Source organism: Pseudonaja textilis, chromosome 1 (genome assembly GCF_049901715.1).
Source record: "Pseudonaja textilis isolate UNSWEBS1 chromosome 1, rPseTex1.2, whole genome shotgun sequence".
Taxonomy (NCBI): Eukaryota; Metazoa; Chordata; class Lepidosauria; order Squamata; family Elapidae; genus Pseudonaja; species Pseudonaja textilis.
Genome location: NC_141990.1, coordinates 221,105,962 through 221,223,589, shown reverse-complemented (window position 1 = coordinate 221,223,589; position 117,628 = coordinate 221,105,962). Strand labels below are relative to the sequence as shown.

Sequence of the window (117,628 nt, the reverse complement as noted above, 5' to 3'; positions counted from 1 at the left end):
TACCCCACCCCCACACGCACACACACAAGCACACTGTGGCTAAGCTTCTGCAAGTCTTGTGTCACTTACAGGATGTCAGAACTGGTCACCCCTTTGCAGACCAATCACTTTGCATACAGCAAGATAAATCCACGCGCTAAATTTAGCATCTTTGCAAACCTAGTGATTGTCTTTGGAATGGTAGTGATAACCAATGAAGAAAACAGAACATAGATGGCCTTAAGCAACTTTATTGTAAATTTCTTTACAATATTGTCCACATGGCTAATCTAAGATCTCAGATCCTCTGGGTTGCATAATGTTGGTGCTTATTAGCTTTTCAGGGTGGGATGGCTAGCTATTACTCTTTGTTTGGGATGTCTGTATTTATGCTGAATTTGTAACTTGAAGGCAACCTCTCCAAGAATCAAATAATAAGAAAAGCTGTAGCCTTCTGTGCCATAGTTTTAATGATGGGTTTTCATTCCAGTCATGGCTCTGAGGTTGTCAGGAGTTGCTTCTGCATCCTCACATTACGTCTATGGTGCAAAATGCAGTTACATGACTCCTTCTCTTCTGGTTTGCCTTGGAAGCATCACCTGCATTCAGGTCCCACTGGATTTCTGTCAGATAGTGGCAGATGGGCTCACTCTATGGCAATACAAGTGTTGTGTGCTGCCCTGAGTCACTTTCATGTGAGATGAACAGCTACAATAAATAAATAAATACCATCCACCAAGATGAATTGGACAGAGCTAGCAACAAAGCCTGCTTCTACTCAATGTTCTACTTGCAGATCATGAAACCGACACCAAAAAAAAACCCCAACAACAATCTCAGGTAGATAGGCATTTGGCAGGAATAATATTCTTAAAGTGGGACATTGCAATAGACTTAAGCAGAGAGGGGAATTTTTGTTACAAAGTCGGTCCATTGTTAGAAAATTGAACTATTGGATTGCAGGGGCTGCTTACATGTTATGTTTGGTGTGTGTATGTATGTGTTGGGTGCGACAGGGCGGGGGGGCAGGGATTAAGAGCGTTTCCTGGCTCTATTCCAGCCTGTTTGCATGTTCTTCCTCTCTTGAGGGTAGAGAGGCTCGTTACAAATTTGTCCAGTCCCGGATATCTAGACGGATGTAAACATGTAGCTGAACCTGAGAGGTGGAGCCAACCAGGGCTACTGTTGGGGAAGGTATGCTTCTGTGTGCAGGACTCACTTATGTAGTTTGCCAAGCCACACAGAAAGAGGAATGATTTTCAAAGGTACAAATGCCTCTCCTAGTGAAAGCACAGCTTTCCCATTGGTGACAGCAGCTGAGCTACTGTAGATCTCTCACCCTGTCGAAGAGCATGCTCCAAACTCTGTGGGCTGACATAAGTGACACGTTGTAGGAAAGGGCCTGCGTGAACCCATTTCTTGAAATCAAACGGCACACCAGAGTGACCAAAAGAAAAAAGACTTTTTCTTTCAACAGTTGCCACTTAAAGCAAATCATTGACTGAGAAATGCAGCCAATCGGTTCCGTCTTCAGAGAAATGAAAAATGAAGAGTATGCTTTTTGTATTATCATATTCCTTGTTATTATCACAGATCTGGGAACAGCACTAAGATCTTCCAATTCAGAAAGAGACTATGACTGGTGTACATTTGGTTCACACCTTTTCCAAAAAGCCACACTTCCACCCACCCCAGGAAGCCCATTGGGGCTCTAATGAGTCTGGATCTGCAGAGATCTTGGGATGTCTAGCTAGCTACTGATGCCCAGTGATACAAGTACAAGTAAGTCAGCATGGTTTCATCGCAGTCTTAACTTTTCCAAAAGGTTACTGTTTTTACAGCTGATCCAGTATTTTTAGAAGCGAAAACCTTTATCTGCTGATCCTGCACATCTAACAACTATTCAACCTAGTCAGTTTAGGACACACTGGTGCCCGCTTAGTTTTAAAGTTGGTAACCTTACCCCAAATTGGGCAAATCAACCCCTGAACATTTTAACAGTTGGGAAGGAGGCTACTCAGTAAACATCGTTTGCCAGTCAATGTTGCTAATAGGGCTCTTCAAACAATGTTATAGTTGAAAGATGAGGTTTTTGACCAACGTTTATGCGATAATAAATCCATCTTCAAATTGCCAAAGAAACCCTTTGCTTTTTGTATTTGTATGTGCAACAAAGATTTCATATGATTAACTCTTTTGGAAATAATTGCTTTCAGTTCAGCTTCTTGCTAAGTGTTGTTTGTGCATTGTGGTCCTGATCATGAGCCAATCTCAAAATAATGTGTTAACATGTATTGACTCCACACACACAAACACTTTTCGTAGGAGAAGCAAAGCAGGTAGAATCCATTTTACAAAAATACATATTCTGGCATCTTCTTTCTATTGCAAAGGGCTTCCTTCCTCAACCAATCCTTCCAGGATTTGCTAACCAAATAGGATTCTCAATTATTTATTATTTTCAACTTTCCACAGTGACTGGGCCCTCATCAGCAATCTGAGGCATGAATTCTAACAACTCCAAGAATCACAGCACAAAGTTTTCATCGACAGATGGACAAAATGAAAAAGGAGTTTGGTAAATGCCTTTATTAGCTACTGGGTGCAGGTCTACTACGTGGCCAAAGTGAAGGTGAGGGTTGCACAGGAAGTATAATACTACTGTTTCTGCTGCTAAGACCTGGCTCAATGCTGGATACGGCGGATGGACTGGATCTGGCTGCTATGGGCTTGGCTGCTATAGTCAGTGTACTTCCGATATTCACCATTCTGTCGGTCCCGTTCCAGGATATATTGGTAGCCTCGGTAGCCTGGATATTGATATGCCACCCACCTAGGAGGATAAAACAGAACATAGGGATGATAGGCAATCTGGCACATGTTCCTTCATTGGAAAGGGAACTGCACATCTTTTCCTAAGCTGGTGTTTTGGGAATGTATTGATACTGCAACACCTAAATTATATTGGTTGCAAAGGCTAAGTGATATAGTCCCAATGTATCTGAAAGGTGGTAGGTTGGAGTAGCAGAGCATTTCAATGGCCTTTAGTCCTTTGGATCCCAACCTGTCCAGTCCTTGGACTGGATAACCAGCCCCAAGGGAGATGTACCATAAAAATGACTGAGAGTAGGGGAAGCAGACACTGTAGTAATTGTTGCTGTTTTGAAATGCAGAAATCAATTTTGGAAAATCTATCAGTTGTGTCTGTGGATCTGTTGTGTTCATATTTTAATAAGATGGAGCAGTACTGTAGATTTTTATACAGTCCTTTAAAAAGCCACCAAACAAAATTTGACACAAGAAATGAAACTTCCTTGTAACTCCTCTAGGTCTCTTGAAAAGAGTTGGTTTGCTGGGTTCACACAGCCATTGCTTGTTATAATTGTGGTTTGTTAAATAAGACATTATGGGAATGCTCAGTCAGAAACCATAATTTACCCACTTCAGTAACCAATTTAATATGCTCATCTAAAGCCAAATAACCACCTTATGGCTTAATACAATGTGTGATCAGAAACAGAAGAAGCCTCTGTTTCCAGTCCATATCTGATTATGGAATTTAAAACTATGGAGAAAAGTGACCAGCAAACTCTCTGCTAGAAAAATATAAGGTCACTGTCTATTATGAGGATCTTCAAATCTACAGTGATCATTGTGCAGCATCATCATAGCTTTTTTGGTTATGAGTACAGTAGCCCAATACATATACAGAAGATACCAGAACTGTAGGACGGATGGTCTTATTAAATCAAGGTAATTACTCAACCGATGCTCTCTGATATTTATTACCTTGAACCAAAAATTGCACCAAGAGAAACAGAAGGCGTCACTTACGCTCCAGAGAGAACTTTGATGGAGGCTACTTCCTTGCTGCACCATCCCATGGCTTGCAATGATGGATAATCATCAGTCAGCTCAAACTTGATACCTTGGAAGTTCTCTGACTCATACAGAGTCACTCTGCTGTCATTATGATTCTGGAACATAGCATGAAGATGTCTCAGAGGAGGAAGAAACACAAGCAAAAGAGATCACAATGACTTTTCCAAGTCTTAGGCTTCCTTTCCCCTTCTTGTACTTTTAGATATTTTTGGAATGCCTCTCCAAAGAGGCATGTTGGTAGCTCCCATATCTTTTTCCATCTTTCCTCGAGATTGATTGTTTCAACATAGGGCAACACGGTTCATGCTTATTGCTTTGACTTTGTCCTCGCTCTCCGCTTCCTAAGATGTCCTTCAGCATGTTGGGATCTCATCTCTCAGAGTTCCCAGTCAGAAGCCTCAACGACTATACTGGCTGACAGTCACTGTCCTAGAACACATCTGGGAAAAGCAGGGTTGGAGAAGGCTATATCCTTACTTTGAGACTTGCCCCTTATTTTAAAGCTTTCTGCCTCCTATGTCAAACGGTGCACTATTAATTGCTTTGCTGGGTCAGAACCCATTGTGAGGCTTATCTAACCTGCCAGATGCTTTCAGGGGTTCATAACTTAAGTGGACAAGGGTGGTGGTGATTGTTATTCTCATTCCACAACATTTAAAACTAAAACCAAGCTAAAACCAAATAAATCACATGATGGGTTAGTAGTGGGATTATAAACCCTGTCAATATTGGGAACAGAGGAAATAAAAATCCTTGGAGATAAACAATTGCATCAGCTACCCCATGACTTTTTTTATTCTTTCTTTTCATCTTTGTTTCCTCCTCCCCTCTTCTTCTATTAATCCTCTTTTATTTTCTCCATCTATTTCAGTGGCCCTCTAATAGCTAGATATTGCAGAATTAATGAAAAGGAAGATAAGGGCTTCTGCAAATTGTAGTTTAGACTGTGTATGCATAATGCGCTATGCCCAAGATGCGAATCCCTAGCAAATTAACTCACAGTTCATTTACTACATTTATCCATCATCTTATTAATCTTCTGGACTTATGCGATTCATTGTACCCAAAATGATCCATAGAGACCAGGTTCAGACAACATACTAGAGTAAAATTGACTAATATATGGGGACTGTTTATTTTTGCCTTCTAAATTAAGGTCACCGACTCTCATGTAGCTTAACTCTGCCTTGTGTTAAACTTGTGTTTTATAACCAGATAATCCTCGTCTTACAACCATTCACTTAGCAAACCATGAGAAGTTACAATGGCACTGAAGAAGGTGACTTATGGCCGGTCCTCACACTCACAACCATCATAGCATCCCCCACGCTCTCACAATCAAAATTTAAGCACTTGGCCATCAGCCTGTATTTACAATAGTTGTCGTCAATCTGTGACCTTCCCAGCCAGCTTCTGACAAGTGAAGTCAATGAGGGAAGCCAGATTCAGTTAACAACACGGTTCACTTAACAACAGCAGTGATTTGCTTAACGAACATGGCGAAAAAGGTCATAAAATCGGGTGGCAACTCACTCGACAACAGACTTGCTTAGGCATGGAAATTCTGATACCCCCATTGTGGACTTAAGCCAAGGACAACCTGAATTCTCTCCAAGCAGCTACTGTGAATTTCTGTCAATTATTGTGAGTGTCCGATAAACTACTTCTCAGGAAAATAATAATAATAACAACAACAACAATTACTGGGAACAGCAGGTTGAGAAGCTTCTGGAGAATGAAAAAGTCAAGATCTTGTGGGACTTCAGAATTCAGACAGACAGGCACTTGGCCGACAACACACCTGACATAACAATAGTCGAGAAGAAAAAGGGTTTGGTTCATTGACATTGCAATACCTGGTGATGCATGAACTGTAGACACGCAGCAAGCAAAAGACACAAAGTATCGGGACTTACAAATTGAAGCTGAACGACTTTGGAAAAAGAAATCGTGTGTTATCCCAATTGTAACTGGAGCCCTTGGAGCAATATCTAAAGGGCTGCCTCGCTATTTGGAAATCCTGAATTTATCAGACTTGAATACCCCGATTCAACAAAAAACCACCCACCTTGGAACAGCTTATATCCTCCGATGCTACCTGAACAGTTCCTAGGTCTTTGGTTAGGACTCGAGCTGTTGAGCTACCAACCAGCCCCAAAGGCTGTGCATCTCACTTAAGATTAAATAATAATAATAATAATAATAATAATAATAATAATAATAATAATAATAATAATAATAATAATAATTGAAGCCCCGGATATTATATGACAAAATGCCTTCCAATATTTCAAGGGTTTAGGATTTGTAGGATCCCAGGGTCCCAAGAATCTAAGGGGTTAAAAGCTGGCATCGTTTCGCCTCCCTCTCTTCCTTCCACTGCACATCCCTGCAGCCTGAACTCCGTGATCCTGCCAGCCAAGAAGGAGATGCTATCTCGCAGTCTTTTATTAAAGTGCGGCCCTAATCTGACTGGTTCTTATTAAAGCCCACAGATGGGGGACGTGCAGAGATTTTAAAGCCCAGTTTAGAACCGAAGCAGCTGCTTTAGAGATGGAATGATATGTAACTGGCTATAGCTTTGTGGCAATGGGTGTTATACATTCTGACTCTCTCACACACACACACGCCTCTCCATTATCCCTCTTTTAAAACCCTGATAGATAACGCTCCAGTCCATACCAGTTGCTTGCTTCTGGTAGCTTTGTAATATATGGCTGATCTTTTTAAAATCTTTCATCTAAAATCAAAGTGCCTAATTTACTTGTTTGTCTTCCACCTAAGTCTATGCATTTTAAAAAATTCCCCGCAAAGGTGACCTTAGCCCCACCCAGTCATCTTTTAGGATGGGCAAATTTGGACGAGGATTAATACAACACAAGGCAAAAAATCTGATTGGCTAGTTTTGGGATAAGTGTCAGTTCTCAGGCTGTAAAAGCAGCAGCAGGAGAAGTTACTTTCAGACTGGCAGGATTCTTTTAATGTAGCTTGACAGTAAAGTAGAATTCGTTTACCTGGCTGCGTTTCCTGTCTGGTCTGCCTAGACAGGCTGACATCAATCTTGCAAGTCTAGTACTCTTTTACAAAGAGAGGAATTTCAGGAATGGCTGCCTAACTTCAAGGAACTCTGAGCTGCTTTGTCGCAATACCAGCAGCAGTGAATTCATAAGTGATCTATTTGCAGAATGCCATGATATAACTAACGCAACAGAGCTGGGGCAGAGTTTGATGTGAGACTGAATATGTTTATCACAGGCAGGCCCCATGGAGTTTCCCACCGAGTGCACCAAAGCGACTTTTGTGCTAAGCTTGCTAAAAAAAAAAAAAAGCAGCAGCTAAGTGGGCAATATTGTTCACTGAAGGCAACAAACTGGTGCAGGGCAACTTATCATGATTTTAAACTCAGAAGACACGTTGGGCATTCCCATACAGAGAATCATTGCTAGGAGAGCGATCTGGAAGCTCAAGCAGGGACAGAGGAGACTAAGGTCATATATTTTGGAGTTTAAACTACTTGCTGGCAATACAGGGTGGAATGACTTAGCCCCAATTGACCTGGAGCTGGCTGAGGACCTAAGACAGGAGTCTTCCAACTTAACAGCTTTAAGACTTGTGGACTTCAACTCCCAGAATTCCTCCTCCAGTCATCTTAGCTCAGGAATTCTAGGAGTTGAAGTCCACAAGTCAACTTGCCAAGTTTGAAGACCCTTGCCCTAAGAGATGAGCTGATGAGGCAAAGCACCCCAAATATAGCCCCGGAAGAGCTATATTAGCATCGTATACTGATGGGCTGCTGACCAGAAGAGTTAAGGCAGGGAAGGAACAGGAAGGGGAAAAGAACCCACAGCCCTTCTCCCTCCAATGGGTTCCTTAGAATCCAGCCTAGGAGAACTCATGCAAATCTGAGCAGCCAAGAGCTCCCTGTCATCAGGAGAGAAGCAAAAAAGAAGGGACTATGCTTTTACTGTGGGATCCCAGGACATACAGCCAGACAACGCCAGGTGAAAACATCAATGAAGTTCCCTCAAGCACAGCAATGAGATGCAGAACTTGTAAATCAGCAAAGCACGTAGCCAGCAAGTGCCCAGGTCGCTCTGAAGCAGCACTTCAAGGGAACTTCATTAGCCTGCCCCTCCTCCCAAGAACTCTGAAGAAGACCTCTCCACTATTTTGAGGATAGTTCAGATAGTCAATAGAAGAGAAGCACATTTAAATACTCCTGTTATTTTAGATTCCAAGCAGAGGGTAGAATTTTCTGTTGTTGTAGAGCAGTGGTCTCCAAACTTGGCAACTTTAAGATCTGTGGAATTTAACTCCTAGAATTCTCCAACCAGTGCATGCTGGCTGGGGAATTCTGGGAGTTGAAGTCTACAAGTCTTAAAGTTGCCCAGTTTGGAGACCTCTGTTCTGGACCTTACAACCACTAGCTGATTATAAAGCAGACAGTTAACTCCACAAAGCATCCATACAAAGTATTTTTATTGGTTCATTAGGCATCGTCAATATAACTCACGGTTACGTCGAGATTCATCTCAATGTCCAACTCTTTGCATAGCTGACTTTCTGGTGTAAAAGGATGGTAATCTCTCATCCCATATCGAAGGAGCAAGGAGGTGAGACACCAGCATGATGCTGGGTTCAGGCAAGAGTGAAGGAAACTCCCACAACCCACCAAGGGTCAATTCAGTAACCAATCAGGATTACAGATGTGGCCACATGACATGGACTACATTTCCCAGGACACCTTAACTACATTTACCATGATGCATTTCCTTAAGGAGACAGCACCCAATTCCTAAATAACTATCCTAATTCCCTATTAACTATAACTGGCTGGACGGCACAGTGGGGCAACCACCGATTTCATAGATATAGAAACAATACAGAAACTAAAGCTACAGACAGCCCAATAATAGTTGAGATGATGATTGATGGACAGCCACTAAGAGCAGGGCCAATTCTGCTGCTCATGGCTCCTGTGCAGTTTACCATCCAAGACCACACAGAGTTCATAATGCTCTAGGCCACCTGTCTCTTTCAACTGCCCACCATCTTGGGAATAGAGCGGCTTCAGCTTACATGTGAAGTTGGACCCAAGTGACCCTCTCATTCTGCTCCCCTAAAATGCCCGCAACATTGCTTGCAGGCGACGAAAGCTTATCCTCCACCTGGCTCCGATGCAGAACAAACCAGAAAAATAGGTATACTTTGCAGAGGTTTGGAGAAGAAGAGAGCTTCGCTACCCAACCCCTCCCAATCGGGCATGTGATTGCATCATCAATTGGAAGCCAGAAGCCCAAGCCCAGCAGAGACAGCATTCCATTTCTACCTGCAAATTAGCTATTTTCAAGGAACAAATTAGTATTCAATACTCTTTCATGCAGTTATTTTCCTAAAAGATCGATTCAATGCAGCATTTGCCCCCCACTCCCCCCATATTTTAAACTCCCCTTGTCTGGTGGCCCTCTTTTTAAACAAAAAGGCTCCTTATGCCCATGGGAGAAATTCAGGGTGGGTCCTGAAGTATTTAAAATGCTTTTGAATATTTTAAAGAGCACTCACGGCACATCTGATAGTCCGGAAGGAGAGTAGATTCTCGGTCCTATAAGCACTGTTTCCACTCCAGGCCTCCCAGTGAGGGTAGTCTCCTTTCTCCAAAATGAATTGCTGCCCTTGATATTCAGGATACTCAAAGCCTATCCAGCTGTGGTTCAAGAAAAGAAAAAGAGAAAAGTATGAGGATATGTGGTTTCATATTCTAAAATCAAACTCAAATTCAGCTCAAATCTTAATAGCGCCACGAAAAAAAATTATGATAGATAGGACATTTCTCCCAATTTCTCTTCTGCAGTAATTATAACGAATGCACTTTTAAAAAATGTTTTGCAAATATTATTTGGTGAAGCAAGTACTTGGTGTGCCTCCTTTTAACATAACTACCATGGTAAAAACTTACATGTTCTTTAAAAAAGATCTTTAAAAAGATCAGACAACCTACATTCTAGCTATGTGATCGTCTTCTCTGCAGCACTGTGATTGCTGTAAATATTATTTGGTGTTTAGAGTAAACATGGAAGTTGCTTTGCAATCAAACAATCTATTGTCCTTTCAAACCTACATGGATTCTGATTGCCAGCAGGGTTTTAAGAATTCAAGCAGAGTTATTTCAAATTAATGACCTCTCACCCAGGTGCAAAATATTAAGCCTGTGACCCTTGCATGTAAAGGAGGGGCTTTACTACAGAATTATGCTTTCCCTCACTTTGTCTAACTCCTTGGTAGGGTTTATTGGCTATTTATTTCCCTTTTAAATAGTTTGTTTATGGAAGTACCCTGTTTCTCCAACAAAACGGCCTCCCCCAATAGGAAGTCCCAGCATGTTTTATAGGCATGAAATGAAATTAAGCCCCTCCCCCCAAATTAAGGCCTATATTAAAACATGCGAAATGGGGGGGAAATGGGGGGGCTTGCTGTTAGGAAGTACTTTTGTTGTACACCCGGATATGGTGCTGCCTGCGTTGACCCTGATACAAAGTGCCCCACCAACGCCGAGGTCAACATCCAAGCCATCGCCGCCTGCCCTAAGATGCAAGGGGCGGGGGGATTAAGTCACCCCCGAAAAGACGGCCTAGCCATTTTTTCGGGGCTCAAAAAAAAAATAAGACCCAGCCTTATTATATGAGAAACACGGTATTTAATGCAGAGTACCAAAGCAAACGTAACCTGGAAAGATAATTCATATTTTGACTTTGTGATCTACAAATTATTCATTCAAACTGTTAAAGAATTAATATTTTCTCAAAACACACAGGATCATATTATCCCATAAACAGCTCTGTGGTTTCCAATGATTCAATGCTGTTTAAAGCAATTAAGCAATGTATAAATAATACACATGATATTTAAATACATCTGTATACCTCTATACCTCAAAGTTTTTTAAAGTGTCGATGGCAGAGTAAGATATCTAGGAATTTAGTAAGCAAAAACACAACTCACTGTTAAAATTTGTAGCAGTGCTATCTTTTATGTCTGATCTCCTAAGATTTCCTTCCATCAATCAATTAAAACTGCAACTTCCTGATCAGCTTTAAAGATGACTGTATATTTATTTATCCATACTCTATGTGAAAGTACATGGAGGTGCTCAGAATCAACTGAAAAGTCTATAATGTAATTGGCTGAGATGGCAAAACTGACTGCTCTAATTAAAAAAGACTAGTTTTGTTTCCGTTTGGAAACCACTTCTGGATTTTGTACTCAAAACTAAAAAAAAAAATGAAGCTTTGATTTTAGATTTGATGACCAGGATGATTTTGCTGTTATAGTAATGGCTTGAAACATTTAGAAATGTAAAGCAAAAGGTTGAAATTATAACTCTTTTTGTATTCTACTGCCCTGAAAAAGTAGGAAGCAATTACCTTTCCCCACTCCCCACTTCTTTCCTCTTTAACTTTCCTGATTCTGTTTCTGTTTTTACTTTATTTCATTATAAATGCTTAAAACCAGAAGCTTCTGTGGGCTTCCCAATGTACACTGTGAACTGCAAAAACACTTACGGGCCATTTTCCACTTTGATGGAGCGAATCTTGCGGAAACCACGTTCCATGGCATTGGGGCATTCCATCATGAACTCGGAACGCTTCCCCTGGAAATTTTCTTCTTCCCAGACAATGATCTTGAATTGCCCCATGCTCTCCATGTGGCTGGTCATGGGTAGATCTTTGCCTGTGGAGGTGGAATAGTATGGTTAAGAGTACATTTGTGGAGCAGCTGGAGATTGTATGTGTAGCAGGGGAGAGATGCCTATGTGTGAGTCCTATCTGTCCCTTCTGGCAAAGCCCCTCAATTATGGACCGAGATGTCAAGGAGGAACAGTGGCAAGCATATGCAAGATTGCCAAATAGAGAAGAGGAAGACTTAGGGAACATCTGAGAGGCTGAGAAAAGGAAAAATGTTCAAAACTTTGTTTTTGAACAGAACAGGGTTGTATGATTACTGGGTGAATTGCAAGCTGAAGGATAGGGCAGGTAAGTGGTCTTCCTTCTCATCTATTTTTCTTCTCCCTTTAAGTTGTTTCTCTGTCTCCCTGACTAATCTACAATAATGGAGCTTGATTTTCTACTTGCCATCCATAGACTGAAATCACACAGGTGGTAATTAAGAGTGTGACATCAAAGAAGCCCTTAACAGATTCATTCATTGGATGACAAGGCATCTCAGCTCTTACACGTTATGTAGTCTTGTATACTCTCATGCAAGACATTTTTTGTGTTTACTGATTTACTGATTATGCCACCATTGGCTGGATTCAAACATAATGCTTAGCCATAAACAGAGAATTAGAAGGTAAGTGAGGTCACACGACACATCAACACAATCAAACTATATAACAGCTTATTGAGATGCTATGCATTCAGCCATAAAGACATGCACATGCAAAAAGCGATAATATTAGACAGGAAAGAGTGTCTTACCCAGAGGAGCATGTTTAGGAGTTATTATTCAAGAGCAACATGTCAAAAAGTTGGCATTAATTAGTATTATCAAAATTGCCAGCATTCATTCAATACTTTTAGCTAGATCTACTGAAGAATTAGTGGTTATATTCACATAGCATGCTTTAATCTTGTTTAAGGGTTTAGTATGTTGCAAAGATAGCCTGAACATACAGTAGAGCATAGTATTTGGACAGGGGCATTTTAATTTTCTGAATTGGGCACCACATGCCTTCAGCAATCGATAATCTTTCTTTTAATTCATAAATCCCTGATCCAGAGGAACACCAGAGGATTCTGGAACAGAAGCAGCCTGGCCAAAAGGAATTCCCAAATTCAAGGCATTTTCTCTTGCCTCCCAATTGCATAAGGCGAACTGAAGCCCAGAGCCTTTCCTTTAAGGCTGCCTCGGTCGCTACCCTGGTGTCACATTTGCACCCGCGCAATTCTATACATGCCTCCCAATCCTAAGTGTATAGTACACATTTGTGCACGCACGGATCGTGTAGGCATGCGCTCAAATGTGCGCGCGGACACACCTGCATATCTCGGCGCTCCGCTTCTTCTCTCTCTCTCTGTCGACATAGTCTAACAGCCCTGCTGAGAATATGCGAGACGCGAAGGATTAGAAAGGAAGGTGAAGGCGAAATGCCATCGGACCCCCGTCGGCCTCGAGGTCGAGCCGTCCAGTTGCGAAAGAGGCTCCCCCCTTGCACTCCGACGGCAGCATCCTGCCCCGAGCCAGCGAAGAACAGGAGCAGCAACCATCCAGCGCCGGCACCTCCAAAGGGCTTCTAAGGCAATCCAGGCCAAGAAAGCACCACATCTCGGCGGGGCGCGCTGATCCTCCGCCGACCGACCAGCAGCAGCCTTAACGTCCCAGAAAAGCCACCGCCACCACCATTCACCAACAACTCCCCCTCACCCAACCGCAAAAAAGAGCGCTTCCCCAACCCCAGGGAAGGCGGTCGAATCCTCAACAAAGAGTGCCAGGATACCCCACCCTCCCAAAGCAGCGCGCAAGGACTTACCTTTGGCGGATCAGACAAGGGTAAAGATTGGAGATAGGGGGCTGGAGGTCCCCGGCCGCATTATATAGCCTGGCCTGACCAAGTGACAAGGGGAGAGCACAACAGGTTGCGCTGAGTCAGCGAGGGGCAACTATGGGTGGGCGGTCAGCCGGGCCTGTCCATACCTCTTGCCCATCCTGGCGAGATGCCTCGCCTCCCCGAGGCCCATAAAGGGATGAAGCGGGCATGTTAGCTTAGCAGTCGAAGAGCGAAAGATAAAGGCCCTGACGCACCGATTCCCTTTCACCTCGGAACAAAGGCCAGCTCAGCTGGAGGATTAAGCTCGCCGCCCTTTTCCCAGGCCATTGCACGGGAGGGACCGGCCGCCCTTCCAAAGTGCAGGGGGAAAGAGCCCGTGGCGCCGCCGTCGTGAGGCGAGATTAGCACGGGGCCTCCCTCGAAATGGACGGCCTTTTCCCTGCCCCCCCCCCGCCCTTCAGAAAGAGTCGCGCTTAGCGAGTACTTCGAGGACACCCTCCTCCAAATGAATTATCTGGGTTACTATTTAGCAAAGGGGGAGCGAAGCTGGCCTGCTTCGACGGCTGCTTTTCCCTCTTAATCATACCCCAAGGAACCGGCTTCACGCTTCTCAAGACCACTTTTACACGCGTTTTTGTTTGTTTGTTTTTAAACTCATGGGAGAATTTTCCTTGGTCTCACAGCAAGAACTTGGAGAGTTCCCCCAAATAAGCAGGCCTCGCCCTGCGATGTTGGTCAGGAAGCAGAAGGCAGCAGGAAACGGGGTCGGGAAATAAGGCCTAAAATATCCATCTTTTCACAACCCCCGGGGTTCCCCTTCCATCCGCAAAGATCACAGTTGGCTGGAACATGAGCGCGGCTCGATCCTTTGCATTTCCAGAGAAGCCCTGTGGGAGCCACAATGAATTTTGTGCCCCAGACCTAAAATCAGTTCTGCTAAGATTTGCAAGTAAATGTACAATCTCTTTAGGTCCCACTAGAGGGCATAAAAGGGCAGGGATTTTGTACATGGAACTGCAATTGAGGCCACTGGTTGGCAGTTACCTAAGAAATAATTAAAACTTCATTTTCTCTTGTGGAGTTCTCCCAAATACATGTATATTAAGGTGGGTAATTTCTCCCCCCTCAACTGTTTACCTCTATTCTGGCAGCCTTCCAGTTCTTCTCTCAGATCTTTTGAAAAATGTATGCCTTTAAGCCAGATATTGTGCTTTGGGCGATTTTGTGCAGCATTTTAAGGCATTTTAAGTGTTTTAAAAACCACAATGTGTCTGAAATTTGATCTGATCAAAATAAACCTGAAATAAATTCAAGAACATATCATGCTAATCAGGTTTTTGCCCAAGGAAATAAAGTAATATCTTTTAACAAACTTTGATCGGTTCTTCTATTGAAATATATTTATATATTATATCAAGCTTATAGTGATTATAGTATAGTATATATTTGTAGTGATTAAGCTAGAATGGGAGGCATATTTTTTTTAATTGCCCAACCTTAGTGAGCTGCTTTATGTATGGAAATGGCATGTCAAATAATTCTGAGTGCATTGTAGGAGACCTGTGTTAATCTATTTGAGTGAGAGACTAGTAGCAGCTTTTTCAAGCTCAATTTTAATAAATTTGCTCATTGGAAAAGCCACCACCAGAAGCCCCTTGATTTTTGTTTAAATGCTGAGTACATAATTTTTTTAAAAAAAGTGTTTAAGCTGTGTATTTGTTTAACCTCTTTAATGGGATGAAAAGATGAAAAAAATCCAATTCCTGAATTTCATGCCCCTTGGAAAAGGCTTATGCATTGAACAAAAATAAAGGTTCCCAAGGTGAGGCACAAAGCATGGCAAATAAAGAGAAGCACTATACAATGTAACTCACACTGCTTTTCTTCTGGGATTTCCTGCCTAATTGTTTAGGACTACAGTTGTGCTACTGGTGTACTTTATTTGGGGCCTCTTGCATGTTCTCTTTGTGTCATACTGTGCTTTACCTATTCACAGGCTGTCCATCACTTTATGGATCTGGATTTGACCATCATTTTAGGAATATGGATTTGTTCTGAATTGTGCTTCCACCCAATAAAAAGCCGACATCACATGGAAAGGAAGACTCGAATCATAGCGAGACTGTGAATTGGTTTACTATCAAGAAAAAGGAGGTGGAATGAAAGAAAGAAAAAAGTACTTGTTCTCCAGCATCTTTTGCCTGTTTCAGTATCTGAAGATGTTGGAACATTAGAGATGTTTGACTCCAGTATAATTCTTAGAACCTTCAGCAAATCTAATCTCTGCTGGAAATTGTGGGAGCTGAAAAAGTCTACATTTTATAGATTGTGAAAAGCTGCTCGGAGAACAGTCGTTCCATTGTGGCTACTTAATGTTATCTCCAAGATATTCTGAATCTAGCCTTGCACCTGCAAATCTTTTCTTTCTGATAAAAGTTTTCACTCTCCCTGATTATGTCAGGGCTAATCATTCTTCCAGAGATGGAAGAGTCTAATTTGCTGGAGGACTTAAACAGGCTGGATGGCTATCTGTCATGGATGGGACAGTTGTGGACTCTTGCAGTGAAGGTTGGACTAAATGTTCTCTGCATTTACTTCCTATTTTTACATAGTTTGGTTCCACTGTGTAAGTTCAACCCAATCTACACTGCAGGAAAATAGAATGTTATACTCAGCAGAAATAGTTTAGGTGGACCTCATTTAGTGACCACAATTAGGACTGAAAATCAGTCATTATGAAACCACAAGTGTGCTTATTATCTTGCTTCAGCTTTCCTTTGCTTTACAGACTTACAAAGGTCATGAATATGAGGATTGGTCATAAAGTTACTTTTTCATCACTGTTGTAACTCTGAATAAGTTGTTAAGCAAGGATTATTTGCAACTACATTTTTCACTAAAAACAATGTCTGGATAATTTGGATTTACATGTTAAAGAACAGCCAATTTGGTCTACCGGTTAAGGCACCAGGTTAGAAACCAGGAGACTGAACTCTGGTCTCACCCTAGGCACAAACTCACTTGGGTGATTTTGGGCCAGTCACTTCCTCTGAGCCCTAGGAAGGACTCAATGGCAAACCACTTCTGAAATCCTGCCAAGAAAACTGCAGGCACTTGCCCAGGCAGCCACACAAGTCAGCACTGTCTTGAAGGCACACATTCCCCACCTCCAAACTGTTGAAGGGCCCAGCTACTTATATCATCTTTATTTTGGCCTTCCTATTTTACTGTCTATGCTTACTGCTTGGCATGATCGACTAAAAGACTGAGTTCACTCTTTGTGTTAAGCTATTGTGTACTTTGTTCATTAGCTTAATACCATGTATCCATTATGCCTTAGCATTTTATGCAAAGCAAGGCATTATGGCTTGTTGAAGAAACTAACACTTAAAAATCCTGGGTTAATGATTTTTTACAAAAAATAAGATTTACTTGGATTTAATTTATAGAAAAGTCATGGATCAAATTACCACAAAGGCTGATTTCACATTACCAATTTTTAAGTTGTCATTCCTTCCCCCCAAAGATCTTGATATTCCTTAGAAGCAGTGAAGCAGTATCTGTCTGCATCTCACCATCCTACCAATACTGATGAAAATGTTCAGCAGACGAAATATCTGTTTTGAATTTAACATGAGTTTTATAAATTTTAACTGATATAATTTTTATGTTACATGGAATTCATTTCATTTAATAAACTTCTAGGGTATCTACAAAGAACAAAATATTATTTGCTTTGATTTACATTGTTTTCTTTTATGACAGGCTGAATTATAATTTACAAGGCCTAATTTCATTTGCTGAGCTGGGTAATGAGACCAAATCTTTTCTTTCATTAAAAACGACCCAACCAATGAAACAACTTCCATATCTTGTGACTGTCCCCGTAGCCATTTCATATTGCACCTATAAATTAGATAGACTTTCAATAAGGAAGTGAGGCAATAAGAAATGCTAAACGAGGTAAGGATGATCCTTGTCTGGATTTTCTTGGCCAACGGAGTTGGAAAATGCATTATGAAAAAGTATATGCTGAGTGCTACAATGAATGTTTTGAGCCCTTTGGGGCAATGTAGATTGTTTCCCACTTCCTTCCATGGGAAGCAGTTTTTCTTGAGCCCCATCTCCCTCTTTCCTCCTTGCCTGGAGCAGATGGAAGTAGCGCCAATCCCTGTTTATTTTGCCACCGGTTGCCCGGTGCGGTGTTTGCTCCAAAAGTTGTTTCCTGCTTCAGGCAGAGGCACAGCTGGGTTTATTTGCCAGGCCTGGTTGATTAGATCAGGAATCCCTCCTCCTGCTGCCCTTCGCTCTCTCCTTCTTTCCCATCTCATTTCACTAACGGATCACTCTGCACCCAAAGGAAGAGAATGTAGAGATGAGAGGGATGTGATTTCTCCTACCCTGCCAGGGGCAAGGGCAGCAGTGGAAGAAATACTGCCTTCCCTTAGGCCTGAGATAGCCAAGCCAGACATTCAAACTGTGTTTACAGGTCACCTGCTTGGCCAGGGTTAATGTAGCCATCATTTCTCCAGTTATCCCAATTGTCTCAGGTGGGGATAACATACTGAAATGGTGTTGACTAGCCCCTGTCCACTATCTGTGCTTCTAGTATTAAAGCTTTGCTGCCACTTGGATGGTTAGAGCCAGGCCTTCCTACCTGTTTGAGCTGCCTGACATATTTTCCCAGCACAGCACTTTCCAAAATTCTCCTGTCTTAGCTATCAAATCTTTCTTACCGATGTAAATTTTTGGAAGAAAATTTAGACCAGGCTTGCCTTCATAGCCTTTGTTCCCACTGGCACCACTGGCTTGGATAAATGGGTGGATTCATGATGCTCTAGTAGTAAACAATTTTAAACTGGGGGACAAAAACAACAGTGAAATGGAAGAGATGCGCAACTTTTTCAGCATTCTAATGTCAAACATTTGTGGGCGGTGGGAGCTGTAAAACAAATATGGTCACACCACACATGCAATAATTTTTGTTCAGTTTTTACTTATGATTTGCCTATTTTACAGCTTATATTATTTTGTTCTGCTTCCCACATCAAAATCAGAGGTGGTATTCAGCAGGTTCTGATCAGCTCTGGAGAACCACTTGCAGAAATTTTGAGTAGTTCAGAGAACTGGCAAACTCCACCTCTGACTGGCCCCGCCCCCATCTATTCTCTGCCTCCCGAGTCCCAGCTGATTGGTTGGGTCTTCTTTTGTTGCCCTGCATAGGAGAACAGAGCTGGAAAGCAGGTTAGTGGGGTGGGGAGGGAGTGGGGATTTTGCAGTATCCTTCCCCTGCCATGCCCACCAAGCCACACCCACAGAACCGGTAGTAAACAATTTTTGAATGCCACCACTGATCAAAATGGTAAGAAATTGTGTTGTCCGTTACAGTCCTAGGGAGCTCCAAGGCTGTGAAAAGTGGCTATAACTAGCCCAGTCCTGATTTAAGTGAATCCTGGTTTAAAAAATGTTCACAGAGCTCTTTTCCAAAGAACACATTGTCTTAATCATGACAATCTTTTCCTGTGAGGCTGGCCAAGGATTGCAGATCAGGAAGAAAAGAGAGACAGCAGTTCACCTAAGGGCGTCCACTGAAATCTGTCTAAGTAAAAAAAAGCTGGATCTGCTTCTTTCACAGCCTACCTTCTTCTTGGTTGCTTCTTGGGTTCTACCAAGAGGCAGCTTTGGAAGAAAAAGTGTTCTTTGAAGAGCCATCTGAAAGGAATGTTAGTTTAATGTTTGTCTGTATTTGGATGCTGAGGAACATATTTCTCTGCCCTTGGATGTCTGAAAAGAAACAGAGCTGCAACCATCCTGAGTACAGCACACACGCACACACACACACACACACACACACACAAAACAGGTTACCTATCTGGCCTCTCTGATTGCTATGGGGACTAATCCACCTAGAAGGCCACAAAGGACCAGCCAGCTGTTCCCACGCAGTTGATGACGTCTCATAATGCCTAGCTATTGGAACTGAAGCAAGGGTATCTAATTGATGCCATGCCACGGTTCAAGCTGTCGAACTCCATAGAATTGCATCAATAAATGCACTGAATTTTAAAGAACAAAATTATTATTGAGTTTTCTTTCACCTGAAAATTTCTTCCTTCTCTAGTTCAAATAAAAAAGACTGGGGGGGAAATATGTCACCATAAGGTGACATATTCCTAGCTCTCTCTTTTTTTTTAACAGAATCTCTGTTAATTCACTGGTGAAGTTTTTGATAGACAGAAGTGATCATCTTCTTATGTTTGCAGTTCATACTGATATTCATGGCCCAGAATAAATTGGTAAAGAAGTTGGCAACCCCAGGGCAGAAGATGCCACTTATTATTATTATCAGAGGCTTTGTGTTTTCAGTAGCTGCATGAAATCAGCAGCTGTAGCCAAGAAAGCATTTTGACTCATAATTTCTAGCTCTTCCTAACAAATAAAATGGCTGTCTTGTAAGTGAGGGAAATAGAGGTTGCCTTTGGTGAAAGAATCAAACAGATTAGATAATGGGGGAGCAGAACAAAAACTGATATCATCAGCAATAAAACCTGCCTGCAATGTCTCATGAATGGAACTCTGCTAGGTAAATCTGTTCCTCCCATCCGTGAAAACACACAGGGAAAATTGTGTGAGAACAGAACATTCTTGTGCCTGAGGGCTCCCAGCCTGGCAACTGGTCTTGGAGCACAGGGCTGACATAGTTCCTGGCTATTTTGTCCTTCCTCCTTCATTCACCTTCTCGGTTCACGGCCAAGATGTGAGATTAGAACCACTACCAGCAGCTTCAAGTGTGTGTCCTGTCCCTGAACTGTGTGTAGTTTACCTTTCCATTCTTTTGAATTCGTGGGTCTTTCTTTTTTTCCATTTCTTATTTCTGAGATTCAGTGAAGACAAGGTCTGTCCTGGAGTTTTTCTATGATGACCCTGTGGTTTGGCTCTTTTTTTTTTTCCTTCTAAGAGAACTATAGGTTGACCATCGGTGGGCTGCGGAAATCTGAGTGACGCCTCAATAGCAACAAATAGATTCAGAAAACATAAAATAAACACGGCATCCTAAACATATAGCTTGAGAACTAATTTGTGAATGTTATAAAAGTTTCTCAAACTGGAATGGGGGAAAAAGCAGAGGAGCCCAGATACGCTAACACAATTCCACTTTCATTCACCACTTCACCTAAGACAAAACATGGTTCTTTTAAAAACACTTTTCTCCCTTGTATGCCCCCAACAGAAATTTGTTCATATGAGTCACACCATTGTCAAAATGGATTCGCTGATCTGCTCACTGAATAGTATTTAGTTTGGGTGACCCCCATCATAGTCCAGGACTGCAACCACTCCCTGTCTCACAGCCAGGACATTGTCTGAAGGAGCCTTAGAAAAGTAGTGCCAGGTACTAGCCAAATAGGGTTAAGGTGACCTGTTAGGGGTGTAGTAATGATCAATCACCCGTGGAAAGTTGCTCACTCAGGTTTTTTTTTTACAAATACCACTTCTTGGTCTAACGAGGTAGAAGATCTACAACTGCAAGAAAGTTCTGGACCCCTAAAATGCAGGTCTGTGCTAAAAATTAGAATAATAACCCTGCCCTAGGCTGTTTTCAAAGCAAATACCAACTTGAAGCCATAGCTATTACATCCTCACAGTCCAATATTTCAGTATGTAGTATGTTTTTTCAACGCCCACGGCAGTGGTGGGATTCAATTTTTTTTTACTACCGGTTCTGTAGGCGTGGCTTGGTGGGCGTGGCAGGAGAAGGATAGTGTTAAATATCCAGTCAGAGGTGGGATTTGCCGGTTCTCTGAACTACTCAAAATTTTCGCTACTGGTTCTCCAGAACTGGTCAGAACCTGCTGAATACCACCTCTGGTCCACTGAAATTATTCTTCAGTGAGCTGGTAGTTGAGATGATAAGAAGTGAAGTATTTCTATTGCCTTATGAAAGATAGAGGGGTAAAATAGGGCTGGCCATTGAAGAGAATGAAGTAGCTATTTTTGGAGGCAGTGGCAAGAAGTTGGGAGACAGGGCTGTATGTGTTTATAATATAGGAAGTTAGCACCCAGCCCTATCCTAGAAAAAATGAAATAGCCTAGGAAATATTCAAAAGGCAAAATATTTCCCCTAAAAAGAGTAGAAACTCGGAAGCAGAAGATCACCTCCCCACCTTTGTTAGTGGGTGGGCCATTAAGGCCTGGGCTGGAGTATTTTACATAACAAAGATCTCCAGGTAGAGCTATAGGAATTGCCAAAAGCCCTTTTCATTACATCATCATCCAGCCAAGGCTCAACCAAGCCTGGGACTCAGGACAGACTACAGAGTTGTCCCTACATGGCCCCATGGGAGTCTTGACAACCAATCAGAATACAAGCTCAAATTCAAATCCCAGCAGAGAGTATAAAACCAGGCACTTTCAGCATCTCACCCTTCCTTCTTTGGAGCTCAAAGCCATGTGGTCTTGTCCACCATTAAACCATCTTTCCAAACAGCCTCCATGTTTCCAGTGTCTTTTTCCCACTTGGAACTGAACCCAGAAGGATAATTCTTCCAACAATACGTAAATGGCCTATCATTTCCCTGGTTTGCCAGCTGCCTGCCGTGTGGTAAAAAAAAGATACTGGCTCTTTGCCAACATTCAAGCAAGGTGCTCCTGCTGGTCTGACCAGCTTTGTGCATTCATTGGAGGAAATGCCTCCTTGTCCTTCACCTCAGGCAGTAAGATGTTCAGTGCAAAACCCTGGGAATAATGCTTAGATATTTTTGCGCCTGGTTAATTTGCTTTCCTTCCTTATTGCATGTTAAAAGATGGAAGAGAATGGCTCCCTTTGTCAAATCAGCTAACAAAGTTAGCTGAGTCTGCTTATGGACATGCACACTTGCCACTTACACAGCTATAACTTTTTAATAAAATTTGCTGATGCTACCAGACTGATTTTTGAATGCTATACATTTTTATTTATTTTATTTTATTTGATTTGATTTATCAATCGCTTACAAGATAATAGCTATAAGTATAAACATGAGTAAGAATACAGGAAATAGATACGAATAAATGGGGACAAAAGGACAGGGACGGTAGGCACGATTGTGCACTTATGCACGCCCCTTACAGCCCTCCTAGGAATGGGGTGAGGTCAATAGTGGTTAGTTTGAGGTTAAAGGAATAAGGGTTAGAGGATGTAACAACAGAGTCAGGTAATGCATTCCAGGCATTGACCACTCTGTTGCTGAAGTCGTACTTTCTGCAATCAAGTTTGGAGCAGATAACATTGAGTTTGTATCTATTGTATTGTTGTGGTTTAAGCTGAAGTACATTGACAGGGAGTTCCTTTTACAATGACTGGAACCAGAAACTCCACCTTTTAAAGCAAGAGGCACCCATTCAGAAAGTTCAGGTAGACTGTTCTTCTTTATGCAATACTCAAAATATGTCCCTCCCCCCAATGGGTTGTGCAGGTAGTCCTCGACTAACAACAGTTTGTGTAGTGACCATTCAAAGTCACAAGGGCACTGAAAAAAGTGAATTATGACCATGTTTCACACTTATGACCATTGCAACATCCCCATGTTCATGTGATCAAAAATTCAGATGCTTGGGCCACTGGTTCATACTTACGACCATTGCTGTGTCCTGGGGGGGGGTGTCATGTGATCCCCTTTTGCAACCTTCTGACAAGCAAAGTCAATGGGGAAGCCAGATTCACTTAACAACCAAGTTGCTAACTTATCAACTGCAGTGATTTGTTTAACGACTGAGTCAAGAAAAGTTGTAAAATGGGGCAAAACTCACTTAACCAATGTCTCACTTAACAACAGAAATGTTGGGCTCAATTGCGGTCATACGTCGAGGACTACCGGTATTAACATGAAAGTGTGCTTTCCAGATTGTAGGGAAATGCCTGCTTCTAAAACAGCAGTCTAAAATATATTTGGCAGTAGCAGTTTTATATTTTCAATGACGATATTGCTCCAAATTATTACGAGAAAAGCCTCCTCTCTCCAGTCATCCATTGCATTAAGCTGAGACTTTTGAATTATTGGCTGCTGTAGACAATGCAGAAATATCACTCAATATGACTATTTAAAATATGTCATTTTTTTCATCGTGGTTTGGTATTTACTGTGCATGCTTGGTCTATTTAGTGCTTTTGTGAATCCAAGTTATTCCAAATTTTACTGGCTGTGGAACATGACAAGAGAACTATTTTCTACCTGCTCCCAAAGGGTAACAGTTCAGGCATTACGGTTGGCAGGAGCAAGAGGAGAAAGCTAATCATCATCTTCTGCTTGATAAGACATATCTACCAAGCCTTTCCTGACCCCACCTCATCCCTTCTTCTATCAAGATGCAGGAGCTTCGTTGTGTTTTGCATCATGCCAGTCCTACTTTGCCTACATTTGCGTTCCTGCTTTGTATTTGCTTGCCTAATAAAATGGCAAACAGTCTCCAAATCATTGCAGGATTACCACATCCTGGTAGCTCACCCTACCAACTAGGAACTTATTTTCATGAATTGTTTTTTTTTTTTTCTCCCAGAGTGGAAGGATTTAAAAACCTGACCAAAGATGCCAGGTCAAAAATGTAAAAACAAAGAGCAGTTTTTGGGGAGAGAGGTGCAAATTTGAGATTCTAAAAGAGCTCCGTGTTTTCAAGCCAGCCTTATCATCAGACAGAGGGCAGATGCAACAGGTAACAAGATGGGATTGAGTGGCAGCAATTGTCTATCTGTTAGAGACAAACTTTGCATGCCAGATGGGTGCCTCTGAAGCTAGCTTGTCTTCAGACATGATGGAGGATGTGATTCTTGACCAACTTTGAAGAAAAAGTCAGCTACCAGAGTGCTCCACTCAGCAGTGCATGTAAAACCAAGACAGAAAATGATCTTGGGGTTTTCTCATCTGACAAAATATCTGGTTTGGCCTTATTTGATACCTGTAAGAGTTGTACCTTAAAGTGAAATGACTTGGTTTTCTTTCCTATCAAAATGCTGCATTGATGAGAAAATATACATTAATCATTCACGCACCCCACCCACAAATGTTAAGTTTTACACACACAGGAACTCTTACAAGATTAGAGGAACCTATGAAAAACAGGGCCTTCTTTATATTTTATATTGAAGCCTGGGGATAATATGTTGTGTGAAAAAAGTCTGAGATAATTGTGGTTTCTGTCTCTCAGTTATCTCTCTTCTGGCTTTGTCCTTCACTAGACAGATTCACTTGGAAGAATTGAGTTGATGGGGAGATGATAGTAGATACGTTAGTGCTTGGCTATTTATCACTTTGATTCAAAGAGGCTGTTTTGAAGAGCTTTCCAATTTAGCAACATACGAATATTACAGGCTATTGAATATACTTCTTTTTGTTTCATGAAATATAACAACACTCTTCTCCATATCCACTTACTTTGGGGTTTCGTCCAAAGAAACTGAATGATGACAGATTTAGGAAAAACCAAACAATTATTTGTACAGTGACTGGCTAAACCAGGGTAGGTGATCTAAGATCCTTTCGGTGATGATTAACATTTTCTGCATCTTTAATGGAGAAACAAACTGATACACAATAAAAACAGGATAAGTGATTAGTAACTAATATGTGTTACTTTTGGAACCAGGGCAAGTTGCTGGAGAACCACTGTAGCAAGATGAGGATTCTCCTACCTGTTTATTTCCCATGGAGAAGGAGGGCCATAGTGGGAAAAAGAGGCTGGATTAAATAGGCAGAGTTCATCACATGGTCTTACAAATAAAGTAAGGTTTGCTATTCTTTCAGAGGCATAGCTTGTCTTTTTAGTGAGTGGGGTAAACTTCCTAAAGATCATCTGCATTTATGGCTATAATTTTTTGATTATGTTTTAGATCCAGGAAGCATAGCAAAAACATATAAACCAGCATTTTCTGGAGTTGGAGAATTTTGGAATCCTACATGGATGGAATATACTATGTTGGGGGAAACTGCAATTATTTTTGAATAAATCAACAATTTCTCTGACAAATATTTTTCCTCACTATTTCTCTCTCTCTGTGTGTCTCTGTTTCTCTTTCTCTCTCTCACACACACACAGAGAACTGCTTTTTTTAGAGAAAGAGAGAAAATTAGTTTCTGCTAACCACAACACAATAATCCAAAAATAATATGTGAAAAAACAAAGGCATTTAAACAACAGGCATTCACGTGGCAACTATATTCTGAACCTTTGGATCTGAACCCTGACAAGTGAACCAAGTCTAATAGCTGATTTTGTACGGACACCGAGGCACCAAGTGCTCCTGTTTGAATAACCTATATTGAATCTCTGAATCTTTAGGGAAAGGCAACAGAAGGCAAAGGCTGATCACCAGGAGGATAAGAAATGTCTTGATCACACTGATCCCTGTAACATCCACTTGGTGCAAGAAACCAGCAGATAAAAATCTTTACAACATGGAGACCAGCATCATCACTTGCTAATATCTGCACTTCAAACTCTTCAAGGTCTGCTTGAAAAGTAAGAATACTTACTAGCTGTTGTGCAGAAGCCCCATTTAATTGCATCTGAATGAATTGCAAAGCTTTCTGCTGTTTTTATGAGACTGGTCCAAGGTTTCAGGAAGAGGGGTGGCATTCATTATTGGTTTTGTATGCTTATTTTTCCCTATCCATGCTTGAAAGATCATCATATTTTTAAACATCTGTTGGTTATTGGTTTAAAAGTAGAAAAATCCTGCCAAGAAAAGGGCTAGTTACAGCCCTAATGAGCTCTGACAAAAATAAGAAATTCATATTGAAATTGGGTCCTTGCTTCTTATGTATGAATAGTGAAACTGAAACTATTTGTCTTCTGAAAATACGGGGATTTGGAGCTTTTTATGCACAATAATGTATATATATGATCATGCATGAAATATTAGATGGCATCTGATAGATTCCTAATGTACACCATTTACTCTAGGTCTCTAATGTATTTGTAGGTGGATTATAACTACAATTTGATATGGAAATTGTCAATTTCTTCGTGATAAGAAAAAACTGATTATGATAAAAATATTGTATGGAATTATTGATACACTCGCTAGAGTTCAAGAGTGCTCTATGCATGTCATTTATTAAAATGTCAAGGAAGTATATAAAATACTGGCATCTTTAAACCGAGATCATATGCCTATGTATCTAAAACAATGGTACCAAGGAGATATACATAAGGAATTAGTCTGTTAATCAGATAGCTTAGTTCAATAAGACCCATGTAATATATCTCAACCCTAAAATCTTCATCTAGTTATGCTGAACTGAGTCACTCTCTTTTCTTCCTAACTGTAGCAATAGCAAACTTTACTCTGTGTAAAGAATTTCACCGACATGGAATTGTCACCCTCGTTGGATGTGTCTTTTCTTGCACATGTTGGTAAGTCTATCACTGTGCTCTGGCTTTTCCCGAAATAGCTCACCGTCAGGTAATTTTTTTATTCAAAACTGGAGCTGGCTGCACTAATCCTTCCAGATGCAAACGACTCCTCTGGTTTCTCTCAGAGACAACAGAGACCTTATGTAAAAGAGACGAACTCTGGGCCCTTTCGCTCTCTACCTGAAGCACTCTAGGAACTTTCTAGAATGCTGGACCAAGGGGGCTGAGGGGCAGATGTCTTCAGGCTCACTGACCCAGCCATTCTATAACCGCCTGTGACTAGAAATTCCATTCTCACTAGACTCCCATCCACATCCCTCGAATCCTAATCTAATTTTGTGTCTGAGCAGAAGGGACTGGTGACCCTTTTTTGAACCTCTCAAACACAGCCTGTCTCTCAGTGGCATCTTGTAGTGGGCAAACCATTTGGAGGAAAAGAAAGAACCCTCTCTCTTTCTCTCTCTTGTCACAGCCCCATAGGGAAGGTCATCCTTCCTGTCTAAAGGATAAGCAAAGTGGGAGAAATAATCTGAATTTCTGACAATGTGAATACCAGCCAAGAAGCTAAACCCCAAAGGATCGTAAGTAGAGATAAGACTGCACGGAATATCTTGGTGGGATTTGGGACCGAAATGCATCCAGTTTCCTCCTTTGAAATGAACCCCAAAGCCCTCGAATTGGTGACAGAGACCGAATTTGGAATGGCTAAGGTAAGTTAGTAGATGTTGCAGATGGAGAACAAAATTGGCGGCACACAAATATCCATGGTAAAGTTGTGCTGGCTTTTGAAAGCAGTTCCTTAAGGGGTTTGTATGCCTCCAGAAAATCTTTCTCTAAGCCTGGCTGCCATGAAAAAAAGGGACATCAAATTTCAAAATATCCCACTGCAGAAGGACTTGTATGGGACAGGCAAGCAATTTTACCAGACAATTTTATTCTACGTTCCTGCCAAATGTAGATTTCTTCAGGCATAAGCTGCCGGAGATAAGTGTACAATTTTATATACGCTTCGCGTTCTGAATCATGCACATAGACGTGAATGTATATATACATGCCACATTTTCATCGCCCGCGCATGCCATGTAAGAGGTGCCTATGTTTGCAGACAGGCTGGACCTGCCTAACGCGAGCCGAACGAACAAAACATTCACAATCAGGTCTTGTGCGTGGGGCTCGACGCCAGGCAAGCCCAGCTAGCACCCAGGAGGAGGAAGGGGACTTGCTCTGCCCAACAGGCCCATCAGCCACGGCATATGCCCCCTTGCGGTCTCTCAGCTCTCCTGGAAGATGGCATCTGTGAAGGACAAAGCATACATAGATAAAGCGGGGAAGAGGGGAATAGAAGGAATGGGTACAATTAATGGGAAGAGAGAGAGAGAGAGAGAGAGAGAAGAACGGAACACTTAAAAAGAACTAAATAAAAGAAACGGAGGAGCAGTAGCCATAACTATGCAACGCTTAGAGCAGGATCCAGCAGCTTCACTCTCAGGAGTAGAACAGATGATCGAAACTCAAGTTTCAATTTCACTCAATTAATCTCTAAGTTGCTGTAGGTTGAATAATAGTAATACCAAAGGTCAGAGGGGAAGATTTTGGCAAAGGTAACTATTCCCACCATGCTGGCAGAAGTTTTATTGCCTTAGATTTTCCCTTGAAAAGCCACTAGAAGCCGAATAGTGCAATGCTAAGCTCTTGTTCTGAGGAGAGGTCTTCTTCTCAGCCTCCCACTCCCCAACCCTGCTTAACTGAAATCACTTGGGGTGCCCAGTGGCCATTGGGGCTTCCAGCCCAGCCCCTCCCAGCACCCTTCCCCCCTGTAAGCCTCAGGCTGGGAACATCTCACCTGGCTCTGGTGACACGTCGGCAGCTCCAGGTGAGCGACTCACCTTCCCAGCCAAGCGAGTGGAAAATGAGGGTGATGCTGGCCTGGCAGTGCCTTTTATAGGCCCGATAAAAATAGCTCTGGCTTGGCAGGCAGAGGGGGGGGGGCTGGGGTGTTGGGGGCTGCACGGACGACAAGCCGGAGGGCTGTGTTGTCACCGAGAGTGTGTGCTGTCTCCCCTGCACACCTGTCATGGGCTCTGCATTTACTCAGGGCAAATATTGACACAGCAGGGCAGGAAGGCAAGCTGGGCATGCAGGGGAGGGGGCATTGGGAGCCCCCCAGAGTAGCACCAGAGCCTTTTGCTAATGGGGTTGATTAGAGCCAGCAGCCCCGGCAACTCACTCCACAAAGAGCAGAGGGGGGGGGGAGGGAAGGGAAAAGATGCTCATTAAACCTTCCCTGGAACAACACCAGCTGTCGCTTTCCACCCACCTGCCTCTCTCTCTTTGCTGCCCCAGGGCTGGCAGAGTGGCGAGGGAGCGGAGGCCAGGGCAGCTGTAGGGTGGGCGTTGTAGGGAACGGGGAAGGAGGGGGATGGCCAGGGGCAGGCAGAGGCAGGGCAGAAGGAGGGAAGGAGGGAGGGGAGGGTGAAAATGTCCACATCCTGGTTCTGGGGGAGGGCTGGGGAGGGCGGGCGGGTGCTGGAAGGAAGTAGCCTGAAGTTCGGCAGAGCGATCAGGAGAGAAGAGAGTCTAGGTCTCTTGCCCTTGCGCACCTGGGAGAAGAGCAAGGCTGCAGGTCGTGGGGCAGGAAGGCGGTCGGTCTGTTCCTTCATGCGGGGAGAGGCTGAGGTGTTCAAATCCTGCTGAAGGAGGAACAGCGCTCTGGTGCTTTGGCTCAGCACCCTTGGGATGGGCTAGAGGGATTAGCGAGTGGCACAGGCTGGCTGGGACTCAGGAAGGTAACAGCCCAATGCAAATAAATGCACAGCACTAGGAAAACTTTGTGAGACATATGGAAAGTTGCTGCGCTGGTCTACCCGGTAGAAAACAAGAGCCATTCTTCGTTTTAATTGTTTTCTTAGCCTCTTGAATGCTTTTCACCATTCATCTCAGCCAGCCCCTGTACAATCTGCCCATTGTACAGGCAGAACCCTGAGGCTGAGAGGAATATGCTTTTCCTCTGGGATCACCTCAGTACTCCAGGTGTACATCTGTAAGAATCTGCCACAGATAACCTCTCCCTCTGCTCTGGCTGAGAATATGGGTTGATAAAGTTGGGGTAGCCAGGGTGAGTTGGGAGGAAGAAGCTCCTAGACTAGCTAATTTTGGCTTCTGTTTTTAACCAACTAATCTTCTTAGAGTCTCTCTCTTTTTTTTTTGGCATCATGGTGATGCCATTCACTTTTAAAAAAAAACCCTGGGTGGACATACCAAAATGGCAATAAATATGATGCCTATTATTAAAGCCAGGCATTAAGAACCATACTAAATATAGAAATTTTATGGGTCACTTCTAGTTTCTGGACAAAAATAGTTTGCTTACAGTATGATTCCCTGAATCCAGTGATTCTTGAGTAAATATATACACTTATTTTTTCCATATAGTAGCGTCCTAGATATAGGACAGTTCTGTAAAATAGGTAAAAACTGTTTTCCATGTATGATAAGATGTGGTTTAATTGAACCATGATTGTTCACTAAGTCTTAATGGCTGGATTATATATAATACTAACACAGAATGAAACAGGAGCTTCAGATGATGTGTGGATCCAGTGTGTGAGTGTAATATTGGATTCTCATTCTATTCGGCAAATAAAAAAAAATCCCAGATTGAATTAATGAAGAATGTGATTTACCAAAGCAGACTTTTAAAAAACACACACACAAAAACATCATAAGTCAGAAATGGAAAAATACTGATTTCTGTCTTTAGGGCATCACACAAACATCTGAAAACAGAGAACTGTCACAATCAGTGGCCTTTCTAGTAGAAAGGGATCACAGAAAAAAATAGAACTGCTGTCTCTATCTTGATTCTCCCTTTTCTCAATAAAGCACACTGCTGTTTACCATGTTATGTGAACCCAGGTATTGTGGCTTATAAACCAAGTTTGTAGCTTCCTTGTATATGTGAACCTAGCTAACTCAGGGTTATTTGATAAACTGTAGTTCCCCAAATCATGCTTGATGAGATTTTTGTGAATCATCTAATTGCATAAAGCCAGATTTAAGGGCTAAGACATCAAATTAGAACTGGAAGGCTTTATATTCTAGTCCCATCTTAGGCACAAAACAAAGCTTGGTGACTAGGGGCCAGTTTGTTTCAGGCTAGAAAAGGGGCCATTTCTGAAATTTTGCCAAGAAAACTGCAATCCAGGTAGTCGCTAGGAACCAACACTGATGGAGAGCACCAAAATAATACCACATAATAATACCACCAATAATAACAACATTGTATAATACAGTATATCCCCTTTCTAATTGATCCACCAGATAGGAAAATATGGACAGATTAATCACCAAATGTCGATGTTCTTTCCTCAAATCTCAAAATATTTCATATAATATTAAAGTTGGAAGAAAACCTTCAGCTATCAGGTCCAACCATTTCCTCAGTACTTACATTAGTACAAAGTACTTTAATAAATTGAAATGGAGAACTCAGCAACTGACTCCATGGTCAAACTGCTGTCACATCTAGGATTTTTTTTTTTAACAACCAATAAGAAACTATTTTTTTATAATTCAAAACTATTATTTTGTATCTTGTATATTGAATGATGGAGAAGAAATCTTGGCTCTCTGTGAGAAATCATTTCAGGTATCTTTCTATACAGTTTCAAGACTAATTTTCTTCTATTTTTTTCAACCACACATCCCAGGATCTAGTTTCTAATCCTCCGATCTTCAAGTGGAGCACTAAAGTCTCACATTTGGGAATCTCCTAAGTTCTCAGGTATGGGTGGGTGGGTGTATTTTAGAGGTCCCAATGATCTATGAGGGGATGCATGTCCCTTGGTCCACAGGTCGTCTATGTAGCTATTGCTTGAGGTATGTGATGGTCCTCAAAACCGTTCAATGAACATTACAATAGACTGCATTTTTTAGGGCTATCAACACTTCAGAATCAGTTCCAAAAATATGCTTCAGGGTGTGAGAGGCACAAACCTAGCACCTGGCCACAGCTGTTTAAGGCATCGATAGATTTTCTAGGATCTTATGACAGGTGCTTCAAAGCATATTTTCCAAATTATTTCCAAGGTGATGCTTAGCCCTAATATTCTTTAACTGAAAAATCATTTTAGGGTTTTGTTAACTTTACAGTTGAAAGAACAATATTTCATACATGAAATTCTCTGTGCAATAAAGATGGCAGCTTTAGCTGGATCTCAGGTGCTCTCATTTGTTCTTTTTGAAAAACACATGGTTTACTTTTTCAAAATACATTACAAAAATATAAAATGATCCAAACTTTCAATGCATTACTGTAAAACATTACTATCAAACAATGACAACTCCTAATGTTTTACCTTTTACTCATTATTTATTTATTTCTACCACGCCTTCATTATTTTTCCAAATAACTCAAGGCAGCAAACATATCCAAGACACCTTCCTTCTCCTAATTTCCCCACAACAACAACCCTGTAAGATGGGTTAGGCTGAGAGAGAATGACTGGCCCAAGGTCATCCAGCAGTTTTGTGGCTAAAGTGGGACTTGAACACACGGTTTCTTGTTTTCTAGCTGGATGCTTTAACCACGAGACCTAATTATTGGAACATTTGGTTGAAATCATTGTGAATAAGAAGACAGGGACATATTTATAACAGTTAGCAGGCTAATAGGCTAACAGTTCTCCCTCTCCATCCTGTTTTAAAAGTTGATAAAGAAGGAGATCATTCATTTTCCCAAGCAAGGAAGAAAAGTATCTTAAAATGGACACCGATATTCCTGTTGCTGAAGGGAAAAAAAGCTTCACTTAAACCTGCATGCAGCCGCTTTCCACCAGGTGATCCCATGTGCTGCTTTTGTTCCTTTGCTCATTTTTTTTTCAGCCTGACAATGGAGGGATTCAGCAGGTGTTAAATGTTTAACAGGCCTCAGGATCACACCTGGTGTAAAAAGTCCCCTCTCCCTATATGGCTGTCAGATGGCAAGCAACAAGAGTGGGTTCTTCTCTTGTACTTGGAGGTAAGGCAAAGGGTCATTGCCCGAGAGCTGTACTAGTTGAAGGTCTCCTCATAAATGAATGTCTGGGTCTGTAAACCAGGAAGGGAAACTCCATATATGATGTTAGGTAAAAAACTGCTTAATCGATGTAGCCAAAACCTTAAACGTATTCTTCAAGGTCCAGTAACGTGAACTTGAGCAGTAATGATTGGTTGTCCCTTCCAGATGGTTTTGCTTTAAGTTTAGCTGATTGAGAAAAAAAGGAAATAGGTTTAGAGGTTAAATGATAAGGACTAGAGAACGGTGCTCCATTCTGTTTTTAGCCCTGAAGTAGAAAGCAGCATCAGCCAGCCTTTCATGTTAGGAATCGGAGACGGTGACTCCCGCTGTGACTTCAATCAGCTTAGTGGTGTTTAAAATTCCTCACATACACCATTTGTAAATCCTAAAAATGTGTATTAGAGCGAAAGGAAATCAAAGATGCGTATTTCGGGGGACATGGGGATTACGAAGATTAATATCCATTCCCACCGAAGAGTAACCTGGGGGGACGGGGGAAGGATTTTATGAAAATCCTTTCCTGTTTCCCGGAAAATATGACCTGCCCTGAAAGTAACTCCTAGCTTGATTTTTACACATGTGCCCAATTTTTGCATATAAGGCCTACCCCCAAAATAAGCCCTAATTAAGATCCCACCCACTCCAGAGTGCACAGGTAAAAATTAAGCTAGGGTGGGGCTGGCAGGTGGGGGTAGAACTGCCCTACTACTTACCTTTGGATAGTTGTAGCCAGGTCTTGCACAGCCACCACACTTGCCTTGCTGGCCCACCTCTTCTGCAGCCAGCTGGCAAGCCTTTCCTGAAGGCCTTTGCAGCTGATAACAAAGCTCCGGATCGATCTGGAACTCTGTTATTGGCTGCAGAGGCCTTCAGGAAAGCCTTGCTGGGCGCAGAAGTTCCTGAAGGCCCCTGACAGCGAAAAGGAGGGCGGGGGTGACGCGTGCAAGTGAGGTTAGTCAGTGGATGACATCCCTCCAAAATAAGACTTGGTGCCTTTTTTGGTGGCAAAAAAATATAAGACAAAGTCTTATTTTCGGGGAAACACAGGGTAGTAAAACTAATAAGGGAAAGCCATTTCTAGATTGCAGTTGTCTTAGGTTGACTTAAACATTATCCTAAGCCATTTCATAGTTTCTTTCATCTTGATTTAGCACCTGTTTGATTTTATCCATTGTGGCTTATTCAACAAATCATGAATAAACCAACCATGCTCATAACAATATGAAGTGCTTAAATTTAATTAGAAGGATCAGACCTGGCTTCCCTGATTTTCTTTTCCTTTGAAAAAGAATCACCTTGGCATGATACAAAAGTGACTTCTCAGTTCCCATCTCCAAAAAAACCCAAAAAGACTTTCCAGTCTTTTCAGTCTTGTTCTAGACCAAGGGTGTCAAACTCACAGCCTGTGGCCAGATGCATCATGTGCTGGCCCTGCCCCCACCCAGCTTAGTGAAGGGGGTGGAAAGTCCCAATAAGTCACATGACTCTGCAAGTTTGACACCCCTGCTCTAGATTAACTAGGCAGTGGCCTCCAACCAAATATTAACCAAAGCTTCTGAGGTTTTAATATGAGCCAAAGCAAATCACCACCAGCCTATCTAGTATAGCTATTATAGCTCTATACCTTATTTATCTATAATAAGGTATAATAAGACCCATACTGAACTGTATTTGGCAATATGCAATGTTGAAACAAGGTAGGTGGCATACGGACTAAATAAATAAAATTAATTTATTCTATTTACTGGAGTCACATCTAAAGGCACATTTGTTAAAGAAGAGAATATCCTTGACTGGGCCTCGCCAAAAAGGATATTGACCCTTGAGGGTCAATATCAACCCTCAAGGGTCAAAGGGACTATCCAATGTATCATTGTTGCTTTCATTCATATGACTAAAGTTGCATTTATGAAATTATTTTCATATAATAAATGTTTGGGGGTTGATGAACAATCTGAAATTCCAGAAGAGGGTCAATGAGTTGAGGAATTTGGCGATCCCTGCTTTAGACAAATGCTAATGTGTATTCCTCCTTAAATCTTCAAAATAAATATTGTATTTTCAGACATATTACATGCGATAATAAGATTGTTTAAATGGAACACTTTCGATTAACTTGCTAAGACATTGCTATGTTGTGAAAATCATCTTAAATCTGTCACTTGCCTCAAGAATGGCAGCGGCATCACTCCAATTATAGTTTAGATCAAATCTCCACACATTTCATCATAATTATTGAAAATGATAAATAAAATAAGTGTGGTCAGACTTTAGAAATTAAATTACTCTCGTCCTCACAATAACTGGAACAAATCTGGGGCATACGCATCCTTAACGGGAAATTCAATTGTATTTTAAGTGAAACTTTTGCTCTGTTATCAACTCTTTTATATTAGGAATTTGGAAAATGGTTTCTAAACAACTATGTGAGTGCCATACAGAGGAGATGGTCCTTAAGAAATCTTTATTAAAATTATATGAAGAGAGAGAACATTGCTCTCTTATTATAAGTGGTATTCAAGATGTACCTGGGACAAATATGCAAGAATAAACTGATAAAAGTATAACTGATGCAATGAGTGGGATGATAGTTGCTAATAGCTATGAGGTACTAGCCTGAGTAAAACCGGTTTTCCCACCGGCCAAAGCCTTAAAGGAAAGACACCGATATCCTACAATCACAAAGTTCCTCGGGCGTGACGAGTTGACAATAAAGCTGGATATCTGCTCACATCCCCTTAAAGAAGAAACAACAATGTCAGAAAAAAGACTTCTATGAAAAGTAGGTATGAGAAAAGGATTTTCTATTAAAAGACAAAAGTGGTTTATGCAAGAGGAGATGGACAATATATGGAAAACATTACAAAAATTAGAAAAATAAGGAAATCCTTTTCCAGCTGAATTCTTCTAAGCTCCTTACTTGCTAAATGTTACTTGACTATTTTATTCTTTTTTGTAGCATAAATTAAGCTTTAAACACAGAGTATGATAAAGAATAGTCCCTATAATACATATATATGCTAATTTTTTAAATACATTTTCTTCTGTTATGATTTGGGGAAAGCTTCAATATTTCCTCTAAGATTCTTTGAGGGCAACTGGAAACCACATGACCTAATTGTTACTTGATTATTCACATTATTCTGGTCATGGTATTAGAATGCCAAATTTAAACCAACTTCTATAACAAAATTTATTTTGTAATAATTAGGGTCCCTTGGTCTTAGACTTTTAACTATGATATCCTTTATCTTTTAATTTAAATATATATAATTACTACGTGTAAAATCTTCATCCTTCCACTCTGTATTAATTATCTCATTTGTAAATTATATGTGAAGACTTTGCGGTATAATATAGTAATAAACCTCGAAAGTTTAAACAGTTAAACTTTATGTATTTACTTAGCTTTTTATCCATAATGTTGTACTGTTTCCTCAGTACACACACATACATACATATACACACAGAAATATATCCTGTACTTTTATATCTTGAGTGTTGTCACAATTCTTTAATATCGAAGAACTGTCAATGAAACTTATTATAGTCACTAGGTAGGGCAAAAAGAAGAAGAAAGGAGCTCCTTACGTATTTACAATATTTCATTTGGGAAACAGATCCTTTTATCTTCCAGGTTTCTGAATATGGGCAGATCTATAGCCATAGGACAGCCACCTTAGCTCTGGGAGGGCTTCTGGCTCTTACCTAAATTACAACAGGCAAAAGTTCAGTAGATGCAAGAGAGCATGGCTGTGATAGAAAACATTCAGTTATTTAATGTCTTGCAACTGCATGTGGTTAAAGCTATAGGAGCCCATCAGAGAAGCAGCAATTGACAATCCTAGCCACTGAGAGCAGCATTAAGGAGACATTAAAGTAGCCTGGGAAACCAGAGATTGCTGTGCAATTAGGAGGGGATGAAAAGCAAAAGCTATACTGTACATAGAGGAAGATAACAGGGAGGGCTAAGAAGTGCCCATTCTGGAAAGAAAAGATAGATAGTTACAGGATGGCCTGCTACAATTAGCTCATGGTGAGTATTGTTGCCAGCTGACTCTATGCAAACATAAACAACTTTGGCAATTCAACCTCAACTATTTTTTGACTTACAGACTTTCACTTTAGAAGTTTTCCAAGGGGCACAGTTGGGTTCACACAACACAATTGTGCCACAACTAGAGTACTATCTGGCTTAGAATATAGTATATGAACCCAGCAAGAAAGATGATACTTTTTATTTAGTGAAATTTATTCTTTAGCTACTGTAAAAGGCACAAAACAGGGGGGCAAATGGAAAGTCCTCACAAGAGAGAGTCTATTTCAGGAGTCTCCAATCTTGGCAACTTTAAGCCTGATCGACTGCAACGCCACCAGGCTTAAAGTTGCTGAGGTTGGAGACTCCTGGTCTGTTTCACAACAAACAAAGGTTTGCTCCAAATGGCTTTCATAAAGGAAAGCTGAGTCTAAAGCAAAAAAATTAAATCGTGATTGCAAAGGACTTTTCTTTACTTTTCTTTATGGTCTTTATGCAATTAGGAGATACTTGAATTGCCAAACACTCATTAAATTTAGAGAACAGAAATCTGAAATAGTCGCAGAGCTAAGCCAGAAGGCCAAATCTGAGGTAATGATAATTGTGGCAGAAAAATTGAACAGCCTTAGTGCTAGATGGGAAGCAAAGTGCCAATGAAATCTGCCCTTCATGTTCAGAACCAGCATTAGAAAACAGATTCAGGGGGAGAAGGGACTTTAAAATGTCTGAAGATTACATATTCCTTTCCCCCATCCAAGGCAATGCAACTTAACTGCATTCACAGAATTAACCTCCAGTGGCAATGTGTGGATTATTGGAAGATGTGAAAGACCAAATTAGAGACAGATAGTCATGGAGAAATGTTGTGAAGTGACTAAGGGTTAACCATGACTGATGGCATATAAAAAAAATAGCTTGACTCCCAAAACATCCAAACATCCATGTTCCGTGCTTATATAATTTTGAATGATCACAAATGATCATGTGGCTTATTGTATAGCAAGGCGAAAGTGTGAGATGACTTCCTTTTTAGATTGAAATTCTCTTTATCCAGATAGGTTAAATCATCTTATTCTGTACTGTATGAAAGACAGTGAGCAAATGAATTAAGGGGGTGTAATGTAATAATACCAGTGGCTTTTTGAGGAATTCTCAGGGTGCGATCATTTTGGGATGTACTTTAAATGCAGGCATATTTTCCTATTTCTAGTTCCTGTTTTAGAAGACATTTTTTAAATTGTCACTGTAAACATACTGTACTAAAATGGAGCCTGTCCACTCCAGTTTCTTGACGAGGTTGTTTCAGTAAAGTTTACCATTGCCTTCTTCCTAGGGCTGAAAGAAACTAACTATCCCAAGATCACCTAGTTGGCTATGCGCCCAAGGTGGGACTAAATTTCTCACTCTCCCTGGGTTCTAGCCTGATGCCTTAACCACAGTAGCAAACTGGCTCTCAAATGAAGGCAAGGAGAGATAAATTCCCTAAATAAGAACTTGTTTTTCATTTATACTTGAGAATCTTCCAAAATGCAGCAGTATGTAAAACAGGTTGAGAGTGTTTGATTTGCATATGAGTAATGAGGCTCTTATGTAGACACCCTACAAAAGCAAAAGTATTTATATTAAAGCCAATGTGATTTCACTGCAATAAATTAGCTTCCCTCTAAAATTATTATTTTTTTAAAATAGGATTATGGACTTGGGCAGTTCAGTCATTCTCTCGTGATAGTCAAATTCTACTGCTAAAGTAAATTACATGAGAAAGTGCTAGTAGTATGGAGGGTACAGAAGTGTTTACAGTTGAAGGCAAATTCTCTGAAAAGGTTGAATGCAGCTATTGTTTCCAATGCTCATGCAATTCTATTTGATTCCATTTGAGCTGCGATGGCGTTTTGCCACCAATCATGTGCTCCAAAGGTGTGTCTACTCCATGCCTCCAAGCATGAGGTCCAGCACAGGCCAGATTGATGACTGAACCACACAGAATGTTCTCTCATCCTTTAAAAAAAATGATCCCTAAAAGAATCCTACTAGAAGATCCTTTGATGCAAGATCCTTCCATCAATATCATCGATTTAGTATTAGCAAGGACATTATATGGATGTGTCCATGACTTTGTCGCTATTTCAACATGATTTGAAGGAAACCATTTTTCCTAATAAATACTGGTAAACCACTGGACTCCAAGAACGTTTGATTACAGGGCAAAGCAAAATCCATGGAGAGAGTTGAAATGAAATTTTGAAGCACCATATTAAAACCGAAAAGGAATAAAGGATTCTTTCTGTGTAGGACCTGTTTTTTAACCAGCTCCAGGAAGCCAACTTCCTTCCTAGTCAATATTATTTCCTTATAGTTGCTACAGCTTTGTACTCGTGTGCACTTGTTAAAACTTCAGCGTCACCTGGAGATCGCAGTAACCAAGGAAAGTATCCTCTGCATTTAACATCTAGTGAAACCTGCTATTGACAGACTAGGCCAGAAGCCTAAGCTGCCCCCTGCTGGAGTGAAAACCGAACACTTACCCTACAAAAACGAAAGCAGAATCACTTATGTTTCTATGAAAGGTAAAAGCTCAGTCTCTTTCCTGACACAATTAGAATCACTTTTCCTGGGATACAAAATGAAATTTTATTTTGAATGTTAAACTCAGGACAAGGCCCTCTGCTATTACATTTTTTGCACAGAGGAAAATTGGATCAGATTCTATTGCAAATGTCATTTCTCCTTGGACCCAATTCTGCAGAGGCATCTTCCAGCAGGGATATTAATCACAAAGGGTTGTCTTCCCACCAGTAATATCTGCAGTGATCCCAATGTCTTCCGCGAGCTCCTATGGGGCCAAGACAATGTGCCGCTGCCCTTCACAGTTCTTGATTTCACTGGAAGTCCCCGGTATTGTAGATGATCTGTGCATCGAAACTATGGGACTGACACCTCTGAAAGACAAAAATTCCTTTGGACGTTCACAACTTTACAACCATTGTAAATTAATTTTATAAAATCCCTGCTCATTAAAGAACAAGGTTGGGCAGGTCCTTTCCTAGAAACGAAGTACTACTCGGGCAGACGAGTGCCTTTCCTTCACAGAATTGTTGTGCGAGATTTTTCCCTCAGCTTAAGGAATGCGTCAATTCCTTACTGTTCTTTAGTTCTCACATCTCTTACCCATTGAATCCATGGTCCTCGCCAGTGGTGGGATTCAAAATTTTTTACTAACGGTTCTGTGGGCGTGGCTTGGTGGGCGTGGCAGGGGAAGGATACTGTAAAATCTCCAGTCAGAGGTGGGATTTGCCAGTTCTCTGAACTACTCAAAATTTCTGCTACTGGTTCTCCAGAACTGGTCAGAACCTGCTGAATACCCCCTCTGGTCCTTACCTTTCTTCCCAATTATAGGTAGTCCTCAATTTACGACCGCAATCAAGCCCAAAATTTATGTTAAACAAGACAGTTGTTAAGAGAGTTTTGCTCCCTTTTTACGACCTTTCTTGCCACAGTTGCTAAGTGAATCACTGCAGGTGTTAAGTTAGTAACATAGTTGTTAAGTGAATCTGGTTTCCCTATTGACTTCACTTGTCAGAAGGTCGCAAAAGGGGATCCCATGACCCCAGGGACACTGCAACTGTCCGAATTTTGAAGTGTCTGAAATGTCTGAATTTTGATCAGGCATCCATGGGGATGATGCAAGGTCATAATTGTGAACAAATGGACATAAGTCACTTTTTTCAGTGCCATTATAACTTAGAACAGTTACTAAATCTTGACTCTTGACGAATGTATCTTTTATGTATACTGAGAGCATTTGCACCAAGACAAAATTCCTTGTGTGTCCAATCAAATCTGGCCAATAAAGAATTCTATTCTATTCTATTCTATTCTATTCTATTCTATTCTATTCTATTCTATTCTATTCTATTCTATTCTTCTTATTGTAGCCTATGACTATCATTAAGTGTTGCACCTTATGATTCTTGACTCTTGAAGAATGTATCTTTTCTTTTATGTACACTGAGAGTATTTACACCAAGACAAATTCCTTGTGTGTCCAATCACATTTGACCAATAAAGAATTCTGTTCTGTTCTATTCTATTCTGTTCTGTTCTGTTCTGTTCTGTTCTGCTCTGTTCTGTTCTGTTCTAATCTAATCTAATCTAATCTAATCTAATCTAATCTAATCTATTATTCTTATTGTACCCTATGAGTATCATTAAGTGTTGCACCTTATGATTCTTGACTCTTGATGAATGTATCTTTTCTTTTATGTATACTGACAGCATTTGCACCAAGACAAATTCCTTGTGTGTCCAATCACCCTTGGCCAATAAAGAATTCTATTCTAAACAAACTATTATAAATTGAGGACGATCTATTGTTTCCTTTCCTCCACACAATCCTTTTCAAGGACTCCTTGGGATTCTTTTGGATCTTATACAGGTGGTCCTCGACTTACGACCACAATTGAGCCCAACATTTCTGTTGTTAAGTGGAGCATTGGTTAAGTGAGTTTTGCCCCCTCTTACGACCATTCTTACCACAGTTGTTAACTGAATCACTGCAACTGATAAGTTGGCAACCCGGTTGTTAAGTGAATCTGGCTTCCCCATTGACCTTGCTTGTCAAATTGGTTGCAAAAGGGCCTTGGGACACAGCAACAGTCATAAGAATGAACCAGTTGCCGAGCATCTGAATTTTGGTCACATGGCCCTAGGGACTGCTACAAAGGTTGCAACTGTGAAAAATGGTCATAAGTCACTTTTTTCCAATGGCGTTGTAACTTTGAACAGTCACTGAATGAACTGCTGTAAGTCGAGGAGGCAGCTAAAGAAGAAACCACAAAGGAGTAGTTGGACTACACGGACTACAAAAGAGAACCTGTGCAGAAACACGTTTCAGCCATTCCTAAACTCACTCAAAACAGGCAATCAAGCCCACTCTGCTAGATTACATTTTAATTTTGAACCCGTCCTTTTATGCTAGGAGCCCTTATCCCTCCCTGCTGATCTACTCACTTTTGGGAGAAAACAGGAGAGTGTGCAATGATTCTCGGCCGTGCTGTCAGCACTACTTCCCCACGACTGGCCTCCACCAGAATGTTCTGGATGGTGTTATCCAGCACCATTTCAGCCAGATTTGCAAATGCGGGCATCCTTAACAGAAAGCACATTTCAGATCTTCATGCTCACTGATGCTGGTGTTTCCCATTTTGCTGTCGCGGGACTGTGCCCACGGCCCCTTTTATAATGCCATAGCCAATAGTACAAACTCATGCCCAGGTTTAACCAGTCAAGTATCCTTCACCCAAGATAATATTTTTGTGGTGAAAATAAACAACTCCAACCTTGGTGTACTTAAAAGTCAGCCTCATAGAAAATACTATATATAAAATGAGAAACTAAATTGATAGGGGGAAATAAACATTGTCTACTAATGAGAGATACTCTGGCAGTGCATAAGACTAGAGAATGTTTACAATTTGTTTGGCAATATTCTATATTGAAAGACTTGAAAAACTTCATCCAGGATTAACATTGCAAGGAGACAATAGCAATAGCACTTAGACTTATATACCACTTTACAGTGCTTCTCTAAGTCAGCCTATTGCTCCCAACAATCTTGTTCCTCATTTTACCGACCTCAGAAGGATGGAAGGCTGAATCAACCTTGAACTGGGGAGGATCGAAGTCCTGGCAGTGAGCTGAATTAGCCTGCAACACTGCATTCTAACCACTGCACCACCACAGCTCTTATACTACAGGTAGTCCTTGACTTATGACTTGTAAGTTGTGATGGTTGTAAATCGGGTCATGCGCATGATTGACTCAATTTTACGGTCTTTTTTTGTGACAGCTGTCGTAATTTTGGAACTGGACTGTAAGTACCTCCAGGGAGGTCCGTTGTAACCTGTACTACCTGGACTTTCACAACAAGCCTGGTAGACTTAAGCTTTCATTCAAACTTCAGTACCAATGCCAGAACATAAAACACATATACAGAAAGCTTAGGGGATGCAGTGGCTCAATGGCTCAGATGCTGAGTTTGTCAATTGAAAGGTCGGCAGTTCAGCGGTTCGAATCCCTAGTGCTGTGTAACGGGGTGAGCGCCTGTTACTTGTCCCAGCTTCTGCCAACCTCAAAAGCACATAAAAAATGCAAATAGAAAAATAGGGACCACCTTTGGTGGGGAGGTAACAGCTTTCCATGTGCCTTTGGGGTTAATCATGCCGGCCATATGACCATGGAGACATCTTCAGACCAAGCAGGCTCTTTGGCTTTGAAACAGAGATGAGCACCGCCCCCTAGAGCCATTTAACAACTAGCATGTATGTGTGAGGGGACCTTTACCTTTATAGAAAGCTTCTCAGATCGTATATTGTATCCAGATTGCAATTTTGGCTGGATTTAGCCATATTTCTGCTTCTGGGTTCTCCAGCCCAGTACGAATATTTTGAATCCTAACCTCTGACTTTGACTATATGGTTCCTCCTGGTCCTTCTGTACCGTTTGTCTGGGAATTTGAGTATCTTTTTGTTTCTGATCCCATACCTGCCTCTGATCCCTTAGAATCTTACTCTTTTTGCTAGAACTTGACGTGCCTGATTTTGACTATGCTTTGTGAAAGAAACCTCTGGGTGGCAGGAGTAGAAAAAGAGAATGGTCAAGACATTGAAGCTCTGTGCCTAAGGCCATTGTGAGGACCTAAGCTTTGAAAAGACACCATTGCCATGTTTGCCAGACCTATTCCTTTACCTATAAGTAACAGGAGGCTTCTCGGTAAACCATACACAGTATGAAGTCCATCCTTTTTGTGATTCAAATTGCACATATTGATATGTTGTTCTAGAAGCTCAGGACAAACATGGCATCCTGATCATTAGCTTCCCTGGTCAATATTTTTTGCGGTAGCCTTACAGATAGAATCAATCAATAAACCTGATATTCTTTTGCATTACAGGAATATTAACCTAGAACACCCGGCTATTTGGCCTGCCCTTTTGAGTTTAGAGCTGTTCAAATTGTCTCACCTGATAAGGAATTCTTTGTCTTCCCGGGACTGTTCCTTGCGAATAATGACACTTAGGTTCTCTGAAACAAATGAAGTGACTCTGGGAGATACTGTTTCCCTTCCCAAATCTCCATCCTCTGTTCTACTCTTAGCACTGATCTCTGGGCAAGGAGTTTCCGGAGAGGTGCCAGTTGGACTCTTTTTCTGTTTTGCTGATGTTTCACTCCAGAATTGGTAGAAGTAGGGGATGGGTTCTGTGAGGCTTCTAGCCACTGCTTCTTGGAACTGTTTCTCCTCCAACAAACCCCTGGAATATCAAAAAGGACATCTGTTGCCATTTAGTTTAAGGATCATTAAGCTTGCTTGTATTGTTGTTCATAGCACCTGAAAACCTGGTAATATAAAAGGTAATAAATATACACCCTTAAGGTGATTCATTGATGTGTCAGGGATAAAAGAAGGCAAAATTACTGGGAGTCAATCGTACTCTGCCAGAGATACAGGCCAGCCAGACAATGGCTGAAATGAGTGATAATGACTGGTCCAAAGTCCCCCAGTGAGTTTTATTGATGGAGCATGAAGTTGAACCCGAGCGGTTCATATCAGTGTAGTACACTGGATCTGGACAAGGAATCCAATCTATCAGGCCTTGCATTTCTCATCATTGATTTAATTTAATCTTCCTTATGGAGTGCTTCTGAAAGCATACAGGAATAACTCAAACTACATTATTTTCAGCATCCTGGTGAAACAGCAGGCCATACTACATATGATACATATCCTAAGCCTACAGTCTATAGATTATAAGGTATACCGCTTATATACAGTAAGGCAGGGCATATGTACCACCCAAATATTTCAGGACTTTTGACAGACAAGCCACCTACTTGATCACCATAGACAGCATGTCGGTCAGGAGCTGGGCCTCTTGTTCTGTGCAGTTTTCTAGATCCATCCAGATGGCATCTTTTATCGATCCTTTTCCACTTTTGCTCGCAACTGAGAATAGAGATGTCTTACGTACAGAATCTTTTCTTGCTGTTTTCTTCTTCAGTCGGCTATTTGAAAAAAAAAACATGAAAACTTTTTTTTTGACCAAGGTCTTTCTACGACCACGAGATGCCTAGAAACAAGGAGGCAGGATTTGTCTTTCAGCTCAGTTTATTAAATATTCTCATACCACAGGAGCGAGTGGGAAGGCAATCAGATTTTTTTCCCCAATTCCAATATTTCCACATTAAGGCAAGCAATGTATAAAACAGTTTTTATTTGTAATAGGACAATTCAAGGAAAATTAAAGCAAGGACTAGGTGGTTTTCGATGGGGTCCTTGATGCTCTCTGAGCTTGGTTGTATTCTTGCAGGCATTTCATTACCAAACTAGGTAACTTCATCAGTGCTAAAAGCTAAGTGGTTTCACCTATCATCAAACATGCTAAGCCAGATCAGAACATCGGATAAAGCTACTACAGGTAGTCCTCGACTTGCAACAGTTCCTTTAGTGACTGTTCAAAGTTACAACTTGCAACTATTTTCCACACTTACGAATGTTACAGCACGGTCACGTGATCAAAATTCAGATGCTTGGCAACTGGTTCATATTTATGATGGTTGCTGTGTCTTGAGGTCATGTGACAAGCAAAGTCAATGGGGACAAGCAACGTCAATGGGGAAATCCAGTCCCCCCATGGGGCAAGCTCACTTAACAAATGTTTCCTTAGCAACATACATTTTGGGCTCCACTGTGGTCGTAACTTGAGGACTACCCGGACTGTGTCTTGTAAACTTACGGCTTGGTCCAACACAGAAATCTAGCCCCTATGGTACACAATTCCCAAATAAGTGTGGCTTAGGATAAGATAAGTTACACATCCAGCTACAAATAAATGCATGACAAAGAGCATCGACATAACATCTCTACACGGAGAATCGGCAGAGATCCAACATGTCTAACTGGAGAGGTGACATCTGGAGAAGGCAAGGAAAATAGGGCGTCTTACCGGTAAAGGAAGTGCTGGGGCAAGTCACTAGAGAAGTTCGACAAGAAATCATCGATTGAGTGGGACCTGGCTGTAAAGCCTAGGTGCATGAGGAAGGGCTTGGGGAATTCAGGCTTGGGCCAGAACCTGCTGGCCTCTTTGTCCCTTATCTGCCTCCTCTGGCTACGGCTAGCGGGGGCATTTGGCTCACTGATGTTCTTAATAGGAGGAAGAGTCTGTTGAGAAGAAATTAAAGCAAACTGTTTAGCGAAAGGGACAAACTAACCCGTTTAACTTGGAACATACAAGCATCTTGTTCAGGAATTAAATGTGAGAAGGTAACAGAAGGAATGTGTAGGTGGGAATTAATCATTTCATTTCATTTCATACATCTTTCCTATTTGCAGCCTTTCCCTTGAATTGCTCAGGAATTATATGCAGCCTTCTCTCACACACACTCATTCACACCCCAATTATTTTCCAATCCTTGAGGACAAAGTGGGATACCCAATCAAATTCTGCAGAGCCTACAACCTAGAAACCCTGTGGTTCAACAAAATTAATACCCCCAAAAAACCTGGAGGGTTCGTAGTAGAGTCTTCTCCAAGTTTACCTTTAGTTTTAATTGTCAGTTAGGATTATAATTTCATCTCTTGTTTGTTTCACTTGGTTCAATATTCCTGCTTACAAAGTCAGTTAGTGCAGAGGTGTCTGCCCGTACTTTCATAGCAATGAAGACCAAAGCAGACAATTCATTTAAATTCTCTGCTACCATATCTTCCTATCCAGCTTGAGCACTCCTTTAATGTTCCTGTTGTCCAATGTCCTAGCTGATAGGCTTCCTAGTCCAAATATCTTTGAAGATTTTTTTTTTTTGCTGTTAATGCTCTTTTTGTGTGTGTGCTCTGCAAAGTGTTTTGCATATTTTATCAATGCCTTATATTCCCTTCCCTCCAATGTTCCTTTTTGTTTTCACATGGGAAAGATGCCCACTTTTTAGAGAAAGAGTTTTGCCTTCAACTGTATCTTGGATCATGCTCGTTAGGCACTTTGGCATTCTTTGGAGATTTATGGTAGCCTTTCTGGACATTTGTAGCTGCGATTCTACTATTGTTGCTTTGAAAAAAAATGCCAAACATTTAGTGACTTGCTCGACTCTTGCTTTCAATCTTTTCATTAATCCATTTATTTATTTATTTATTTAAAAAAGCTTGATCTTCTGAAGTCACACTAGATTGACTTAGGCTTTTTAGATACACCTGAAGATAATATTTTTTTGATTCCCAGTTGGTTCAGTGCATCTCTCTCAAGCAAAATTCTGGACTGTGTTTAGCATTCGGGTCAGGGTTGCAATGTTATGAAAACAAAAAGGAACATTTGCAAAATGTTGACCCCAAAAGTATAAGGCATCAATAAAATATGCAAAACACTGCTCTTGTTAGCCTTTTGAATAGATTTTGAGTGTACAGCTCAAAATCTATTCTAGAATATCTAGAAATTTGGTCTCTTAGTCCTGTCCAGAACATTCGTATTCTCAAACTATGCTTACGTGAAGGGAAATTATGTTTATTGTTTCTTTTTCTCTAATTCATTTTCTATCCATAGGTCAGCCTTAGCCTCTTGGTGTGGGACAATAGTATGTGCTGAGTACTAACCAGCTTTGGAGGATTGATATGGACATCAGTAGAAGATTCTGCTCCATTTTGTGGCTTCTGCTTTATGTCAGTCTGCATACAAAGCAGATCTTCTCCCATTATGCCCTTCCATTTATTTTCTTCAGAGGTCATGTCACAAAGATAATGGTATCCCACTGTATCCATAATTTATGCTACGTTATTTTCCTAACATCAAACACTCCCCCGATTCTTAGTATTTGCATATAAGCATCTATATACATCTCATCCTTTGGTTTTTTTCATGGCATGAACTTTTAACCTTATGATCTTATGCCTTTCATGATTAATTATATCCATTATACCTATAGGTGTAGAACAATAAAGAAATATGCCTGGAAGATTTACATTTCCTGCTCAGTTTCTGAAGCAGAGGCTGACAACAAGGGATCTACCTATATCTACATAAAGGCATATAACTAATTACCTTATATTTTCTTATCTTCGTAAATACTTTAGAAAACTTTGACAATCCTGGCATATTTGGAGCTCCCTAAAGAAAAAGAAGATAGTTGTAACAAAAAGTGATAGAATTTGAACAGATGTGGTATACACCTGACTGAAGCAAGTTACCCCAAAAAACTTTAACCTTCTTTCTGCCAGTCATTTTTCTGCTCAAAGTGGGCAATCTCCAAGCTCCTTTTCTCCTTATGGATGTCTAGATGAGACTGGAGAAAAATCAGTGATGGATTCTAAGCACAAAATTGTCTTCAGAGAAAAAGTCAAGCATGCACTCCTGCCCCTGCTGTTTTTCCCCTCAACAGCAAGCCATGGATTTACTGTGAAAATTCCCCGGGTTTGACATATTACTGTATACAGTAAGTGGGTGGGGGAGTTGTAAGTTTTCCCTCCACCATTGCCCATGGCTGTTAATTCCCAAATCCTTATAAAAAGATGTGCTAATAGAAAATAAATGTACTTATTTAACATGGCAGCCATTATAATTTCATTGTATTTTTATGTTAAGGGGTTGGTTCTGACCATGGACATTTTAAAATTGAAATGTTGATGTTTCAAATTTATTGTGCATGCTTTATTACTGATATTTTATATGTATTGTGTACACTTTATCACTTCCATATCATACCATGGGTGTTTTAACTTTGGTGTAATTTGACAGGCATTTATATGAAGTTAATGGCATACACAATCAATAATTAAAACAAATTTTATTTATATTTATTTATCATTTTACTTAGAACTTCCAATACAAATAATAATAAAACGATACAAATGGAACTAAGATAATAATACATACGATTATACAAGCTTCACTGAACTGAATGAGAATCAGTGAGTTTCCCATAGGGAGTTCCCTAAATAACTCACATAAGTTAGTGAAAGGAAGATGCCACTTAGATTTTCCAGATTTTCCATCAAAGGATTTGGTTGGCCTTATGTAGCTAAAGCTTGAATATGTAGCTAAAATGTGAACACTAATTTAAACTTATGTTTCCTTGGTATATTTAGAAAATATATTCAGGAAAACATGAATCATAGAATATAGAATCACAAGACGAAAAGAGGCCTTAGAGATATTCTAGTCCAACCCTTGTCTAAGGCATGAGTCCTTATGCCATCCCAAACAAATGAATGTCCAATCTTTTCTTGAAAATCTCCAGTGATGCAGCATCCAGGAGGCAAATTGTTCCATTGGTTAATTGCTCTGTCAGCAAATGCATCTACAATCATTTACAAATCCACCTATTGTAATGTCTGAATAAGCAGTTGCTAATTCTGAGGAGCTGAATGACCCTGGAATCTAAATGATGTAGCTAAGTCTTACATCAGACTCTCCTGTAAGCTGAAAACATCTCAAGGAATTTTTTTTTTTTAGTATCTTCTTACGTATGTTCACAAAACACAGAATCAACTGATAACAAAAATATTTTTAAGAAATACATTCTAATCTAGATATTCAATAGATGTCCCTTCATAGCAAGCTAGTTTTTACCTTGAAAGGTTCCTTTGGGTCTTTCTTTGTATCCAGGTCTTTCTCAGTGATGGTAAACTCCACAGCTTGGCGAGCGTTTTCAATTTCCCATTCCTGCAACTCTTTCTCATATTGATCTAATGAGTTTTGAGTAAAAATCTACAGGGAAAATACCTAAGATTAACATTATTCAACTGAGATTTTTGCTACTTTTCTTCTTCTGTACTGGTGACATATGTCACCCCTTAATGGGCCTTCTGAAATTTAATTTCTGGTCGCACTTTAGTTTAATGTTATGACTTCGTAGAAATTATTGGAAACAAATATCTCACCAAAGAGAAAACAAGATCACTATATGCAGAATAGTTAAGCCAACATGTTTGGATTACAGGAAAGAGGAAATGAAATCATGCATGTTTAATCATGCATTCCAACTGACCATCATGGAAAAATATAATTTGTGTTAAGTGTGCATTATTTCTATCTTCTTGAGGTTTCTATGCAGATGTTTCCTTGACAAAAGCCATTCAGCCTTAATTACTCTATTACATTTGTTACTGATTAATTTTAATGAACTGATCAGTGACAGACTTCAGTGCAGTCTCATATTCTTTAGAACTATGGCCTTTCTGTTTGGCACCAAAATAATATAAGCAACCAAAAGCCCTTGGCTTTTGGTGTTAAAGAAAACTTTGATCTAAGGTATCCACTATGTCTCACCTCACAGATCAAATCCACATTGTAGAAGCATGGATTTTCACTGGCATGCAGCGTAAGAACGCAATGAGTGCTCTCTCCAGCCTGCACAATTCCAGTTTGAGGTATGATCTTCAATGCCTTGAAACAAAACAATGGATTATGATATCACAATATTTCAAGATTCAGACTGTCCTCATCCTTCTGTCCTTCCACAAGGCTCTAAGATTGTGGCATTAGCCTATGTAGAATGCAAGGATCTTGAATGAGATATGTGTTGGGTTGGCCTCAATTGCTTCTCTTATTATAATTATTATTGTTATTCCATTATCTTGTTTTTTATGTCCTTAAGTTATATTACACCACATAACATTATATTACACTATATATATTATATTTAAGACATTTTGTGTTTCTTTAAACTGTAACTCACTCAGCTCAGTCTTGTAAATTGGGTGGCCATATAAAACAATGAAATAAATGAATAAGTACATATAGCACAGCATGCAACATACTACAGTCACATTAAGTATCTTTGTTTGTTACTCTAGAAATAGACTTTTTCCTCCTGACTTCAAAAAAGAGTTAAAATAGTTGAATATAGCCACCGTAGCAAAATACTGATTACTTCATAGTCACAAAATACAACACTGCAACTAGGCCATCCTGTTCTCTTTAGCAAATACATTAACTTTTGAAGATTTTTGCATTTGTGGTGCAACCCCAGTTCAGACATTTGAGCTGACAAAATTGAAGCTAATTAAGCAAGTGTTCTGACATTGCCATTGAGGAAATTTGAAAGGAACAGAATCGCTAGGGAAAGACAAGGAAGCTAAAAAAACAACATGCAGATGAAACTCACCGCCATAGTAGGAGAGATCCCTGGTATGTGCCAGGTAAAAATGATGGCCTCATCCTCCGAAGCATTGTTGAGGAAAAAAAGGCGACTACATTTGCTGTAAACAGGGATATTGCCAAGACATATCCGTGGCTGAGATAAATATACTGCCTGGAAAGAAAATAAACAGAGTGAAATGCTAGCCTAATAAGTAAGGATCCCTTTGTTTTCTCGGCCTAACCAGTGGAAGGAAACTAGGTGATCTACAGTGGTATGTAGATCCTGTAGCTAGTGGCAGACATTTATGGGGCATTTCATACATAAAATACTGCCAAGGTGGAATGAATGGGATAGAGGGAAAATATTATTCTGTAGGCAACATAAATGGATGGGTAGAAATTAATCAAGAGAGTACAGAAAAATTCATTAGGTCTTCAGACACTGGAGAAAATGAGAATTATGCCTGGGGGCATATTTACATACAAAAATGAATAATTATTTCAAATATGTCATTTAAGCATAAGTCTACTCATAGTACAGTATATTGGAAAGATTTGAATCAAAAAGCATGACTGATTAGAATGTTTATGATGAAAGACTTAGAAAATTAGCGAACAATACAAGGATATGAAAATATTCTTAATGTGGAACAAACTTTTATTTAAGAGTGGATTTGTTAAAAGTGAACATGGAAGAAAAACAAAGAGAGAAAGTAGAATGACTGCAAGATGAGAAAAATATGGATCCTTGAAAATGCATTAGAACATAGATAACTCTTTCCACAGAATGAATAGAAAGAGGGTGTGAAAATTGGTTGGAACAGGGCAAAAAAGAAATGGTTGAGTCAAATAGAGTAAGCAATGTAACAAAAATATAGGTATTTTATATTTTTATATAGGTATTTTAAAATTAGTGTTCCAAAAACCAAAGTGATTGCAGTTAACAGAGTAAATGACTGCAAGTTATACATAAAAATCAAAGAATCATAGTTGCATGGAGATTCTCAAAAATTGAGAAGTTTAAAGAACAAAAAGCAATGTAGAAAGCAATGTATGGATGTTGTGGAAGCAAGGACGGATATATATGTATGATGGAAGAATATTCTGGGGGGCACTACACACACTTGCTGCTGTTTCCTGGACTTGCTACTCTATTATTGCTCTATGGTATTTTTTGGAAAAAAATAGAAGACTCACTTTCAAAAGAATATATAATGCATCCAAACTTTCCAGTTCATTCATTATGGCTTTTTAGTAGCCTGCCAGACTCAAATGCATTAGGATTACTGCAAAATCTTTCCCTTTTGTCATAGCTTTCACTCTCAACCATAATAAGTATAAGGAGTACTGACTTGACAGCACGGCGATTCTGGCTCTGCTATGAGAACCATTTAATCCAAGTCACAAACATTATGGCACAACATGGATTCCTTGCAGGCAAAACAACTTGATGTTGTTTTCATTTTAATGATATTTGTTTGAAATCTCCCATAGGACATCTTAGCAACCTTAGGAGCTTTACGTCTATGGAGATTTTCAGTCATCCAGTTGTCTCAAAGGTGCTTCTTCAAAAAACAGCTGGATTGTTGTTGTTTTTCCCTTGAGGAGAAAGAAGTTTCACTTCTCATCCAAGAAGCTTCATCAGTTGTGACTCGATGATGAGAAGATGGAAGGATAATTTCTGACAGGATGGTGGGGAGGGGAAAGGGGAATGGAAGGATTTTTCAGGTAGCCCTCAATTTATGACAACTGAGCCCAAAATTTACGTGGCTAAGTGCAACATTTGATAAGTGAGTTTTGCCCCATTTTACAACCTTTTTTTGCTGTTGAGTGAATCAAGTGAATTGCTAAGTGAATCTAGCTTCCCCATTGACTTGGCTTGTCGGAAGGTCACAAAAGCTGATCACGTGACCCCTGGATAATGCAACCATCATAAATGTGAACCCATTGCCAAGCATCCGAAGTTTGATCACGCGACCAAGGGGATACTGCAACGGCCGTTAAGTGTGAAAAATGGTCATCGGTCACTTTTTTCAGTGCCATTGTAACTTTGAACGGTCACTAAATGAACTGTTGTAAGTCATGGGCTGCCTGTATTTCGACCAGAGGACTGCAAAGAAATACAATCCTTCCATCCCTCCCCTCATCATCCTGTCAGAACCTAGCCTCCCATCCACCTACCATCCAATCACAACTGGCGAAGCTTCTTGGAAGAGAAGCGAATTGTCTTCTTCTTCTTCCTCAAAGGAAAAAAAAACTGTCCAGTTACCTTTTGAAAAAGCACCTTTGAGACTAAATGTAACATCTTTAGCTTCTTAAGAAAAGAATCTGAGTGAAGTGATCACCATTTTCAGTATACAAATCCAACACCACTTTCTGCCTATAGGTGGACGCAACAATAATTCTGCCTAATAGATCAACAAATATTGAAATTATGGCAAATCGGTTTTATTGGGAGCTGCCAATATGTTACCAATGAGTACATTCATACAGGCCGAGAGTCACAGGGCTGTGTTCTCCAATGTGTGAGACAAATACCTGCTGGTACAATTTCTGGCATCCTACAGATGGCAACAGAACAATACCAGCAGCAGAGCATTCATCTTTCATTCAATTGGACTGCATGTTCTAGCATCCCTGGCTCATCACTGAAGAGGTCATACTGGACCTTCTTCAGAACTTGTAAGAGCCTGCGCAATGTTCAGCTTGACCAAGGGATATGGCATGAAAACTGCATCCTTTCTGTGCTTTCCCAGATGCTCAGCAGATAAACAAGGACCTTTTTTTTTAATTGTAAAAAGAAGGGGGGAAAACACATTACTTGTGATAAGATAGCATCGTATAAGAATGGCTTTCCCAGTGCCAGTGGCTCACTTACTCCTACTGGCAATCTGAAATCTCTGTAAAACACTCTCTTGTGTGATACTGGAACAAGTAAACTCCCAGATTTACCAGACCAGGTACTGTTAATTTGGCAGAGACTGGAGTTGTTGCAGCAGATACGACTTTATCAAATTGTGCGGTTTCTCCCATAACTTGTGGATCGAAGCCTACTCCTTGAAAGGTAATTAAAGCAGAATCTCCATCCAGGATATGAATAGGTACATCCACCTGTGCAAAGAAAAAAGAAAAGAAAACAAAATTGTAGCTAAAAGAACAATGGCCATAATAAAAGAAGGATCAAAATGAACCCTTCTAACCATTTATTTGGGGGGAAAGATGTGTGTAGCAGATTTGGGGGTGTTTGGTAGTTTAAAAAAAAAGGAAAATATTGTTGAAATCAAGATGAAGAACTAAGATTAGGAAAATGGAATCAATAATAGATCAAACTTACCTTGAGATAAGATGGGTGGCCTATAAATGTTATGAATTAATAAAAGAGCTGTAATAGTTTAAAAAAATTGCAATGACTAAGAATCCTTTCTGAACAGAAACAGGCACAGAGCAATTTCGCTGCTGTGAACAAAATATCAGAACTTAATTGAACAAGAGTCACCAGAATATAAGTTCTAAAGCTGGACAAAATTGGATTTGGCAATTCAGATGATTTAGATAAGGGCTGTCCAACTCACAACCCATGGGCCAGATGCGTCACGCGCTGGCCATGCCCACACCTGGGTTAGCGAAGGAGAAAAAAGTTATGATACGTCATGTGATGATGCGAGTTTGACATCCCTGGTTTAGATTGGCTGTGTGTACAGAAACAGTTTTTTTCTAATAAATTTGGAAATCTGGATCAATCTAGTTTCACTCATTAACTCAGAATGGGACTAATTTTTCAACAATTTAAATCAGATTTTGCATGGTTCATAAAGGACTAATACATTTCAGTGGGATAGCTAGAGGGTATCAAGAATGGCAAGGAATATAATTCTGAAATGAAAGTGCTTATTCTTAAGGATAAAAACCTTACGGAGTACATTTTGGCTTCCAGTGGGCAAAAAATCCATTCAGTGTGGGCGGTTAATCCGGGGCCAATCTCTCCTCTTGGATTCAGGCAGGTAAATACTGCATGACGGTGATTTTCTCTCTCTACTTGGAGGAGGGCATCCATCTGAATTTCATAGACTGCACTGGTAGAACCTCCATTATACAATTCATAAATCTAGAGAAGAGAGAAACCAGCTCCATATTGTTTCTAACAAGATGACTATAGGTACATAAATATCTTCATTTTGTATAATGCCAGCCTCTTACTTCTCTATTATGTAACCATTGGTACAGGAAAATTTATTTGCCCCAACCTGAAATTCAACTGGTCCTGTTTCCTCTAGTGCCCTCTGAATTGATAGTCCAATTACCACCTCAACTTTACCAAAAGGGGGAAGGTTGGAGACCTAATGAAAATGGTCAAGAACCCTTAAGTTCACCAATGCTTTCTTAAGGAAGAGTGCACTTCCACTTCCTTCCAGACAGGCAACACTACTTCCACTCCAAAATCAATTTATCATTGCATGGGCCTAATTATATTATATCACATTCTGGGAGGCTTTAACCAACTAGGAGGAATTTTGAACTAAAACCCAGGTGGTTATACTCACAAACCTAACGATCACATCCACTTCCGCTGGCATCACTGGGTCAAACACTTCCCAGGTAATAATTCAAAACCATCCCTTTGCTAACTCAAAAAAAAAAAAAATCTGCCTGGTTGAAATCTAACAGAGTAGATCTGAGATACTTTTTTTTGCCAGATGCCTAGAATTTTCCTTGTATACCGAATATTCAGAAGATGAGGAACATTTTTGGCATCTGCAGAAAAAGTCATTCAAATTCCTGCAGTCACTTTACATGGTTACATTAAATAGAGTCATCAGCAAATCATCCCTGGAAGTAATAAGATCAGAAAAATAGCTACATTTTGCCACTCTTATTGCTAACAATGTAGTCTCAAATATGAGCTCTTATACAAGCTTACCCAGGTTTATTCTTTGCTTTTATTAGCAGCCCTATGGACATTAAGATGCTGCTTAATCTCTTGGACATCTTTGAGGAATACCATGTGTTCAAAGCACAAAGAGAGGCTGGTCCGAGGCTCTCACCATACCCCCATTCTAGGCAGGAATTAAGACCTTGGTGGAACCGACCTACCAGATTCCCAAGGGAAAATCCCCAACTGCCCCTGAAATGATCCAGGTCCATTCATCGAAGAGCAATTGGATGGGTCCTACCTCCCTGCAGCACCAGCAAATCAAAGGTAGTCCAAGAAACAAGGTGGGCTTTTGATAACTCACTTGTTTAGGAGAATTATATGTGCCAATAGCAATGGGTGTGAACATATGTTTAGCTGAAGTGAAGTGAATGTAGTGGCATCCCAGCTTCAAGGTCACGCCAATAAAATTCAGCTGCAGACATAGAATAAAAAGTAAAAAGGTGAAATAATGGGCTGTTACTTGCACCATACAAGCTGTATTCATACCAACCACAAGTAGCGCCTCCCCCCACTCTCAATTCTTAAAAATATTAAAGCTAAAGTTAAAAGTTAAAGGGAGCAGCCCATCAGCACTCTCAAGGATTCTCCTCATTAAACCTCAAACCACAGGTTGGTGTGGACACAAATCTGGATTTTCACCTTTTTTGAAATTCTGAATTCCTACAAGGGGCGGGGAGTACAAACGAAAGGGAATGCAGTACTTCCACAGAAATCTTGCATAATATGTAATGGGCATCTAATAGAAGGTCAGTAAAGAAGGAAGGAGGTATCCCTGGGGAATAAGGGAATTGGGTTTTAACTGAAAAACTAGGGAGGGCCGAGGTGGGAAAGGCAACTTAAGAACAACTTTGGAGATCAAAGAGATGATAAAACCACTAACGGTATGAAAGGGAATAATATCAAATAAAAATCAGCACTATGGTTTCTATTTTTTTTTCCAAGAAAGATACCAAATTGGGATTAGTTCTCCTTTGTCACCATCCACAAACCACAGAGACAAAATCACATTCTCTTGACTGGCACTATCACCGAGAGAAAGTGCATCAAATCATAAGTCAACACTTTTTTTCTAATGCTAAATAGAAAATTCTGCTATCAGTACAATTCAACCCCCACAGTGCCTAGAGTGGTAACTATAATGATGCTTATGGATGAAAAACCAGAGGTCTCAGGTACGTTATGGTGAGTATGTGAATCATAAAAAGCACACTCTGTGCCCAAGGACATTTTACCAATGCGCTGCCTCCTATAGCTATAGCAGCCAAAGAACTTAGCGTGGCCGTAGGGAAGAATAGTATCCCTTCCTCCTGGGAAGTTTATGAACCTTTGAACTTAATATCATACCAGAATTTCTCGACCATGGGATACTTTTAGTAGGACTGGGAGTCGGTCAGTGCCAACAAAATCATGTCTGTTGAAGGAAAAACAAATACAACTATTTTATTTAATGCATAACGGAAACCATTCCAAACTCATTTAACTGATGAATCCTATATCAAATAAGAGATCAGGAACAATTCTTTCCCTGTTGCAGAACTTCACTGTTGCATAAAGAGCCTCCTGGGCACAAGGATAGCATTGGATAAGAAAGGACAACGTAAAGTTAATCTACAGGTGCCTTAGGCTCCAAATAAATTCAAGAATTGGAAACCTGAGTCCAGGAGAAGGTAAAATCATTCAGTCCTCTGCTCTAAGAGAATTTTGTTGGAATTTCATACTTCAGGTGATTGTAACGGTCCTAAACTGTGGATTAAGTTGGTATGCCCTATCTAGCAAAGGAGTTGAAATTGACATGTGGGTGAGCTCAGCTCCCACATGGTAAGGAACCATAGTACATGAATACCTGTAAGATAGGTGTATAATTTGCTCTTGCCCTGGAGGAAGCTTTCCTGACTTGGGAACGATGGTGAAAAGCTGATTATCCTGGATCCGCATCTGATGCAACTCACTGGGATCAAATTCAGTACTTTCTGCCCAATATTCCATGTCAATCTTCTGGTCAGAAGGAAACAGAAAATCCCTACAAAAACAGTTAATGCCCAGAAAAGGAGGAAGAAAATGAACAGATCCAATCTTTAGAAGACAGAATTAAACTAAATATCAGGAGGCTGCCTGGCTGACAAATTTTCTCATTGCTAAGCAGGGTCTGACCATTCTCTCTTCAGCTGATGAGTATCACTGGCCCATTCTTATCTTGTTCAGCATCCAGACTATGATCAACCGGACCTAGGAATCCAAGGAACTTTACAACGTGTCTTATACAGTGCTCTAGTTTACAGAATCATAGATTGGTAGCCATCTAATCTATTTTCCTTCTCAATGCAAAAAAGACATTGCTACAGTATCCTCCCTAGCAAACCTCTATAAGCAATGAAGAGCCCATTTCTATTTCCCCAAATAACTTGTTCCATTGTCAAATCTTACATTCACAGTCACTCTCTGAACGCAAGAAATATATTTAAGCACCATTGAAGATGCAATTCTAATAGAATTTTTCTTTACCTGAATATTCATGAATTATGCCTCAATATTATTTATAACTCAGACCACTTGGCCTGTTAAAGAAAACCAAACATGAGGGATAACATTTTTAACTGCAGACAAAATGCCCCCCAAATTAAATCCATACTATGAAGATTCTTATCTGACCCATTCTAAATTCAAGTGAAGGAGGAAGAGAGTGAAAAAATTCTGAACTCTAAAGAGAAGCTATTTCTGGTTAAGTTAGTGGTTGAGGATTTCATACCAGTTTACAGGTATCGTTCCATTGTTCTGTATCATCAGCACAACCACAGAGGACCCACATCCAACTGGAGCAGCTCCAAAATTGAAATCCACCATGACAGGTGTGTAAACTGGTGGGATTCGTTGAGTGCTGCATGTTGAAGAGAAATAAAAATAAGAAGAATGGAGGAGGAACTGTTCGTATGTTCAATAGTCTCAGAATCTGGCTTGTTTACATATTGTATTTTCTTATGTCTTGCTTGAAGAAGAAAAAAAAAGGAAAAGAAAGAAAAGGAAGTATTGGTTGCAGACTATGATGTAATCAAGAACGTTTCTGTATGGAGGAACTAAAGACTAAGACACCAGCCAAGCTGACACCAGCCAGAGCACAGAAAACCTCAAAGAAGCAGGGCAAGATCAGAAGATGTGGAGCGAGTTGGTCCATAGAATCCCCAAGAGTCAGACATGGCTCGGTGACGCTGAGGTTAAAGTACAGTACTGAAGGCCACTTCTGCTGACTGCCGGATGCCTGCAATTTGGCAGATCGAATCCCACCAGGCTCAAGGTTGACTCAGCCTTCCATCCTTCTGAAGTTGGTAAAATGAGCACCCAGATTGTTGGGGGCAATAGGCTGACTGTAAAACTGCTTAGAGGGGGCTGTGACGCACTATAAAACAGTATATAAGTGCTATTGCTATGACCAAATGGATATCCTCCTCCTCCTCATCATCATCATCATAGACTAAGAACTAGTAAGAAAAAGGGGATTCTTACCTATGTCTGGTAGGCACTCGGAAAGTGAGCTCTTGTGGTGTCGGCTCTCGCTCCAGATATTGGTTCAGTCTCTCCAAAGAAAAGAGCCTCCAGAGGTGCAGCTTGCTGATGCCAGAGGCACAGCCTGTCCCGCAGGCATCAACGACGCAGATGGAAGGGTAGATGCCAGTTGCTACCACATAGCAAACAGGCAGCTTTTCCCCCAAAGGGTTTGCAGCTTGCAAGGGAAGCAAGGAAACAGTCAGTACTTCAACCTTATTATCAAAAGAACAAACATATGACATTTGGGATGCTGGAAATGGTAAGGAAGGGACTTGGTTTTCAGTCATTCCTTGTACAATTGATTACGATCTTATGTTTCCTTTCTGTCTGGTTTACATCAATTGCTGTTGATATCAATTAAGGCAGGTGCCAACAATATCTCTACTCCCCTTGAGAAGTCCTTCACATCTTCTACCATTGGGCACAAATGGGGAAAAATGGAATCCGTTCTATTTTTTTCTTCAGTATCCATATACTTCATATAAAACGAATTAATCACTGGATTAAATATGCACTTCAGCAAACACCAGGAACAACACGGTCTCTAAAAACTTATCAAACATCAAAATCCTGGGCATCCAAAATGGAATGACTACCTTAATGGGGCTTCCAAAATGAAAGCACTGGTCTGAATGGGAAGAAAAGAGGGCTTATGTTATAAAATAAATGCAGACTAGTGGCAGAGGCACTTGGTGAAACCCATGAGAAAGCCAGTTTGATCTACTAATTGGGGCACCAGGCTGGAAACTGGGAGGCCATGAGTTCTAGTCCCGCCTTCGCTGTGAAAGCTAGCTGGGTGATCTTGGGTCAGCAAACCCATCTCACAGAGTTGCTGTTGTAGGGACAATAGGAGGAAGGAAGACTAGTAGCTACATTAGCCACCTTGAGTTATTAATAAAAATAATAAAGATGGGATATAAATAAAGTAAGTAAATAAATAAATAAAATAGTTTATCTCCCACTACAGATCAATCCATATAACAATAAAATTTGACACACTTCTTCAGGTGGCTCTCCTATTAACTGCAATTCTCTTTTTAAAAATCCTCCAAGTTCCTTGGTTTCCAAAATAGAGGGGAAACTTTGTAATGCTTCTTTCTGCTGTGGATTTTCCCACTTCCACATGTATATATTGCTTAGTGGCTTAGCTTTGATGGTCACTAGCTACTTCCAGAATCTTACCTTTGGGAGTAGAAATGGCACAATAGATTGTCCATGTGTAGTGCAGCCGGTGAGCTGGTTTTAAAGTTGCTTGTAAGTAGATCTTTCCCCGAGCCCAAACTGTCCCTTTGTAGTGATCCAAATCTATTGCTGTGAATGGGGAGTGAGAGAAGAAGAAAGGAAACAATGGAATTACTAAGGGCAGGCTTACAATGGCACAAAGAACCATAGATTCCCACTCCAATTAAATACCTAAGGGATCACTGGCAACTTCCTCAGGATCACATGGTCCAGTGATTGTTTGTTCCACACTAAGGACATATTTTAAGCAGCAGGATCCATTGTTAAATAAAACAAGGTTACAGGATTGTGTGCTACCAACCAAGATGTTGCCAGCATCTATCTGTTTCTCTTCTGCCTACAAGCCAAACAACAGAGAAAGATATTAAATACAGTATATACTTCTAATATAGATACTCTATGTAAATATGTTCTGGGATTAATGATACTAAAGGAAAAAGGATGTCAGTGTTTTTATTAGGACATATATTCAATTCAATAATATATCCAACAGGCATCCTTCATCAGACTACATGGCATTAGGTAGCAGCTACACCCACTTATTATACTCCATAGCTCTGCAATGGCTGACTGTCACATGGGTTTGCTTCAAATGGCAGCCACCTTCTTTAACGGGGCTATATTAATTTTTGCAGAGTAGATGTTGTCACTTACCATTATGGTGCCAAACGACCCCTCCCCAATAACTCGCAGAACGTAGCGAATAGTCTTTGGTGTCTTGTCATCCAGCATTTCTTGGTCTCTCCAAACTATCACATAGCTCCGCAGCAGATACTTGATTTGTTCAGCAGGAGTGAAGGTCCATGTCTGAGCCTGAAATCATATGCAGAAGAGGAGGCTGAAGGACACTGAAATCCTTTTGGAATGGATCAATAAGTTGTTAAGAGCCATAGAGGAACCCATAGAGAAAAGCTTCCTTTTCTCCCTCACTGCTAGTATCTTGCTATTTTTACATGTAGAACCGTAACAGTTTGAATGCGTTATTTAGCAAGGCACCATTAGTAGCTGTATTTGTACTCGGTTCAAGGAAGACTACTAAATGTCTGTATTAATTTTCCTACTTACTAAAGCTTCACTGGGTAGTAGTGTTCCTTCAGCAGGTTGGACAGACAGAAGCTTTTGGTCAGACTTCTGGATTTTCCATCTGAAAAGCATAGGTAGTCGGGTACAGTTTTTGATGGTGAAAGTACGTGAAGAGCAGGTTCCCACACAGGTGGGCTTGAAGTACAGGTTGCCATCACCTTCCAAGAGTAGCGCCAGAGGCTCCGCATTGCTCTGAAGAAAAATCTCCTAGTGAAGCAAAGATCAATGGGCATAATGAGCCAATGTTGGAAAACCATCCGTGGAGGTTCAGTTGGGTCCTAGCTGGCATGATCAAGAATGAAAAAAAACTGGACGTATACAAGAAGAAAATTCATATGCAATGTAGTCAAATCAATTCTCATACTATGAAGTTCTAGAAATGCCATTAAACATACATAACTGCAATCTCCATAATACAGGCATCGATTTGGACTGATAAATGACAAAAAGCTAGACACTGGCAGAAGCCAGTGAAGGATTGTGGAAGATTGGGAGTGGGAGAGAAAGATGATCCCAATTATACATAGTTGCCACTGTTGAATTAAGCAATGCAGGTGATGTCCCAGTGTCTGTGGGATCTGGATGGGGAACAACAGAGTTGGACAGAAGGCTAGTAAGACTGAGTAGCTCTGGATTCCAACGCTTTCCAGTTCTGGGACTATATCATCTCTGGTACCAAATGGGGTTGTACAACTTGGGGGCCCTCCTGGGCTTACAACTCCTGCTTGAAGAGCAGGTGGCAGTTGTGGCTAGGAAGGCCGTTGCTCAGTTTCACGCTGTGTGCCAGTTGCACCCATTCCTGGATCAGGAGACTCTATTCACTATCACTCATGTCCTAGTAACCTCCAGAACGGATTACTGTAAGGCACTCCACATGGAGCTGCCCTTGAAGAGAATCTGGAAGCTTCAGTTGGTATAAAATGCAATGATGAGGGCAACTATAGTATGTGTGCCCCTAGAATGGCGCATGTTACATTTGTGCTCCACAACCTGTATTCGGTTGCCAGTTTGTTTCTAGTTTCAATTCGAGGTGCTGATTTTGTTATTTGAGCCTCATCCTAGCACAGAGCTGGGTAATTTGAGGGATTACCTTTTCCCAATTAATTCTGCATGTCCCATCAGGTCTGGCAGAAGAGGCAAGCGACAGATCCCCTCTATTAGAACCATAAAATAACAGAGTTGGAAGGTACCTTGGAGGTCATCTAGTCCAACCCCCTGCTCGAGCAGGAGATCTGCCTAGGATCGAACTCACAGATTGTGAGGCAAGGGCTCCACCTCTAGGCCACTGGAGCTGCACCACTATTAAGGAACTACAGTGGAGCCCAGCTTCCTTTTCTGCTATAGTGTTCATCCTGTGGACCAATCTCCTTCCCCCCCCCCCCCAGAGACAGGCTTCATCCTGGATGTCCTTCTGGAAGTCCTTCAAAACATGATGATGTCGACAGTCTTAGAGGCCTCAGGGATATGGGGATTTAAAGTGTGGCCACACTGCATGTAACATCTAATGTTCTCTTTCTAGCCCTTTTTTCATAATAATATTGATGTTTTAATTGTAGAATGCTTTTTGTGATTACAGTTTTTATGGGTTTTGTACAACACCTAGAATCACATTTCTGAGAGATTGGTATCATATAAATATGATGGATAAATAAATATAGGCTGAGTTAAAAGCAAGAAGTCCAGAAGTAATGAGTCAAAGGATTGAAAACGGCAACCATCCCCCGCCACCACTACCTCCCAAAAAAGTATCATTAGATTTTGGCTTAAGTAAGTCACATTTAAATGATCAGATTCAGTTCTGCTCTGGATGTCATCAGACTGGATAAGCCTATTTCCTTCCTTTTTCTAATGAACTGGTAAAATTAAGAAAGTGTATCTGCAGACATTCCTGAGCCTCAGCTATTTTCCCCTTTTCTTTAGATAAGGAAGCAGGAGAAAGGATTATAAAATAACATGTTGCCATAAGTGAAGGAGTTATCCAAATTATTGATCCTCGTTAAGCTATCTAATAGTTCTTACCTTGGTATAGAACAGCAAGAGTTTCTCCAGCTTTAAAGTCCTTACCAAAATTAAAGTAAAGTAAAATAAAACTACTAGAGAAAGGGTGCCAAGAAGATGAAAGGGGCATGATAGCATAATACAATAGGGCAAAAAATGGAAAGAAAAAAAAACGCACTTCCTTGCTTACCTGAGTGAAAGAGGACCAGAAATTGAGGTGCAAGAGCAAGGTGTGCTGTTGTATAGTTGTTTCTGTGGGGCAAGTTGAAAGGAAAAAGATCTGGTGGGTTCCTGGAATAACATATCCACAGCTAGGCTTGACCAAGACAGAAGGGCACTTTTCTCGGCCAATGTTAAAACATATGGCCGTCGTGCCTACATTGCAGAGTAGCATGCTGCGGTATGTGGTGACATTCCGACATACTGGAGGAAAAACCTGGGAGACAGGAAGAGATTTGGATTGGAGAAAAGGAACTTTTATTAAAGAGCAATGTGGAAAGTCAATTGACCATATGCAATTTATAGCACCTAGTTCAATATGCCAGGTGACTCCCATGTACTGTATCAACCAGCAAACCACCAAAATACAGGTTTCAAACATGCCCAGCTGTTCAATAATTGCAAACCATCCCCTGCATGGAAATTAATGATTGAGCAGTTAATTATGGGAGAGGACAGTGATTTGGAAGCTAGCGTAAGGCTCCAATCAGATTCACCTTTAGGACACTGCATGCTAGGTTGCCATGTTGTGGCATGCATTCATATTTCTGACACCTGGTCTGAATATACAGTATCAAGCCACTCACTCCATCTCTGCATCTTCTTCAAGTTTCATTTTTCAAACATATTTCACCTTAAGTTCAACAAGCAAGCATTCAACGTTTTAATTTCAGTTTTAAAGTACTTTTAAAATATGAGGGTGAAGGTTCATTCTCCGAGCTTGTGGGTTGGTTTCAGAGTTGAACAATAACTTGGCATTGCTTAACACCACAGAAATCAGTTTGATCCAGTGAATCAAATTAATTAATTTCTAAATGGAAACAGCAGGACAGGATCTCTTAAGACACTATAAATAATGGTTGTAAAATACTATGCCAACACCACAGTGACTATCCTTGAGAAAACTGCTTGTGCTCCACAAACATTTACCAGGGATGACAAACATTCTTCACCTTGTGACAGTCCAAGGTGAACTGGGGGATGAAGTGCTGTCGCCCAGGTTGAAAAGTATGTCCACGCAAGCGGATGGTCAAACTCCAGGATGGACATATGGTGATGGGCTCCTCAACATTGTTGTAGTGTCTCAGTACCTACCAGTGAAAAGAAACAGAGCAAGGGACGCCTCTTAATTTGTGCTTTAGAGTTAAACAAATGTTAAACAAAGAGGTTCCAAGTCAGAATTCCAAGGCAGGAAGAGGATAGAACATGCCCTTCAACAAATAGCCTGCTTACTACATTTTTAAACCAGTTCCTTCCCACCCTCCCTTTGGTAGGAGATGGCAGATGACTTTTGCCAGGACAAGAATCCACATATTAATAGCATATTTGACATCAGATAGCCAACCATACCAGCAGTGGGATCTTATCTGTTCCACTACCAGTTCGGTGATTGGGCGTGGATGCACACACACCTAACATGCATACACCTAACGCACGCACGCAGCTTTCCCCATACCAGCTGAGGCCTGCAGCACCAATCAGCTGAGAGGATAGAGAGAAAAGCGCAGAGGTGGGTGGGAGAGCCAATCCTGCGCTTTTCTCTTCTTTCTCCTCTCAGCTGATTGTCGTGGGAAGCTTTTTTTTTTTACTATCGGTTCGAGTGAACCGGTGCGAACCGGTAGCATACCACCACTGAACCATACCAAAAGTGACATGAGAAATTATCCACCCTAATGGGATGAGAAGCTGCAGATGCTAAAGGCCATCATTTGGGACTTCAATTTCTACCCACCTTATAGAAAGCAAAGCCTTCCAGTTCTGCTGCATATAAAGTATTGACCTGAGGAGGCTGGAAAGTGATGCGGAAAGCCATGCTCTTGAGAGATGGGATGTCACAACCCTCTGGCATCACCTGGAAAGGACTGTGTGGCTTTCTTGTCCAAATAACAGTGACTTTCCCCTTTGTGTGGTTAGTCACAGAGAAAGGAAGTGGCTCTATCTCTCGAAGGCTTGCACAGCAGCCAAAATCAAACTCCTTGATGCTGAGGCTGACATGGGGAGGATATATCGTGAGGTCACTGTATACACCATCATGGAAATATTCAACCATGGGTTCAATGACGGGGTACTCCTCGGGGGGTTTGTCCTGCAGCATCTTAAAAACAAAATATCTGCATTTAGCCAAAAGAGAAACTGTTCATTCTACTATATTGAAAGTAAGGGAATAATTAGTATATGTATCCATGTCCATAGGGAAGCTCAAGTTATTCAACAATGGAATAGAAGCCTGTCAAATTTAACAAACTGAATTTACAGAATTTACCATATTTACAGTGCATTCTGGGAGTTATGATGATACAATACAGAGGCATTGGTAACCAATTGATATGCTAGGCTTCCTTTTCAAGAGAAGCCAGGCTGAATAAGTCTGCTTCTCATAAAATATCCTTTACCTCTGGTGGGAGTGTAAGAGCTCCGTTCTCATCTACTAGCAGCTTGCCTTCCTTCAGCATGGTGCCCAGGATGTCTGGTGGGAAAAAGGTCAGTCCTCTGGCCATATGTGTCTTGTACCTGCTCATATCCTTCATTTTCAGGGGGATTGGACTTGTTGTTTCTGTGTGGCAGGTCCCAACCAAATCTAAGAACAATGGATCCTGACCAACATCAAGAACACAAGAAAGAAAACAGTCTATTTTACCTGCAGAGGCATTTTGTTCTACACTTCATTCTGAATTTTGCCTAGAAGTGTCATCCATAGAATTTGGCACAGGAGAATGTGTGAAATTTTCAGCTTAATCCTATCAGACCCAAATTTGCCCCCGATAAAGCTCAGATACACCGAAGATGAGAGATGCCTCCCTAAGTAGCTCACATTATAGCCCAAGGAAGCCTCAATAAGGGAGTTCCAACATGGTAACAAGGTGAGAAATCTCAATGCTCAATCAGCCTGATGATTCTATCTCCTCAAGAGTGAACTTCTCCAGTTCTGCTGCCAGAGACCGGAACAAGGACCTGCCTAACATCTCCCAAAATTGCCATCAAATCAGATCCCTGGGATTTCCTGCTTTCTAGTCCTCTCAACCACTATACAAATCATTGCTTTCCCATTGTCTGGAGTCCCTCATTCTTGTAAAGCAAGCACCCAATCTTTGTTGCAATAAGCACAGATCTCCTATTGTGCTCTGTACTTCTGAATTTTTCATAACAAGAGGAGGAAAAAATTAAACATATTAGAGCCTGAAAATTAGGCCCATACTATCAGCATTCAATTCAGAGCCAGTACGTTGACTTAACTTAGAAATGTTATGCAAGAAATGAAATAGGAGCTACTGGCCTGAGATAATAGGAACATGTCATACAGTATAACCAGAGTTGCCTGGACAGAATTATTCTATCTGCTTAATGAAATGGCACTCAACCCTCCTGTAGTTGACTGGGAGTGCACAATTCAGAGACCAGTTGCAGGGCAAGATGTATCCTAACCCTCTTACCTGATGATGCACAAGGCAAGCCACACGCCGGTAACATATAATTGGGTGAGTAGGCTGGAAAGTCACCTTCAGCGTGATTGTTGACATTCCATTCAAGACCCCACAAGGACGGTCAATGGAAAACACACTCTGTGTGCAATCAATGTCGAATTGATAGTAAGCTGGAATGTCGGAGTTGTTAGTGATGTCTAATGGCTGATTAGAGTATTCACCAAGGTTAAGGCAGCAGAAGTAAACAGAGGGAGGCTGAAAAGTTACTGCAGGGCCTAGAATGACAAATAAGTCCAATTTTCATTCTGCTATGATGATTACCATCCAGGAAGGGGTTTTTTGTACAATAAAACCTCCCAATAATTAGTTTTACTTTGAAGTATGGATGTCATGCACGTTTTCTATAAAATAATTACTCTAGTCACCTATTTTTCAAGGCTTCCAAACATACACAGATCCATTCTCACACATATGTGGAACAGAAATGCACAAGATCAGGCTCTTCCTCTGTGGTGAGCAGAATTCTGTTTTCTTCAGAAAAGGATCATTTCAAATATTTCTAACAGATAATGAATAGTTGTATATTCATATTGATATAACAGAAAATAGTACATAGGGCAGTAAATTTTTAGGCTTGAAAATTAACATAGGAATCTAAATAAATCCGTTTTGTTGGCTACAAATATATTTTCAATCAACTTTAGAAAAATGTTCTCCATAATGTGATTAGAATCCAACCTCAGGCAAGTTTCTGTACCTAAGTTTAGTAAAATTAGGACTGAGACATAAACATAGGTAAAATTTGTTTTTGCTCAGTTTCTCCTTTTTTAAAAAATATTAAGGACATTTAATGCCATTTCTGCATCTACCTGTATTTTTGTGTCCATAATTTCACAATATACAAAGCAAGAGGCTTCCCACACCTAGGTGAATTACACCAAATGGAATAAAAGTGCTTTTTCTTTGGGTAATGACACACAGATAGACTCATTACTCAACACAACAGGAAATTTAAATTGACTTTAAATTTAAATTGTCATGTGTATCAAAATATATTCCAAAATCTCCTGAAGTGTTTCTATTAAGACAAAAATCAATGAAATTACTATTGTAATTTGTTGAAACAGCAAAAAATCATCCAGTGATATTGTCTTCATAATACAAGTCCCACTCAAGCTATGACCATTCGAAGTTATGACAGTTCTGAACCAGTCCTCAACGTTTCATAAGACTTTCTAATAAGCAGTTTGGGGTAATGAAACCACATAATTTTTTCCCAATATGTTTCTTGTTTAAGTTTTTTGATGGGAGAACTGCTTTACAAAATATGAAAAAAAAATGAGGATTGTAAAATATACTGTGGCTTGCATACTGGTCTGAGAAAGGCACATTTGTTAAATTTGCATTTAAATATGAATTAAATTTCTCTTCCATCCCCTGATATGCTTCAGTACAGCATAAAGAAGCAAATAGGCTCCTACTGCACATACCTTTGCATGATCCTGTCACTTTCAACACAGAATGTGTGCTACTTCCAAAAGGCACAATTGTGAAATAATCCACACTTTTCACACCCACAGTGTTTGGGCTAAACCTAACAGGGATGACTGATGTGCCACCAGCTTTAACAATGGCTTGGGTAATGTCGCAGGAAAAGACACGATCACGAAGCATTGACTCCTTTGTTCTGTCAATCCTGAATGGAGCATCAACCTGTCAAGAGACAGACAGTTAGCTCTCCCTCACTGAGCAAAGATCATTGTTTTACATTGGGCAGCAAAGGCCAAGAAAGCCTGAAACAGATTTTCTCACAATCTTGTCTTTTCTAACTTGAAAGAGTAGTCTAGCTGGAAAAGTGAGTGAAAGAACATTGGCAGCTAATGTGGTTAGACATTAAGAACCAGTGACATACTGCTTCTTTTCCATATCAGTTTTATTATTTCCTCTCCAAGGATCGAGATCCTTAACAGGCCAAGCCAGTCTTTCAAGTCTATCAACTCATTCTTACAATCAAGGATCACTGAGTTGAAAAGGAATTAGCAAAATTGCAGGCCTGTAAGTGAAACAAAGCTGCCTTCTGAAATTTGGCCACACATACTTTTACCCTCTTCCTATCACATTTCTGAGCAGATCAGTTAACTAAAGCAATGCCTGGCCAGCTTCTTACACCCAATAAAATTGTAAAAATGGTCCATTATGTTCATGTGAGTTGTTTAAATAGCAACAGGGACAACCCTAAAAAAATGATAGTTGGAGAAAGCCTTTCATCCAGATTTCTCCCTTTACTTCAGGCCCATTTTCTGAAGCATCCAGAACCCCTTCCAGATTATATTACCAATATTCAACACTATATTTGGGTTTTGCTTCTCCTAAAATTGTAAGTAAATGAATGTTAAGCTTCCACTTTATTACACTGATTTTTTAAAATTATTTTTTAAAAACTGATCGCACAAAAACTCCCAAAGAAGTCAAACATGTGACCCTGTTCCTCACAAATGTTGCCATAGCATCACTGGCATACTTCAATTGGTGCTTGAAGACACCTTCTGCCCGCCCCCCTGCCCCCCCCCCCCGCCCAAAAGGTATGACCTGTACAGATAAAATCATCCACTTTGAAAGTAGACGGAAAGACAACATGTCTCTGTGAGAAGAACAGGCCACATTGGATAGAACAATCCCTTCCTCACATTCAAGAAACACCTTTCCATACCACAGATACGTTCAGTATCTCCATTTCTTTCTCCACAGTGCTGTCAACAGCAACAGAGCCAAAGGAAAGCACATCCCGGAACTTTATTCGCTTGATATCTTCATAGGTGTCTTCTTGCACGTTGACCAGCAGGTGGGGATATTTACCTAGAAAAAAAATTACTGTATTTAATGATGGAGATGGCTGTGTTCTGAATTTATGTTGATTTTGACATTTGGGTCACTGCACCAATGGTGTGGCACTATTCATGGTTTGACCTGAAACGTGTTACAAGAAAAATATTCTGGGAACATTAATTTCCCTTCTAAATTTTCCTAACATGAGTTTTATGGTGAGGAGTCAAAAGCCTTCCAAATTATGGGCAATTGACTACAAAACATGGACATGTGTGACATCAAACTTCCTATTACGGTAAAAGATGAAAAATAAGAAGAAGAAAGCTATCATTTTCTTGCAAGAAAGTAACCAGACATGGGAAAGACTTGTGAGTTTTCAGCTACAACATTTATACATGATGATCAGGAAAATAATATTTATTAGCAATTTTGGAAGTGCCCTGAGTAAAAGTTCAGAAGCCATACAATGATATTGCAAGGGAAACAAAGAAATGAATTAGATTTTTTTAAAACAGCGATAAGCTACACTGCGTAATAAGACAGGACTACATATCTTCCCAAACTCCTTGGTTTTTAACATTGCAAATGAATGTATAGGCAACCATACATGTAACCCCTAATGCATTGTTTGTCCTAGGGAGGTGAAGATGCAATAGGATATATACACACACCAGACGCATAGAGACTTAGAATGGAAGATATAATTTCTTTTTTTCCCCTACAATGATGTAGGGAGAAATTGCTATCTACCAAAGGAGAAATGAGGTGGGGATGATGGACAAACTAAGCTATTCAGCATATCTGGCTGAAGGTTAGTCAGCTGGAAGTCATAAAGATGAATGGAGCTCCCAGGAGGCTGACATTTTGCTGAAGATACATATCAAATGTTGTGTTTGATACTTTTAGAATGTACTGTAAATGTTCTTACCAACAGCTTTCAGTTTAAGAGTCTTCTGCTCCTGATTGTCTCCAAAGGTGCATGTTGCTAAAACATCATACACTAAAGCCATCTCAGGTCGGAAAGTCACCTTCATTATGCATTCTTCACCGGGATCCAACATGCCACGAGCAGGAATAAAAGAAAAAGGTTCAGGCACCTCCCAGCTGAAGCATATCAGTAGATCCCTACAAAAAAACAGTCCATAAACCAAAAGTTCTTTATCAAAATTAAACAGTGTTTCTCAAAATATTGTATTATGTACCTATGTATTTATTTTATAGTAGCTGCATGCTACCTACCAGTACTTTGCAAGACTCTGGACAGGTCATATTGGTAAAATCTCATCAAAAAAACCCCTCCCATTAAAATAACTAAATTAAATATAATTAGCTATACATCACTACTTACTAATAGTCGAAGTATAAACACCAAAAACTGTTCAACTGTCAGCATTTCTATCAAACCCTAAGAAAAGAGAATTATCTTTCGGGAAAGAAGAAAGGTTCCATTCTAATTTCAGGAAGAAGATTCCAAAGGGTCAGAACACCCATGGAGAAAACTTGATCCCATGTTGATATTTGGGAAGAAGGAACAACTGGCAAACCTTCTCGAGTCTAGCAAACTGGAGAGAAAGATTCTACTTGTAAAATACAATTTCATAAAAGTTATGGATCTGAACCATAAAAGGCTTCATAGAGCACAACTAGTGTTATGAAATATACAGTACTCCCAATCTAATGCAGCTCCCACGAAGAGGTTACGATTTTGTTAGATTGGGTCTGTCCTATCGGGAGTCAGGCCATTTCATAAGGACCAATAACCCAACCATGAGAGAAAGGGATGAGTTACATTCACTTAAGAGCATCCTGTTCCAAATATGGCTGCTTCTGTTGCTCTAGCTCAGAGATCTCCAAACTTGGCAACTTTAAGACTTGTGGACTTCAACTCCCAGCTGGCTGGAGAATTCTGGGAGTTGAAGTCCACAAGTCTTAAAGTTGCCAAGTTTGGGGACCCCTGCTCTAGCTGTAGGCAGGTGAAGATTCTTCTGATCACAGCTTCCATCTGCTATTCTAGCAGGAAGTATGAATCAAGGCAAACTCCTAGATCTTGGCCCAACATTTAGAGACTGGATAGAAGTTGTCTAAAATCTCTGGATTGAAACAGTACCTTTGCAAAAGGGGATGCACCATTGTTTCCTTCCCAAAGATAAGTGTGATCCTCCCCTCAGAAAAGCAGTAAGTATTTCTCAAAGCTATGGACCTACCCCCTCTGTGCCATTTCAATTGATCCAAGAAAGGCAGGGATCTACTACACTTCCTCAGACATCACGTTTCAAGGAATACAAGGTGCCACTACAGTCATCTCAATGCAACCTGTCAACAACTAATCCATCTCAAAAAGAATAAAATCAGAGTAACAGCAAGGGAGATCTTCTCATCCGTCATTCTCCAAGTAGCTTCAGGTAATCATTATATTGGAGATCTAACATTGGGTTCTTAACCACTTTTGGTTGTGTTTGTTCATGTTTGCTTTTCATTTTCCCTTTTGACACTAAGTATTTCTTTGTTGTTTCATTCCCTTGGATTCCTCTGAGAACCACCGCATATAGGAAGAGGCTAATCAGGAGCAATTTCATCCAATGCCTTGGCCAACTTCATATCCCAGAGCTCAGTGAGTGGAAACTTGAAACTGCCTACATGATCATCGGTACAGTTCCAAATGCACTCTGGAAAACCCTAGCATTAATAAGACACCTGAAGAGGAACTGCCTAATTGTATCCGCCCTGCATTCTGAAAGCTTCAGGGTGACAAAAATGTTGTAAGTCTGTGGTGAGTCCCTGAGACAATCCAAAGTTGCCATTATGGCCAGGAAATCCTACCTTTCCTGACGTAGCCCCAGTGCATGGAGATTGAAATTCTCCAGACCAAAGGCTTGGACAATCAAGTTGAATTCAGAGACCAGCCTGAGTTTAGAATTAGATGTTGTTCAGCAGGAAATTAAACACTATAATAGCACCCCTAGAAATTTCCTAATATCCAACTTAACACATAGGATCACTTGCAGTTATCTAAAGTAGAAGGCATCAGGATGTTGCCACACATCTTCCATGTCTTAAAGTCACACTTGCTGCAGTTACTGAAACCCAGAGCATGGCTTTTCATATAAGGACTCACTTCACATCCTTACCCAGCCATGTGTCACAGTGATATATTGCAGGCCATATAATATTGGCTAACTCAAATCTTCCTTTGTCTCCTAACATGGCTCCATATTGAAAAATCCAAATCAACAATTTTTAACAAGAATATGGCTGCTACTGGACCCTTCCATAGGAATTGTTGTGGGGGGGGAATATAGCAGATGGCAGTAGCTCAATGTTTTTTCTGAGACAATGCTCACCTACTCCAAGGGAGAGACAAAGATAAACTGGGCTGATACAGAACCCTGTGGATAAAGGCTATATGGCTTGTTGAGAAGGAATCCCATCAATTTTCCTTCCAGTAAATGACAGTCATTTTCTAATCCAATGGCAGTTCTATGTCATGCTCTCAAAACTGTCTTGAGAATTAAATATGTCTTCCACCTTTATAAGTCTGGGAACTGAAGTATTACGGACTTTATTTAGTCAAGCAAAGAGTTTAATTTGCCTGTTGTTTCCTATTATGGATTCTGATAGCTCTCAAAACTGCTGGTTTTGATAACACATTCTCAATTCCCTTAAGCGACCTTTCCCAGTTTGGTGCCTCCTCCTCCTATCCACCACAAGTCAGGTGAGAACTTTACTTTAAAACATCTGAAGGGTACCATGCTGGGGAAGACCATTTTACACCATCCAGAGCAGAAACGAGGAGCATTTCTGTATCTCATAGGATCTGATTGCAACCCAAAAGTAAGCAACTTTGAAGGGTATAAAAAAAAGCGCACCTACCCATTATTGTATAAAGGAAAGCAGGACTCCACAAAATGATAGACAGCACATGCAGGAAGCTGGATGGTATCTGGCAAAAGGAGATCAAGGCGTGGTAGTTTAGCTACCAGTGCAACAGAAAATTCTCCTTCTGGCTTTTCAAAGAGGATGCTATCTTCATATTCCCTCTGAATAAGAAAAACAGAAGATAATCACTTCAAATATGTGTCCTATTTCAAATGTAGTTAGGATGGACATCTCCTTGTGATGCCTAAGTGACAAGGGGACAGACAGATGATTGTACCTAAGGAATGCCTGTGTCAATTATTTCTTCATGTTTCTTTAGGTAAGGTTTAAAATGCTTATAGAGCAAGATTGCTGTGTAGAAATATTAAAACTAAAAGCATGACAAAGCATAAAATGAACCAAACAAACAAATAAGAAGCAGATTTAGTATTAAAATATCTTCTGTTTAAATACCTCTTTTGATGATTAGCCAAAAATGGGAAGAGAACATTTTGGAAGATTCATATGGAATCAATATGACAAGATAGCAATATCTTTAATACTGTTTACTCATATCTTTGAACAAATACACCAGCTGCCTGTGCAAAACCAAAATGAGGTTTACTTCTTTCTGGCTTAGTATAATGTGTAAACAGAATTGGTGAATTAGACGTAGCTTGCTTTAGAGCAGTAAACTCCAAAATATTTTTTTTTTCTGCAGTTCTGGCTCAGTATAGTATGGCAACAAGGGCACAAGATTTGACTTTGATTTCCTGGCTTATTCCTGGACTGATTTTTTGTTTGTTTTGTTTTCGATGCAGGCATTTATGTGTAGCTGTATTATTAAGCATTGTATTATCCCAATCCTCACGAAGATTATTTGTTTCAGTGTCCCAAATCTCTTTGTCTGCCAAGTTGGGCAAAGAGGTAAGAGGAATTGCTGCTGTTATTTTAAATACTTATGACTCTGAAATAAGTATAAATGTGACTTACCTTTTCCAAAGGACGGAAGATAATTGGCAAAGTTAAGGACATTCCAGCTGTCAGAATAATTGGCTGTGGGAAAATGGTGATGAAGAAACGTGTAGTGGGAGGTCTGCAACAAAAGGAGCACAAAAAGGCATAAATGAGGTGATGCTGAAGAGATTCTGTGTAAACAAAGCAAAGAATTACATAATAAGTAACATTATATGGAGCATACAAAGACAACCATGCAAAACTTTAAGAAATTGAAATATTTCAAAGTCAGAGACAGAAGGATAACAATAGTATTTACAAAACTGTTAAAATGGTAACTAGGGTTAACTCTGGGCTCAAAAATATAGAAAAAAACAATCAAAAGATAGTAGCAAATGAAGAAAGAGCAATCCTGCATGGCAGCTTTAAGCTGTCCTGGGCCCAACTGAAAATGACGCCAGCTTAAGAATTCCATCCTGGATTTCAGTCTGATCCTCCATTATAGAAACAATGCTATCCATGTATTCCAGGCAACGGTGTGTCCTCACTGGTGGGTTGCCCTGCCTATGCACCCTTCCCACTAGGACTAGGAAAGCTAATGCTAGCTGCTTTCCTCTGCGTGGGTGGGTTTGGAGAATATGTGTTTTCCCATCACTGGCCTCATAGCCCCATTAGCTTTGAACCACTCTCCTGCCCTGTCAGCAATTTACCCCAGAGGCTCTTCTGCATGGATGCTTTAAGCTGCTTGTCTCTTGGGCAAAAACCAGCTAAAAATGAAGCTGGCTTAAGAACATGCTCTCCTGCTTCAGCTTTGACAATAATGCCAACCAGAGGTTTTGCCTGATGGCAGTCATCACAGCCGTTAATTCCATGCATGTACCTCACATTTTATGAACCCCCTTTCACTGATTCCTCTTCATACTTAACAGCTTTTTTGGCATGTCTGCCAGTGATCCATGAAGGTGGAAGTCCAGTCCTTCTTCCTGTCACCTGAGCTACAAGAGGGATTTTCAGAACACTTATCAATTTCATTTGTTTTTTTAAGCTTTTCATCATTCAACTGGTGAAGTTGTTAAGGGGAAAAAAAAAGGTCAAGTGTTCCACCATTGTACCATGAAAGCCTGGAGGACAATGACCAGAGGGGAGGGTTATCATCTTCACTGTGCAAGCTGCCAGTAGGAGCGGAGGCATTCTTCTAAATTGAAATGAAACACAATAGGCAGACCGAATAGCCCTACTTGGAGAAAACCCTGATATGGAGCAAAAAACAAAGCATGGATAGAGATTGCTGTTGCAGTAGGATGGGTTAGGTTAAGTGTGAGATCATGAATTCCTGACCTCAAGAATCAGTTAATGGACTATCCTCATGCTGTGACATGCAAGACAGGCAGATAAGTTCCAACTTGTTAGGTTTGTTTTAGAAAGGATAAGATAATAATTCTAGACTTCCAGATTTAATACTCAAGAAAACCCCCATTGATATCTCAAGGAATTACTTCCAAGGAATTCCACATAAGATCCGGCTGGACAAAACTTAAACAATAAGATCTGGACTAAGCAATGTGAAAAATTTTCTGGATTTACACATTGAGCTATCATACCTCCATTGTTTAATCCTGATTGGTTGAAAAATCAACAATTGCCTGGATATATGCCTTGTACAAAACCAGAGAATATAGTCTATACACCATAATGTGTAGAAAGGAAGCAAAGCCAAAACCAAGCAAGTCATAATGTGGCTCTGCATAAAACAGAAAGTTAAGTTTATGACATTTAAAATAGCTGCTAAGATTCAAGAGAACAATATCCAATTTCAAGAGTGTTTTTCTTCAATATAATTTGGGTTATGTGAGGAACAGCCAAAAAAATAACAAATGGTAAAAAGTAGGAAAAGCTACAGAATAGCAAATGAAAGCTCCGTTTACTATTGCATGATGTACAAACCTGAACTTCAGCTTCTGGGGTTTCAGACACACATTTCTTAATATTAGATGTTTAGTGAATTCCCTTCCTAGAGACCATCTTTGCCAGTTGAGGCTCTCAGCTACTTCAATACCCCAGAAAATATTCTTCTTAGGTTTTCTCACAGAGGAATCGATAGATGTCTGGGAAACCCCCGTCAGCTTCTGAAGAAGTGGAAAAAACAAGTTATGGCTTAGCTAGCTTATTGTGTCATCTGAAGGCTGATAACCAATTTTATCCAGCCAATTAATACAAGGAACTATACCCTCCCACTAATGTTTCCAGCAGTTAACCTGGGATACTTTAGACCAGGGGTGTCAAACTCAATGGCCACAGGTCAAATCCAGCCCGCAGGGTGCTTAGATCTGGCCTGCAGGGCCGCCCTGGAAACAGCAAAGGATTGGCTCATGGACCTTCTGCCAGCAAAAATGGGGCTCGGGAGGGTTACACACAGCCCGCCCAGGCTCCATTTTTGGCTTCGACGATCTCCTGCAGCTCTCTGCCAGTGAAAACTGAGCCCAGGGGCCTGTTTTAACTGGCAGAGCACTTTGGCCACTACAGGTGCCTCAACACAAGTGATGTCAAGGTGGCCACGCCCCTCTGGCCACGATCCCCCCAGCCCCCCCCCAAGTTCAAACACAACCCTGATGCGGACCTCAGAGAAATCAAGCATGACACTCCTGGTTTAAACAATATAAGTGAAAATGGATTTCAACATAATGGCAATTACAAATCTCATACTAACTAAATTAGAAAACCTACGATACACACCTGCTTGGTACCACTGCGATAGTCTTTGAATGGAATCTTTCTTGGGTGTACATGATCCATGCAGATGAGTGAGCATTTCTGCATCTGAGAAAATGAAAAGCAAAACCAAATTATACAACATTATAGAGCATTAAACATGCTAATGATAAGAGGCCATCTACTATATTTACCTAAAGAAGGCCAAATCCTCAACAGACTCATTTATTTTTCCAGATTTTGTTCTACTGTACTTTATTAATTTATTTGATTCTTTTTGTTAGTTTTTATTGTTTTTTTAAAAAAATATGGTTTTACATTCTGTAAGCCACCTCAAGTCACCATGGGCAAATAGGCGGCAATATAGATTCAATAAATAATTAATAATAATAATGATTAAGGTGATTTTACAATTGCAGAGGGGTATCTTAGATTGGCTTAGAATTTAGAAATGGAGGCAGACTGGTTTCTTCTATCTAAACTTCCTTGTAAATGGGTTGTCTTGTCTTAAATTCAGGGCTACTTTCTATAGAAGGTAACAATATGATCTTACTGAAATTATAGTCCTGACTGCTTCTTTCCAGAAAATATTTTTAAAACTACAGAAATGTTTTTAACACCAAACAGCCATTATTTACTCAGAAGTAAAACCTAAGAAGTTCAAAACTTTCTATTCACACGTTTCTGAATTCCAGTTATCATAGTCTCAAATAAGCTCCAAAAACAGGAGTTTTTGATCATTTTATAGTATAATCTCTCAATTAAAAAAATACAAGTGAAAAGGGCATATGCTGACTCCATAAACCACTTAGAGAGGGCTGTAAAGCACTGTGAAGCAGTACAGACATCTAAAGGATATTGTTATTTGATCAAATCCTAACACAGCTCCAATCTTATCTTGTTTACTTGAAGGTAACTCCTATTAAGCTCAGTCAATGTAACGATCCAGTTCTTATACACAAAATGTTCAAGGCCAACTATCATTCCTTTCCAAATCCTTTCCAACTTTATGAACCACCTCATCCCCACCCCGACTTTATACAAATCAAAGAAGGAAACTACCAGGAGAGGTTTCTCTGAAGTTCACCATGACCTTGCCTCTGCTTGAGAGATCCAGAATAATTGTACAGGGTAAAATACTTTCATAAGGATTGTCAGCTATTATTAAGCACAGCAGAAAGCAAAAGATTATTAGTGAGTTAAGGGATATGCAGTATACCATTAAGGCAAAAAGACCATCTTGCACTGGCCATTTGATAACACCCTTATACAAATTGTAACACTTGGAACATGAAGGTCAGGAAGAGATGAATAAACAGTGCCTGGGCAAGAACTGCTCTGGGAAGGCAGGCTACATCTAGCCAGGGATTTGGAGAAGTTTTTGCTGCCATCTAGTGTTTCTCCAGATGTTTGCAACCAGACATAGTAATTCTAGCTAAAGGAATTCCGAAGCCCCATTCCTCCGTTTCTATCTATTGGCTGGTGGTAGCTCGTTTGCCTTATATATAGACACCTGCATGCATGCCTTACATGATGGGTACAGTATATGCATGCACATATATAGGCATACATGTTGTGTTAAGGAGAAATAATAGGAGACCCAACATCGCATCTACCCCACTCCCGTAAACCTTTAGTGGGCGCTGATCCTGGGTGCTGGAAGACCCTACCAGGAACACCACCTTCGCCCAGCTCAGGAAAAGAATGCTTCGGAACAGAAACACAAGATCAAAGAAGCTGAAAAACGCGAGACGCCGGCGTTGCTACGGAAACAATACGCGGAAGTAGCTGCCAGTTTCCCGGGCAACCAAGAACGGTAGCTGAAGAGGAACACTCTTCCTCTCCGTCTCCCTGCTTTAACGCGAAAGAGCAGAGAGAGCAAGTAGCCTTTGGGGGAGAAAGAGAGGCGATCAGACTGCTCGGATAAGGCAGTCTCTGGAATGGGGCGGGCCCCTAAACCTAAAAGTAAAAGAGATGCTTCCCTATGGTCTCTGAGCGGGCGTTGTGAACTACGCTTTCACCCGAGGCGGAAGCTGGCTGGTTTTCTCCCGATTCTTAACTCGGTGGGGCAGAAGAGCCGACTGGAAGTCTGGCCACTTTTCTGAATTGCAACCTTTTCTTTCTTTCTGGAGGGAAAGGAGAAAAATCTGAGCAAATAAGCGGATTTATTGTATGTGATCTCCTTTTCCAAACAACTTCTATTTGCTCTACTTAATTTGTTCTATTAGTCTGACGTTGCTGCCTTAGATGATTTCTTACTGAGTTGCAGCTCTTCCTTCTGCTCTCCCTCCGCACTTAAAAAAAAATCGTATCTTAATCTCGACATGTCTGTTTAGGAACACTTTTTTTTCTTCCTCCTTTCTTCCTTCTTTTTGTTTATTTAAGATTTAAATTCAAATTTAAATTCATTCTGCACGTCTCTAGTAAAACCTGTTTGAGTGTGATTTTGGGCATTTCCTCAGTTCTAAATATTTTCTGTTATGGTAAACGATAAAACGTAAAGTTGGAAAAGCTACTCGTAGGATGCCCTGGGGAAAAAGGAGAATAGATTTATAAAAATATTCAGCATATTAGGGGGCGTGCATAAGCGCACCAATGTGCATACCGTCCCTGTCCTATTGTTTCTTTTATTTTTCTTACATGTATCCATGTATTCATAACTATGTTTATACTTATACCTATTATCTTGTAAGCAATTGACAAATAAAATAAAATAAAAAAATATAAATCCTCCCCCACATATGTTCTTATAGAATCATTATGCAATATGGTCAGATATTTGCAAATTTATTTATTTGTTGAATTTATATTGCCGCCTATTCACCCATGGAGACTCGAGGAAGCTTACAGAATGTAAAACCATATTTAAAACAAAAATAAAAACTAACAAAAAGAATCAAATAAATTAATAAAGTACAATTGAACAAAATCTAGTATATAACAAATACAAATATAAAGTAGAATAAAATTATTAGTAATGCTAATTAATAGTTATATTAACAATGAGTAAATCATCTATATCAGTTATTCTACTAATTATTAGTAGAGTCACTTCATTTTTAGCCTCAAGGAGAGGTATTGGTTTATTCTGTACAGCCCAACATATTTCTCAAGCCTCAGATAGTCTTAGAGTCAGACAAACCAGTCTTGGAATAGTTTTGTATTGACTAAATCATGAAGTGTTTTCTTCTGCTCAAGTTTCATATCCTAGAAAGAAATGTCTGGATCCTAGAAACACCCTTGCAAGTGCCCTTGGGTTTGAGGTAGACTGCAAAAGATGTTTCTTTAATATGGTATATCTGTTTACTTTCTGAGTCACGCTGCTGTATGACATTAAATCAACCCCGTTCCCTCTCTCTCTAGTACCATTGCTCCCCTCAAATTGGACAGGAGCCCAGATATAGCAGAAACACTCATAAATTAGAGCCATTAAATAACATGCTTTCTGCAGCATCAGGGACCCGCAAACAGACTGAGCGTGAGCTGAATGCCACTATCTATCACTTTAATGGGTGTACTCTGGAAATTAAACCTGTCACAGCCCATCAAAGGGAATGTTTCAGCCAGTGACATTCTGATATGTTCATTTCTTGCACGTCTTTCTTTGTTTCTTGCCACCTTCCCTGTGTGCTTCCACTTAACCCATGACCTTTGATACTTTGGAGCTCTGAAGTCAGGCCATAAGGTTGGTTCTAAGGATGTGAGTGGCCCTCAGTCTTCCATCAGAGCCCAACAAAGCTGTTCTTAAAAGGCCTGTCATTTGCTTTCAGAAGGGGATAAGCAGGACTTTAGGAAAAGATAATAAGCAATCCTTGTCCTGCTTTAGGAAAAAAATGAAAAATCCAAAGAGATAATACTTTGATTAGGCAACTATTTTTATGGGTTCTTTTCTTAGAACATTTTATCATGTTTATAAACCAGGAAAAAGGCAGGAGGAAAAACTTGATTATTTTTTCAATCTACTTATATAATCTTGATGGAGTGAGAGCTTTCAGGCACATTCAAATTGAGTGTTGGAAAATTCAAGATGGTGTTGGAAAGCCTGATAGGTGAGGGAAACAGGTGGTGGGTTTTTTTGGTCCCATTTTTAGAAACTTTTAAAATTGGTTGCAGCATATAGCCAATGTTAGTTGATCTCAAAAGAATGCCAAGGAGGGTGAGACTTGTTTGGCCCTGGGATGAGAAGTCACCAAAAAATCCCAAGGCTCTAAGGTAGAAGAAGTCAAATCATTGTGGACAAAGACAAACTTTTATCTCCCAGCCCCAAATATACAGGGACTTGAGCTAGTCTTGGACAAGTCCTTATCTTTACATCCAAAGTGTTTCCATCTCAAGTAACCCAGAAAAGGGAGAGCTTAACAAAAAAACCCATTGGAGATCTTTTCCTCAAATATCAAAAGCAGTGGACTGAAAGAGACTGAATTTAAAATGTCAATAACAATTTTTTTCCTTCTCTTTTTCTTAAACATATTCAAAATCAGGCAGCAATAATTGAGAAAATAAGAAAGACCAAGGAGAAATTGCAGAGTTGTTTTACATAATTCTTGGTATCGTTCAAGTTAGTTCTGTGAAATTCAGAGCAGTGGGACATCTAAGTCTTTGCTGCAGATATTGATTGCACCCTGCACTTACCTGCATCCAAAGTGGGCTGCATGGGAACTCCGGGAGGGGAGGGGAGGGGAGGGGGGGCCAGCCAGGAGTGGGATTTGGGAGTTCTCCGAATTGCACAGAATCTTAGTTAGGGACTCTCCCAAACCCCTGCGAACCCCCAGCACCCCGCCCCTGCCCACACCCCATTTTCGCTAGCAGAGGCACTGCAGCCCAGTCTTTTGCTATTTCCAGGCTGGCCCCACGGGGCCAGAATTAAGCACCCTGCGGGCTGGATCCAGCCTGTGGGCCTTGCGTTTGACACCCCTGAACTAGATGCTGTTAATGTGGGGACTGCATCAGCTACCAGCTAGTTTACCAGATAGTAACCAACCTTCAGTTTCACCTTCTTGTGGTGTGTTGTTGAACTCCTTGGCAATGAGTGGGTGTAGACCAGTCATATTTTTCAACCAAAAACCATGCGGTTCATCTTCACCTGGCGCTGACCAATTTTTGATCTTCTTTGCCCTTTTTCCACTATTCTGTTGTTATTACTGTTACTTTCAGCTGTTTATCTACCGCCTTTATTGAACCTGCCTTCTTGTTGCAGTTCTTTGGGTTGTTCCTTGGCGACGCTTAGAAATGCAATTTTGTCCAGTGTTGACCGCTTCACTGCAATCTTCACTGATGGATCGGTCTTATTGTTACTGCCATTTAACAGATGTGCCTTCCCATTTTATCTGTCCCTTTTCTAATTGCCATGGTTTACTGTACTTGACTCAATTATTTGTTACGTATCACTTTGAGAATTCTTTTTCTGAAAGTAACGCCACTGTTTTTTTCATATAATTTAGAAATTAAATGGAGCAAAACTTTGTAGATGCTTTGTGAATACTCCTTTTTTTAAAAAAAAAATCTTGTTCAACTAACCATGATACATGATTGATGGGCATTCAGAGGAATGCTTCAGAACATGGGGGTCTAAAAAGAGGAAGGATTCCAGGTCTTTCTATATAAACCAACCTTTAAAAAAATACACATCCATTGGATAGCATGTCTGGATGCTTAGGAACTGAGTATAGAGATTAATAAAGGCTTAATAACTTGGATGGATAACTCCTGACTGGACATATTGGCAAGTGTTCAGCTGAATGGTTGACTATCTACTGTATAGAGGTTTTTACTTGGGGAACAGGAGAGCACATCTCAGAAATGCCTATAGTTTGGGAGCATAAATAAACATTGTGGTTGCCACAAATTGTAGCCTAGCCTAAGCCTTCAAATTTGTCACAAAAGCGAAGTTTCCTTTACTATTATGTATTCAAAAATATATAATGATTACGATAGAATAACCTTTTGGAGTTATATTAAGAACTGATGCCTTGGAACTGTACGCTGATGAAGGAAAAATATATATTCCGTTATCTAGTATTTGACCGTGCAGCTGGATCTTATGCATTTCTTCCTGGAAGCAAATCCAACTGGTTTTCTTGGGGATTATTCCCTGGAAAAAATGCATAGCATGTATGCAGGACTTTGCTATATTCATTTTGATTTGCATATCTTTTTTGCTGGCAAAACAATTACATGAATTGTATTCACTAACTTGCATCAAAAATGCCTGTAGACAGAATTCCTACTAGGGTTATTATTTCCCCAGGCTTCATTCCCTCTTTCTGAATCTTTTCTGAGCACTGTGTGTAGATGGCCCCTGAGTACTTAATGTATTCATTCCTTCTTTTTCAGATCAGCTTCCCGTCATCTCACTCTCCACATGTTCTGTTTCTCTTTGCTGCAGTTAGTAGAAGCTACCAAACAGAGGGAGATTTTGGTCTTCTCCTGACAACCAGGATTGTCAAGACACTATTTCAAACCTTTAATTGAGCCCGGATCATAAAGGGCTGAAAACTAATGATCTGTTTCGATATTTCAGGCTAGAAACCTCTAAAATTGAAATAGAACTTGGTTCCATCTCAGCCATAAATGTTAATTGTGTATGGATAGATGGATGATGCCTTGAAATCATGATTAGCAAAGCAAATCCCAGCCTGTTGTCCTGTTGAAGTCATCATCTTTATAGCCAGGCAAAGGGAACACCCAGGCAAGGACTGCCTTCATTCCCACCCACCCACCCCCAATACAGTTACAGAACAATTACACGATAAATAGATTCCAAACACACATAAATTAAGCAGCACAGTTTTACCAGGGCGCTAGCCCAGGTAGAGTCCTTCTTTTCTAAAAGTTTATGAGCAGGAGAAGAGCACCAGGCTAATTTTGATGGTCTAGTCTAGAGCCAGTTTCTGGAAGCTCTCACTGTCTTTCTTCTGGGGCTCAACCACATCTGCTCATAGCAGCACATTCCTCTCCCTGTGAGTAGCGTTCTCCACTTCCTCTTCCTCTTCTGAGCCCGAGGGGTCTGAGCTGAAGCTGAAGGTGTCGGTATCACGGTGCAGGAATTGCACACTGGCCCTGTGTTTCTTACATTCGTCACCACAGCTCTCTTCTTCGTCCTCTTCCCCTCGCGCCTCTCCAGGCAGCAGTTTCTCTGGGGCCTTGGTTGCCACCCTCTGCTTCTCCACCTCAGCCTGAGTTACCTGCTCCTTGGCCTTCCGACTTCGCTTCCACTTCATCCTGCGGTTCTGGAACCAGATTTTGACCTGAAAGAAATGAACAGGCAAAGGTTGACCACACGCCAATGACCCTTCGGCACTCTCCCAGCTTCTCTACCAGTGATGGCTAACCTTTTAATTATTGCATGCTGAAAGCGTGTGTGCGTGCGTGCCTGCACCTATAATGCAATGCTCATGCGCCCTTGCTCCCCTGTGCATGTACATGTGACCCCCATCCTCCCCAGGACCCCTGTGCATGCGTGTGCAACCCCCCCCCGCACACGACCCGTGCCTCTGCACATGCGCACATGTCTCCTGCGCTCACCTTACCCCCTGCACATGCACAGCAGATACCCGACAATCAGCTGGCTAGTGGGAGGCCCTTGTGCATGCGCAGTGGACCTGATCTGGGGCAATGGCTCACATCCCGGCAGAGATGGCTTTGTGTCCCACTTCTGGCATGCGTGCCCAGGAGTGGGATTCAAATTTTTTAACAAACGGTTCTGTTGGTGTGGATTAGTTGGTGGGTGTGGCTTGGTAGTCATCTGACTGGCTGGGTGTGGCCAACTCAACATCACTCACATCGAGGGATGCATCTCCTCGCCTGGCCTCTCATGACTGTGGGGATGCTGCAATAGTTGTAAGTGTGAAAAACGGTCATAAGTCACTTTTTTCAGTGCCATTGTAACTTTGAATGGTCACTCCACACAAGCAAAGTACCAGCAAAGGAGGGGGAAAAAAACTTCCTGAGACAGGAAGTCTAGTCCTGCCAAGAATGTAATAAGGGTTAATGGAGAGGCAGTTTCTGTAAACAACACCAGAATGTTTCCTTCCTGCCTTCCTTACAGGATTAGGCCAGTAATTTCTTCTAATAACCAGTTCTCTGAATTGCTTAGAATGTTAACAACCAGTTCTAGCGAATAGGTGCAAACTGGTAGAATCCCACCCCTGCGCGTGCCATAGGTTCGCCATCACGGTTCTCCACTATCCTTGAGAAGCACAGATCACGGGTGGAGAACTGCCCTCTCTGCAACTTAGCTGCCAATGACTTAAAAAACAAAACCTCAATATTGGTCCAGTACCTTAACCACCCGTCCAGGGACCAATAGACAAAAAAAAGTACTTATTTCCATTATTTAGGCCGGTTTCCGCAGCCCATAAAAATCTCTCTCTGCAAGACTGCCTTGCAATTTCATCAAAGACTGTAGAAAATTTCAGAGTGGTTTGTTTGATTGTTAAATGTATATGCCACCCAACTCCCAGAGAAGAAGGTGCTTTTTTTAGTGAGACAATCTGCATTTCTGAATTGTTACAACACAGTAATTGCTGTTCCATTTAGCGAAGTATGATGCAAATCCCTTTTATGAAGGGGAATGGGGGGTGGGAACAGAACGAATGAGATATCTACTTTCTGATGATGGGAAACAATTTTGACATTGGTTCTAAAATGCAGAGGACTAGCGTATCTACTTCATGCTCATATGAGGGCAAGAGTGGACAGCTGTGCACTGCAAGCTTGATGAGACCTAAAGGGCCTCTCCATCTCACCTCCCTTCCAGGCTGTGCCATCTTCATGACACCCATGATGAACAGTGGGAAATGCACAGGCTGCTTATTGGGCATGAAAGAGATGAGGAGGAGGGATTACAAACTGCAGGGAATATATTAGTAATTATGTATATGCCATACAGGTAGTCCTCAGCGTACGATGACAATTGAGCCCAAAATTTATCTTGCGAAGTGAGAAATTTGTTAAGTGAGTTTTGCCCCATTTGATGACTTTTCTTGCCCCATTTGTTAAGTGAGTCACCGCCGTTCTTAAATTAGTATCATGGTTGTTAAGTGAATCTGGCTTCCCCGTTGAATTTTCTTGTTAGAAGGTCGCAAAAGGGCACTCCGTGACTCCGAGACACTGCAACCGTCATAAATGTGAGTCAGTTGTCAAGCATCTGAATGTAAATCACGTGGCCATGGGGATGCCACAACGGTCATAAGTGTACAAAAAGGGTCATAAGTCACTTTTTTCAGTACCACTGTCGCTTTCAATGGTCATTAAATTAACTGTTGTAAATTGAGCACTACCATTATTTTTATTTTATCATATGCCACTGTTTTAATTACGTGGTTTCCAGATATATGCTCTAACAAGGCAACTCTGGGTGTCAAAATCCCAGAGGCAAAAAATCAGTTTGCCCCTTTACCCAGTGGTGGGATTCAAAAACTTTTTACTACCGGTTCTGTGGGCGTGGCTTGGTGGGCGGGGCCATGTGACTGGGTGGGCGTGGCTTTTTTGCATCCCCCACCCACTTTGGGGAGCTTCCTAGCCTCAGAGGAGCCTGGGGGGGGGTGTTTTTGCTCCCCTAAAGCTCCTCTAAGACTCAGGAAGAAAAGGAACAGAGCATGGGAGGGGCACGCAGCACCCTCCAAGCTCCATTTTGGGAGCTTCCTAGCCTTAGAGAAGCCTCTGAGGGGGACGTTTTTGCTCCCCTAAGGCTCCTCTGGAGCTCTGGAAGGCAAAAAATGGAGGGGGGCTGAGCTCTTCCCTCCATTTTTTGCCTATCTGGGCCTCGGCAAGGGGAATCCCGGCACAGCTGATCGTATCTACGGGAGGGAAAAGAAAAAAAGAAATACCTTAGGCAAATATCAGGCAGGCAGGTGGGGTGAGCGAGCATCGGGCGGGAGGGTGATCAGGTGGGGGGGCGTGGCCAGCCAGAATTTACTACCAGTTTGGCAACCCATGCTAAATTCTTGCTAAATTCTTGCTTGATCCGGTGCAAACCGGTTGAATACCACCACTGCATTCTCACCATCTCAGTGGTGTTATTTTTCCACAAGCTAATCTATTCTGTTTTTTTTTTTTAATTCCTTCCATGACTATCAGCAGATGGCAGCACTAGCAGACCTTGGCTCTTCCCACAGAACAGATCATCAGTTCTGATTAGAGGTAGCAGCGGGAAATCCCAAGGATGCAGATGGAATGGGAAGGTTTTTTTAAAAAAACATTCCAAAAAGAAGACAAGCCATTTTCACATTGTTACCAGAAAGCCACCTGGAGGTGTCCATGAAATCACCATCTCCGGGGGTGGGGTGGGGGGTGAGTCTGCCTACCGAGATGAGGTAGACTGGTTGCTTTTGTGGTGTGGAGATAATAACTTGATCCTCAACACCAATAAGATCAAGGAGCTTATAGTGGACTATAGAAGGAACAGATCAGACATCCAGCCCTTGTTTATCAATGGAGACGGAGTGGAGCAAGTGGCCAATTTTAAGTTTCTGGGTGTTGCCATAAAAGAGGACTTAATCTGAGGTGCCCACATTGCAGCCCTGGTCAAAAGGGCCCAGCAGAGATTATACTACCTGAGACTTCTCAGAAAACAACAACTGAATGAAAAACTGCTGTTGACCTTCTACCACTGCACCATAGAGAGTATCTTATCTTACTGCAGCCTGTGTATGGTTTGCCAGTTGCACAGTGGCAGATAGGACAGCACTCCAGAGGGTTAACATCATTGCCCAGAAGATCATTGGTTGCCTTCTCCCCTCTTTGGAAGAGCTTTATAGCTCCCCCTGCCTTAAGAAAGTTCAAAACATTCTCAAAGATCCATCTCATCCTGGGAACCCCCCCCTTTTTTTTTTTGAACTACTACCATCTGGCAGATGGTACAAAATAATAAAAACAAGGACAAATAGGTTGAAAAACAGCTTCTATCCCAGGGCAGTAGCTCTGTTGAATTCTACTGTATAGTGCAATGTTGGTGCGGTGTCAGGGGTTTTCAATTCAATGTGTAGAGTGTGAAGAACGTTTGTTTGTGTTTATTTTCATGGTCATGATGTGCACTGAAAATGGTGTTTGATTTCATTGTACAAGGTGCAATAACAATAAAGTAAACTAAACTAATCCAGGAGTCGCTCTTGACTCAAGGGAGATTTTGCAAATTATAAAGCTGCTGGTATCAAGCTGGTATGTGCATATTTAATGTATTTTGTCACCACAGATAACTTCCTTGACAATGTGTGCAAGGCACTGAGATTATGCTTCTCTTCCCTGGGTGATACCTGTGTCTCCGTTAGCATCAGTGATGTGGCCACTTCGAAACGTTTGGGCCTGGAAAGGTACTTGTTGATCTTGAACTGGTTCTCCAGCTCAAGAAGCTGTTGGCTGGTAAAGGCTGTTCGGGGTCGACGGCATTTTCCCATCAGGTTGGTTGGTGGGGAAGCTGAAAAGAAAAAGTAAAGTCAGGATGTGGTCCACAATGAAAGGATTGGGAGCCCCCAAGTAGCACGCTCCAGATGCACCCTTTTTAACACTTCTCCGCTTACTGACCTGAAACAAAACTCTGTATCATTACTTAGATTTCTACTATGCAGATGTTTGCAGGAGGCACCAACACATTCAGAAGCTTACACATGTCTTTTTTGTTGTGGTGGTAAACTATTATTACTAAACACCATCAGGGGTCTGTATGCTCACTTTAGCAATCCAAAACTTACACTGTTTATATATCTTAATGTAGAACGTATTACTAATAAAGGAGAAGCTAACACTGACGATGTCACCCAGTTAGGGTTATAAAACATCTGCAAGAAAACAAGCAGGCTCCGAGAGTACCAAGGACCTCTCTCGTAGAATGTTTTATTTCTGTAAATCAAAATATATCTAGTTGCTCTACTAGGAGGTCAGGCAATAGAAGAGGTTGACTTCTCAATATTTCACTTTCTTCCTAGTGATGGAGAAGGACATTTCTAATATTTCCCTCACAACTTTGAACCAAATATACTGCTATCTCCAGTTGGTATTTATACATAAAGAGCCGCTGCATTGCTGTTGATGCTGTTATTATTTCATATTTAAATAACATTGCTGCCATATCTAAAAGCAGTTGGATGCTACCATTGGTTATAAAAGGTCAACTGGGTATTAACAAGCCAATAAATGCAACCATTTGCTTGTTTGGTGGCTCAGTGGTTAGGGTGCAGTACTGCTGGCTACTTCTGCTGACTACCAGCTGCCTGCAATTTGGCAATTCAAATCCCACCAGGTTCAAGGTTGACTCAGCCTCCCATCCCTCTGATGTGGGTAAAATGAGGACCCAGATTGTTGGGGGCAATATGCTGACTCTGTAAACTGCTTAGAGAGGGCTGTAAAGCACTATAAAGGGGTATATAAGTTTAAGTGCTATTGCTATTGGCAACTGTTAGATAAAATGACTGCCATATTTACAGATGAATATGCAGTGGGGGTTTCTTTTTTTCTGCTCTTTCCTGGTGGTATTTTTTATTTTTTTTGCTCATATGTCTTTAACAGAAAGCTACCATGCAAACATTAAGCAGCTAATTATCTCTCCACAACCATATTCAGGGAAAGCTTCACTTATTGGTGTTATTTATAAATGAAGATTTTTTTTCAACAAAACAGTCTTTTATAACAGGTACATAATTCCCTTTGGGATGTCTTTCATTTTTGTCCAACTGCTCTTTGCTGCTTTGTTGGTATTTTTCTTCACCATGAGAGTTGGAAGGTTGAACTTTATCCAGCCTTGAAAGGCTTCTTATCTCTCAGCTAATTATCTTATAGTCTTGATATGGTACAGTAATCAAACAAAGGCAGCCTCATAATAATTTATTTTTATTTCTGTTATGATTTACTGTATACCTTGCCTTCTGGCAAACAAGGCAAAGCTCCCTAGAGAAAAGGGGCATTCAAAGGTAATACGTTTATAAATACATTTTCTTCCTGGTAGCATGATTTCAAGAGTTTAGATAACACTTATATATTCTAACATTCCATATCCTAATGTCTGAATACTGCATTGGGCCTGAAAAATGTCAGGTGTCCCCTTCATGCAGTGAGAACCTCTCACTCTTTTTCACAAAGCAGTCATCTGGAATTTTTAGCACAGTTTTTATTTTCATAAATATTATCATGAGGGTATTATCAACTATTAAATATTATCAACAAGGGTCTAATTTTATTGACTGATGGGGTGGGATTCAAATTTTTTAACAACCGGTTCTGTGAGTATGGCTTAGGTGGTGGGTGTGGCTTGGTGGTCATGTGACTGGGTGGGCATGGCCAACTCAATATCACTCACATCGAGGGACGCATCTCCTCGCCTGGCCTCTCATGACTGTGGGGATGCTGCAACAGTCGTAAGTGTGAAAAATGGTCATAAGTCACTTTTTTCAGTGCCATTGTAACTTTGAATAGTCACTCCACACAAGCAAAGTACCAGCAAAGGATGGGGAAAAAAACTCCAGAGACATTCCTGAGACAGGAAGTCTAGTCCTGCCAAGAATGTAATAAGGGCTAACAGAGAGGCAATTTCTGTAAGCAACACCAGAATGTTCCCTTCCTGCCTTCCTTACAGGATTAGGCCAATAATTTCTTCTAACAACTGGTTCTCTGAACTGCTTAGAATGTTAACAACTGGTTCTAGTGAATAGGTGTGAACTGGTAGAATCTCACCCCTGGATACCACATAATCAGTTCAGAATGAGAACAGGAAATGTTACATAAATTTTGAATGGGTAGGTTTTCATACCTGTCTCTCTCATTCTCTCTCATTCTGTCTCTGTCTCTGTCTTTCTCTGTCTCTGTCTCTCTTTGTCTCTCTCTCTGTCTCTCTCTCTCTGTCTCTCTCTCTCTTCCTCTCTCTCTCTCTCTTTCTGTCTCTCTCTTTTTCTGTCTCTCTCTTCCTCTCCATCTTTCTTTCTCTCGCTCTATCTTTTCTTCTGTGTGTGTCTCTTTCTCTGCCTCTGTCTCTTTTTCTCTCTTTCTCTGTCTGTCTGTCTCTGTCTGTCTGTCTCTGTCTCTGTCTCTCCCTCTCTCTCTCTCTCACACACACACACACACTCATGTGCACATAGATGGTGCTTTTTGTAGGGAGTAAAAATCTTTTCAAACCAACTTTCACAGAACTTACTAATCCTTTCATATACCCCCCTAATAACTTACATACAATAACACATGAATATCTAGGGGTAGCATTTCCTTTCTACCGGTGGCATTTTATTAAGTTTGTCAGGCTTGGCAGACTATATGAAGAGGGAGGGAAGCTTGATATGTTGAGCCTGTTTCTTTTCCTTTCAAATAATGATTTTATGACCAGGCTGATATTAACCTGTTTGATAAGCTATCAGCCCTTGCTTTAGAAATTATAATCAATTCCGTTGGTGAAATTAAACCGCCTTTATTAGCATAAGGTGTATTTAATTACCTCCAGCTGTTCCAGGGAGTGATAAGGGCAGCCTGCCTCCACAGAGGCTTAGCCCAGGACCTGGCTGGCTAATAAGCTGTTATCAGAGCATAAATGCTGAATGGGGAGAAGGGTGGAGGAACAAAAGAAGCTTTGAGGGAAGGCTATAGCTTGCCCCACATGGGCAGAACAGGAAGGGTGTGCTTGACTCTACCACTATTGCTCATTTTATGGGCTGCCTCCTGGATTAGCTTTTACAGCCCTTGGCTAAATAGAGAATAAACACTCAGGGGTGAAAGTGGGCTGGAAGAGATAGTTACAGAGAATCAGAGAAACATGAGAGTTCCCAATAAAGGCAAAACCCACTGAGCGTGTTTAATGGGTCTGGAGGAGTAAGCCATCAAACATATAAGAAGGGTTCCATGCTGCAGAAGAAGACAGGCAGATGCCACAAGACTTCACCCATTCCCCAAACTTCATTCTCGTGGAATTTGGAGTTGCCTCTGAAGCTTCAGAAATGGGCATCCTGTGTTTGGGGATAGGAAATACTCAAAAATGTAATCTGAAGTGTAAAATATGCTTTGGGTGATCCTTCAGTGGCTTTCAATTCTTCATGATCCAATGGACATTTTAAAAAAGACATACTCCAATCACCCTGCAAACAATTCATGAAAATTCTAAAACTTTCTTGTGCATGAGATGGTTTTCTTCACTTTTCATCATCACCCACCCAAGATTTCACTGCCCACCCCCTCCAAAAAAAAGTATGGCCCTCAGCCATCCAAAGCATCCCTCCCAAGAAACCATTGACTGTTTTGATTATTGCCTTAAATGATAGTTCATAGTTTCAATTATTGCTAGCACCTGGCAAACCTTGTCTGCACCCAAAAGTTTAAACAGGGTCTAGATTTAATGGAAATCCTAGAGGTGAGGCTAGATTGAAATACTGGGGAAAATATCCTATCAGAAAACATGTATAAATCAATTCCATTTTGGTATTCATTTTTGCTGTACCTGAGGACACCTTTACGTTTGGACTATATTACCTCCTTCTGCACCAGAAATAGTAATCATCTGTAGGCTCTAACATCTAAAAGAACCTGACAAAGAGTTTTCCCCGTAGCCTTTAGTTATCTGCCGTGAATGTCAAAATCTTAACTTTTATCTCATGGAATATTGGGGTTTTTGCTGTTCTGCTTCTGTGGCAGGAAGGGAAGAAGATAGATATAGAAATAAACTGAAGGATTTATTCACATGAAATTGTGAAGGAAATTGCAGATGTTAAAAATGATACTGTTTTTGATGACATTAGCACAAATATAGTATGGGACACACCCGACTTTGCAAAAATAATAATAATACTGGAATGGCCCTTATTGGTATATCTCTTAAAAAATAAATGCAATTTTGGATGGCACCAACAGAAGCATTGCTTTCAAATTATGAGAAATTATAATAACTATTCCACTTGATTCTGCATTGATTCTGCATTCCACCTTCAATATTATGTCCCATTCTGGATGTTGCACTTTAAGAAGAATTTCTAGAAAACGTAACAGGTACAAAGAACAAGAGAATGATCAAAGGACCAAGATTGAAATGCTGCTCACCACAATACAAAAAAAGACACCAAGTCCCTAGAAATATTGCAGAGAAGAATTACAAAGATGATAAATGGCCTGAAAGGGAGTCCTGTGAAGAACAGCTAAAGGAACGAGGTCTGTTTGGCTTAACAAAGAGAAGAATGAATGGGGACATAACACTCTTCCAATAGTAGAAGGGCTGGAAAAGGGTTTGGATTTAGTCTCCATAGGATCTGAGGATAAGACAAGAAGCAATAGGTGGAAACTCATTAGAGGGAGAACCAAAGTGGAAATAAGGAGGAATTTCTTGACAGTGAGAACTAGGAAGTAATACAGCAACTTGCTTCTCACAGTTGTGGGTGTTCCATTGCTGGAGATTTTTGAGAAAAAAATTGGGCAACCATTTGTCTGAGATAGCAGTTACCATAGAACGTAGACTTATATAACGCTTCATAGTGTTTTACAGCCTCCTCTAAGCGGTTTACAGAGTCAGCATATTGCCCCCAACAATCTGGATCCTCATTGTACCAACCTTGGAAGACTAAGTCAACCTTGAGCCAGTCAGAATCGAACTGTTGGCAGTCGGCAGAGTTAGCCTGCAATACTGCATTTTAACCACTGCGTCACTGCGTCTTAATGGTAGTAAGAGATGGTATGAGGACTTTGACAGGAGGTTGAACTAGATAGAAAACCTCCAAAGCCCCTTTTCCAATGCTGTGATTCCATGACAAATGATTCTAAACTAAGTCCTGTGATTTCATCCTTAGTCTAAAGTCCTGAGACTAAAGGAGCTGAATTTGTTTACCCTTGAGAAAAAAATGAATAGATGACACATTTCTTCAGTATGTGAAAAAATGTCACACAGAAAGTCATCTCTTATTCCAAAGTGCAGGAAATGGAATACCATATTTTTATCATATTTTTTGGGACTATAAGACACGCCGGACTATAAGACACACTTTAGTTTAGAGGAGGAAAACAAGAAAAAAATTAGTTTTTTGCCTCTGTGTTTCCCATTTTTGCCCTTGCCGGTGTCCAGAAGCACTCCACAGGCCAAAAATGCACCTGTCCAGTGTAGCTCCATTCAAACTCCAAGAAAGAAAACCTTAGATTCCATTGTTATAGAGAAAAGGACAAGTGAATCAGAAGAAATACAAGATCTGAGGCAATAGGCGTGAAAACCGCATATAGAAAGTTATCCCATGTTCCCAACCCCCATAGTTCAAACTGGCTGTCCAATCTGAGGTGTGTATAATGTCAGGTGGGGCATCTTCAGGTGGCATTTCACACATCTGGTATGCCAAGACGGTTGGCCTTGGCCTAGAGAGATAAGGGGCTACCTCTGCGCAGTAAGCAAATAAGCATAGTCAAGAAAACATTCCAACTTTTACATTTCACCAACTTAAACCTCCAGCACCCTTCCCCCTATGAAGCCCAGTTACTCTTCCCTCCCCCCATTTCTATGGCAGCTGGAAAGACAAGCAGAAGAAGGATTCTTGGAAGCAGACAGTGCCCATTTTTGGCCTCCGGAGGCCTCCATGGATCCCATTTTTGGCTTCCCCGACACTGGGCATGTTTTTGGCCTGCAGAGTGCTTCTGTGGACACCAGGGAGGGAAAAACAGGACCTGTAGAACAGTGGTGGGATTCAATTTTTCTTTACTACTGGTTCTGTGGGCGTGGCTTGGTGTGTGTGGCAGGGGAAGGATCCTGTAAAATCTCCAGTCAGAGGTGGTATTTGCAGTTCTCCAAACTACTCAAAATTTCCACTACCGGTTCTCCAGAACTGGTCAGAACCTGCTGAATACCACTTCTGCCGTGGAGGCTTTGGGAGGCCAAAAATGGGCCCATAATCACTGTATAAGGCACACACACATTTCCACCCACTTTTGGATGTGCATCTTATACTCTAAAAAATACGGTAAGTTACAGGGGACAAATTTCCCCTTGAATATTAGAAGAAAATCATCTTTCCTAATAATAAAAACAGTTGACAGTAGAACCAATTACCCAGAGTGATAGGATCACTTTCTTTGGATGCTTACAAATTAAAGCTGTCTGCAATGCTTTAATTTGGCTCCCTGCATTGAGCAGGACTCCATGACCTCAATGGCTGTAACCTATTCTATAATTCTACAAATTGTGAAGTGATTTTCTGAAAGTCTTGCTGGAGCAACAGGTTGAAGAAACATGGTGGATCTCTTCACAATGAACCAATGCTGTGGCTCAGAATAGTTGATACCACATACTGCAGTATAGAAAAAACACAGATGTTAACAGTGCAATTTTATTTATTAGATTAGATTTTTACCCAGCCTTTATTGGTAGCTCAAGCTGACAAATACACCTAACACACCTTCTTCCTTATTCCCCACAACTCCTCTGTGAAGGGGTTGGGCTGACCCAAGGTCACACAGCTGGCTTTCAGGCCTAAACTGGAATTATAACTCAGAGTCTTCTGGTTTCTAGCCCAGCACCTTAACCACAGCCTGGGCCTACTCAAGCATCCTTTAGATGAGTGGGGTTTCTTTCCAGATTAGTATATAAAATGTGGTCTATTTGGACTGCAGCATAATAGGCTATATGCAGTTCGCAATATGTTTTAAATTTAGCTACAACAACAACGAAATAATAATGAAGTTTTGAAGTTAGAAAGAAATCAAGGATGGGAGATAGGCAATTTAACCTTAAGCTTCCATGGCTAAGATGACTAAAGTAAAGGTGAATATTGATAAATACTCAGAATTCAAAGTATAAATGGTGGTGTGGACTCTGGCATGAAACTTATACATTAAAATTTGAATGTATTTAATTTTTTTTTAATTGTATCACGCATGAAAACTCATAAGCCACTAACTACTGGATGGTAGCAGAGAATACTAACAGATGCTACCATACACTAAATCTAATTGCATATTAACTATCAATACTATCAAATACTAAAAACGTGGTATGCCCGAAATACTGTGATACAAATATATCAGCATTTAGTAATGTTATGAAATGTAAAATAACTGACTTAGCTAATAAATGACTTAGATTCAGCACTGTTTCCAGAGTGCAACTGAGACAAAGTGCAACTAAAAAACAAGGGTTAGTAATTTATATCTATTTTCCTAAATAAATATTTTTAGCACTGATCCAACTCATTTTGGCACAATTCATCCATGCTATCAGAGTGGGCAGAATCCAGGCACGTTCAAATAGTGAAATCTGCACATGTTGTTTTCTTTGCCTATTAATGCTGTATAAACAAAATTTCCACATTCAGAGTAAAACATTTTTAAGAAGCAAGATGGACTATAAATGGAATGAACCAATATAAACTCTAACTCTGTTACTCCTCCTGTTTTTTTTTAAAGCTCATAATATCTTAATGTCCTATTTATCTACTGGGGTAAAATTATTAAACCGCTGTATTTTATCCAATAAGGCGGAGTTATGAATGATCATCCAGATCATTCAGGAGGAGCAAAGGAAGCATCTCCAGCTTCTGAAATCTAGCTGTGTGTCTCTTTTGGGGCCTTGTTCATTCTGCAACCTGAGGAACTTCCTAAAGCTCCCAATCCTTGGAAGAAGGATTTTGCTTCTGGTCTCAGAGAAAACATCCATACGTTCATGCCTTTGCTTTCCTTCCTTCTTCCTCTTTTCTCCCTCTTCATTTTCCTTCCTCCTTTTATTCCTGTCCACTATCAAGGCCTTCAGGTTGCCAAGCTTGAGGAGGTCCCTAAGGGGACTGTGCCACTAAGCATCCCCACTGCCAACAAGGCCAAATGCTTAGTCCGTCTTTGGATAAATTACAATGGGTTGATACCCAGAGAGAAAGGACTCAGGTTTTCTATGGAAAAAGAAGTATTCAATTCATGGAGCGAATTTGCTAATGGAGGGAAGATGTGAGGCATTTCTTCTGGTTTTATAGCCCCACCACAGAAGGATTCTGAGAGCTGTAATTCAACCCGTTCAGGGGGAAATGGATTTGGACATATTTAAGCTGAAGTCCAGGAGAAACAGATGCCCAGATTCCCTAATTTGATAGGAAGAAATCCTGCAAATAGGAGCTGCATCGAGTTTGGTTGGCCTGGTTTTAAATTATAGTCCCTATCTCTGGATTTCCATGAAGCAGTCTGAATAAATGAGTGATGTAAAATTAAACCATGACACTTGGGACTGATATTGAAACAGAGAGAAGAGAGATACCTACATTAATTATTTGTAATGCGTACACCTGCTTTCCAGATATTCTCTCCTGGAGTCAATGCAAATGGGACAGCTTGGTAACTTAAAGGCAGAAATCTGAAGGACAGGAATCATCAGGTTGGAGAGGGCTGGACCACAGCAAGAAATTAAAGATGAAAGCATTCAAGGACAAATGGACTGATCTTTTTTTAAAAGAGAGAGGTGATTTTTTTTAAAAAAAAGTGATTTAATTTTCTTTCTCTCAAATGACTGTTTATTGCTTAAATCTGTACCCTCCCCAAACCAAACACTGGAATTCCACTCTTTTATTTCCTGTAAATCTAGATGGCACACAGAAATGAGGAAGGAAGCCCTGGGTACAACGGGGCCACTTGCAGGGAGAAGGAGGGGGGGGCGAGGGGGGCGGGGCCTAGTTTGCACGACTGGAGTCACCACTTTCACTTTTTTTTTTACTCCTTTCCTTAGGGAGACTCTTGGTCCCCATTATCCGGACTTCAAGGCAGCCTCCCACCATTTCCCCCCAATGTCCTGCAGTTCTATCCGCAGCGCTGGAAATGAGATCCCGTGGAATTTGGGTGGGAAGTTTCTGTGATTCCCCAGGCGAGAGAAAGAATAGCGATTGCCTGAGGCCATTCCCCTTGTTTGTCCTCCTCTTCCTCCAGCATCACCTTTTGGGACCATGTCCTAGGAAAGCTTCTCCGATGTGTTTGCCTGTTTTCTCCCGCCAGGATTATTTCTCTGGGCACGCCCTTCCAATGAGAAGCTCCACGGGGGAAGTCTTTCATTTCATTATGCCCTTTAAAGCGATGGTTTAAACCAGAGCCCGGTCAGAATTTGAACCATCTAAACCCCAATCGGTTGCCCTAATCTTCTGGTTGTCTTTGAATATCCTGCCAAAGGGCGTTTTGGTTCCACTCTGAAGCAGAGGTCCCCAAACTTGGCAACTTTAAAATTTGTGGCCTTCAACTATGCTGGCTGGAGAATTCTGGGAGTTGAAGGCCACAAGTCTTAAAGTTGCCAAGTTTGGGGACCCTTGGTCTATGGAGATTCTCTGTCATCCCAGGTCATGGTTGTCCCAAAGGGGCTTTTTCAAGAGACAACTGGGCTTTCTGGTTTTTCTTTAAAGACCTTGCGCTTCTCATCCAAGAAGCTTCTTCAGCTCTGATTAGATGACGGGGCATGATTTCAGAGCTGAAGAAGCTTCTTGGATGGGAAGCGAAACGTCTTCAAAGAAAAACCAGAAAGTCCCGTTGCCTCCTGAAAAAGCACTTTTGGGTCGACTCTGAATATATCTAGAATGGGAAGGAGAGCGCAGATTTTATGAAGAGAACTTTTTTCCGCTCAACAGTCCCAGGTGTGTCAGAGACACACGCAGAGAGTCCGGACGGAGAGCGCGTGAAGACATAGAGAGACACCTGCGCCTTCCGATTCACCAGTTTACTAGTGGTGAATCGGAAGGCGCCCGCGCTCTTTTAATTTTTGTCTGGCTTATGTGAACGTTGAAATTGCTGGGACGGGGCGTGGGGAGGGGACCACTCCCCGACTGATGGAGGGGAGGGCAATCGTGTTCCGAAGTCACCAGAAGTCGAGGTTAAAGCTCCGAGAAGGCTTTACTTTGTATAGCCTCGCTGATTCGGCAGCGGCCTGGATGTGATTTCAGTATCCCAAGTTTAACTTTACTTATTTACGTATCGATCGTTTTCGCAGTCCGTCCGAACCCCAGACTCCGGGGAACCAATGAATCCCTACCTACTCAACTTTAATGTAGAGGAGCCCCTTACCCCAAAAGCTGGCAATAAGTTACCCCCTCGTTCCTATCTAAAAAATACCATTCACTTAGAGGAGGGGGTGGGGACGATTCTCTGGGCTGGGTCTGAACTAGGTTCTCAAAGCAGGGTTGTTAAGTGCTGGGTTCTTAAACCCAGGACTCGGGTCGCGGTCTGGATTTGTAGGTTGTTATTTTGGCATTTCAAAATCTAAGTTTCCCTATACATTACACTAGATGTATTCAACAAGTAAAAAATAATGTACTTTGAAACTGACTCATTGTGTTTGTTTTGTGTGTGTAGAATCTGGGTTTATGTTTATATATTTAATCAGTGTTTCATGCTCAGCTAATTTTGTTTAAAACTTACTGTGGTTTTTGTTGATGTCTGGGGTTTTTTTTTTATATAGAATCTGGGTTTCTTCCAGAGCGAAATCTTGTTTTTCTTTCTTTTCTTTTCTTTTTTTTAAAGAAAAGCGGCTGGCATCCCTGTCTCAAACCCTCGCCTGGAGTCTCAACACGCTGTTCTTTAGGCCATTCCTTCTGTGTTGGGCAAGAGCCATCCCCCACTGCCTTAACTAAGGGAGTGATTTCCCACGCTCACTCTAAAAAGCCTGCTCCAGTGACTACCTATCTCAGGGGTCCCCAAATTTGGCAACTTTAAGACTAGGCTGGTTGGAGAATTCTGGGAGTTGAAGTCCACAAGTCTTAAAGTTGCCCAAGTTTGGAGACCTCTGACCTGTGTGAACCCAGTTTGTTTCAAGAGCAACGCGCGGAAAGCCAGCCACTCGCAAGCATAATTCTTCCGCACAAACGGAAGCTGGGAAGCGGGCGCCTTTTTTCAGAACAATGTCGATTTTTTTTCTTTGGTCTAAGCGAGCAAGCCCAACTCTTACACCTGCACGGGATGGCGATGGGAACCACGACACGACCCTACAAGGAGAGGCAGAGAAACAGCGCAGGCATGGAGTTACAAGGTTACTCGAGGGGAGAAATATCGGAAACGAAGATCCAGGCAAAACATTCCGCTGAACGGAGAGGATTGGTATCCTAATTGGGTAATCAGCTAATTTTCTCCCAGGACTCCCACCCGTCTCGCAACTACAAAAACCAACGGGGGGAGCACAGCTGGCTGGCCGTCTCTCCTTCCTCCTCCCCTTCGTCGCCTTCTGTCACCCTCTCGTTTCTTGAATGGCGTTCGCCTGGTCAGCCCGCCCCTAACACGGCCAGGCGCCCAGTTTCATTGACCAGCTAATGAGGCGTGAGATCCAGCCTTGTCCCTGCGCGCTGGAGCGGAAACATTACAAGGGATTTACACTGAGAACCATTTCCTCTCTGCACTTATCGCATCGGGATGGGGTGGGGTGTCGGGCTGTGCAACCTGCAGCCTTTCAATCCCGCAGTCCGCCTGTGCGCGCTTCCTTGTCTCCGGCCCAACTCCGGGACCTCCCGCTACCCGATTCCACTCACGATCCAAGAGGGTCCTTGGGAAAATAGCTTGAAAAAGGCCCGCGATGATTGCCGGCTACCCCACGTTTGTAGAAACTCTTAACCGTTCGGCCTCTCCGGATCCGCGGTTGTTGAACGAAAAGCCTTCCCAGCTTGTAAACTAGCGATTATGAAAATCTACCTATAAATATGACCGGTAGTAATGACAACAGGCACAAACATGCGTATTTACCCCACATCCCCAAAAACCAGGGCAATTTAAAAAAGGGGTTTAATGGGTTCACACCAATAGGGCAAGCGAGTTTCTGAAGTTCACAGTGAATGTGTTAAAGGGCTTCCATTGAAAAACAAGGTTTGATATCAGGAAAACTCGACCATTTCAGTCCGGCCCTACGATCTTGCAGCCCAAAAGGGTGAATACAGAATTGAAAACTGGTCGAATTAGGTGATCTCGTTGTGCCAGCTTCCACAAATTAAAAATAATTGAAGAAGCCTAACCACAAGGTCCAGACTTCTGAACTGGGGTACCTACCGGTATTAACAAGACAGTAATCAGGAAATCCCTTGATCCAACCCCGAGTTTGCTTTTCAGTTTAGACTCTTACTTGCTTTCCACATTCCAACATGAAACCAAATTCGTATGATGAGTTTCCTATTGTGAACCGTAAGTCGCTGTGCACCGGAAAACTAGAAGGAGGTTTGGAGATGGCTAAGTAGTTTGGTTTTCAATCATATTGTGATTTAGGCTTCTTCTGCCCTAAGAGGCAGAAGCGTTCCCAGCCGAGGGCGACTTACGAAGTAGTTGAGCCAAACCCGGCTTAGGGCGATGTGAATTGAGCCACTCTTTCGCTTTTAGGCACGGCTCTGGAGAAAGACACGCAGCCTATTGAAGAGTCTTTTTCGTATTAAAGGAGAGAGGGAGGGAGGGAGAACCCCAAAACAAACAAAATTGCCTTTTTTCCCGTCAGGATGAGACTGAGTTCAGAACTGCTCTTCCTCCGGATATTCCTGGTTTTCTATTTTTTAAAAAAACCATTATAAACTAACTGTGTGGCCGTGGTCGGCCCCCCCACCCGCCGCCACTCCGCCTTTAAGTTTTAGCATTCCGTGACCCCGGAAACTCTCGCCTGGTGTCTCAATGTGCTATTTTTCCTGCCCAGACAAATTCTGTTAGGCCATTCCTTCTCTGCTGGACAAGAGCCACCCTCTGCTCCCTTAGCTACGATTTCACATCCTCACACTAAAAGGGCTACTTCAGTGGCCAAGTAACTAAACCCGATTTGTCTATGGAGATTCTCAGTCATCCAGATCATGGTTTATCCCAAAGGGGTTTTTTTTTTTCAAGAGGCAACTGGACTTTCTGGTTTTTCTTTGAAGATGTTTCACTTCTCCAGAGTTGAAGAAGCTTCTTGGATGAGAATCGAAATGTCTTCAAAGAAAAAACAGAAAGTCTAGTTGCCTCTTGAAAGAAAAAAAACACCTTTGGCCAAACCCAGTTTGTTTCCAGAGCGATGCGAATTCTTCTGCAGAAACGGAGGGTGGGAACCAAGTGCCTTTTACAGAACTTGGAGGAGAAGGACAGCGCCAACATTTTTCTTTGCTCTAAGCAAGCAAGCCCCAACTCTTTCCTGCGGCTGAGTTCAGAACGGCTCTTCTTCCGGACATTCCTGGTTCACGGTAAAAGTGTCTTATAAACGTAACTGTGTGACGGTGGCCGTCACTTCCCCCTATCCCTCCCCCCCCCCTTTTAAAAAGTTTTAGCACTCGGTGACCCCGGAAAACCAATCATGCTCTGGGACTTTATTTGGAAATAGGCTTGATGGAATCGGAGAGGGCCTTTTCCTTAGAGAGTGCGGACTGATTCAGACGTTAGAAGGAGAGCTCTGTGAAGGGTTGCTGTACAAGCAGTGGCGGATGAAGGCTCACGGGTGCCCTAAGCACTGACAAATCTTGGTGGCCTCCCCTCTTCTTTGTACATATACTATACAAACGAAGACAAGCTTAGGCTACATAAAAGTTTTCTCGTCCTGAGTGCCCTAAGCACATACTTAGTCTGCTTCATGGTGCTCCACTGTGTACAAGATTCCCCTCTCGCCCACCTCCAGCTGGGACTCCTGACCGGGAGAGGACCTTCAACGAAATCCCTTTGGTCCCGCGAGACAGAGGCCTTTTGCTCGTTCATTGATTTGCGTTGCAGGGAGGAGGAGGAGGAGGAGGAGGAGGAGGAGGAGGAGGAGGAGGAGGAGGAGGAGGAGGAGGAGGAGGAGGAGGAGGAGGAGACAGTCCGTGCGGGGCATCTCTGTCCACTTGCATCTCTCCTCCCTTTCCGAAAACGTGAGGTGAAAGGGTAAAGACGACCGTTTGTCAGAAACTTTACCGAAATAAAAGCACTCAAGGAAACAGCCCAGCCAGTGTAAAGAAAGGACGAAAGAATGAGGGCTCAAAAGTTAGTCTTGAACAGACATCTCAGGCCAGTTCTTGTATTACTCGCCCAAATTATTAGATTTTAAAATTATAACACGGAACGATTTTCCTCAACCTCCTACTTTTCTGGTATGTTGGACTACAACTTCTGTGAGGGAAAATGATGGTAGTGTAGTCTATTGGGGACAAGGGCACTGAAGAGTCTGACGGTGGGATATATATATATTATGGCAGAGCGTCAACATAGGTCACTTCCAAAAGTTAAAACATCCCTGTTACTTTTTACAGTATAAATGACAGAAACTGCTCAGTTTTTTTTAAAAAAATGACTTCAGAATGGGTCATTGTGACCATTAAAAATGGGGTTGCTGGTGAACTTGTTAAATTGATTAAATTGAAGTATCTGAGAATGAAAAACATTTCATGCTTATTTTAGCCAGGGAGAATGTTGGAGGGAAAATTATTCCGTTTTTAAAATAAACCTCCGTGATTGTTCAATTTGGATTCTTGTTGTCAAACTAGAGATAGACAGATAAACAGACAGACAGACAGTGATGGATGGATACAGACAGACATCACGTTTTTACGATGGGTACTTTAGCTACATTTTTGAGCTTGCAATCGCTTGCAATTCCTTAGGGGGTATGATTGGCTTAGGTTCCAGATGTGATTCTCAGCACGTTCCCTCCCAAACCAACCTGCTGCATATAATGGGATTGTTTTACATCAGTGCCTGTGGACAGCTAAGCAGCTACCAAAAATGAGCAAGTTTGAAAACTTTCTCGGTCCACTACTTGTTATTCGTGTGTGTGAGTGTGTGTGTGTGTGTGTGTGTGTGTTTGTACAACAAACGCCACACCCGCATACACAGAGAATGGAAGCATTCCGATCACAACAAATTGCTCCGGTGACAGATTGAAGGCAACCCTCTCTCTCCCTCCTCTTCCCACAGCAGAGTTATAGAGGCAGGATGGAGAGGAATGTTGGATGCACTTTGAATGAATTGTTTGGACTCGATATGATTGGCAGTCCACCTGCCACAAATTCCCAAAGTTCTGCCAATAAACCAGCCACCCGCCCTACATAACTTAGCAGTAAGGGAGGCTTCTATTTTCAGGGCATCTATTGTTAAGTTTTGGCAAATGGCAGCTTAAGGTTTCAATCCCTCCAACCGGTAGAAGGAATCTAAATTCAAATTTTTCCCTTTTCATTTAGTTGTTTTAGCGTTACCTCCCTCGCCAAGAACCAGCTGCCTCGAGGAGAGGAACTGGACGAGGTGGAAGAGGAAGAGGCGCAGAAGCCTCCAAACTAGGGGATCTACTCTGGGTTTGTGCCCCGGCCTTCCTGGATGTTTCCAGACCACCAGAAGATCGAGACCTCCCTTCTCCTCAAACTGGTAACAAATTAACTGAACACACACACACACATTTCACACCGCCGCCGCCGCCCGCTTTGGCCCAACCAACGGGAGGCCTTGGGAGGATTAAAGTTCAAAACCTTTTACAACTTCCCCTGCCTCGGGTCGGGTGATTGATGTGGGAAAAGCTGCCTTCGGGACAGCAGGGGGCGGGGAGGGGGAACACGTCTCTCGCTCGGTTCCCGGGGGATGCCTAGATGTCATGCTAAACCAGGATTATAATAACTAAAGACGAAGTTATAACGATCGCGGCTCGCTCTCTACATCGCTTTGCCCCTCTCTTTCATTAAACCTGGTTGAATAATAAGTCAACGCGGTGGGTTCACACTGGCTGCTAAACTGCGCGGTTATTCTAAGCGAGAACAAAGCCCGCGGCAATTTAATGGGACGGGGATTAAACCAGGTTCGGCAACTGTGTTGGAAACAAGCGAATTGAATCTCCCAAAGTAGCGAAATAGCCTTTTCCCCCCTTTCTGACCAGAACTGCCTTCTCCTTTCTGCTGGATGAGGCCCATCGCCCGACGAAACGGGGCCTTGAACCACGCCGAGTTCTCCACCCTTCACCCCGTCCTGCCTCCGAAACGGGTCTGATTACTCGAGTCTCGCGTCCCCCTTGGCCCAGCCTCCTTCAAGCCGGTGTAATAAGTTGGCCACGCTGGTTAGGGATGAAGGGAGCCGTCGTGATGCAGCTCGGATTTGCTGGATTTCTTCCTATCAAATTAGGGAATCTGGGCATCTGTTTCTCCTGGACTGCAGCTTAAATGTGTCCAAATCCATTTCCCCCTGAACGGGTTGAATTACAGCTCTCGGAATCCTTCTCTGGTGGGGCTATAAAACCAGAAGAAATGCCTCACACCTTCCCTCGATTAGCAAATTCGCTCCATGAATTTAATGGTCGTAGGTACGTATTGCGCTGCCAGGATCTCTTCTGTCTTTCCTTCCACGTAATATATACTTCAGGCCAGGAAAGACTGGCCGGCTCCATCCATCCATCCGCCCTTATGGACTTGTTAACATTCCAGATCAGTGATGAACCTGGATCTCGCCAACAATGGGTGTAAAGTTATCCGTGCGCCTGTGCTGGGAATGAGCGAATGGGAATTGGACAGGCCATATGACAGGCTGAGCTAAAATCTCACCTGGGACCTTTGATTTCTGTGGTTGGGGAACTTAATAGTAGAGCAGGAGCTGCTTCTGGCGACCAACCGCTCATAAGCTCCGGCCTTTCCCAGCACCGGGGCTCGGAGAGGGGGCTTCCAAGACCATCCCAATCCAAACCTCTCTCCAGGCAGAAAACCCAGAACCCACCAACTGTTCTACACCTCTGCTTGGAAGAGTTGCAAGGGAGGAAGAGTCGCCCCCTCCCGGCCAGCCCCCACTCTGGAGGAGGCAACCGAAGGGGTTATTTTGTTTTCTAAAGCCGGTGCGGACATTTCTTCACCTTAGCTCCGTTACACGCGTCAAGCAAGGGTAGTTCTACTGTGTAGCGGTACCAGTGAGGTCAGTTTGCGAGGTAATCCCGGCTTTGCATATTTCGATTTCTGAGTGTCCTCGGCTAGATCTCTCCCCTTCAAAAGACAGCCTTTTTTTCCCACGAAGGGAAAGCCTTCGCCTCACAGACAAACGCGTTCCGGGACAAAAATGCAACGCGCGAATGACCTCAGTATAAACTTAATCCCGACTCGGCGGCACTTCCAGATTTATGGGTCTGCAACTCGCGTGCAGGAGAGGGAAGCTGCAAGTTCAACAAGATGGAAGATGTTGACAGAAACATTTAGGGCTCATCAGCGAGATGCCGAGAGAACCCCGAGGGGTGTGTGTGTGTGTGTGTGTGTGTGTGTGAAAGAAGCGGACGTGTTGAGCAGTGCCCCTCGGGGAGCGATCCCTGGGGGACCAGATCCCTTTTCCACAGAAAGCAAGCCCAAGAGAAGCCGAGCATCTCTTCCTGCCGTCCCTTCTCCCCAACACACACACCTCTCCAATGGAAACGCTCGGAGGACACTCGCGGATGGCAAGATTCGCAGATTTCCTGCAGCGAGCAGTTCGAAAGTTCGAATTGGGAGTTCGATTCCCCGCAGCAGCAGCAGCCACCTCCTCCCCTTCCTCGAATAAGCAGCGGGGGCTGAGACAACCGGGCCGTGGCCATTGGTCTTGGGCGCTCAAGGCTGAGCCAACGCGACTTCCCACCGCGGTTCAAAACCTGTTGGCCTTCCTTCTCCCTTCAGCTGGCTCTGGAGCCGTCAGCCCCCGTTGCCCCCCTTCCCCGCCCGAGCTCCCCTGGCCCTCTTGGCTCTTCAGGGATGGGTTTCACCCAGGAGCAGCAACGCAGCAGCCGGGCTCTCAGCGGAACAACCCAGGCTAAAGGCGGCGCTCCTTTCGGGACGCGCTCCTCGGGGTCAACCCCTCCCCGGCTTTGGGTCCTTCGACTCCCTTCGGGGGTCCGGTCAGCCCTGGGCTCTTACCGTGGAAATCCGGGAAGCGGGGCGCCATGATCCCGGCTCGAATCCAGTGCTCCAGCTGGAAGGAACCGACCCCCGCGGCCGCCTTCAGAGGCTCGACTCCCGGCTGAGACAACGGGGGGAAGGCGGCGGGGTAGGCGAAGGCGGAGTGCTGGCCGGCCAGAGCTGGGATGGGGTAAAGCGGGGGCGGGTAGATGGCTGGCAAGCCGCCGAGCGCCGGCGGAGGCAGGTTCAGCAAGCCGGGCTTGGGGATGAAGGCGGCGGTGGGCAGAGGGACCAAGCCCACCGGCGGCGCGCAAGGAGAGGGCGTCTCGGTCCGCAGGCAGGCGCCGGGACTCCCGGCTGAGCTCTCCGGGGAGACGCTGGGCACCGGCCGGGCCGGCTCCTCAGCCAGGAGGGCGTCGATGCGGAAGTTCTGGGATTTTTCCATGGGCTTCTGCATGCCGGCTTCTCGGAGCCTTGGCTGCCGCTTCGGCCCGTCCTCTGCGGCCCCGCGCTGCCCTACCTTCCCGGCTGCGTCGGCGTCGGCGTTGCTCCAGCCCCTTCCTCGGCGCACACCTGCCCGATTGCCCGGCCGCGCCGCCGCTGCCCCTCTCTCTTCTGCAGCCGCTACTGCGGGGTGGCTCCTCCTTTCCCTCCCTCTCCCCTCCGGGCAGACAGGCGAGGCGACGCTTCCAAATCCCTCCCCACCTGTCCGCTCGCTCCCCGCCCTCGCCCCTCCGACCGAGACTGCCCCAGACCCCCCCTCCTCCAGGCATGAGCTGTTGCCCGATGGACGCGTTTCGGAGGTCGCGCCCCTCCCCCACATCTCGATGACGAGGATCGGCACTGGAATTAAAAGGAAAGGGGATTCCCACCCCCGCCCCTAGGCAGTCCTACAGATAATCAGAGTTGGAAGGGGCCTTGTAGGTCATCTAGTCCAACCCCCCCAAGCGGGAGACCCTACACCATTTCTGACAAATGGCAGTCCAATCTCTTCTTGAAAGTCTCAAGTGATGGCGCTCCCACAACTTCCGAGGGCAAGCTGTTCCATTGGTTGATTGTTCTGTCAGAAAGTTTCTCCTTATTTCCAGGTTAAATCTCTCCTTGTTCAGTTTCCATCCATGATTCCTTGTCTGGCCTACAGGCACTTTAGAAAATAGCTTGACCCTTCCTCCCTGTGGCAGCCCCTCAACTATTGGAAGACCACTATCATGTCTCCCCTGGTCCTTCTCTTCACCAGACTAGCCAAGCCCAGTTCCAGCAAACGTTCGTTCTATGCTTTAGCCTCCAGTCCCCTAATCATCCTGGTTGCTCTTCTCTGTGCTTTTTCTAGAGTCTCAACATCTTTTTATAGTGTGGTGAACAAAACTGGATGCAGTACTCTAGGTGTGGTCTTACTAAGGCTTTCTAGAGTGAGATATTAGTATCTCACTTGATCTTGATTGTATCCCTCTGTTAATACAACTTAGGATTGCATTAGCTTTTTGGGCGGCAGCTGCACACTGCTGGCTCATATTTAGCTGGCTGTCCACTAAGACTCCAAGATCCCTCTCACAGTTCCTGCTATTGAGCCTGGTTTCACACAGTCTATATGTGTACTTTTGGTTTTTCTTGCCTAAGTGTAGGACTTTACTTTTCTCTACGTTGAATTTCATTTTGTTAGAGATGGCCCAGTGTTCTAGTCTGTCAAGATCCATCTGGATCTTGAGCCTATCGTCTTAAGGTGCTGCGAATGAGATCTTTTCATTGGCAGCCTTAGGATAGCAGCCCCCACTCACAAGGAATTAAAACAGAAGTGGGGGGGTGTTATTGGGTCCGCTCTCCGTTTAGTTTTAGTTAAGCTGAAAAAGAATGAGGCTTTTGTGTTGACCACTTCGAGCAGAAAGTGAGACATGGTCGTTTTTCTTTGAGCCAGCTCTGTCTACATGGAAAAGGATTGACTGGGAGGTTTTCCCAGGCAGAGTCACCCAAGGAGGGGTGGCGCATTCTCAAAGGATTGCACGCGAAGGGGCTTATGTAACTTAAGAATGTGCCTGGCGATGCACAACTAGGGTCCTAACCATATGCACCTTACTGACATCGGAAGCACAGAGGGCCAGCCTCAGAAATACAGAATTTAAACAGGTGGGGTTTTTTCCCCCATTTCACTACTCCACTTTATCCTTAAGCCATCCCTATTAATTAAACTGGATAATTAATCATAGGATCTGATTGCTTTGGTTAAAAAGAAGCCAGAAGTTGCAAAGTGAGGGATATGTAGGGACAGAAAGCAGAGCCTCCAAAGTGTTGGAATATGGGGAGAAAATGTGAGCTTACATTCCTGGACCCTCCCCATCCATCTCTGGTGATGGGGGCTGTGGGGGGGGGGTGATTTTTCTGAATAGAAATATAGTGCTGGTGTTTCTTGGGATGTGGATTTCCATTAATGAATGAATGAGTGAACGGATGCATTCTTTATTGGCCAAGTGTGATTGAAACACACACGGAATTTGTCTTGGTGCAAATGCTCTCAGTGTAAATAAAACAAAAGTTACTTTTGTCAAGAATCAAAAGGCACAACACTTAATGATAGTCATAGGGTACAAATAGGCAATCAAATCATATTAGGGAACAGTCCATATAAATTGTAAGGATACGAGCGACAAAGTTGAATGGAACCTGTAGTAGATCCCTGGGTTTCCAACAGATTGTAAAAATAAGTTTGAATGTTTTTTTTTTTTCTTTTCAGAATGCAAAACTACTGCTCTCTGGGATAGCTGTCACATTTTGCCTAAGGTGAAGGCTAAACACCTGCTGTGATGCTGAGAAGCCTGGCAGGGTACAAGAAGGGATATCTCTTATTCCTTTCAGGAGAATTCTGGTGGGATTATTCAACTGAAAGAGACTCCAGGAGTTTCTAACCCGAAGTTCCCAACCCTTGCCAGCTAGAAGCTTGATTTTTTGTTTTTGTTTTATTCCCACACGGAAGTTCACGTAGGAATGTGAAGATGATCTTGGAGCAAAAATAATTCCATTGTGGCTAATGCCCAATTTGTAATCAGCATTCTTTTCTATTTCTATTTTACACAGGTATTTAAGTAATTTGTCACCAATGTATCTTATAACAGTGAATTCCACAAGTTAATATTGCACTACCTGCTCATTTGTTAGCTTCTATTTAGTTTTTTTTTCTTTTTAATCATTTTGTTTGAATTATATTCAAACTTTGGAGAGATCTGATCTAAATCTAATATAATCTAGGTGAAATGTTAATATATAGTGCTAGTCCATGTATGATATACTGTATGTAAATAAATAATAATTTGGAGAGGTAATTCCCATGTAGTTCTAAAAAAATTAATAAAATTGTTATTTTTAAATTTAAAAAACTAGATAACTCTATGGTGACTATCTCAGCACTCAGTTTTATTATCTGAACTGTGCTTCACTTTTAGTAATACGATTAAAGTAAATGGATGATTTCTTCCTGCATTGTGCATGATGTTATAACATTCCATCAGTATTCTGTTCTTTTTTTTAACACATAATCATAAATAATAAAAATGCAATCCAATATACAGAATATTTCCCCCTTTAGCTCCAACATTACATTTTTAAGGACAATGAAATAATATATTATGGTGTTACACAGCAGTAGGTTGCCTTTAAATATTATAGAACTCTATATTCCTTCCCTGTTAGGTGCAAACAACCAGGTTCACGTGTGCAGAGTTCAAGATAACGTTCTACATATAATACAGGGCACTCCCAAATCTGGCAGCCTGCTCGTGGGAATAAGGAGATGATGCCCTTAGGAACTTGGCCAGCCCTTTTGCAGTTGTGCAGTGATTCCAGACTAACTTGACACCTCCTCCTTGCCAGGCTGGGAACTTCCTAACATTCTTCTTGATAGGCAGATGTGGTGTTGGTAGCTATTCAAAGGATCACATTTTGACCATTCCTACATTATCTCTAATAATTAATCCTGCAAATCATTTCTTGGGAAGCTGACACCTACTTCTGAATAGACCTGGAAAGGATTGCATTTTTCTATCCTAGCTGGTTATATCTGTACCTAGCCTGGACATCGGGGCGAACTACAACTGCAAACTTCCCAAAATGTGGACTGTGACATCAGGATGCAATCCCTGGCCTTTTGGGCTTGTGGGGTTTGTTGTTGTTTGTTGTTTGTTGTGACATCTTTGTCATTTGCTGTGACATAATGACATCTGCCTGCCCTGAACACTTGCTGACCACTTGTGGCATACTTGCTTGCCCGTTTTCATCTTGTTGGGGTTCTTGTTAATTTTACTCTAATGACATCACAGATATATTTTCTCTTTTCAGGAAAGATGGCCTACTCAGACATCTTCAGTATTTCACATAGCTGACTGATTGATATCAAGACTATTATTATTACTGAATTGGCCTCCTGTGTTAAATGATTATGACTGTTATGAAATCATGAAGACCAATGACTTTTGTACCAACTTTTAGAAGGTTTTTGATTTTTACTATTTCATCTTTGATAATTTGTTGCTATAAGACTATCCTATTGGACAAGTATACAAGTAATGTAATTTCAAATAATCCACAGATTGTCTTTCTCATTGAAACTGTTGAATGTTCTCTACTTGTAGATATAGATATAATGTAATTTTCTCTCAAATAAAAAGAAAGCGCAAATAATTTCTTCGTTTTCGTATTTCAAATGTAAAGGTGTTCACTTTGCCCATTGGTTTTATCACATAATTCATCTTTTGACTTATTTTCTTAAAGGCAAATTCTTTCTAAATCTAGGGTGTGGACATGTTTTACTATAAGTAGAAGATATTTCTTCAAACGTTGCTTCAATCCTAAATTATTACTGATTGTCCAGAGAAGACTTTCCCAACCATGTGCTATAGCTGAATTGGACACTAAAAGATAAGTTTCCCTCTTTCCCTCCCTCTCCCTCTCTCTCTCTTTCCCCACCTCCTTCCCTCTCTCTTTCCAAGCTCAGTTGCTTTTTTAAAAAAAATATAAACAATTGGTTTGCCAAAGCCTTTTTCAGAATGATTGTGATTTTCATATTGCTGGTGTGCCTTTTCTTCTCAGTGCAATCTATAATCCAGGGTTTCCCTGGTCCTCAGGTACTAAATACTAATCAGCTCTGGTCTTCTTTAGGATTTGGTTTGGTTTTATTTGGTTTTTAAGATCAGCCAAAATCAGTAGGTACTGCCACCTGCAGTGCCCACAATTCTAAAAATATACAGCCAAGTTAGAAAAGGGCTGTTTAGATATATCAATCATCAGTTTATCCCAGATTGTTCTAAAACTGTGTGTTAATGCAAGTATTGTGTGTGTTGCTACATTATCAGTTCCAAGTATTTCAACCTTGACTCATCAAAGATTCTAATCAATCATTTGTGCTATTTCTTCATTTGTACTTTTTCATATCTACCTAAATTGTTTTGACTCATCAGCAGTAACTGTGGGCATATACAAATGCACAACATATGCTCTTTTTTTAAAGGAAAAATATATAAATGCTTGGTGTATTCCTCTGGAGAGAAAAAATTGGATGTGCAAAATTGCATGTCTGGGAGCAGGAAGGAGGAAATTGTCACTCACCTTTAGTTAACTATGTTTATTCAAGATGATGGATCCTTGGGCAAGCCATAGCTATGAATTAGTTCATAATTGTTTAAAATGGGAAGATTAATCAAAATAAGCTATCAAAACACTATGCAGCTTTTTAAACCTTCCCTTCCTTGATAGGTTTATTTATCTATGCATGTGCATCTGTGTGTATGTATCCAAAGAAGTCATTAAAAAAAAAACAACCCACAGATAACACCTTGGCTGTGCCAGAAAGGATTCTGCCAATGGACAAGAAGAGTTAGCATTACCCAGCATCTCTTTCCTTTCTACCAAGGCCATAAACATGTGAGGGAAATAAGCTTTTCATAAAGACAGGAATCAGCCAAACAATTAATTTTGTCCTTATCTCTTCTGGTGGTAATTTAGCATTTTCTATGCCCCCTCCCTTCTCTCTTCTAAGGGAGAGAAGTGCATGGATCAAAGGTTAAAGAGTCCATGCGTCAATCTAAAGTCAACAATTTGCTCTGCATGAGGAATCTCTTTAAATAGCAAATGAAGGTCTTTATGTTTTGCTGGGAAACCTGGAGAGAAGGCCAAAAAAAAAAAAAAAAAGACAGGCACCAAACAAATAAAATGTAGCAAAATTAATCTGCCTTAAATTGGCAACTGAAAATATCTGCTGGGCCTACTCAAAATGCTGACTTTCTCTTGATGCTTGTACTTAGTAATTATTCAAAATTGTATTCATTTCTGGAATATTTTGCATATTATTCTATTCCATCAGGACCAACAGATTTTCTTCCTGCACTTCCTGGGTCTTCCATGAAGAATCTTTTCCAAAATCGGCTATTCTGACCATTTTCCTCTTCTGTCACGTGGGAAGAAGTTATTAATTTATATAACTGTGATAGAAATATTGTATAGGAAATCATATGTTAATTAACCCAGGTCTCCAACAAAGTTACTGATTAATAGCCTCCGAAATCCTTTAAACTTACAGCAAACATACAAATTAATTTAACAATTATTTCAAACTGTAAACACCCACAAGCATACAAAACTCAATTAAAGCAGTGTAAACAGAATTATAATGCTCACAGTTCAAATGAAGGAACCCAATTCACATCACTTGATTTAATCAACCCCTTTTCCAAGTCAACAAGTACACCCCCACACAACCCACTCAAGTGTCACCCTAGAACCAGCACGCACACACATTCATAACCTCAGGACCCACGCCAAGGACAAACTCCCCTATAAAACAGCCCTTTTGTGCCTCTTTTCTCTGTAGCTACCCCCATAGTCAAACCTCTTTGCGCTGGTGAATAAGTAAATCTCCTTTCCTAACAGCTGTCTGGATTTCATTTTGATTTATTCTTGCACAACCCCGGCTTGTGTTCGAACCCCAAATTATTTTTCTGACAGTCACAATTCACAATATTTTGCCTTGAGCACCCTCCAGACAACAGAAGCAAGTTAAGCTAATGATGTCGTAAATTAAGACCTACAGTGTCCCCCTGCCAGCCATTACGAGGTGGCAAAGGTTCCTGGCCTCAAACAGAAAGGAGATCAAATAATTCTTGGCACAATTTGGTGCAGTTACAGATACGCTGGTTTACTATCAAGAACTCGCTAATATCCCAGGCCAGAAGTGATGTATTCTGAAATATTTGGTAGAGATTCAGTTGAGGGGGCTGGCTTAAAATATCATGACCCCAGGCAAGTGATTCCAGGAGCTGCCTGCCTGAAAGACAAATGTTTCTTCATTTCAGTACCATACTGACTGCATTTATCTCATGCACTAACCCATAATGTGGTTCCTTCGGCTCTGGTTCTGCTTTAGTGTGAACCGCGTGAACCCAACAACTGCCTTACAAGACCCAGGACAAAGGAAGAAGATAGAGGAAGCTCTGTCCTACAAAATAAAAACCAAGGAGCATCAAAAATGCAACTGCTTTAAAGTTAATGCAACTATTAAAGCAGCTTCATCTTTTCCCTCCCAGTTTTATTCAGTAGTGAAGAGCTGGGAGGTCACACGACATTGGAAGGGCTTCCGAATCACTTTTGAAACATATACAGCCTATGAAGGAGAGACCATTTCAAAACACCTACACGTTGACAAGTCCCTGCAAAGGCTTGCATATCATGGTTAAGCCAAATGTAGTTTTGCTCGGTTTGGGCTTAGCATTCAACAACTGGACTTATTTCACCAATTAAAAAAACATGGCTTATCCCGTGGCTGTGGAACTAGCCATTCTTTATGTGTGGAACGTATGTCTGGAACTAGCTATTCTTCAACCAGAGATGGATTTCATAGCATTTACTAATCATTAAATCTGCCTTATTGTCCAATGGAGGGGCTAGTCAATACAATTGGATACTGCCATTCCATCCAAATCTAGAGTCCCAAATGATGCAAAATATTCTGGAAAAATGAAGTCTTTCTCTTGTGGCTGTTGGTTTTTTTAGGGAATAACTGAAGAACAGCAGGAATAAGACTAGGAGAAAAAGTCTGAGCAAAGTCCAAGGAGAACAACGGTAAGACTTGGGTGTCAATAGACCAGCTGGCTGGAAGGGGCGGACATCAGAGAGTGATAGATGCCAGCAGCGTTGATGAGTTCAGAGTCTGCGGGCCATCAATCAGATCCGAGTCATATTAAGGTGTCCAGGTTCTGATTAGCTTCATTTCCCACTGAAGGAAGGTGGGAGTCCATTCTTCATCAATCACAACTCAGCTGACAGCTCACTTGACCAGCCGTATGGAGGAAATAGGAGATTGGAGATGGTAAATGTGGTTATTGCTTCCCTGTCAGAAAAAAAGAAAGAGGACCGGAAGATGATTCACCTACAGTTGGATGGTGTGGGATGGCAGCAGCAGCAGGGTGGAATAAGTGACAAATTTGGGGAAACTCAGAACAGAGGTGACAGAGTGTCCATAAACATGAAATCCTTGCCAGAAGAAAGATTGCAAGGGGACTGAAGGTCATGGAAACTTGAAAACAAGCAATCTGAATCTCCAAAACCTCCATGTAATTAAAAGACATGACTTATCAACCCTATGTTTAAAAATGAACACACTGCACAGGAGTTTATGGAAATGAAACAAAATAGAGAAAAGTGGGTTGAGGAAAAAGGCAGGATTATTGAAAAAAAATGGGTGGGTGTTTTCAGAAAAGGAGAGTCTGAACTAGGATCTAGGACCTAGGATGTGAACTAGGATTGCTCACTTGCCATGCCAGTAGGGGCTGCTGGAATTTGTAGTTCAGTAAAGAGGGAGAACTACCAGTTCTTGCTCTGAAGGCACTTGAGGATGTCATTTTGAGCCAGGCTCTTCAGAAAACATCAGACTGCCTGGGATGCCAAAACTGAAGACTCTGATTAGAACAAAGACATTGACATCATCAATTGGAAGCTCCTTTAGGGCTTCCTTTCTGTGAAAGAAAAATAAAAATAAAATCATGACATATGGATTTGAGTAGTGGTTATAGATTATTAAAAAAAAGTAAATGTATTTTTTATAATCTATAAATATTACTAATATGCATATTGTATTGTAATTGTAGAGCAAGAGTTGAATTCTAGGTTTATTTATATCTGCTGCAGGTTGGAAGTCATTCTTTTTTATGTATTTTCTATATTTTTTATTTTATTGCACTGCTACCTGCTGTTTTTTCTATATTCTGAGTTCTCTTCTATTATCTCTCTTGACTATTAACTTTTTTGTTGTTTTATTTTAAAAATGTAATAGCTCAAACCTCTTCATGCAGTATCAGTGCAGAGAGTCCATAGCCCAAACAGCCACCCAAACCTCAGGAAGAAGCAATTCATTAGCACACTTTTCCACTTGACCTAACAACTCATTAAACTCAGTGGAGGCTATTTGGAGAGCAGCTTTATTAAGTAAACTGCATCTTTGAAGAGGTAACAGGTTGAGAGGAAATTTACCATGTTGACTTTCCCCAGGGAAATCCTTTCCTTGCCTATTTCATAGCTAGCTTTGGCAAAATAGTTTCCTTTCCTGTTCCAGTTCTTAGGTCTCCTCCAAGCAAACTCTTAGCTCGCCCATACCTCTGCTTAATCCCACCCTCTAGTTTGTTCCTGTTGCTATCCTGCCCCCCTTCTATTGTTAGGAGGGCAAAATCAAGTGAGCATTAATCTCTGCAAGCCTAGGATTATTCTGTGTCCATGTGCAAAACACCCACTTTTCACATATATTTTACAGCCTTTTGCTGCTATCAGAGTCGAATAAGGATCATGATATCCTTTCCTTAATAATCTTTTGACACATTTGGAATTTTCAGACTGTGCCCTTTTTATAAAGATGATAGGCAGGTATCAAGAAAGTGGCTATGTTTGAAGCCCAATCTCTTTTTATGTCTGTCTGTTGTGATTTTTTTTTTTAAATGCACAACTTTTTCTGTGGTTCTTCATGACTAACAACTTCTTCTTTTTCTTTTCTTCTTCTTCTTCTTCTTCTTCTTCTTCTTCTTCTTCTTCTTCTTCTTCTTCTTCTTCTTCTTCTTCTTCTCCTTCTTCTCCTCTCTCCTCTTCCTCCTCCTCTTCTTCTTTCTTTCTTCTTCCTTCCTTCTTCTCTCCTCTCCT

At 41.4% G+C, this 117,628-nt stretch overlaps 3 protein-coding genes and 3 long non-coding RNA genes across 14 annotated transcripts; 2 read left to right on the top strand and 4 right to left on the bottom strand.

Annotated features, from left to right (window-relative positions):
• Window positions 1-2,553: 2,553 nt before the first annotated feature.
• CRYBA2 (crystallin beta A2) lies at window positions 2,554-21,978 on the bottom strand. 4 transcript variants are annotated; one of them, XM_087920573.1, is made up of 6 exons: window positions 21,833-21,928; window positions 12,899-12,956; window positions 11,421-11,589; window positions 9,424-9,565; window positions 3,814-3,956; window positions 2,554-2,812 (listed from the first exon to the last, which is right to left on the bottom strand). In XM_087920573.1, the coding sequence occupies exons 2-6, from the start codon at window positions 12,942-12,944 to the stop codon at window positions 2,665-2,667; spliced, it is 648 nt and encodes a 215-aa protein (XP_087776699.1). In that variant the 5' UTR covers window positions 12,945-12,956; window positions 21,833-21,928; the 3' UTR covers window positions 2,554-2,664. The 4 variants fall into 4 exon arrangements, with proteins under 4 accessions (XP_087776699.1, XP_087776697.1, XP_087776698.1 ...); XM_087920571.1 differs by lacking the exon at window positions 21,833-21,928 and adding an exon at window positions 13,391-13,540 and having other exon boundaries at window positions 12,899-12,959; XM_087920572.1 differs by lacking the exon at window positions 21,833-21,928 and adding an exon at window positions 13,391-13,484.
• Window positions 21,979-25,178: 3,200 nt separating this feature from the next.
• LOC148128033 (uncharacterized) lies at window positions 25,179-27,758 on the top strand. The gene is made up of 3 exons (XR_015740834.1): window positions 25,179-25,900; window positions 26,713-26,797; window positions 27,270-27,758. It is a non-coding gene; the product is annotated as an uncharacterized LOC148128033 (long non-coding RNA).
• On the bottom strand, window positions 27,712-28,764 carry LOC148128032 (uncharacterized). The gene is made up of 2 exons (XR_015740835.1): window positions 28,641-28,764; window positions 27,712-28,091 (listed from the first exon to the last, which is right to left on the bottom strand). It is a non-coding gene; the product is annotated as an uncharacterized LOC148128032 (long non-coding RNA).
• A 4,845-nt stretch (window positions 28,765-33,609) lies between these two features.
• On the top strand, window positions 33,610-74,151 carry LOC113441130 (uncharacterized). Of its 4 annotated transcripts, none has more exons than XR_015740832.1 (6): window positions 33,610-35,637; window positions 50,206-50,299; window positions 69,740-69,825; window positions 70,197-70,290; window positions 72,292-72,676; window positions 72,824-74,151. It is a non-coding gene; the product is annotated as an uncharacterized LOC113441130 (long non-coding RNA). The 4 variants fall into 4 exon arrangements; XR_015740831.1 differs by having other exon boundaries at window positions 33,623-35,637; window positions 72,289-72,676; XR_015740833.1 differs by lacking the exon at window positions 72,292-72,676 and having other exon boundaries at window positions 33,676-35,641.
• CFAP65 (cilia and flagella associated protein 65) lies at window positions 39,508-79,664 on the bottom strand. Of its 2 annotated transcripts, none has more exons than XM_026707952.2 (33): window positions 79,427-79,664; window positions 77,820-77,903; window positions 77,031-77,212; window positions 75,123-75,225; window positions 74,145-74,311; window positions 71,203-71,399; window positions 70,159-70,304; window positions 68,939-69,161; window positions 67,458-67,723; window positions 66,420-66,620; window positions 65,759-66,121; window positions 64,980-65,117; window positions 63,998-64,243; window positions 61,792-62,016; window positions 61,381-61,539; window positions 60,898-61,063; window positions 60,667-60,795; window positions 59,443-59,659; window positions 58,691-58,819; window positions 57,788-57,964; window positions 57,289-57,355; window positions 56,246-56,356; window positions 54,925-55,116; window positions 53,964-54,122; window positions 51,037-51,183; window positions 50,199-50,315; window positions 49,500-49,637; window positions 47,973-48,038; window positions 45,894-46,108; window positions 44,782-44,952; window positions 43,914-44,201; window positions 41,902-42,039; window positions 39,508-39,830 (listed from the first exon to the last, which is right to left on the bottom strand). In XM_026707952.2, the coding sequence occupies exons 2-33, from the start codon at window positions 77,901-77,903 to the stop codon at window positions 39,725-39,727; spliced, it is 5,433 nt and encodes a 1,810-aa protein (XP_026563737.2). In that variant the 5' UTR covers window positions 79,427-79,664; the 3' UTR covers window positions 39,508-39,724. The 2 variants fall into 2 exon arrangements, with proteins under 2 accessions (XP_026563737.2, XP_087776702.1); XM_087920576.1 differs by having other exon boundaries at window positions 79,466-79,664.
• A 5,066-nt stretch (window positions 79,665-84,730) lies between these two features.
• On the bottom strand, window positions 84,731-107,924 carry LOC113441201 (motor neuron and pancreas homeobox protein 1-like). Of its 2 annotated transcripts, XM_026708081.2 has the most exons (4): window positions 107,862-107,924; window positions 107,486-107,792; window positions 89,051-89,211; window positions 84,731-85,042 (listed from the first exon to the last, which is right to left on the bottom strand). In XM_026708081.2, the coding sequence occupies exons 1-4, from the start codon at window positions 107,922-107,924 to the stop codon at window positions 84,731-84,733; spliced, it is 843 nt and encodes a 280-aa protein (XP_026563866.1). The 2 variants fall into 2 exon arrangements, with proteins under 2 accessions (XP_026563866.1, XP_087778867.1); XM_087922741.1 differs by having other exon boundaries at window positions 107,486-107,924.
• Window positions 107,925-117,628: the final 9,704 nt, after the last annotated feature.

Coding starts and splice junctions, on each gene's coding strand:
- CFAP65 (XM_026707952.2), bottom strand. CDS start 77,903: ATGCAGAAATGCTCACTCATCTGCATGGATCATGTACACCCAAGAAAG. Junction 66,621..67,457: donor CTTGCCTTGTGCATCATCAG/GTAAGAGGGTTA, acceptor GATGTTGGTCAG/GATCCATTGTTCTTAGATTT. Junction 60,796..60,897: donor AGTTGCCAGTGATCCCTTAG/GTATTTAATTGG, acceptor CCCCATTCACAG/CAATAGATTTGGATCACTAC.
- LOC113441201 (XM_087922741.1), bottom strand. CDS start 107,924: ATGCAGAAGCCCATGGAAAAATCCCAGAACTTCCGCATCGACGCCCTC. Junction 89,212..107,485: donor CCGCTTCCCGGATTTCCACG/GTAAGAGCCCAG, acceptor TTTTCTTTTCAG/CTTCCCCACCAACCAACCTG. Junction 85,043..89,050: donor TGATGCTAACGGAGACACAG/GTATCACCCAGG, acceptor CATTTCTTTCAG/GTCAAAATCTGGTTCCAGAA.
- CRYBA2 (XM_087920573.1), bottom strand. CDS start 12,944: ATGTCGACAGAGAGAGAGAGAAGAAGCGGAGCGCCGAGATATGCAG. Junction 11,590..12,898: donor CGGAGCGCCGAGATATGCAG/GTGTGTCCGCGC, acceptor CCACCTCCACAG/GCAAAGATCTACCCATGACC. Junction 3,957..9,423: donor TCCGGACTATCAGATGTGCC/GTGAGTGCTCTT, acceptor GCTATGTTCCAG/AATCATAATGACAGCAGAGT.